Source organism: Enoplosus armatus, chromosome 11 (genome assembly GCF_043641665.1).
Source record: "Enoplosus armatus isolate fEnoArm2 chromosome 11, fEnoArm2.hap1, whole genome shotgun sequence".
Taxonomy (NCBI): domain Eukaryota; kingdom Metazoa; phylum Chordata; class Actinopteri; order Centrarchiformes; family Enoplosidae; genus Enoplosus; species Enoplosus armatus.
In genome coordinates this window covers 14,576,219-14,712,910 of record NC_092190.1, presented here as the reverse complement: position 1 = coordinate 14,712,910, position 136,692 = coordinate 14,576,219, and the positions used below count along the sequence as shown (strand labels likewise).

The 136,692-nt window shown below is 41.4% G+C and overlaps 10 protein-coding genes and 1 non-coding gene across 21 annotated transcripts; 3 read left to right on the top strand and 8 right to left on the bottom strand.

Annotated features, from left to right (window-relative positions):
- Positions 1-27,802: 27,802 nt before the first annotated feature.
- LOC139292847 (UPF0524 protein C3orf70 homolog B) lies at positions 27,803-39,405 on the bottom strand. 2 transcript variants are annotated; one of them, XM_070915240.1, is made up of 3 exons: positions 39,079-39,405; positions 28,603-28,848; positions 27,803-28,497 (listed from the first exon to the last, which is right to left on the bottom strand). In XM_070915240.1, exons 1-3 carry the CDS (start codon positions 39,260-39,262, stop codon positions 28,157-28,159), a joined length of 771 nt encoding a protein of 256 aa, XP_070771341.1. In that variant the 5' UTR covers positions 39,263-39,405; the 3' UTR covers positions 27,803-28,156. The 2 variants fall into 2 exon arrangements, with proteins under 2 accessions (XP_070771341.1, XP_070771340.1); XM_070915239.1 differs by having other exon boundaries at positions 27,803-28,848.
- Positions 39,406-40,400: 995 nt separating this feature from the next.
- On the bottom strand, positions 40,401-49,831 carry ehhadh (enoyl-CoA, hydratase/3-hydroxyacyl CoA dehydrogenase). Its single transcript, XM_070914793.1, has 7 exons — positions 49,549-49,831; positions 48,150-48,253; positions 47,089-47,258; positions 46,793-46,904; positions 46,100-46,204; positions 42,778-43,119; positions 40,401-42,362 (listed from the first exon to the last, which is right to left on the bottom strand). Exons 1-7 carry the CDS (start codon positions 49,620-49,622, stop codon positions 41,110-41,112), a joined length of 2,160 nt encoding a protein of 719 aa, XP_070770894.1. The 5' UTR covers positions 49,623-49,831; the 3' UTR covers positions 40,401-41,109.
- A 1,035-nt stretch (positions 49,832-50,866) lies between these two features.
- On the top strand, positions 50,867-54,702 carry tmem41aa (transmembrane protein 41aa). Its single transcript, XM_070915207.1, has 5 exons — positions 50,867-51,042; positions 52,176-52,326; positions 52,783-52,944; positions 53,795-53,933; positions 54,414-54,702. Exons 1-5 carry the CDS (start codon positions 50,867-50,869, stop codon positions 54,632-54,634), a joined length of 849 nt encoding a protein of 282 aa, XP_070771308.1. The 3' UTR covers positions 54,635-54,702.
- Positions 54,703-60,377: 5,675 nt separating this feature from the next.
- igf2bp2a (insulin-like growth factor 2 mRNA binding protein 2a) lies at positions 60,378-104,841 on the bottom strand. Of its 9 annotated transcripts, none has more exons than XM_070914352.1 (16): positions 104,667-104,841; positions 103,435-103,495; positions 78,274-78,322; positions 77,003-77,054; positions 73,610-73,673; positions 72,235-72,522; positions 71,789-71,923; positions 68,267-68,389; positions 66,334-66,469; positions 64,403-64,540; positions 63,774-63,844; positions 62,921-63,047; positions 62,371-62,445; positions 62,055-62,186; positions 61,598-61,711; positions 60,378-60,616 (listed from the first exon to the last, which is right to left on the bottom strand). In XM_070914352.1, exons 1-16 carry the CDS (start codon positions 104,839-104,841, stop codon positions 60,518-60,520), a joined length of 1,839 nt encoding a protein of 612 aa, XP_070770453.1. In that variant the 3' UTR covers positions 60,378-60,517. The 9 variants fall into 9 exon arrangements, with proteins under 9 accessions (XP_070770453.1, XP_070770455.1, XP_070770456.1 ...); XM_070914354.1 differs by having other exon boundaries at positions 62,921-63,043; positions 63,776-63,844; XM_070914355.1 differs by having other exon boundaries at positions 62,921-63,037; positions 63,776-63,844.
- A 3,903-nt stretch (positions 104,842-108,744) lies between these two features.
- On the bottom strand, positions 108,745-113,324 carry tra2b (transformer 2 beta homolog). 2 transcript variants are annotated; one of them, XM_070914568.1, is made up of 8 exons: positions 113,243-113,324; positions 110,658-110,803; positions 110,334-110,496; positions 109,889-110,077; positions 109,685-109,800; positions 109,345-109,467; positions 109,167-109,237; positions 108,745-109,076 (listed from the first exon to the last, which is right to left on the bottom strand). In XM_070914568.1, exons 1-8 carry the CDS (start codon positions 113,273-113,275, stop codon positions 109,066-109,068), a joined length of 852 nt encoding a protein of 283 aa, XP_070770669.1. In that variant the 5' UTR covers positions 113,276-113,324; the 3' UTR covers positions 108,745-109,065. The 2 variants fall into 2 exon arrangements, with proteins under 2 accessions (XP_070770669.1, XP_070770671.1); XM_070914570.1 differs by having other exon boundaries at positions 109,167-109,234.
- A 1,654-nt stretch (positions 113,325-114,978) lies between these two features.
- hce2l1 (high choriolytic enzyme 2-like 1) lies at positions 114,979-116,630 on the bottom strand. Its single transcript, XM_070915023.1, has 9 exons — positions 116,559-116,630; positions 116,414-116,465; positions 116,226-116,285; positions 115,991-116,143; positions 115,782-115,899; positions 115,496-115,674; positions 115,300-115,381; positions 115,084-115,208; positions 114,979-114,992 (listed from the first exon to the last, which is right to left on the bottom strand). Exons 1-9 carry the CDS (start codon positions 116,628-116,630, stop codon positions 114,979-114,981), a joined length of 855 nt encoding a protein of 284 aa, XP_070771124.1.
- Positions 116,631-117,655: 1,025 nt separating this feature from the next.
- hce2l2 (high choriolytic enzyme 2-like 2) lies at positions 117,656-119,639 on the bottom strand. Its single transcript, XM_070914066.1, has 9 exons — positions 119,580-119,639; positions 119,441-119,483; positions 119,290-119,352; positions 119,020-119,175; positions 118,776-118,893; positions 118,376-118,554; positions 118,100-118,181; positions 117,889-118,019; positions 117,656-117,756 (listed from the first exon to the last, which is right to left on the bottom strand). The coding sequence occupies exons 1-9, from the start codon at positions 119,637-119,639 to the stop codon at positions 117,737-117,739; spliced, it is 852 nt and encodes a 283-aa protein (XP_070770167.1). The 3' UTR covers positions 117,656-117,736.
- A 480-nt stretch (positions 119,640-120,119) lies between these two features.
- On the bottom strand, positions 120,120-120,192 carry trnak-uuu (transfer RNA lysine (anticodon UUU)). Its single transcript has one exon. It is a non-coding gene; the product is annotated as a tRNA-Lys (tRNA).
- Positions 120,193-120,251: 59 nt separating this feature from the next.
- On the top strand, positions 120,252-121,686 carry LOC139292660 (uncharacterized). Its single transcript, XM_070915022.1, has 5 exons — positions 120,252-120,362; positions 120,606-120,706; positions 121,201-121,338; positions 121,420-121,541; positions 121,631-121,686. Exons 1-5 carry the CDS (start codon positions 120,315-120,317, stop codon positions 121,684-121,686), a joined length of 465 nt encoding a protein of 154 aa, XP_070771123.1. The 5' UTR covers positions 120,252-120,314.
- Positions 121,687-123,222: 1,536 nt separating this feature from the next.
- Positions 123,223-127,564, top strand: ankzf1 (ankyrin repeat and zinc finger peptidyl tRNA hydrolase 1). The gene is made up of 15 exons (XM_070914159.1): positions 123,223-123,352; positions 123,448-123,566; positions 123,675-123,777; positions 123,890-124,101; positions 124,202-124,311; positions 124,436-124,589; positions 125,025-125,247; positions 125,346-125,438; positions 125,623-125,787; positions 125,909-126,040; positions 126,167-126,431; positions 126,538-126,649; positions 126,730-126,897; positions 126,984-127,054; positions 127,192-127,564. The coding sequence occupies exons 1-15, from the start codon at positions 123,223-123,225 to the stop codon at positions 127,316-127,318; spliced, it is 2,184 nt and encodes a 727-aa protein (XP_070770260.1). The 3' UTR covers positions 127,319-127,564.
- A 20-nt stretch (positions 127,565-127,584) lies between these two features.
- glb1l (galactosidase, beta 1-like) lies at positions 127,585-133,297 on the bottom strand. Its single transcript, XM_070914160.1, has 16 exons — positions 133,232-133,297; positions 132,717-132,886; positions 132,462-132,612; positions 131,719-131,779; positions 131,555-131,649; positions 131,291-131,471; positions 131,136-131,194; positions 130,918-131,039; positions 130,368-130,408; positions 130,138-130,256; positions 129,968-130,042; positions 129,785-129,874; positions 129,538-129,651; positions 129,229-129,360; positions 128,228-128,455; positions 127,585-128,106 (listed from the first exon to the last, which is right to left on the bottom strand). The coding sequence occupies exons 1-16, from the start codon at positions 133,295-133,297 to the stop codon at positions 127,903-127,905; spliced, it is 1,908 nt and encodes a 635-aa protein (XP_070770261.1). The 3' UTR covers positions 127,585-127,902.
- Between the last annotated feature and the right edge of the window lie 3,395 nt (positions 133,298-136,692).

Below are 136,692 nucleotides of genomic sequence, written 5' to 3'. Positions count from 1 at the left end.
CCTCATTTTGGCAGTCACAAGCACTTTCTGGATGTAATTATGATCCAGAGGGAAGAAAATGCCCGTCTGTTAATTATTCATCAGAATGTGAGAGATAATGTAAATTTTAGTAGACACTGTGAGATGCCAAGTAATGAGGCCACCCAGTGTAATCGGGGTTTTGATTAAGGTTAAGGAAGAGCGTCCCCCACAGTTGGAAACAGAACACCTGCAGATTCAGTCGCTCCTGTAGAGAGGACCGCCATCACTCTCAGTTTAAGTTATCCGTCAGGAAGTACACTGTGACTAATTGGTGTGCGTTTGTGTGTGTAGGTGGACTTGTGTATGTTTGCATCTGTCATGTACGTTGACATTAATTAGACTTGTTATCTGGTTTCCAGGCAATTAGTATTCTGTATTTACACATGACATCATCTTCACACCTTTTCTACATTAAAGGCAAAGGCATTAAAGGTTTTGCAGTCATTAACGTTCACAGTGTTGTTAAAGAATAATTCAATATGCGTGATGTATCTGGATGTTGTTGTTCTACTGCAGTTCTAGCAGTGTGCTGCACCTTGTGCTCATGCTTCCTACCACTGAGCCCCAGAGGCCTCAGCAAGCTCTTCAGAGATCAGTGCCACCTGTAATCAATACGTTTACTGCCCGAGAAGCAGCTGTTGATTGGCAGCGACAGGCCACAGATGAGAAGGTAGCAGCCAATCTACAGGCGCTGATCCAACTCACCATCTGCTCACGGAGACAGAGAGAAAAGCTGCATGGTGAATCAGATGCTCCCCTCTCATCACCTTCACAATGTCCTTAACCTCTCCCAGTCTGGAGGTGAAGAGATGTCAACCAGTGGCCTGGCAACTGTGACAGTCAAAGCAGCCACAGAGGTGATTATCTTTGACTTTCAGCAGTTTTGGGCAATGATTATGAAATTGGAGGTAATTTTCAATTGCAATGAAATCTGAAAAGACACTTTCTACTTTTTCTGTAAACCTGTGTAAATTGATTTTTTTTTGGCCATTTGGGGGCAGCACAACAAGCTTTAAACACAACACTGACATATTTTCACATCATAAAGTCAATAGGGCGAATGTGCTAGCAATGTGTTATTTACACATCCAGCAGACACGGAGCAACATTATCATTCATTTGGAGTCATGTTTCTGGCCACCTGGTGAGTGTAAGTCTAATATTCATTCCCATTTTAGCTCTATTTTTGGTCTCTACCAACTCCTGAAGGAAAAATCCATTTCTTAAGCTGCTAAATGGTGTGCTATGTTAACCAGCTAGTTGCTAACTTGTCGTTTGATGCGATGCAGATAGCATATAATAGGTTGTTGGAGCTTTTTCGCAGAAAACAAAGATGCCTACCTGATGAGAGCGATGAGAGTAAACCAAAACAATAAAGTTGTGGGCTGTAAATCAAAAACAACGAGCTGTACGACATTAAAAATCTCTGTAGAGCTGTGGGAGAGATGTAGAGTTGATAATAATTGTTAAATGTGTTCTTCACTGCAAGAGATCCATTTCATATTGCATGTAGTCGTTTGATCCACGGTTTACGTAAAAAATGTGATTAGTGCAGCTTTAAATGTATTCAATATCAAATCCATGCCTTCCCACACTTTCCAAAAGAATTGATCAGTCACATCCTCGGATTTAAAAAAAAGAAAGGAAAAGTCACATACTGATACATATTTAATACTGATACAACACTCTGTAAGTGAAAATGAAATGTGTTTTCTCTGCTCTGTTAGCCATCTTCCCGTTGTTTCTTCTTTCAGATTGTCCCTGAGGCTTTCACTCTGTTTTATATGGCCAGTTACTCCCACCTGAGGTAGCAACAACACTGGGCTTTGTGTGAGGTGCTGATAAATGTGACACCCACTCAAACTGTCAAGGGACACAGCGTGATTCAAACAAGTACAATAATGTAGCTGTTCACCTTTTTATTACTTCTGGGCGCCGGGACAGGCTCACAATGAAGGCTGCTGCGATGATATTACTTTGATGATATTGGATTATAATTGAAATCTGTTGAGCCTTTCAGCTTGTCACACACACAGGAGATGCTCATCAAATTTACAATTAAGGGGAAAAAAATAATTTAAGGTGGGTGCATATGTCTTCATTTTGTGGGAATCAGCCTCAGAAAGCATTGTACTGTATGTTCTAGTGCTTAAATACCTCCCATTTTTGCAGACATAATACGTTTTCCAATTCCTTGACACCAAACATGATTAAAATAGCTTTACTTATTTAAACCTGTCTAACAATGCATTAATTAGTTAAAAAACAATTTAAAATCCCTCACAGTGTACACATTCTTTCTTCTCGTGGCATAAGAGAAAGGGTTATGAAATATTCTCTTCTCTCTCTTTTTCTCTCACTTTTGAATCATGCAACCATGACAAGAAGCTATTCAGAGATAAATGCAACACTTATTACATCCTAACATCAACCAGCATAAAAAGATTCACTAATGCAAGCACTAATTTTATTTGATTAGCAAGCTCTCACTCTTTCTCTAACAAAGGAAACAGATCTTTCCACAATTTATTCAGATTGAATAAAAGACAATCTTGATTGGCGTGATTGCCAACTGCCTACGCCATTGTTAGACTATCTGTCTTGTTTTAAAGCAGATCTGTTTATATTGTTGTATTATTGTTCTGTGTTATTATTTCTACTGTATTGTTCAAATTGCACAATACAGTAATGGTAATTTTACAGTGGTATGAACTACAGCACTGGATAATTCTTGCCAGTGTGTTACTGTTAATTTGACAATAAACATTTTAGCTTGTTGATACTTGCAACTAGAACTGCTTACGCAAATTTAAAGGCATTTAACAATGTGTGGGCTGTTTGTTGGTTGGCATTTTCTTAAACAACTTCCCTGCAAAAGGACTGTAGAAAAATATATATTCTGCTGTACTTGCCATGCGATTTGGGGTACTAATGACAGAAATTAAAAGAATAGACCACATTGTCGAGGCTACCAGCTTTAATGTTGTTGGACCTGCTCAGTATGTTTCTGTGCATTTCTTAGGGCGCCTTTGTCTCTCGCATACATATTCATCCAAGGCTGCTAGGTTCATTAAGTTGCCTGCAAGAAGCTGCTGAATGCATGCATTTAGTAACAGCACGACCTCTGTGACTAATCTCAATTTAGAAAGGCATCCTGTGAAAATAGGAGGCAGTGATCTTGTGCAGCCTCTAACAGCCGTTACTCTCGGCGAGGAAGAAAATTCACTCTGGAAAATGACTCTCCCTCCCACCCGAGATCAGATATGTTGATTTTTCTGAGGGAAATAAACACTCTGGCAGCTCCCTCTCACTCCCACACAGCCAAATTAGCTGTCACCAAGGACATTAAGCTGTCATCTTCTGAGGTTCCTCTCAAACGTCTTTCCACCATATAGGTGCTCTGTGAATGTTGCTGTTCAAGAAGCCATTTTGGAAATGGAGTGCATAAAGGATACTGTGTTCTCTCTCTGCCCAAACAACTGACTGGATAGAGGGATAAACAAGATGTCATGTGATGTTTAGAGTCCCTTGCTGACTTTGCAACCAACTGTTGAAAAACAACACCCTCATACCCTCATCGTCCACCATTACACAACACCACTACAGTGCCAGTGCTCGAAGTTAATTTGCTCCCTGTGTGAGAAGATGAAGTGCACCTCATTGTGCATACTAATGGCCCACATAAGGCTTTCAAAATGATAGAATGGCTGTGTTTTGGAGATGACAATTGAAAGTTAAAATTGGTTTCAGCTTATAGACACCTCTCTTCCATCATAGTGGTGATAATTATGTTGGTATATTAGTGCAGAACAGTAAACAAAGCTAATTTGCTCTCTGGTCTCTCCTGTGTGGGGGAAATTATACTTTTCTGGCTGCAGAGCAGGCGGTGGATGTTTATGTTTTACTGCAATGGTCTGAAACAGCTGAAAAAATGCTGCAATTTCATTCCTCACAATCTAAATCACAGTGAGTGGCACTGAGATGTTTGCCGTTGTCTCAGGACTAAAGGTAAACAGATGGCTCTCTGCTGTTGTTTGGTCCTCATCTGTTGTAACTTTGCCCTGTCAAGCAAATGTTCAGTTGTGCATACAACGCAATCACAGCTGGTTTTTACACTTGGTTTGTGCCAGTTGAAGTTCACAGGCTTCTGAAGGCAGTAACAACACTTTAAAGCGTTATGTGAAGACGATATGACAGTATAATATGATGGAGCCATGCATATACAAATACACCAATTACTCATCACCAAGGAAGCGTATTGAGGGCAGTGCCTAAGTGTCTCTGTCTCTGATTGAGAGCATTTTTAAAAAAAATAACATCAGCATGTTTAATCACTGTAGACTCTGTGTCATATTGACACTTTTTAATTAAAGAAAGAGTTCTTAAATGTGCAAATCTGACAGAGCTGTCATCACAGTCTCAAATTACTTATTTCTACAATTTCAAATCAGTAGGTCGCTCCACTACTTTGGTCCAGACTGAAATGTCAACAACTATTTGACGGATCGCCATGAAATTAGTGATCCCCTAACTTTTCCTCTAGTGCCACCATGTGGTTGACATTTTTGTTTTCTCCACAAATATTACATGGACTGCAATGAAATTTGGTAGAGATGTCCCCCCTTAGGATGACTTGTAGTAACTTTGGTGATCCTCTGACTTTTCGTCTAGCGCCATCATCAGATCAAATGTTTAATTTCATGATCAAATACCAGCTAAACCAATGACATTCCCATCAGCCTCGGCTAATTAGCTAATATTGGCAAGCTAACGCATTAAGATGGTGAACGTGATACACATTATAACTGAACATCAGCATGTTACAGGAATCACTCACTCAACGTTGTTTGTACGGACTAAGGAAACATAACGCGTTAATTAGTGAGCTTCAGTGGTGCTGGTAGGCACATTTTGCAGGCTGAGCTAGGCTAGCTGTTTCCTCTGTCTTTATGCTAAGCTAAGCTAACTGGCGGCTGCATGTATTTCACTGACATATATGAGTGGTATTGATTTTCTCATCTAATGCTGTACCTGAAAGCAAACAAGTGTATTCCTTTACCATTATCATTGTGAGCATGTTAGCGTGATGGCATTAGCATTAGCTCAAAGCACCAGAGGGAGTGTGGCTATAAACTCTTATCTTCATCAGTATGTGGAGTTTGTCCAGTTGTTGTGGACATGTGTGTCCATTTAAAAAAAGTATTTTCAAACCAACCCGGACTATGTGCCCCCTTCCTGTGAATTACTGTAAAAATAATAATATAACAACAAAAGCAAAGGGTTAGGGTTAGGGTTATTTTTTAATGTTCTATGATGTAGATATCTTGACCCTTCAAAATCCAGCAGTAAGTCAACTAAAATGAACACTATAACCCATATACACTTGAAATTGAATTGTGTCACATAAATCACATTACCTTCTCTCATTCATCTCTGGGGTTATTCACTTCCTGGAAATAATATACAATATCCATGACCTCCTTCTTCCTGTGACTATATTGCGTGAAGTTCCTGATCGTTCATCTTGAGAGCAAGTGGGAAAAGGTCGAATCAGTTGTGCTGGCGGCTAGGCTTGTGTCAGGCTGAAGACGCTGATCTGATAACGTCCTCATTAGCTGGCCCCGGCCCAACGGACACCACAGCCGGAAGCAGGAGGTCTGCTCTGCTGGTGACAGCCGCTGCTTCAGGGCCGTCGTGGGCCAGATGAGCCCTAGATGACAGCTCACACACCTCTGGGCTCCATCAGTCACAACTTATCTGTAGGAGAGAGAAAGGGACAAAGTTAAGAGGCTGCTGGTCTTTGAGGATGACTTTGACTTTTCTTCTGTGGTAGGTCAATTCTACCATGTGACAGATAAAAATAGCGCCCAATATGCTGTACAGCAATGGACATACTACTGTATGTGTTGATACTGCGTTATAAGGTGCGATTCTCACATATCAAATCCTCCTTCTTTTCACATGAATATCGCAACTCCCTTTCTTCTCTCTTTCTCCGAGCATCTCCAGTACACACATCTGGTGCTTCAGCCTCGAGTATAGACACTATAATATCCAAATAGAAAGCTCCACTGTGGCAATATTCCTGCTCCTGTATGCTGCAGCTGCATGTGTACTGTCTGGCAAGGCTGCTTTGTTCCTCCTGTGACAGAGATCAGTTTATAGCCTCAGTGTGAAACTGTGGAGGAAGAAAGATCACTCCTACCTCTCTGACTGATGGGCCTCTGAATTTATTTCTGCTATCAGCAAAGTCAGCAGGAAGAGATGCCCCCTGAGTGTGTATACAAACATGTTTGATGCTGCAGGATAACACTGCCACTCTTCAGCCGACTAGAAAGAGCAAGAGGAGGATTGGTGGAACTTTTATTTTTAGAAATAAACTAAAAAACACTATATAGTAGTGAATAAATATTGTATTATGCTCTTTTTTATATTCACTGCTATAGTAGACGATCAACATGAAATTAATCTTCAACAATGTTGTTTAGCATCTTAATTATTTATCGAGGAAAAATGCTAAACATTCTCTGGTTACAGCTTTTTAACACAATTTTCTTTTCTTGGTTTGAAATCACAGTATCATTAATATCATTGTTAGTCAAACAAAACAAGACATTTGACAGACATCTTGGGCTCTTTTTCACTATTTTCTGTAATTTCAAAGACAAAATGATTGAGCAATAATTTGCATGTGATTAACAGATTGATTGATAATGGAAATAATAATAAGTGCAGGCCTGCTAAAGAAGATTAGGTGTATGTGAACTTTCACACAGGTTCGGAAATTATTCTGTGCATGATTAACCATTTATGTGTGATTATTTCATCAGTATTTTGCAAATGCTTGTCCCAGTATTTAATTAGAAAGTGGGCACAATCTGAATGTCTGAATATCACATGTGCCCTTATGATGTGAAATCATAACAAATGAAATGTCTGTGAACCAAATGTGTCTGTATGTAACAATGCAATGGTGTTCCACATGTCATACATACATACATACATACATACATACAGAGAATGAGTTGAGAAAACGCTCACCATAAGGTGAATTTAGTAGCTGTTAGCTGTAGCTTTTGATCATATCACATGACCTCCATCAGAAGATTGGAAGATGGAATTTGCCCAGTTGGCTTCTGGTTTATTTTGGCTTAAAAACAGAGGTTCAAAGTTTAATTATTGACCTTGAAAACAGCAGTTCAGAAAACAATTTCACCACATGGTAAATTGAGTAGCTTTTGATTGTATTCCATGATCTTCATCAGCAGATGGAGTTTGCCAGGAAATTCATAGCACTTTTACGGACCAATGTGTAGGATTTAATGGCATTTAGCGATGAGGTTGCAGATTGCTGGACCAACTGAATACTGAATAGTGTGTGGGAGAACCTACTGTGACCTTCAGGTACATTCACGCCACCAAAATATGAAGGGCTCATTCTAAGCTAACGAAAACACAAAGATTCTTAGTTTCAGGTGATTATACACTAATGAAAACATAGCTATGAATATTATATTCTATTTCTGCCAATAGATCCCCCTGAACCCTACACACTGGTCCTTTAAGAACGTCTCGTCCAGAGAAACAGTCTATCAATTGAGTGTTGAATGAAATACTGATTAGGACAACAAGCAAAGGGCCAATTAGGGGCCAAAACACCCTCTGTGTGGTTTTCTAAGATATCATCAATAGATGAAGACCATTATTTTCCACTGGGTGAAAACAGGATGATTTTAGCTGAAGAGTTGAAGGTAAATACTGTTATTGAGAATTGCTGACATTCCTCTGCCTCACTGACAGAGAGGGAAATAAGAGGTGAAAAGAGGGTACAGTGCTGTCAGACTCATCTGAATGACTGCTATTGAATGTGTGACACCTCAGTTGACCTCTCCCCTTCCATTGCTGCTGCCTGCGCAGAGGTTATTTCCTCATTGCCCAAATCTGATGCAATCTGACTATCACTCACTGTCGTGTCACTTTTTGAGCATATGGGCCGGATTAGCAGCAGTGAGCCTATACATCTGCTGATCAGTGATCCTGATCAGTTTTTCAATCCTCTGCCCCTTAAGATTCCCTCGTACACTAAAGCCATCTGAGAAGATAGATAGCCGGTTCCTGATCGTCCATCTGTCATTTCCGGCTGCCATCAGCAATAAACACTCTGGGCTCATAGCAACTTTAGAAGCTATTTCACATGAATCTCAGTGATACTGACTGTCGTTATGATTTTAGGCAAACACTAGGAAAGGCCAAACAGCCTTTGTGGTATGTTTTCTGTCATCTTCTTCTCTCTCAAGCATGATTCTGGTGAAGAAAGCAATTTGGCTGAGAGGAAAACCATGTAGTGAGTCACACTGTAGGCGATAAAGTTCCCAGTGGGACTTGCAGAGCCGGCTGGTTTTAAAAGCAGGTGTTTCTAAGACATCTCAAGACGTTTCGTGTATCCTTTACTCCCTTTTTCGCATATGCTTTCAATCCAGCAGCAGATAGGTGTGTTGCTAATTAACACGTGACAGTTTGGTCTATTTTGGTGTCGGCGCAAGTTTCAGAGTATGAAATACTGTATGTCAGTAAGTCAGTATGTTATCATGTAGCCTAACCCTGATGAAGTGTTGTTGCCTATGCTTGTGCTGGCACACCATGGTGGGATTGCACACTCTGTCCCTGGAGCTTGTAGCACAAGTAATTTGGCAAGTTTTTGAAAGCTTGTAATTGCAGGTGAGGAGCAGCTAAAGGAAATAAGGCAGGGCTTTGAAATGAACATTTAATTCAGTTACCTAGCAGTGGGCTGCTTTTGGTTGACTTTGGCAAAAGAATAAATAGCCATAACAGACAGAGAGCTGACATCCTGTTCCACTTCTCAGTTGTGTTCCACTAGTTTTCATTTCTGATGTATTTCGACATAGATGGTTCATAACATCAATCCTTTTATCAGTTGACTTCATTTAACAGAGTTTTCTGTCCATATGCATAAGTTAAATATGCATCAACTGCTGTACTAGACAGTAAAACAACAAAAAGACAGATTAGACTTAATTATTTTGTTGGCATCCAAACCATTTAAATTCAGCTTTTAAACGTTGTCTGTGGAGCCAAAGCATGATAGATTCCTCTGTGTCATAGACCTCCAAACTATAAAAGACACATCAGTGATCCACATGTTCATGAGGTGACATGTTCACTGTACATGGACACTGCAGCTTTTCGATTCAATCCCACATACACTGTCCAGCTGCTGCACTAGAGTGCCAAATGAGTATTAATCCGCAGCTGAAAAAAGTCTCCAACAAATACCCTATTTATTGTTGTTTGAGCAATGTTTGCTAAAAGCTACAGCTTTACTTTAAGAAAGCCTAATGAAAGAAACCCTCTTTGAGAAAAAGTCCCGTCTGATCGACAATGTTGGACATTATCATAACTGAGCATGCGTGTGATATTCTGCAGGCTATAGTGGTTAATGAAATTGTTCTGTGCCCTGGGCTTATGTTTTCTGAATATTGTGTGTGCTTTGAACAAAACTGTGGCTTGAAAACTCTCTTGGGAGTGAAAACAACTAAATATGAACATAAAACCCACAAAGCAATAAATCTGGTTTTAATTATTATGCAAGCTGTATGTGAAACCTTCTCCCAGTGGAGAAGGGAAAAACACTGCGCACCACCTTATCGCCTGCCCTTTAGCGTATGCCTGACAGTCGCAAAAATGTCACCTCTAGTATCTCATTCTGTTGCCTTCTTGTATTGTTGGAAAAGGTGACAACCACCGCAGCTATCTGTAGGTGTTTCTGATGCATTTCTGTCAAATATTTGACACGGATTTCTCTTTATTCTTATAGCAGCTTTTCCTACAACGGGATGGGGCTTTAGGAATATGATATATAAGAAGAAAATAGCTGAGGAAAGGCAGTTTCATCAGCTAAAGATCTCACATATCTAATTATGCTGAGGCATATTCCTCCCAGCCTCCAACAGTGTTGTCGACATGTCTGCACATGTCTTCGCATTGTAAACAGTCACGTCAGAGTGGAAGGGCTTTGCCAGAGAAACTGTGGTACTGTGCACTTCTTTGTATCCCCTGGGTTACCCAGCACAGCGCCGACATGGCTCGTAGTTATTCCTGCTCGCTCATTCATGCAAACTCTCTCCTCCTCACTCTCTTGGCTTACATATCTCCCAATCTTCCCTCTCTCTGCCTCGCTCGCTTGCCTTGCTCTCCTGCTTTCCATCCCCTCTCTTGCAGAGCCACTCATCCATAGCTGGTACATCGGTGGCTATCCTGTGTGCCTTGCCTGATGCTTATAGGCTGCTCTCAGATCTCTGTCTGTCCCCTAAGCAACAGCACAGATTAAATACTTAACTTTATTCATTTTTCCCCCCTTTCCCACCCTCTCTCTTGCCTGGCATTAAAAATTCATCCACTCTGTGTTGTGTTAAAAGCACATTACGCAAGACTCTAAATATACCCCCTCCCAGGCAGGAACCGTTTGTCCCTCGCTGCCTTTACGTCTGTGCTCTGTCTGTGTGTATGCATGCATTGTGTGTGTGTGTGTGTGTGTGTGTGTGTGTGTGTGTGAGCTGAGGGCATTTTCATTGCTCTGCATCCATTATATGGATGTCAGATCCCAGGAGGAGGCCAGCTACAGTGCACAGGAAAGTCCCTCAGGTGGCAACAGGGTGATACAGCAGACTGACAAACAGGTAGGGTAAAGTATGGACCTCCCAAATCAACAAACACTCACATGCCTGTGAGCAGCACATGCTAACTTTTTTGCTCAGATGACGATGGAGCTGGTTTTGCCACATTGAAAAAGAGTTTCTGTGTCTTATTGAGTGCAGGGGCCTCACTTCTCTCACCTGTGAGAGGTCATTATTGCCGCAGAGTTCGACCGTTAACTTTGAAGGCCGTTTATCACGTAGAGATGGGCGTTCGGAGAAGAAGAAAGTGCTGCTGTGTGCATCAGTCTCTCCCCAGGCTGGTCTGCTTGTCTGCCTCCAGCAACAAAAGCTGACAGTCGAACCGTTTGATGCTGCCTCCTGGATGAAAAGCCTCTGTAATTGGCTGCCATTACAAACTGTAAAGCCACCCTTGACAATGGCGGTGAAAAGAAAGGAAAGAAGCATGTTCCCTCTACCGTCTTTTGAAATCCTGCATCTGCCAAAGAGCAGAAGAACAAGTTAATTGTTGTTTAAATGTAGGTTTCTAATATTTAATTTGTCTTCTGTGGTGTTCAAATGCAAAATCTCTGTTAGTGTCTAATTGCTTTTGCACTCATTTGCACTTAATTGTTCGGTAAAAATGTCATCTTCTGAAAACCCCTTTTTGCCCATTTTAAAGGGCTGTTTTTTTATGTTGATGATTTATGAACTAGCTGGTCCATAATCTTGGGTATTATTGCTCAAGTATTAAGTATGTTTAAATCCCTCTATTGGATAAAATACAATGTGTAACTAATAAGTGTGGAGAATCCAATTTAAGCTGTGACATGCTGAAGCGCTACTCTGCACAGCTACATGCAGAACAGTACACACACACACACACACACACACACACACACACACACACACACTTCTCACACAGTGCTCTGGTGCCCTGTGCAGCTTTTCCTGTAGATTTTGGGTTGCATGAGTTCAGCAGATCTCACCACGATTAATATCACAAGGCTGGCTTTGACAGAATAAGGGTTTGTTCTGTTTCTCCATATCCACTCCACACATGACACCTTGTGCTTGCCAGTGCGTCTCTCCATAGACAACACCTGCCAGCTCTTCCTGCCAGCCGGCACTGATGTGCGGCATTCCTAACTCGATCACGATCATGAACACAACACCTGCGATCTACAAAGTTGAGGAAGCTGCCAGATTTCTCCCATGGTGAGATATGTCTCTCTCTCTCTCTCTCTCTGTCTGTCTTTCTCTCTTTCTTCCTGTCCCTTTTTTGTCACCTCTCGTCGCCATCTCTACCAGGTTTCCAAAGTGTGACACTGAGAGCAATTGTTTCTCTTGTCTTTAGTGGCTGCAAGGAGCAGAAAACAATGCATATATTCTACAGCCCATAAATGCTTCCTCTGCTCCACATTAGAAAAGACCACCAAGCCTTGAAATTAAGTTGCAAGCAAAGACAAGGGGATGTAGGTATATGCTGCAGTGCAATGCCAAGAGCATTTATTGTGAGAAGAGCCTACACTGTAGAAGAACATCTGGTCCCTCGTGGCCAATTCGTCTGCTTGAGCATGTTGCGTATCCAGTGTCCCCTTCCTCCCTCGCTCCTCGGCAGAGGGCTGTCTGAGTGACAGTAGTTTGCTGCATGTTGGTCTGTTCTCTCTTCCCATGGGTCTAATTTGTGCAAGCTGCTTTTGAATTGTTGCAAAGAAGATGCAGGAACAAAGCCAGCTGAGGGGGCTGGGGCGTGTGGGACCTGCTGTTCCTCTGTGCCTTTAGTACTGATGCCAATTCATCTGCATTCTTCTGTTTCTCTCTGCACTCCTTCCTCTTTCACCCCGAAGTGTCAGCCTTGTGTGTGTACTGTTTGGTGATATAATGAAGGAAAGGTGTGAGGTGAAGAGGTTAGCAGGGTAAACGTGGGTGCATGGCTTTTGTGCACCTCAAATAACTAAATAACAAAATAGACAACAGGGAAAAGTGAACCACCAAGAGTCACTTGTCACAATTAAATTACTTTGCAACAACATACAGTGCTGTATACTCTAATTAGTATTTACACAGCTTCATCACAGTGTACAACATTGGTGTAACTACTTTCCCTGTCTTTTCTCACAATGTCAATTTTCACCTGGCATTTGCAGCAGCAGCTAATGATATCCTTCAAAGACTTTGACTAAGCCGTGACTCAGAGACTCTGTTCCTTAAGGCAGAGCCCCGTTTTTAACGTACAAGCATCATACCGTAGTTATTTTCCCTACAGGGGAAAGAGAATGAGCAGAGACCTTCAAAGTGTCAGTTTTGGAAAAAAAAAAAAAAAGACAACCTGTCTGTTTGACAAGTGAAGATTAGTCACCTGCAACTTTAAAGGCGGCAGGGTGCAGAGCTTCAGCAAAAAAAAAAAAAAAAAAGTCATTCCTCTGCCCAAGGACAGCTCCGTGTGCCTTTGTATGTAGCCTTTTACACCTGCATCCCCTATAGCAAGAGAGAGGAACTCCTGTCCTGACACCTGAGCTATAATGACATGCCAATTTACAACTCCCTGAGAGCAGAATTAGGAGGGTAACAGCATGAAAACTGTGGCTGTGACAGTGCTCAACGTCTTTAAACCAGGATTATGGGTACATCAAACTGTTAGCGGCATTGCTTTTTTTGGATGATTTGAGATCTTTGAAGACTTTTTGAATATTTACACCGCAACCCTTCCCTAACCCTAACCAAGTGCTTTGAGTGCCTAAACATAAAGATGTTAAACAGGATTTAGTTGAAATGAAATACGTTATTAGTGAACATTTGCATGCAGATACATTTCCTCGTTGTGTTAATAAAAAAAAACTTAATCTAGCAATCATTTGCTGTTGAAAATTAGTAGTATATAAGCATGATCTCTAGGAGACAGCGCTGTTGGAGAAGAAGAAACGAAGGTGAACAGTAAAGACATTGCTACCGATAAACATCCATCACTGTTTACAGACTGACCTCCTGGTTCAACCTTGACCGACTGTACTTACACTGTTTTCCTCGTGCAGTGAGGGATTATTACCAACATTATGGGTCTGTTCACTATTAGTTTTACTTCCAAATACAGTGGTTTAGATAATCTGATAATCTGGCCAAAGTGTTGGCTTGTTTACAAGCTGTCTGACCATATGACTGCTCATGTTTCTTGCCCCATCACATCTCAACAGTTGCATTATTATCACTAATAGAAACTATGTAAAAAAAAAAGACTTAGATTACAGGATCACAGGCAAATGTTTTTCATTGTCACATGACACACAGGAGAGTAAAGGCTGTGCTCTGTGTAGCTCCTGATAACCTTCATGTATACATTACATATGCAGTATATGAGAACACAGCCACACGCGTACAGATGTCAAGATTACAGAGGCTGAATTGTGAGGCACAGTAGCCCAGAGACTCGTCTCTTTGAGAATCTTTCCTCATTTACCGACTATCTGACGCTTTCTCTCTTTAGTGTGCCTTTAAAACAGGGTGGCAGAGGAAAGGAAGAAAAAGAAACAGCTGGAGTCTAATCAGTTTTTTTTTTTTAAAGGGAATGCGCCTGGTGTTGCCCAAAATGTCAGCAGCACAACATAAAAACACACCTATTTTTACAAGCCGCGAGTGAGAAAGTAAATGAGAGCCAGCCAGATGCTAGGAGGTTTATTACAACATCTGAAATGATCCATGATGGAGAAGAACGGAGCATAAATCAAAGAGACATCCAGCTAAAGACAATGGGAAATTAGATTGGGTAATGGAGTGAGGGGAATAAACTGGGGAAAAGCTTGCATCAAATTTCACCATGCAGGCAGAACTTTTGACAATAAGAACAGAAGTCCAGCTGTGAGGCTGAAATGTCTCCTGCCTTGTCTTTTGATTAAAAAGGAAGGGCATTGTGTAACAGAATATAATATGAACTACTTGGGCTGGTTTTTAGCAATTTGTGACACATAATATTTTCTAATCTAATAAATGATATAAGAGCTGATATAAAAGCCTGACTTGCCAAGTGAATTGCTCCTTATTTTCTACAACTACACTAGAAATATGATGTATTCAGTGCCTGTTTCTCCTTGGTGTGAAGAGTTCCAGGTTTTACACATTTAACACTTCTGTATGGCTTCCCAGTCTTTGATTTACTTGCACATTTGCAGCCCCAGCCTGCCTTTAATGATTTCAGAGATGAAATGAGACAGCCGCTAACAATGGTCCCATGTGTCCGCTCTCCACAATGAGCAGAGGAAATGCATGATGTCATCAACAAAACAACGAGCCTGACATCTTAGAAGAAAAGATAGCCCAGCACTGCCGTCCCTGGGAAGATTTGTGAGCACTTGGAGCAAATCTCTGGGCCTTATTCAAGAAATTGCATAATACAGCAGAATGTACAGAATAACTTAGTGTGGTTTTAATTAGAGGAGACTAATTAAAGAGATATAAAAACAGGTGGAAGGCTTTTTCACTTGTCTGACAGGTTTCCTTCCCGTTGCATCTGTGTCGTGTGGCCATGTGAGGAAGCAGAGAGGGATGAGAAAACACTCGAGAGACACCGACTTAAACAGTTTAGTCTTCATTTAGTGTGTCAGCCAATATCTGCTGCTTAACATCATGGCTCCACAGCAACCTTTGCAACATGCATTCACGCATGAGACGGTGAGCGTGGTGGAAATACAGACGAGTGACTTGACAGGATGGATCCAAACCAGGAGGGAGATGATGGGTGATGATTATTTGGAGAGAGAAGGATGACAGCAGGCCCCAGACGGTCACCAGACATCTCCTGACTTGGCGTTTTGTCAGTTTTAAAGGACACACTGCCAACACACAACAACTGTGCGTGTCTGTGTGCACATGGAGGTGTGATGGTGAGTAAAACTTTGTGTGCCGTCATTTTGAATTTAAATCCAATTAGACCAGATTAATTCAAGTGATTTGCGTGCTTGTCTGCCTTTGCCACAGACGCAGCTGAGCATGCAATCACAGACACACCTCTGAAGGTTGAAGTTTTTCCACTTTGACAAACCGTGAAACAGAGTCAGACATGCTGATAAATGCAGGGCACAGTACAGTTTTCGGTACCTGGGAGGGTTTTGGCTGGAGGCTAAAAGAAGCAGAATCAAGAGCTTTCTCTGTAGACCTTTTTTCACTGGACCCTGAAGCTACTGTTTTACTCTAGTGCAGAAATTCTCAGAATCTATTGATCATTCTGCAGAAGCAAAATTTGCAGCGTGCCTATTTGTGTGCGTGGGCGAGTCTTTAACAATTTAAAGGGCAAATATAAGTGCTTTCCTCAGGTAGGTACAGGGAAGAAAAAACAGACGAATAACTGAACTGGTGAGGTCCTGGGAGCAGGAGTGAGAGCACTCAGTGATCATCCATCACTCTTCTCAGGGTTGATTGGTCACGCCTGAGGATGAGGAAAGATGGACTGTCACTTGGCACAGAGGAGAGGCGTCTCGGTGAGGGGAAGTGGGGGGTGCTGGCAGCGAGCCAAAGGCAGAAGAGGTTGAGATGGAGGACTGAGCCTCTTTTGTTTGGACCTGGCTGCGCCCACCACTCTGAAATGCTCTTTAGGCACACGGCCGTCCTCTCCACTGTGATCCGGCACCATCAGAGAGAAGAGGCCTTTGTTCCTGCCTGGCATCAGCACATCTGCTTAGAAACCTTGATTCTACTCGGCGGCTAGCACTAGCTTCATTTGCAGCAGGAGTCTCTGAACCAGATAACAGCCGTGCACTAAAGCCACTACGGCCAGATTTCCCTGCCATGTTATTTCTGGCAGCGGTGCCCCAGCTACCCGTCTGCCTCTTCTCTGGCTCATGGGACACAGAGGAGAGTCTGTTGGGTTTCCTCAGAGATGACTGCTGTCTCTTAAATAATTTAGTGCAGCCACAGAAAGCTTGGAGCAGTGGAGGACAGAGACACTCACTGAGCAAAACTTATGATACTGTATGTACCAGTTATCTAAACCCACTGACCTCCTGTTTCCCTCCACGGTGTGTTTACTGCAAGTAAGAAGTGTTTCATACATCTGTGTGTGTGTGTGTGTGTTTGTGTGTGTGTGTGTGTGTGTTTGTGTGTGCTTGTGTGTGCGCAGTGCTAAAGAAACTGCCTTGAAAGTTGCAGACATCGCGACAAATGTAAGTACAGTGAAGGTTGTCTCAGGTGAGATATACCTTAGTTTACCCAAGTAACTTCATATCAATAATACCTGCAGTTTCATATAGCACAGAACATCACGACTGCAAAAACACTCTGAACAGGATGCCGACAGATAAAATACAGAGTTTATGTGATGCAAACACCAACCAAATAATTCAGGGTTCATCACAGAAAATGCAAGGAATTTTAACATTTTGCTATGTAAATTGGGGATGTTACGTGTTTGTTTATCATCTAACTTGTACAAACCTGATGATTAAACACAGTGAGTATTGAACATGCAGGACACTTGAGTGAAGGCAGGCAGTGGGGTGGACACAGTTGGGGTTCATCATCCTGCAGCAGTCAGGATGAGGAAAGAGGATGTTGATCAAAGTAAGATAAAATAAAGATGTGAAATAAAAATTTGGGCTTTTATGTAAAAAAAAAAAAAAAAATGCTAAGCTAATGCAACTTAACAACTCTCCAAGCTCTAAATAGTTTATGGGTTTGTGAGTGAGTTGGATTGGTGCAGGATGTGATATTCATTAAGTTCTTCTGTGTCCCTGTTGTTTGTGTATGCCTCAGCGGCCGCATGCTTGTTATTTTGGTTAAGAGAGCATTGCAGCCTTTGGCTAAAAAAGCCAGCCTAACAGTCAGCAATTAATCGAATTCATTGTAATTGTGCTCAAAAGGCTCAATGTGCTGCACAAAAATGAGGAGTAAACAGAGCCAGGAAATGGAGCGGGAAATAATGACAATAACAAATAAAATCAACAACAGCTGCGTGCGAGCCATGTCCTGTTGTTTGCAGGTGAAGATATATGCCTTGAGACTGAGATGACATGTGTTCACAGCATAAACCTACTCTGTGCTGCAATATGTATTTGATGTTTTTGTAAAACAAAATGTTTGGGGTCCCTTTACTGAAAATATCAGAAAGCAAATGGACTCAGCTGCAACATAGAAGTGCATGTTGATTAATGTGCCCCTCAAAATGTGGCTGAATGTAGGCCCACTGTTTATTTGAACTGCATATAGAAAAGGTTTTGGTATTGCATTTTCTTGGTTGTGTTTTGTGAATAATTGTTCAAAAACAAAAATGGGGACAGTGGTTGGTGATTATTTCCCTGAAAGAAGGACCTTCATACTGTGAGGGTGTGCTCTCTCTCTGTGTTTATGTGCACATCTTTACACCTTCTAAAGATGCAAGTGAACAGAAGAAGTTTGTGTTGATTCAATATGAACAATGTACAATTGTATAAGCTCCCACATGACCTTGAATATGTGACAAAAAAATGAATAGAGCAAAAGGCGGCTGTATAGAAACTCACACGTCTCTATGTTAACTGTTTGTCTGATGGTATCTCTTGTGTTCCCTGGTCATAAATGTCACAGCATCTCTCCTGTGTGGCATTGTGTTGCAGAAACAGGCTTCACAACCCAGAGACCCGTCTCTGCTGCCTCTTTATCTGTTAGAGGAGGTGTGAATCTCTACAACACAACAACCTTTGATATTCATACCAAGAATCAAGCCAACTCAACCTCTCCGCAACCAGCCCCCAGCCCCACATAATCCCATAACAATGAAGAAAATGATATTAATGCACCGAGAAGCTGAAGGTCTGGTGCAGCCTATCAGCACCCACAGGCGAAGGGGCTCAGCTGTCATTTACATGCTAATGGTGTTAGTGGAGGCGATGAGAGCGGGGCCGGGGAAGGGGGCCACGCTGTGTTGCTGGTGGAGGAGGTTTTTGAGGGGCCACGGAGCGGCGCAGCACAGCGCATACAACCCCTCAGTGTGAAAAACCATCTGCTGGTCCTCATCTGGTCCAGCCAGCAGGTCCATTTACACACTGCTTAATCAGACATGTCTGTTGGACGCTCCTCCTCCTCTTCTTCTCTGGCACACAGACGCTGTCAGGCCTCTTTTCAAACACAAATTAGTCTGTCTCATTTCCTACTACTGAACTGGTGGTGTTGTGCACCTGGTTTTTGTCGCGTTAGGCTGAGCTGCAGTTACTGCTTGTGGACATTTATGTGTTTTGAATGTATTACACATTACAATGCACTAGGTCTTTATTGACATTGCTGAGAACAAGATTCAAGGCCTCAAGAACATGAAAGCTTTATATTCACCCACACTCTCACTGTGTGGTGTAGGTGTAACGTCCTCTATTTAGATGCAATTCAAAGGTTGGTGTAGGTGTACTGCAACTTTAGCCAACCAAAGAAAAAAAAGCCCAAGAATAGAGCCATGATTGACGTATACTGGTAACCACACCAGTCACCTCTCATGTCGGTAATGTGAAGCAACAGCCAGTAGTCGGTTAGCTTAGCTTAGCAAGAAGTAGTCTGGCACAAAACCCCTTGTAAAAAGGCTAACAGTCATTTTTACATTACTGTTTGTGTAATAATTAAACAAGCAAAATAGTATTATTTTTCCAGGCTTTTCCAGGCTAAGCAAAGCTAACCAGCTATTGGCTCTGGCCTCATATTTAATGTACAGACGTGAGCCGTATCAAGAAATTAAAAGAAAAAAAAAGACTGTGCACAGTGACTGGTGATTAGTGCGCTCAAAGAATGATATGATATGATATGATATGATATAATAATATCATATCAAAAATGTGTGTGAGCCACAGTTGGTGTAGGTGTCCTGTAACTTTAGCCAACCAGAGGAAAATAAGAAAAAGCCCAAATATAGCCTCAAAGAGCCATGATTGAAGTACACTGGTAACAGCGCCAATCACCTGTGAAACAACCAATTATGGCGTGTGGTTAGATGGAAAGTTACACACTCGTTTTAGGAGCTCTGAAAAAGGGAAATATAAAGAGTTTGTACAAGTTTCTAAAACTTTTATTATTGCTTTTCATACTTAGAGAATGATGTGTTTTTGAGGACAACATTTTCCTTCAAGATCTCTACACACATTAATGGATCTGCAAAGCTCATCCTGGGGCGCCATGATGGCTAAGATCTCATAATGCAATAATTCCCCCGAAACCAATGTTTTTTATGGTTGACAGGCATTTAGATTTAGAAAGCTTACGTCCCATATTTTTCAGTCATATCTGCTGGAAGCAATCTGGGTCCAGCGCTGGCCTAGTTCTGTCCCTCTATTTTGGGCAGTCCTTTAGAAAGTATTAAACAGAGGAGAACAATGCAATTTTTGAGTGGCAGCATTATGAAATACTCTTGCAGATGAGAGCCACATCTGTCCAAAAGTGTTGTGGGAGAGAACTGCAGTGACATCAATCATGTGAATGTAGACTGTGATACTAATCAGCCTGCGACTGGTGCAGACAGAGAGGAAATAGAGTTTTATGATATCACAGGACCTTAATGTCACATCTGTAGTTTCTCTGTAATTCCATCATTTCCTGAATGTAGAGTTTCTGTGCGCGCGTGTTCGGTACTTGAATTGACGTGATTTAAAACTGCAGTTTGTGTGTCCCCAAAATTCAAGTGATTGTAAGCCCCCGCTGGACACTCAGGCCACCTGCTTTTTGATGAATTCCTCAAGTGGTTTCAGCTGACCTTGAATTGGGGACACGTCTCCAGGTGCTCTGTGGTTTCATTCGTGCCATGTCAGGATGAAAAGAACAGAAATTACTCTCTTTTCATCATGTTTAATATTCCAATAAAATGTTCAGTATCTAAAGTGGCAACACAAGAACATGTCCCCTTGGCGATTCAAAATGAATCATCCTTTGTCCTGTTTCCAAAAATCGAAAGTGCAAAAAGAATGAAAGTTATGGGAGAAAAGATTTAACAAACGTAAAAGCAGACACTCGAGAAGGCAGCCATATTGACTTTACTGGCTTTCAAGTTGAAAGCCTGCATAGGCATCCCCAACATCCTCTGACTCTTTGATGTGATTAAGATGGATTCAGACTTCCCCTCAGTGCACAAAAAACACACAATTGCTCTGCTAATGGCCACTATCAAACCCCTGAAAACTGCAGAAAAGTAAGAAGACAATAGCTTTGTTTTATCCGAGAAAGACTGTGTAAATGTGAACTAATTCAATTCAGGATCATTGTGAATAATTGTCTTCATCAGTCCTTGAGTGGGAAATGGAAAGCCCAATATTTTATGTGTTGTAAATTTGATGTGCACGTGTGATCATCCATCCAGTACTTTCTCCAGCTACAGAATCATCAATTAATACGGACTAATCCACAGCAACAAAGCCAACTAATCACATTAAAGTATACCTCTGTGAGTCATTCTGCCACTGCAAAAACTCGAAGACCTTTCACCAGAAGTAGTGAAAGAATGAATCACCAAGTAGCTTTAAGCAACAAAAAGGGAATACTTTCAAACACAGCCCTGTCTATCGACACTACAGCTTGAAGCTGTTGTCTGGAGTTTGCAGGGAGAAAGTCACGCTCTGTGTCTAAAAGGAAAAAGTGCTCTAAATCCATTTCAAAGATGAGGGCAGACAGTGACGGAAAAAAGTAATGAATATTTTACAGGCAGGGAGTGCAGAGCTGCACTCCAGGTGACACTCTCGCGTTTATAGAGATTATCAGAAACCCATCACCCATCGAGCACGGCCAAGGCAAAGCCATGTGTCTGATTGTTTATCAGCAGCCTGCTGGTGGGTTCCCCTGTTACCTGCACGCTGCCAGCATCCAGCCAATCACAGGGACATTATGCTGCAAATTGGACATATAAATGGCCCCTTTGAAATGAAGTGCTGCTGTTGAAGTTTGGCTCTGAATGTCTCAGATTAGAGACTCGCCATATGAGGAAGCTATGTGCCTGCAATATAGTGCTGGTTCCCTGTAGGGAGTTGATATGGATTTTCATGATGTGTACTGTCAAATCATAGATTATATTTACCCCTTAACTTCCGGTTTCCTCCCCTTTAAATTCCCTTTAAATAGCTTTGATGTTGGAAAAATTATCTTAAATGATCGTATTCCACTGTTTGACAGTATTATATACTTTATATATTCTGCATCAGCTTGTTCCAGCTCCTCATTTAAGCTATATGACGTTTATGTGATGTTTAAAAAAACATATTAATAACTGTTAACATAGGCTAGTTGTACTCTTTTACACACAGGATTCTATAACTGTTCAATTTACCAAACACAAACAGTCAGCACCGTAATCTGAAATCACGGTCACTGTCTGTGGTATTTGTGGTGTGGTTGTGTGCACAGCGAGGGCAAATCGAGGTGAAACAGGAAGACACAACATTACCTGTATACCGTGCCGTGTACTCTTACATGTCTAAAACCCAATAAACCTTTTAGAGAAAAGCATAAGAAAAACAATATAAATAATTTTGACACCCATAGTTTGAGGAATAGAAGAGACCTGGGGGCTTAACTGAATCAAATTAATGAATAAACTTGCAATATGGTCTCTAAAGGCGTGCATCTAAGGCTTTAAGGCATATACTGAGCGACTGTGAACGACACTCATCGCAATCCTGCTGACATGCAATCACAAATATATATGGTAATCATTTGTAACAAGCTGTTTTGTGAGTCTGAATCTATTCCATCTACCTGCATTACATTTAGACACAATAACAATCCTCCATCAGAGCAAATGTATTTAGTTGATTCATCCTAATGCTCAGGTGAGGCACTGCTGGCACTCCATGTTTTCATTTTGTCACTTAAAATCTCCTCTGAGTGTTTGAGCTTAATAACTGGCCTCTGGAGAGAAAATGCAATTGTGTGAAATTAAAAGGAAACCTTGTCATGAAGATAATGTGTTTGTATGCACATCAAAAGAGGGAAAAAAGTGGAACTGACAACATCTCTCCACAGCTCGTGTGACTCGTGCTGTGCCAACTCTGCTTGTGAAGCAGTTCTTGAACAAGGGCATTTTTTTATTTGGTGTGTATCTTCCTGTATGTGTGTGTGTGTGTGTGTGTGTGTGTGTGTGTGTGTGTGTGAGCTCTCCACTTCTCAAGGTGCCTGCCAGTTGAATGACTTTGCTGCGAGGGATTAACAGTAACAGCAATCTATCTGTTCATGAAATGTAGCTTTTGAAAAAAAGAATGGGAACGATTTCAAAATGTTGAACTACTACTACACGTGCCTGCACATGCACACGCAGGCCGTCCGAAGACTTTACATGTGCTTGCATCATCATCATCCTTTTAATTGTGCTTCCTCTCCTCTGCCTGTCGCTGCACTCCTTCCTGCACTCCTTTTCTTCTCTCCTGTTCTCCTCTACTCTTCTCTCCTTCACTCGTCTGCTCTTCTCTCTCCTCATCTCCTCTCTTCTCCTCTCCTATCATCTCTTCTCTCCACTCCTCTTCTTCTCTACTCTTCTCCCACTCTGCGTTGTCATCCAGGCTCTCCAGCAGTCAGTTGCACACTCCTCTTCATCACCACCGAGCAGAATAATGACATGTACATTTATATAAACTGATTAGCATTTCATCCTTGGTTTTCTCTCAGTACAAGCAGAGTACAAATAATCGATAGACACAATGCAGGGGAAAAGAAAAGCATGGAGAAATCAATCTTGGCTCGAAGTCAAGGTGAGAAAGACACTTGCATGGTCTCTTATAAAATCAGCTGCTAGGCGAAGTGTGAAGAACAGAAAAAAGAAGACTGTCTGGGACAGAGACCCAGAGGACATCGCTAGTGTGGATCAATAAAAGAAGAATGAGGGTCAGAGGTGGAGGAGCTTGACCCTTACTTGTATTGTATTTCTTTCTTTCTTTTTTTTTTATCTTGTTTTGAGGCTTTTCTTAAGGCAATGAGACTTAAAGCAGTAGTAAAAGGCTACCAGGTTTACAGAGTGATTACAATAAGAGTGCAATGCGTTAGATCTCAAACAAGGGCCATAAGAAATTAGCCGGGTGAGTTACTCATCCTCCCCTGGCCTCGTCTAGGTAAGGGTCCCATACAGCTGAGTATGTATTAATTGAGTTGGTTCTGAAGAACCTGAGTCTCTCTATTTGTGTGACTGAAATCATGTCAGCCATCCATCTCTGAAAGGAAGGGGAGAGGATGATTTCCATTCCCTCAAAATGAGTTTTTTGGAGACAATCATCCCCAGCATCAAGGACTGTTGTCTGGCTGTAGGGAAGCACAGAGTGGATTGTGAGCAGCTGAAGATTTTGAACCATTTTGAACAGGGCTCTTTCCAAGAGAGACATGAAATCCATTTTTGTCCAATTGATTGTGTATCTGGACTTACCAAAAGAGGTTATTAAATCCAGAAAAGGGGGGACTTTTATGAGTTTTGTAAGTACAATATCACATCGTCTGCATACAAACTGTGTTCCACTGAGTGTTTCCGGACCTCCCATGACTTCCTATTATTAAAGCAAGGGGCTTTGGCGTGCTGATGAGAGGGGGGTTGCCCTGCTGGACTGCGCAGTGTAAAGCACATGTAGTTGACTTATTGCCATTACACATTGGGCAAGAATATATCAGGATATAAATGATTCACCAAACCCAGATCTATACAGTGACTCAAACATGTAGGGCCACTCAACTTGAAAGTTGACAAGTTCAACTTGTCAAAAGCCTTCTGAACATCAAGGGATAATATCGCTGCTCCACTGGCTTTCCCATGATCAGCATATATAGTACAGTATTAAGGAGGTGTCTGACGTTGGAAAAGGAAAACCTGGGATAACCCCCGTCTGATCGAGGTGAATGACAGAAAAGTGCTTATTTAACCGGTTAGCCAGCATTTTAGTAATTACCTTCTTATCGTTTATGTGTAATGTGCAATGGGCCTGTAACTGGCTGGGTCTGTTTCCTCCTTATCTTTTTTAATATGAGAGAGATATTAGCCTTATACAGTACAGTGTTTTAGGCAAGACTTTGTCCGTCTTAGAACTAGATATCATTCTGAGGAGGAGTGGGGCGAGAATGTTGCAGAATTTCTTATAAAATTTGCAGCTGAATCTGTCTGGCCCAGCTGCCTTGCCAGGTGGAAATGACTCAATGACAGAGGTTATTTCTTCCAATATGAAATCAGAGTCTAGGTCTCCACTGGCAGCGTAGTTAAGTCATTCAAGTCAGAATGGGTTGCACTATATTTAGAAGTGTGGAGTTCCCTGTAAAACTCTTCAAATTGGTCATTTATTTCCTTGGGGTTAGTTAACAAGATGCCCACCCTTTATCTGATGCAATGGATTGAGGCCTGGGCACCCCTCTCCCAATTCAAAACTTTTGTCTTCATTTTAAGAAGAGGTTGTTTATTTGACCACCCAGAATACAGTTGTTCTCATATTTCAGTTTCATATGAAACAATATACCCACGGATGACAGCTTTTGATGTTTCCCAGAGTGTGGAATCTGACACCTCGCTGTTATCATTCATTTCTATGAAGTCTTTTAATCTGGTGGTAATGTTCTCTGTAAATTTCTTGTCTGCGAGTAGGTAAGGGTTGAAACGCCAGGAATAGGTTTGTTTAGGAAGAAAGAGTTTTAGAGACATTGTCAAAGGGCTATGATCAGATTTTAATGTGGGAAATGCTCTTCTCTTAGCTTGGGAATCAATCTGGAGATGAATTCAGTGGGTTTACCTTCCTCTTCTCCCTCTTGTATCCCCGCGATCTTAATATTGTGTCTACAGGAGCGGGCCTCTAAGTTAAGCACTTTGGTTTGGAGCTGGCTGTTGTGCTTTGTTAGCGCTGAGTACTTAGCTTCAAGTTCTTGCATGTGTGCTTTGAGGTCGCTGGGAGTTTGCTTTTGGTTGGCCTTACAGGCTTGTCAGCCTGTGAGGCCACGACTGACTGAAAGTTGGTTTCAAAAGCATCAAAGCGTTCATTAATGCCGCAAAGAACTGACTCAGACATCTCCTTGCATAATCCTTTTTTGGTCTCTTTGACACAGTGAGAGAACTGTCACCTGAGCTGTTGCTAGCATTAGCACAGGCTTCGTTGGCTTGACAATGTCGAGCTTGTCTGTGGATTTAGCTTTGTTGGAGGCATTTGGCTTTGGCATTGTCAGACTTTCCGTGTTCTTAGTTAAGATAAAAAAGAGGAGACACACACAGTTTGCCTATGAGTGAATAAAACAAGGTATAATGATAATTTTGTCGAGATCACAGAGAGGAGCACTGACCAAACACCTCTACACCATTCGCATGTGCACTAGCACCCCCTAGTCCTAACTCTTCCACATCCACTCTTCCTCCCGCTTCAGTTTTATTTTTCTCTTGCTTTCATGTAATTTTTCTGTGCCGGTGCAGTGTAAGAAAGTCAAGGTTACAAAGGAGGGAATGTGAGAAACAAAAACAAAGCACATTCCTCAAGACATTTCAGAGGAGACAAACAACCACAGCTAGTGACTCAATGTTAGTGTATCTCTCACTTTGCTTTTCTATTCCACTCAATCTCTGGAGAACATTAGTCATCTGAGTGTCAGGTAAAGGAAGTCTGAGTGCTTTTCAAAGAAGATGTAAACGTTCTTTTTGCAGAAAATGCCCACACGTTTCAAACCGTCGGCTACAAAAGATGAACCAAAGCAGCAAAAAATGTGAGTTTCATTAAGATTTATTCATATGAAAATAATATAACAATAATAAGAACATAAGACATGTTTTAAACTGCATTAAGAGGGACTGTGTTCAGTGTTATGTCAAGGGCTGTCCCTGAATAAAAATCATTTTATTTGAATAACAGATACAGGAGTTGTTTGCTCTTTGAACACTCCAATCACAAATTTGTTACACTGGTTTTTGACATGAGGGACTTCTGCAAAGGAATGCAGTCATGCAAAATTATTTTTACATCTAGTGTAGCATTGCAGCAATACATATTTGTGAGTATTTTAGTGATTTTTGCAGATAACTCTCCAGGAAATAACTCCTTAAACATAAAAAATTTAAAAGACCCAGCCCATCTTCATTTTACTAACTGACTAATAAGGGGCTGTCTCACAAATGTTATATTTGAGTGCGTTTCTTATAATATCATGTCCATCACAACATCACAACACCTATTCAGCATCCTATTCCATATTGTAATCTGCTCTTAAAGGTGCATTAAGTGAAATTGTTCTGCCCGGTAGCACAAAATAACTGTGACATATTAGTCTAACCTAGGCTGCCCCCTTTCCCAGACTCCCCTTTCAGCTGCCAACCCATGCCATTTCACGGTCAAGCCCAAAAAGCATAAATGCAGTTTTATTATTATATAAGTTTATTTGTGTATATATGAGATATACTCCCTCTTCACTAGGTGTCTTTCTGCCGTGACAATTGTGATTCCTACTTTTGTCACTGTAGCTCTGCCAGAGACACGTCTATGCTATTTAATTTCTTGGCTGCTAATAGAGGTCAATACAAGTCATGTTGTGCTTAACGCCCCATTTAACCTTTAACAGTGCTGCAGTTCAGTACAGCTAGACCAGAAAAAGGTGGTCAGAACAATGTGTCAATGTCTGATGAATGTTTATTAGAAGCTAGAAGAGTATCCTTGGTCCCTACTGGCAGATACAGTATAGAAATGTGCTTCTGTGTAATCCTTGATTGTCGAACACTGACATACCTACCTTCCTACCTACCTAGCGCTTGTGTTGGTGTCAGTAAAGTGCAGACAAACTGTGGGCCGGGAATCTTTTTTTTATTAACATGATAAAAGCAGGTGTGTGCCAGCAGCTCGAAGCTAATTAACGGGTTAAAACGCTGATGTGCTTTAGGCCCATGAGAGGTAGCCGGCCTTGTAGTTATTACGCTGAAGTGTCAGAATGTGGGCATGGGGGGAGCCACTGACCAGAGAACAAAAAATGGCACGCTTATCTGCCACTTAAATGTTGAATTAGTATAAAGTCAGACTGACGACTGTAGAACACTAAGAATGACCTAACTGCTCATTATCATCATGAAACCTACTTACACCACCTTTGTTCTAACATAATTTAGCTCCAGTAATATATACCTAAAGAGAAGTCTCAGAAAGAAAGTCACATTTTCTCTTACTTTCCTCTGACAGAAGTGCACCTATTATGGAGTCCTTTAGTATTTCAGGGTTTTCGCTGTGTAATTACCATGTACAAGAGGTCTATTTGGTCCACTGTGCATGTGCTTGATATCCTTGTGCTTCCTCTTTCTCCTGTATCGTAATAAGCTGTAGAAATTCACTCCATGCAGGGGATGTGGACAGAGGAGAGGCTGTGTGCGAGTGCAGACGTACAGTCCTCGGCCACCTGCAGGAAAACAAATTCAACTCAAAACAACCCGGCAAAGCCCTGCTGAAGCGTTAGAGAGGGGTTTATGTCCTTTTGGTCCGTGTAGAATAAATCCTCGACTGTTATTCTCAATAATATGATTCTGCTCTGTAGATTATGCTCCCTCAAAGCCGGTGTCCACGTCGATGTTGCGTCAGTTACACAGTTGTTTCAATCTTTTCAATGATCTCTATCATAGACTTGGAGGGGGAGAGCAGAGAGCAGTCGTCCTGGTCCCAGAGGCTGCCGGGGCTGGAGTTCCCATCCGTGCTCAGCTCGTCGTCCTCTTCCTCACTCTCCTCCTCGCAGGACTCCAGGTAGTGCAGGCCCAGCGCGTTGATGCCGGAGTCCTCGGAGCTGGATGGAGAGGAGCAGTGGTCCATTTTGGGGCCTTTTATCTTATCCACGGGGGAGGGATGTTTGTGTTCACTGTACACCTGCTGGACTGGCTGCACAGGTGCGGGTGCAGGTGTGTGCTGGGCTGGCGGTGCGGGCTTCGCTGGTTGCCGAGGCTGAGGGGTATTTTTGGGCATCTGAGGTGTAGCGGGAGCAGGTGGGGGAGGGGTGGGAGGATGAGGTGGTTCTGGTAAGGGAGGCGGAGGGCGCTGCACGTAGCACATCTTTCCGTTAATGCGTTTGACAATGTAGTCATCCACAAAAAGATCTGCGATGACGCAGTACTTGGGCGACTCCAGGTGAGGCGGCGACTGGAAGCACGGGGCGAGCTTCAGGAAGCGCTCAGCCAGAGAGACGGACAGGTCCATGGTGTTGCTGTACTCCGTCCCAACAGGTGGCACGGCTGTGGTGGGCAGATGGCACACATTGGTCATGGGCTGGTACACGTACTTGCCTAAAGGGGGGAAAAAACAGTAGTTTAGATGTTACTTCATGACAAAATAGCAGCCTGGGGAGAATCACAAGTAAAATTTGGAATTTTAAAGCTGCTATAACCAATATTTTTATATTAACATTGGATCAAATGACTATGTGTATGTGAATTATGTAAAGAGCGTTGTTGCTTCTCTGAGCTTTTAGTTTTTGGGCCCGCATCTTTACTGTTTGGTTCACTCTCGCTGCTTTCATGAGCGCATTTTCGGCCAGTGAAAGAAAAATGCATTTTATGACTTGTTATCCTGTGTTTATGGATTAATTGTTCTATTATCTCTTGGTAAACGCCAAATATAATTCCCAAAAAGCACTTTTGAGCATTTACATATCAAAACCCCTCTCTTCTCTTCCCATCACATAAAACCACACTTGGCCCTCAGCTCATGGGTCGTTGTAGCCAGCAGAGCGATATTAAAGCAATGTCAATAGTGTATAAACATGTGTTTTCAGTCAGTCTTGACCAAGGACGCAGTTTATGAAGATGCAAAAAAGTGGGTTTGGGAGCCTGACTGAATGGTGTGTATTGTGATAGCAATTTTCACATCACAAAGCATTTCGTGCTGCCACAGGCAAAAATACCTGCCTTGCCACAATCATCTGAGGGGGAACTGCAGCCAGAGTGTAACACAGTTTAAATTTCTGGTCATCCAGATCTGTGCAGCAATCATTTCTGACCCTTAGAAACTGATGCAAGACTTAATTAAAAAATGATGAAATAACTTATACGAATAAGGTCCTTACAACGTTTACAGCTCAGCAATCATGATGTGGTGTTGATCTACATCTGGATTACCAACACAATGGATTGGTGTAACATACTATAGTGTCACATGAATCCTCTATGAGATAAAGGCTATACATTGGTTCTGGAAAATTGGCCGTATTCACATACAAATTGTCGAACGCCTTCCATGTGAGTTATGCCTCCCATTTTGGCAACTCATGTACTGGTGGTGATTGTGCAAAATGACTGCTCCCAAATGTTACTCATTGTTTGCGGCCCACTGCCTCCAACTCTGAGCCGTGCTGCCTGAATAGTGTGGCTCAGATGTGTGTTTAACTGGCTCCCCAGAGAGAGAGAAACTACAAAAGATGACAGGCCTACGCATCACTTCCTCTCACTCTGTGTCCTTGCCTTTTGTTTCACTGGCTGGGGGACCCATTCAATCAAAATCTTCTCCCAGGTTACATTAAAAAAACATCAAACTACTTCAAAGCAGGAAAGTGGCTCTGTTTTGCATTGCTGAATGGACAAAGTGACCACGTTATGCTGATGAGACATTTTTCCAGCACACAAAAGATATTTAGTAAATCAGCTGAGCATTCGTCATTTTCTTCCCACAAGAATAGCCCTCCTCATTATTAAAAAACACAAAATTGCATCAACCACCCATGTGAAGGGATTAAAAGAGGCTGTTACTGAAGCTTGATGTCTGTATACTTTGTAAACACAGGAGCTAATGTCGATACAGACAAAATGGGGAACAGTAGCCATCCTCTGTTTAATGAGAGAAACTCAATGGTCCATGTTCAGACAGAGAGGAGCCCATTCGGGCAGACAAGATAGCGGCAACAAAGAGCTAAAGCGGTAGAAGGCAGTGTGTTGACATTTGGTTTTTTAGCATATTACATCTAATTGCATTCATCCATCTGGAGTTTCAAATACCAAGAGCAATACTGGGGGACAGGCGCAGATGCATAGGCAGACAACAAAACAGACAGACATACGGAGCTAACACGCCACCAACACTGGTTGTCCTCAGCAGCATTTTCAGAAGGAACACAGTCTGTAGATTCTCAAGGTGTCGGCAGAATGCAGAACTAGTTTATTAAGTTAGAAATATCACCGTTGCCGTCAGCCCCAGAGCAGAGTACGTTATGTGTGAGATTCATCTCACTTAGTCTGGCAAAAAGAGGAGACTTGTCACATGTTAAGCAAAATACAACTTTCTGTTTTCTAATACTTGAACTGCAAGGTGCTCTGAGGTGGATTATTACAAATACTGTACGATTACTGATGTGTATTATTTGATACTAATCATAAAAGTAGTCTTTTCATAAAATGATATACAGTACAAAGTTGTCACGTATGCAATGTTCCAGTTAAATGACTAGCAGATGTTGGGGCCCCATACTGACAAGATTCATTATTGTTGGATGAGGTCTTCTTGGTATGTGGGAGTTATGGGGGTCTCTTTTCCCCTTTCCACTTGCCTGCTGTCCAAATAACTTGTATATCATCGGTTTTGGGGTACTGAGGGACCCTAGGGAGATATAAGTTTACAGACTCATGTGTTATAGTAGGATCCCATGTATGCCTAAATGTATAAAAGACGAGCTTGAACAGTGTTCGAGGCAGCAGTACTGATTCGGCTACGGGTGCTGTACAGGTCAAGATGCGCATGCCTGTTGATCCTGATCTTTGATGCAAATAAAGAATATTATGTGAAAAGTCAGTATCAGCGGAGTCTCCTTCCATCATCGAATCATCGCCTACATCTGGGGAATGAAGAAGAAATTAACAACATTACAAATACTATCATTATTACAAATACTGTAGCTGGTGGTAATTACTTACAGATACTTTGTAGAAGAAGAAGACTGCAAGCTAGCAAACATGAATGTTAATGATGCATGATTTAAAATGTTTTTAAAAGTGACATTGCAAATTTATGTCAGGCCATAAGGATACACACAATGCTTTTTAGTGAGTAACGATGGATGTAAACACAACTTTGTTTGTTTACAAGAATCATCCTGCATACATATCAACAAGGAGCAACAATATCCAGCATAAATGTACTCAACAATAGACACAACAAAAGTCAGACAGACGAGCTGAAGTAGAGATGAGAGCAGAGATTTCCGTATCCCTTGACTGTTCAGACTGTCCACTAAGATATACGAACACTAACGGACAGCCAGTGAACACGGTCTATGCAGCTTTATTGATATTCAGTTGTACTCTACCCTTCTGTTGTTGCCCAGTGCTGGATCCCTTGCATGACAATGTCAGTTGTTAAGCGGCCTCTGCACCCTCTCCCCTGAGCATGTGTGTGTGCGTGTGTGTGTTTGTATTTCCATACTAACAAAGACCAGATGTCCTCACAAAGACAAAAAAATGCTAAATTCTCAACACTGAGGACATTTTGCCATCACCTCACTTCTTAGTTTTGGGTCATGACATGACATGTTTCTGTAAATGGTGAGGCTGGCGTTAACTTTTCCTTATTGTCAAAGAAATAAAAAGATCTAAAAGCAGCAATGTGTTAGTTCACCTCTCAGTACTTTATGACTTGCCTGCTCTGTCTGTGGCACTCAGCCAGACACCTATTGGTTTCTGCTGAAGATGTAAATTGTTATAAAATGGGTCCCAAATATATAGCTCTATTTTTAAAAAATGCAAAACAATTTCCTGCTGTGCTCTGTGGTTTTAAACAAATGTTACTTTAAAAAAACAAAGAGGAAATGGTGCATTTGTGGACTATTTCCCGTGGATTAATACACATTTAGTGGGCTGAATATTTCCGGCAGCAGTAAGGCACAGAGGAATAAGCTGTAACAGGCTCTAGCTGCACAGAAAATACTTGTTTTGTTTTTGTCTTTTAATGAGAGTGCAAAATGTAGAAGATCATCAGACTTATTCTTTATTAACAAGCAAATACACCCAAAAATGATCCAAAACAGCAGCTGGTGATGTATCTCACATGTCTCGTGCTTTGTGTTGTTTTGCAGTGTATTTTCTTCTTCCTAAAGATAACTCACCAAACATAGACAACATGACAACACGAGCCATTTCCAGCCCTGCTGAAGACGATTGACACAATAAAAAGAGGCATCAACTGTAAATGTAAGAGTTTTTGAGTCAGTGCTTCAGAATCAAAAATAGGAGCTCCTCTGCAGACCCACCACTTTACACCTACAATCACACTGAGAGAAATCAACTGCAGAGGAAACACAGGCACAATGTGTTCCACTGACAGCAGCCTCAATAGACCAGAATAATATGCAGCCACAGGACATGTTGCACTTTGAGTAAGGCAAATTACTCTTTACTCTTTTTCTTAACAGGAAAGCCTTTCATCATATCATTAATACAGCTGAAAGCAATAACTTCACTGGAGACTGATGAAAGGCATTCTGGGGGATGTAGGAGGTCACTAACTAAAGGAGATGTAAATGAGGCTGTTGGGTACATCAAAAGAGGAAGTAACAGCTCTTCATTAATAAAATGTAATTATGAATTCAGGATATCTATAGTTTAAAAGCAGTGAAGGTGACTCTTCCCCTATTTTTACACTCTGGGGATGAACTTTGTCAGCGGAAATAGGAAGAAAGGGGTCTAAAGATACGACGAAATATCTACAATACATATTAGGAAAACTTGGGATCCATTATTTTAGTCAGTGTAAGAATCAATTTGCTTAATTTTAGTGTTGGAGGAGGAGATAGAGAATGTTAGTCAGCCAAAAGATGTTTTTAAAAATAAAATGACAGGGAAAATCAAGAGTTCAAGAGGTTAATGAAACAGCGAGAGAACAGGCAGCTAGTTCCAGGGAAGTTACAGATTGTTCTCTAGAGGAGTAGAGTGGAGGAGGTATGAGGAGCTCTAACTCCTCTGCTCCCACCTGTCTCCATCTTGCATGCCTTCTCCGCTCTCTCCTGGGTACTGTGAATGGCCGAAGGCTGCACAGTCTGGTTCAATACAGGAGATAGTCTCTCTCTGAATAATGCAGCATGGAGTCTCTCAATCTCTCTCACAGAGCTTCGACATTTACAAATTTCTGCTCCACTGTCGCTCTACAGACTGCAGCCAGGCAGTTCAAAGCAGCATGTTGGCAAAAACCAGGTGAACAAAAACAATTATTTGAGCAGATTGTCATAATTCATCAACAGCTGCTGCACCCATTTGACCGGTGGATACGGCCCGCTCACATATCCATCGCTCTTTGTTTTTAAATCTGTAGCAACAAAGGGGCTGCAGTCGGGGTAACAACATGAGTTTCAGGTTTCAGCGAAGGGGATGGTCTGACCCGGCATCACGTGAAACTCCTTTCCTGTTTCCTGTTTAATTCCTCCAGAGGCAAAAAAGGCTGTTCCTGACGTACAGCCAGTTTGAAATCCAGTGTTTAGTCTTTCACCATAGTGAAAATATGCAACTGTCTGGACTGTTTTTCCAGTGCATAGTGAACATTAAGCCTCAACTCCTGTAAAGGCCTGTAAAGGAATGATAGGTTCAGATTTCTTCAAGTCTAGCTTAACACTTGCATGCCCAAATGTAGTTTTAAAGAGTAACTGGTCATCCATTGATGACCTATGATTACTTAGACCGGGTTTCCAGGCGGGAATGCTGGTGTAAATGTAGCTTTCTGGTAATCAATGCTGAACAAAACTCCTTTTAAACCATGCAGACCCACCCCCATTGCTTATACTTTGTGACCAATCTGTGGAAATTATCATCTGTTGTAAGTATAGGAACGCACATGGATGACAAATTGAGTTTCACGGACAATGCTGATTTTGTTGATGTAAGAAAGCCTGTCAGAGTTTGTTTTTATTTAGGAAATTGTCATCTTGGAAACAGTGTTATGTCAGCCTGATAGACTGTGTTCTTGTGTTTAATATCTCTGTCTGGTATGGACACTTGACATCAACTCACAAAAACAGCAGGAAAGATGGTAGGCCACCAACAAAAGTCATTGGATGACCTTTACAGTACAGCGTACAGTACTGAGTTTGAGTTGCTCCCCTCACAGCAACGCTACACCTTTTACCTGGCAAACTACAAGGGATTTCTTTTTCCTAGTGCAATAATTTCCATGAATAAACTGCACTACTCTGCACTCCTCTGTGTTGGATGCATGCTGCACACTGTGTGTATGTTGTATTAATTGTTGTACAATTGTTGAGATGTGATGAGATTTGCTGCATTGATGTCATGTGATGTTTTCATTGTATCTGGTGAGACCAAGAGGTGATTCTCCAGCCATGTAAATCAAAACGGGGGAAGCTCATAATCATGATGTCAAACCATGTGAGAAGCAGCATTTGGATTCAGCACCATACAAGGAAAAATTGTGGATAAAGGTGAGGCTGTTTGCTGCCTTTTCAAAAGGCATTACCACAACAACAGTGCTTAAGTCACCTGTTAGCTTGTCACTACAGTGGGGTAGCAGAGGCACCAGGAATGAACAACTAGGCTTACGTGGGTAGCATCCAAATCAGTTTGAACAAATGACAAGTCATTTGTTAGATTTTTTTTTTAATATTGTTGCATGCAAATATGCATTCTAACATTCTACTCAAAGTTAATATGAGGCTTTAGCAGTAGCCAAATCAAGTGGATATCTTATAATGTTGTTTGTTTTTTGTGTTTTCCTGGACAATGTTTCCTTGCTGAGTTGCGTTGACAGTAACACAAACAGAGAATGTGGTATTGTATTAAGATAGACTTTAGAAAATAGCAAAAACTTGTTGAAATTTTGTTTGCCGCTGCCCTATTTCCAACATTGAGAGATCGGCAGTTAAAGTGGTCGAAGCGTCGCGGTTCCCAAACATGAACAATCAATCAAAAAACATCCCCTCAGGCCTGTGCTGACAATGTATTGATCCTTTAATAATAGGTGAAGCCTTTTTATGATTCAGCACTGCGGTACATTTTGAATTGGTCAGCAAATCAATCAATATAGGGCAGAGCTTTATCCAATAAGCCTCCATATTTCCCTTTAGAAAGAGTTGGAAGCTGCAGCTGCGTGGTGTGACAGATGAGATGAGGTTGACTGACAGAAAGATCCCATTTTCTTGTATCTACAAGAGAAGTACAAGTCCTAACATCCAAAACTGGAGCTGAAGTGAGTACAAGCAGACTGACAAGACTCTTCAGGACTCATTAGACTCTGTTAGACTTTCTTAATGAGTAATTCATTGCTCTGCCTGGTAATTGTAATCAGTTAGTAGAGGATAAAGAGAGAGGAAAAAAGATTCAGACCAGGTGGTTCCAGTGTTGCTGTGAGCAAAAGCTCTCATCAGACATGACATATTGGCAGTGACACTAAACACAGTTAATTACCGCTAATGAGAGGCTTGGACTGATGTTGTCACCAGCTGGGAACACTGCCTCCACCTACATCCAATTTGAGCCCCCCCCTCATTTTCTCAGCCAAAGGTTTAACAAAGCTACAACTATGGGGAAACTACTAGAAGGCCTTTCAAGCAACAAAATCCTTTTCTTGCTGTAGCCTGCAGAAATGATTAGTGTCGTCTGAGGGGAAGACAACCTGAAGACGTTAAGTCACAGGTAATCACCTGCGTACTACTCCACAGGTGAGATAATGGAAATAATTTGTGTTTGAGAATTTAAATGCTGCGCCAAGTCTTACAGCACATTGACCTTTTGTATTTGTTTGCCTGGAAACCTATTAAAAATGTAATTAAAAAGGCGGTCTAGCGAGGCTCCCTGTGGTGAATGCACAATTATCAGCTTCAGAACAAGTTTATACTCCAGGCGACAGTGGTAGGCACGTTCAAAATGAAAACGTGACGAGATAAGGGCGTTACAACATTTCACTCTTTTGCATCCGGCGTTATTATGCACCGCTAGAAAGGAGAATAGGAGCCAAGCAGAGCGGGCGGGCATTGCATGCAGGAGCACACCGCTGCTATACTTTTCTCACTGGGTGCCCTGCTTCTGCCTGATTCAGCAGCCTAAGCTGGTTTATTCTCACTGCGCTGCATGACTATCCTGCGAGGGGGAACCTGTGAATTACAGTGGAAAGAGACGTGGAGGTGAGAAGCTCCATTATGATGTGGCCGGTTCTTTCTTCTACACTGTAGCAAGCCTGAACCAAGTAATGGGGGCAAAGCGCTCCATGTCCATCGTGCAGCACATTTTCAGCCAGACTGATGAATATTTCAAAGCAGAAAGGAGGAGCAAGTCTAAATGTTTACAAATGATGTAACACTGAGCAGGCTTTGCCGTGAAACACAAATCCCGGATGTGGCTCATAATAAACACTGGAAAGAATTCCTCATTTTTCTGCCACATCAGATATTTCAAACCGCTTGGCTCACTCTGGACGGAGGCAGGCATCTAAATCCAATGATTACATGGCAAAGATTACAATGTGACTTGTGCAGTTGCACAATATAAGCCCCGGCCGACTGGTGCAGAGTGGATGGTTGATTGTGTTTTACACTGATCTGAGGATTTTCAGGGCAGCCAGAGATGGGATAAATTAGGGCAGCGCAAAGAAATCATCCTGTCAGGTTCAGGCAAAGCTATCGGGATTCTGTGGCAGCGTCAAAGTGTCAGATCGACAAAATGTTCAAATTAAGAGAAAGTGTCTTGGTGGTTAAAATGCCACTGACACTTCTCAAAGTGAAAAGAAGATTGCCCACATTTGAGTGGAGCTGCTGCCCTGTGCTCTATTACCAATAGAGTCAATTCACCACTCAGCATAGATTACATTTATATTGATTATTTTGTGGTAATACCATTGAGTTCAGTTAATATTATCAAATATTTGGCCTGTAACTGAAGAACAGCAGCTGCTAAACTCGACCAACTGCTTGACTTTTGTCTGAACATAAGATGATTTTGTGGTCAAAGGTCTTCAACTACTTTAAAGGATAATGCAAATGATATTCTAAACGTTTCTTGCTGTCAACACATCCTATTAAAAGACCAAATACAACAATATGTTAGTGAATCTCTCAGCGGTCTGTACCACATCTTTAAATTTGGGTCACAAATATATAGTTTCATTTTTTAAGAAAAGACTAAATAATTACCTAAAACAACTAGGCACTGTAGTTTTTAGCAAACGTTATTCAAGCAGGAGTAAATGGAGCATTTGTTGGGGACTACTTTCAGCTGTGGATTAATACACATTTGATGCACTAGAGAGTATTTATTGCACTTGGATTGTGTGTGTGGGATTGACTTAAAATAGACTGAAGCGCCCATGTTCATCATGATGAAGCTATTATGTGTCTTTGACACAGAGGTACAAGCTATATCAGGCTTTGGCTACACAGGCAATACTTAGTTTTGGTCTTTTTGTGAGATTTGTTGACAATAACAGAAATACAGAACATCACAAGACTTTTCCTATAAAGCAGAAATGAGAGTGTGTGACGTCACCAAGCACAAACAGTGAAGTAAAGCAAGGTCGATGGTGGATTTAACATTTTTCTGTGCACTTATTTTGATTCTTATAGATAATATACATGTATGCTCTCATATTTAGGATGGGCACGATGTGTGTAGACTCTCTTTCGAAGGACACAATCTTGATATGATGTCAGGCAGACACATGCATTTATAACCACAACCATAGGCCTACACTTGGAGTGAACTGGAAGACACAGGAATATCAAGTCTAGTCTAGTGTTTTCCACTCCTAAATGCCTTTAAACTTGAATTAGTCATCATTTAGATAAATGCATTTACAGTACAACATCATTAAAATTATGAAAATCTGTGCTTTTTAATTTTAACAAAACATCATGGCTGACAGTGAAAGATTCAAACAATATGGACACTGGAGGACTGTGTTGATGCAATCTGATTTAGCCACTACATTTTCATGGCCTGCACTGAACTACAGCATCTGTATACTGACAGTTTAGGCTGGATATCAACATTTAACACAATCTACAAAAAAATAAAGAAAAAACTAAACCAGCAGAATGGCAGTAAACACTGAAACCATGACCCTGAGACATCGGTTTCCCTGCTTCCGAATATTGCAACCTCCTTTGTTTAGACTACATTAACTATTCATACAAGGGTGTCTGTTTGAAGGTTTGACTCTGTTCAACGATGAATGTGACTTTTAAGTTTGACCTCGATATTGTTGCAATGAATACAAACAAGACTCTAAAATCTATTTGGAAGTTTTATCAAAAACGAAATGACACCAGTGGGGAGGCAAATGTTCTGTCTCAGTTTAATAGCCAACCTTTACATAACCTCTCATAATGTGCCACATTATACCTTTTGTTATTGCTTATCAATATCTAGTTCACATAAAGCTACATTTTGTCCTTTTTAGTCGATACACGAGACAGGGTGACTACAGTGGTGCTTCACACTATGGCCGTGACTACCAGCATATTTTGCCCTCATAGAGACAGTGGGGTGGATTTCTGGTGAAACAGAGAGCTATTAAACCGTGTAAAACAAACTTACAGTGACACCAGCCCAAGTGGCAGCACCAGTGCAGCTTGAAGCACTTCCCGTGGCTGTGCGTCGCGCAGATGGAGAGTCCATCACAAGGCAGGAAGTCTGGTCTCCCCGCGCAGCTCTTGGCCAAAGCCTGCGCCTCGTCCAACTTCTCACTCTTCGGACACTTCTGTGCTCCCGAGGCGGCCATGCCAACATTTCCTGGATCCCCCCCCCGAAAAAAAAACCGCAAACAGCTTCGTCCGAGTAAACTACAACATAACCGTGAGGGACCGAGCCGAGGTTTCACAGTCCACGTAGCCCAGGGAGCTTTTTCAACTGGGAGGCAGACGCGAAAGACGGTTCCGTGTATCCAGCGGTTACTGCTCATACAAAGGGTGGAAACATATCCTGTAAAAAAAAGTACAAGAGCTTCAATTAGCCTGGTGTAATGTCATATTCAAACGCCTCCCATGGTCGTGATACACACACATCCCTCCGTCCTCCCCTCGCGTCGGGAAGCTCCTCTGCGCGCTGGTGACGCGCGTGCGGAAACAACGGCGCGCATCTGAACTTCATCACACGACGGGAGGAGTCCACCAACACAAAGCCAGCTGTTCTGCGCACTTCAAACACACACGCAGGCTTTCATCGGCCCCTCAAAAAACTTCAAACCACCACCAGGGTCTGGATCTGAAATAAATAAAGGATCCAATCCACCTAACGATGTTCACATATAGGCTGCATTTTGCACAACATCTGCTAATTCTATCATCTTGGTAATGTTTCATAGTAATATAGATTCTTAGATTTTTTGGATCATGCATAAACCTGCCATTAAACAGTGAAAGCTTCAGAAATAGTGCAGTTGCAGACAAAATGGAGCACCACACCGTTATAATCCAGCTGCTCAGCCTTCAGCCGCTAGATGGCGACCCCAACATCTGCTCATTGCTGGGCGTGGGATTTCTTTGGGAATGAGCCCCTGATTTATATAAAAGCAGTTTAGAGCTGTGTGTCTCCCTCGGCTCTCCTCTGTCACCGCCGCAGCTGGGTCAGCAGAAAACAGAAATCCGAGACTCACACAGCACGTGAAGAACAGCTTTCTTTGTCCTCCACCCAGAGAAGAAGGTTTGCCTGATGAAACAAAGCAGATGAGACGCTGCAAGCAGTGACCTGAATGTACTGACGGTTAGATTAACAAGCCAAACAACAGCTAAAGTTACATACATAGTTAAATACATAGTGTACAAGCTTTACACAAATAGGACAATATAAATCATACACATAAAAAAAATCAATACTTGAGTATATAACAGGTCTTTATTGAGGCATATGATAGATGTAGATTAGATTTTTAATATTACATATTGTGCATACAGTAAAAAGTGTATCAAAATGTATTATACAAGCCTAATATAGGAAAATCTGTGAAATAATCTATTTTTGCATGCAAATGTTGCGATTGGTCAGTGCGATTTATTACATTTTGGAGCATTTAAAAAAGATTTAACTGTAGATTGTGTTCTGAGGTCTTCATAGAAATCTGTTAGTACTGAGACAATATATTCATAAATTGTTAGATACATCTCTACAATCTATAACACCATTCAGATATTTCGCCATTTCAACCACCTGCATCCACATACACAAGGGAGACAAAATATTAGAAACAATAATACAATCAATCAAGTTTAATCCACATCTCGGATACAATGTCAACACAAACTCTAAAAGCCTCACAAAGATAACATTTATTGCAGGGCTGTTGCATTGAATTGCATTATATTGTATAGGTGTACCTAATAAACTGGTAACTCACATGCAGGCTCACAGTCAGACAAATTATCATTATTAATCACAGAAAGCACAAGAGCCTCCTACAATATTACACATAATCACAATATACATATGAAAAAGATCAGCATTATCATAAAGTTCAGTTTATCACAGGATGAGATCCTCATTATTAAAGTGAATCAAGAGATTAAAGCTGTGTGAGATGTAAAGCTGGCTGTGGATGTTTGAGACTTAAAGCTGGCTGTGGATGTTTGAGACTTAAAGCTGGCTGTGGGGTTTCTTGATGACTTCCTTCCACCTGTGGACAGGTGGGCTGCCGCTGGCCACCAGCCTCCTGAGGAGGTTGCAGGGCTGCAGGTAGGGCACATCAGGGTGAGCCTGGTGGTAGTGCTCCAGCCTCTCCAGGACCTTCGCCAGCCCCACCATGCCGGCGTAGAACATGGGACCTCCACGGTGCCTGGGCCAGCCGTAGCCAAACACATAGATGACATCGATGTCTTCGGGTCCCGCAGCTATTCCATCCTCCAGGATGCGGAAGCCCTCGTTGATCAGGGCATAGAGGCAGCGCTCCAGCACCTCCGGGTGGTCAATGCGCCGTGCCACCAGTCTGTGCCGTGTGCGGTACTCCTCCAAGAAGCTGTGCAGCCAAGGATCAGACATGGCAACCCGACTGCCGGGTTTGTCATACTGGTACCAACCCCGGCCTGTTTTTTGGCCAAACCGCCCCTGCTCACAGAGCAGGTCTCCCAGGGGGCTGTACCTGCGGCCTTGTCGAATTCGAGCTGATTGACCGGATGCCATGCCAGGCTCCACCAGACCGTCTCCCTTCCTGACTCTCCAGCCCACGTCGAGCCCAGAAAGGTCGGACATTCTGAACACACCCATGGCAAAACCAAAGTCCTCCAGCGCTCGATCTACCAACTCAGGTGTAGCTCCCTCCTCCAACAAGAAGAAAGCTTGTTCGATGTATGGCTTCAGCATGCGGTTCCCCACAAACCCCCGGCAGTTACCAACAGCCACACTAACCTTGCCCATTTTCTTTCCCAGTTGCATGGCAGTGGCCACAGCTTGAGGAGAGGACTGTGGCCCATGCACCACCTCCAGCAGCTTCATGACATGGGCTGGGGCAAAGAAGTGCATCCCGACCATCAGCTCTGGGTTGCGGATTTGAGAGGCCAGGTGATCAACATCTAATGCAGAAGTGTTGGTGCACAGGAAAGTACCTGGTTTACAAACGGCAGACAGCTGCTGGAAGACCATCGTCTTCAGGGCCATGTCCTCAAACACAGCCTCAATGACCAGGTCGACGTCTGCTACAGCCTGGATGTTCTGGCTGTAACTGATCCTATCGAGCGCAGGAGCCACCCCACGTCTCTTAGCCCCTCGCTCCAACATGCCGGATATTGCCTGCTTTGCCTCCAACAGCTGCTTCTCCTGGGTCTCCACGGCGACCACAGACAACCCTGTCTTAGCCAGGGCCACTGTTATGCCTCTCCCCATGGTGCCGAGACCTTAGAGGACAAAATCACATGGTGACTACAGAAAAAATACCTCAGAATCACCAGTCATGCAAAAATACCACAGACATTTCTGACCAAGAAAAATTACAGTATATAGAAGGATGTTGTGGACTATACACAATGCTAGACTGTAAATAGTTTTAGCTTGGCAGCATGAAGTTTTTCCAAAGCTTGCAATTTTAATGTACAAGCTGCTGAGCTTCACATATCCAGATTGTCATACATCCAATCCTCCCTGCAGGGAAGAGGGAGTTCATCCATGTACACTCATCTGAACAGTAAATGAGGGCTTAGTTTCCACAGGCAACGTGAATTTGGAGATGCCACACAGATAACTCGGTGAGTCAACGTGCTTGTGCTTATTGAAAGCTCAGACAAACAGAAATTAAAAGCCCAAAGCTCTTACCAATGACAGCTGCTTTATGTACAGGCCTGGGCTTGCTTGTGTCCCAGCGAGCTCCACTGGGCATGCTCCACCTGCTAACGGCTCTCTGAGCAAAGAAACAGTACTGCAGGGCGCGGGCCTGGCCTGAGGTGAAGAGGGTGGCCATCAGCTCTCCCTCCCGCTCCATGCCCTGAGTGTAAGGCAGGGTGGCAGCTGCCTGCACCGCCTGGACACACGCAACTGGTGCTATAGCTCCGTGGGCACTCTGACGCACCTTCTGCATCACCCGCTCAAACAGAGCATCCAAATCAGACGTGCGTGGACACGGATAGGTGCTTATACGACGGGCATCGAGGGACTGGCCTGAAATAGAAAACAAAAGAGACTTGCAGTTCTCTGGCTTTTGCTGCTAGTTAAAAGTTTAAAGTAAATCCATAATTTACTCTGGAATGACATTACTGTACATGTACACCCGCATCATTTTATTTTGTAAACTGAGAAGTGCTTCCTAGTTTCCATTAGTGCCACTTTTTTCCACTTTGTCAGCCAGCACTCTAGTCTGGGTATAATTGGCCACTCAATCACTGGATACCCCAGTAGCTTCTAAGAGCAGAGTGATTTGACAGACCATTTCCAAGATAATTGGAGGGACTCTGCCAGTGCACTGTTACAGTTCACCTTGAATAACACAGATCTGAAAGGAAATGAAAAGCAACAATTTGGTTCTGGGCCCAAATTGGTAAATTTCTAACTCTGGGAGCAAAAGGGGGAGGATTGAATTTTTGTGATTCCCAGGCCTGTGAGCAATGATACAATACCAGAGCAATTTTCCAGGTGAAACTACATCAGAAGATTTAATATTAGAGCCTAAAAACTTTACGACACAAGGTTTCCTGTCTGCGGTGATTTAAGCCTGGGGACTATGAGAGTGAAGTGTATGACTGTTCTGCTACAACTTCGTTAGAAGCATCTTAATTCCAATTCCTCTCTCCTCTGACATGATTACATGAGACAGTAGTCAGAATCCTTCACAGCTCCACTGAATTACACTCAGCCGTGGGTCTGGGCCAGAAACTGGGTCACCATGGCAAAGCTTAAAGGGACAGCAGCCACATCTGATCAGTTATCTCCTCTTGGTCCAACAACTAATAATTTTGTCTAATGCAATTAAGTCTGTATCAATATATCCAAGAAGAATGAATGGTGGAAGTCATTTCGGGTCAGTTAAATGTACATGTCCACACTGAAGTGCCAATGAGATGCTGTGTGGCGGTGCAATGTCACTCCAATGTACTTTAGGAGGGCATTATTGCAGCAGTTAATCTGTAAAATGGTTGAGCTGTGTCAATGGATTTGTTGTGCAGCGAGTGGAAATCCTGGTCGTCCTGACAGATGTAGCAGGCAGATGTTGAAACAACTGGGGTAAAAAAAAGTTAATCTCGTCACCAGCAGAGACTTGAATGTGTGCATGTGTGGGGTTTGTGTGTGCATGAGGCCGCACGTGCATCGGTTTAAGTGCACAAACTGCTTTTTGCCTAAATATATACCTGCGCGCCAGCTTTACTGCCGTGTGGTGTTTTATGATTGCATCTATAGACGTGACAGACTAAATTTATTCTGTGCAGGTTGACTCACCAGACGTGCATCTCAATGTCACAAACATTCACACTCGGGTTGTAAATTTATACACACATTTCCTGTCCCCATTTAACAGCCCTGCTAATCAACTCAAGACTGCAGTATCTGTCAAAATCTCCACAGATTTCAGTCCTATCTCCTCAAATCTCCCATCTTGTATGCTGTTGGCTTCTCTGTCTGACTCACTCTAAGCCTCAGCTTTACTAACAACACTCACTTTCTCACCCACTCAAAGTCATCTTGGCAGTGTTGTGTGGAGGGAAAAAAAAGCATTTGTAAAAAGACTGCCATCATATTTTGATTGTAAAAGGTTGTTTTACATGCAATCCTGGAGACTCACTGTTGACATTTCGCACAGATGTAGTGAGATTGTTTGCTAAAGGCGCAATGTTAGGTACAAACTTAACAAACTTAATGATGAGCTGTCATCGCCAAGTGAACTAGCAACAAACAGTTGAAGATGACATCTCTGAAACAAGTAACTCACCACCTACAGTGTAGCCATGAAAACATCCCTTCATGTTGATATCATGCAAAAGAATCTGTAAGAAACGCTGTACAACCAGGTTTCTGCTAAGAGACAAGGCTGAACTAAATACACATTCCCCTCATGTACTCATGTACTAATAGACTGACATTTTGGGAAATATGCTTATTCACTTTGTTGCCAAGAGTTAGATGAGAAGTTTGATACCACTCTCATATCTGTATGTTAAATATGAAGCTAAAGCCAGAGGGTGGTTAACTTAGCTTAGCATAACGACTGGCAGCAGGCCTGGCTCTGTGTGCCTTCCCAAGAAATAGTCCAGCAAATAAGATCCCAGCATAAACCATTACCATTTGATGTTTTTACACTTTGGTTTTTACACATATTAAACAAACAAGACATAATGTGTTAATTAGTGGGCTTTAGAAGTGCTGGTAGGTGGATTGTTTTAGCTGTTTCCCGCTGCTTTCAGTCTTTATGCTAAGCTAAGCTAAACTAAGGTAATCAATTGCTGGTGGTAGTGTAATTCTTAGTGTGAGGGTGGTATCAATGTTCTCATGTAACTCTCAAAAAGAAAGCAAATAAGTGTATTTACCAAAAAAGTATTCCTTTAAAATCAATATAAAATCTATATGAACATGGCTGCTCATACTCAAGTAGCCAGCAGTGGAAAATTTTAAGCATTCAATCTTAAATGTTGATTTATTTTTCAGATGAGCCTACGAGTGTTCTCTGTCAGTATTATCACAACGTATCTGAATGGGTTACCCTTCACACAGACTGAGAAATCATTCCTCGTAAACTGCAGGGACGTGGCACACTTCAGAAATCCATTCAGTGGGTAAATGAGTCTGATTCACTTGCACGGGGAAATCCTCACCCTCCTAAATTACCGGCGAGGGCCCATTATTAATATTCTAGGAAACTTTGTCCCTTTTCGACCTTCTGAATAATACAGCAAAAGCAGTGAAGACATCAGAGCACATCTGACAGAACCATGAAACATTTATGGCTTCTGTGGTGGAGGATCTGCCTGCCGTGTTTTCTGCTGCCTTTGACTTCCACAACCTACATGTCGACACTTCTTGATGTCACACTCGCCCAGAATAACAGCTCTAAACTACTGAATTTCTCTTCCTTCCACCGAGTTAACTTTTACACCTGTGAAGAGTGAGTGAATTTTATACCAGTTTGCTATCTGTTTTTTTTGTGTCTAACCTTCAACACTAAGGGCAAACTTCACAGCCGCGTCCACAGTGCTGTGATCAGTAACCTGATCCACTATTCCAAGTTGCAGCGCCTCTGCAGCAGTCACATGGCGGCCTGTGGGAGACATGAACAATTCAAATGATTAGATGAGGAATAAAAAGCAGTCCAGATATACCAGACACATACAGTATAACTGCAAAATCCCCTGATGGATTCTGACATTTATCAAATAATGGCAACATGCCACACATACTTAAGAATTATAGTTTGCCTTTATTTATTTGTCAAAAATGTCAGATAATCTGAAGAGAGCAGTGACTCACAGAAAAGGCTTCTCTGGCAGTGAGCATGATAAAACTATCACATGCTGACCCCTGCTGGTCATCAGAATAAACTACGAGTCTCTGGGTAACAGCCCCTGTACTCTTATGTACAGAGTTTATGCACAATCAACAGCTCTGCCAAAGCAATCTTAATAATTGATTTTCATAACTATAATATGCAGGGACATCTGCATGTTGTGTTCATTCATCACAACTTAAGCACAAACAGAAACCTGTATGGAAAACAGACCGAGATGTATGGTGACTCCTGTATATTTAATGATACATCCCTGTATCTGGTTTGGTGCTTTAAATACTGTGTCTAAACTTCTATTATCAACTGTGTTACAGTCGGGCAAGGTTAACCTGTCTTTGCTACCTGTGGTGATGAGTTCCAAGGCAGCTGGGACACCGATGAGCCTTGGCAGACGTTGGGTTCCCCCTGCAGCTGGCAGCAGACCCAGATTCACCTCTGGAAGCCCCAGTCTGGCCTGAGAGGACACAAAGGCATAAAGTTTGATGAATGGAGGGTGCTAAACAGTGTGGGTTTGCGTGACATTCACAGAGACAAAATTAAACCATTTCAAAAATGTGACATATATAAGATATAATAAGCCAACACTGTCAGTTAGACAGCGTCGCAGAGAGAGGCAGAGATCTGATGCATGTACTAACTTTAGAGTGGGCAATTCGATAATGACAGGCAAGTGCCAACTCAAGGCCTCCGCCTAAAGCGCTTCCCTCTATGGCGGCCACCACCGGCTTGTTTGAAGACTCGATGGAGTGGATCATTGGTATCAGTGGAGGCCCGGACATGTTTGTCCCAAACTCCTTGATGTCCGCCCCTGTTGTAAAAAATGAAATTGATAATTTCATCTGGGGGTCCAAACAGACGGACAGAAACGACATACTGTAATATGAGGTGCATCTGGCTTCAACACACACCAGGAGGCTCGTGTAAATATCGTTCAATAGTTTGTTTATTAAGTTTATTAAATAGCACGCAGTTGCACTTGTTATTTAATTAACATGAACTATTGAAGAATGTTTATACAAGCCTCCTGGTGTGCGATGATTTGTCATAAGATGATTCCTGCTCTCTTCAGCACTCATGACGGTATTGTTGTCAATGCTGTGCAAGCAGCATTTCTAAGTCTTTTTTAATAATCTGGTTCCAATTTATATAAAACAAGGGTAGTAATATCCTCTCTTGTTTCTTCCATCTGGTTGCTTCCTGGCTGAAGTGTATCCCACAAATCACCACAACACCACACAAATTATAACATTAAAATCGATCAAATCTGCTTTGCTTTCACAATGCGTTGCTTTGGACCAGTTGTAGTCAAAAGAAAAGCCCTCGAGCATTGTTATTAGTTTAATTAGGCAAACTTTGTTATATAATAATAATATAATTGAAAGTAGTGCAGTAAAAACAAAAAAAAAAAACTATTTTAACATATTTTTGGCATCAACAAAAATAATATGCTTTAATGCGTTGTTCTCATGCTGAGCAGCAGAGGGACTCGCTCATTGTACATTATGAAAATCACAGTGTGTGATGTGGGATCAAATGCACCCATCGTTTGCAATCACAACGTCATTGAGTTGTACATTTTCTAAGATTTCCAAAAATCTTACATGTGTCAGATCTCTAAAGGGCACAGTGATGATGATTTGGGTTTGTGGCACCATTGTGAAGTACAGGAAATAGAAAAGAATTAAAAACACGTCCATACCTGCGCAGAATACTCCATTCTGTCCACAGATGACCACAGACTTCACCTTTGTGTCCTTGAGTGCTCTCTCCACCATGTCAACAATGCCCTGCCTCACCGCTGCACTGTATAAAAAACATGATACTAGATTTACAAATACTGCCGAAGGTTACCCTTTTCTTAAAATTGCTATTAGCTAGGCTTAAGTGCAGACCTTTCTGCTACAGCCGTTCTTCCCAAATTTAAAAATATTTAGATACGAGTTGTAGATATTTTATTTTTTGTGTGATTTGTATAATTTCTTTTTCACTTTCTGAACATGGTGACATCAAAATTAATAATTACAATACAATCTGGTTACTTTCAGTATTTCCACCATCAAATGTTACGACTCATGATCAAATTTGATGAATTAGTGTTAAATAAAACGCCATGAAAAAGTGCGCTGTGGAATCTGTTAAATTCAGCAGATGTGCATTATTTAGAATATGACATACATTATACATGAAATATGTTTCTGTAAAATGGGGCAGTGGTGGCCTAAATATTGAAGCAGGGAGGATAAATCTGACGTCCCTCATTACCACAACTGAAGTGCCGTTGAGTAAAGCTTCGAATCCCTAACTGCTGCAGTAGAGCAACACATTGACCAGCAGATCAGGATTTGTTTGTATGTACTTTATCATTCTACTACTAGTGAGAGTCCTGCATTCACTTAAGGAAAAGCACAGATGTATTATCAGGGAAATGCACTTAAAGTATCAAGAGTTAAAGTACTCATTATACAGCAGGATGGCCCCTGTCAGTGTCATATTATTATTATTATTATTATTATTATTGTTATTATTACTACTGCTTCATTCAAGGTTATCGCAGTTTTAAATGTAAAATCTGCAAAGTGACTGCTGTCAGATTAGCGTAGTGGAGTAAATGTACAATATTTCTCTCTGAAATGTAGTGGAGTAGAAGTATAAAGAAGTGTAACATGGAAATACTCTAGTAAAGTACAAGAACCTCAAAATTATACTAATGGACTGTACAGTACTATTGATTTAGGTAACAAGCCACTCCTCTAACGCCGCCCTCTGGTTGTTCATTTTATCTTGTTCTGACAAATCAAGTTATCTTGTCTACACCTTTTACATAACAACCTACTTCATCTGCACACTATTTATATTTTTGTTGACAATTTACAGAAACAGTTTGACTTGTATAGCTTTTCTATATAAGGCTGTTTCTGACAAAGTTTTGGACAAATATTGCACCTCTAATGCTTCTATGAAAATGCCCCAACACATACATTCGCAGTAAATTGTCTTCCCACACGATATATATATATATATATATATATATAACGTGTGTGAACATCATGAATCTTGTATTGAAGACGCTCTGCAGTCTTGTTTTGTCTTCAGCTCACCTGAGTGCGTTGACAGGCGGATTTTGGAGAGTTATCAAGGCAATAGACCCCGAAACACGAGTATACTGCGCCATCGCGATTGTCGATCAAACGCTACAAGCTATCGCACTTCTTTTTGGTATGCAGACTGAACTTTGTAACTTCACGCCTTACATAAGACTTGGAAAGACTCAGCTTTGTTTCCAGTTTTGACCAGCAGCCACTCGCGGCATTGCAGCGAAAACTCCCCCCTGCGGCCCAAACAGCATTTCCCCGTAGACCACAATTATGGGAGAGACGTCTGTAAAATGATGAATGGAGGTTTTGTATTTGTAAAACTTTCAAGTCTGTGGACTGGAGAAACATTACTGCGCACATTCAGTGGGCCGCATATCCCGGAAGTGAACACGCTGGCGTGTGCGCTCAGACGAGAAATTCGTATTGGACAGACTAGGCGCCATCTTTGGGTCTGGCATCCAGTTCTTATAACACATCCAATCTTCACTCCCACTGACAGGACTACATCACCTTTATCCCACATTTTACTCCACGAAGACAAACGTTCTTCTTCGTCGTCTCGGTTTCTGCTTTCTTCTGGCATCCATTTGGACCATTACGGCCCCCATCTGTCCTGGAGCCTATCTGAACACTAAATTCTGTCTATTTATTTTCCCCTTTTTCTATTAATATGCCATTCAGTTGGCTATCTTGATGTAGCATGTAACTATCAAACAATAATTTCACATCTTTCTATTCAAATATAACAATAACCTCAAGTCTGTTGATATGGGGATGTGACTGTGACCTGCATCAAGAACAGTACTTGGAGGATTAGATTAGGTTTAAGGCCTGGGCTCACCTGTGTGGGCCCTACAAGCAGAGACAGGAGAGAGGTTGGATGTATCTGAGAAGTAGAGCCAGAGATGGAGATAGTCACCTAACCAGAAAAAGTGCAACAGGCCTGCTGGGAAAGGGAGAGAACTGCAAAATCAGGTTTTGAGACTTGGGAGTATATGAAAAGCAGTTTTGTCCAATTGTGGTATGGCCTATAATCCCTGCGTGGTTACTAGAAACTCTGTTGGTAAATTTGGAATTACTTCAAATAGGTAAATGAGGACTTGAGGACTTGAGGACTGAACAGCTGACAAACCGGACACTGTAGGAGTTAACTACCACCAGAAGAGGGCAGTAATGTGCCACTAAGGATGCAGCTGCCGTTTAACCTCGAAGAAGAAGAAGAAGAAGAAGAAGAAGAAGAAGAAGAAGCAGCGGTTGGCCATTGTCTCTCTCACTGACAACAGGGAGCTGAAGCCGTGTTCTGGCTAACAAAGTGAGGAATATGCGCTCACTTGTCGGACTAATCGCTGTTGTTGTTGCGGCCAGCTTGTACCTGTATTCACTGTCCCTGTACCTTCCTGCGGGACCGCGACGACATCCTCAACCAGCCGCCGACAGACAACATGTGGAGACAGCGGAGTCCGAGCAGCCCGCTGACACCTCCGAGGAACCCGGCAGGTGACTGACGATAGTAGCCTCATTATCTTAAGTGTATATATATATATATACATATATATATATATATATATATATATATCTCTACACTGTTTACAATTGTATGCTACTGTAACTTTACTATCGGTAGCTAATTTTGGCATGCTCCCCCTCACCTACTCACACACACCTCAACCAGGAATACAGTTTTTTGAATAGTGATAAAATAACTGAGCAATAACTCAGGATGCCATGATGTAGCGTTAAACAATCCCATGAATTAACGGATTAATCTTTAATCTACTCTAAATGATAAACCTACTGCAGAAGTGACTGTTGCCCCATGACAAGTTGAGGCCAAAGTGTAAACTTCAGTCAATCAGCAGCATTTACCAGATTATTCAGCTGCTGATAAATAAGCAAATATTAGCATTTATGAACTTGTTCCCATCAAATGTTGGTGATAAGATGGGACTGGGAAATCGTTGTGCAGCAGTTGCAGTACAAAGTAGGAAAGAATGCAAATATAAAATATCAATAAACAGATATCCATAATATAAACAAGTTAATACAATATAAACAATCATAAGTTCCTCATATGTCAAGGTGCTTCTTGTTGAGTTGCATATTCAGTAGATATGTATGAGAAGTGGCATACAGCTATGTAAGCACAATATCAAATCTCAAGTATTAGGTATATAGTGTATATGGTTAATTCAAAATGTTCAATGATTAGGTCCATGATATTGCATATTGTGTCCCCTTTAATTAGAGAGATGTAATGATTGTAATCCACAGAGAGAGTAATCAAGAGAGAAAGAGAGATTTTTGCTCGTGATAAATGAAGCAAATCAACAAAAAGTCAACAAAACTGTAATTAATCTTTATTTGTGTGTGCATGAATTTACCAATTCTTTCACTGGTCTGAAATAGATAAGCAAAATTTGATAAAAAGAATGAGATAAGGATGCAACTAACAATTTCATGATTGCTTAATACTTCATTATTTTGTCAATTAAATGTATAAGTAATTATTAAGTCTATAAAATATCAAGACCCCAAGGATATCTTTTGTCCATATTTCCCAACTAACTATTCATGAAAGAAGAGTGGGTGATTATTATTATGACTAACTTGAGCATGGGATTTTCTCGCAGGTTGAAGTTCCCTTCAGACTTGGACGAGCTGAGGGAGCTGGCGGAGCTCCTGCAGTTTTACAAGACAGAGCACACTGAATATGTTCTGCTACTCTTCTGTAGTGCATATCTCTACAAGCAGTCCTTTGCCATTCCTGGATCCTCGTTCCTGGTAAGGTAAAAAATAGTTTTCAAATGTTCTCTGTGCTGATGCTGGATAACAAGACAAAAGTGGACGTTGATGTCTCTTATGTTGAATGTGTTACAACACGATTAAAGCAATTTATTTGATGTTTATGGGTAAGAATTAGTCACAGCATTGTGGATAAAAATATTCAGCTAGCTCAAACAACAAAGGGATGTCAGACTTGCCTTTGTGTTCCAGCCACGCTGGACTTTTGTGACAGTTTTTCTTTCCCACATTAGTTTAGTCTGCACAGCTGACAGAGAAAAGGCGTCAACCACACACCACATGCTGATTAAAGTGACTGTCACCCAACGTCTCACACTTCAAACCACTGTTGGAGTACTTCTCTGACATACAGTAGATCTGTGCCACAGAGCTGATCATTACACACATATTGATGATGTCTAATAACACAGGCCTTCTCTGCTTGTCATTGTGCAGAACATTTTAGCAGGAGCTATATTTGGACCCTATCAAGGACTGCTGCTTGCCTGTGTGCTCACCACTGTTGGCTCCACCATGTGCTACCTCCTGTCCCAGGCCTTTGGAAAACACTACATTGTTAACCTCTTCCCTGATAAAGTCTCCATGCTGCAGAGGAAGGTAAATCTGTGACGCCATGTAAACAATTCATTCAAGGCAACACATTTTGAAACTGTTGGTATAAAATTAGATTTGACAACATACAAACATGTAAAGCAATGATGCTCAAAGTTTAAGTCTCAACTAGTAACTGTTCTTCCAGGTGTGTAGATCTTCTACATAGAGAGAAAAAGACGCACATCTTGCATATGAATATGCTGTGTGGCCATACTAGACCATACTCAACATACTGGAATCACACATAAACCCGCAACACTGCAAAATATATCTCATTACAACAGAAAATATAGACGATACATCCAAACAAAATCTGTTTATGGATTCTTCCCCCTAAAAAACTCCATTCTTGTGGTCCTAATGAAAAGCTGTCTTTTTGTGAAATCTCTTAGGATACGTGGTGTAAACCTCGAGGAGGCGTTATGTACTACTATCTCATAATTTGATTGGAAATATGACACCTATGTGAACAGGAGGTGATGCTACGTAGTGATGATGAATCAGAGTCCGTACTGTACGCCTCTGTTGAGAATTTAAAGTTATATGTTCCTGACCCGATAGCTCTACTTACACATGTAATTGTTGTGTTTAAGTAAATATGCAAAGTTATACCACGGATGATTACAGATTTTGCTTTGCAGTGTTCTGATTCTACCATAACAAGGTCAATTTAAGACTCTTGTTACGTTCCTGTTGATAATCTACACAGCACATTACTGTGGTTACTGTCATTTAACACTGGATTTTTTTTCAATGTGACACAACATTGACGCCCAAAAGAGAAATTACAAAGAAAAGAAACATGCATCTACTGACCCTTCATAGATTGTAACATCTCATCTTTATCTCCCAGGTCGAGGAGAACCAGGACTGTTTGTTCTTCTTCCTGCTCTTCCTGAGGTTCTTTCCCATGACCCCCAACTGGTTCCTGAACATGTCTGCCCCGATTGTCAACATCCCCATCACCTTCTTCTTCTGCTCAGTCTTCATCGGTGAGCACACATGGATCACCTGACGGCTTGTTAGAGCTGTCCGTAAATTAAGAGTCGACACACGCTCCACCTTCATCATACTGTACATCAGGCACTCAGGAGGCCCGCGCTCTAAATCAAAACAACACAGGCCATTTTCCTTTCTTGGTTTCCCCCAGATAAATGTAAACACTAAAAAAGAAAAAGGACTTCACATTCACCTAATTCAATAAAGAAAATGGCCACTTTAATGGTTGGTCATATTTGGTTGTATGCCAATTAGTGTCAGACCTGTTTTGTTATCAAACATTCAACCTAAAGCGCCGCCTCTTTGGAGAAGTGTTTGTTATTATGTACCCTCAGGTTTAAAGTATTCATTGTTTTGTGCTTTTTGAATGCATCATGTCAAACGAGAATACCAGATAAAGCTGCAAATGAAGCTTCTCATAATGCCGTTTTGTTTTGTTATAATACAGTTTTGTTCTTGGTCTGCTTTCGTAGGCCTCCTGCCGTACAACTTCATCTGTGTCCAGACGGGCGTCATGCTGTCTGAGGTGTCGTCGCTGGATGACTTGTTCTCCTGGGAGCGGCTGCTGCAGCTGCTGGCCATCGCCTGCGTGGCTCTGCTGCCTGGCGCCCTCATCCGCCGCTTCAGTCAGAGGCGTCTCAAGCTGGACGTCCAGTCGCAGAACGGGCTCATCACAGATAAGAAGGTCCAGTGATTTGTTCTGGGAATGAGTCTGTTCCCTGGCGCTTTGATGGCCTCTGCCCTCAAGAGTGAATGTATTTCAAGTGGTGACTCGTCCAGAAAAACTTTGTGCACACACAACCACGTGTAAAGGTTTCTTTTATCTGGGAGTGCTTTACTTTCCCGGAGCCACCTGGAGATGAAAATAAGACTGGCACAGTGGGATTTGAAGCCAATTATTTTGTGTTATCAAAATGTTGGTGTTTCTATGCCATAACGTCTGTGGGCCCAGCATGCACAGTGTGTGTATATAGATGTATGAATGTACAGTATTCATATGGAAAGAGGGAAGGATTTTAAGGAAACTTTGCTATTGTACTCTTGTTGTTAGAATAAGAGTACTGCTTCAGTTTTAACAGGTAGTGTTTCAAGTGCCTGTCATGTTTCAAACTTCTACCTCCAACATGGACATGTGGATAAGTTAATGTAAATGTAACGGCCCTGGATGGTTCAGACTATATTTGTAACTGAAATACTGACCATGTTTGCAGCATATATTATACAATTTGGAAACTGTATTTTTCTTATTTGACAATCGCATTTTGCAATTTTAGTATAAATTGTAATAGAGGTACGTAGGACAATTTGCACTATTTTTCAACCCAGTTTGAACTCAACGTTTTTAAAATTGTGTAATTTAGAGACCAGAATGCCATGTTGAGTGAGTGAGTTACTTTGAGTAATCAGTTGAATTACAGCCCCATTTTACTGTCATGATGTCTGGTCAGCTGGACTCTTATCTGAAAGTGAATGTGCAGTTAATTCAGGCAGTGTGAGGCCTCTGTTAAATCAAGCCTTAATATTGCTTTAAATCCTTCTCTTTGCTGCCTCTTTTCACAGTCCATGTATCTTTTTGTACAGTACTGGTCCAACAGCGTCTACGCTGCACAAAGTGTTGTTTTAAATCTCTTTCTTCGTGTGGGTTAAGATGTAAAATGTTATGTCAGATTTCTGTTTCCTCAAAGATGTAAATTATTTTAAGTGTAATGTAGTTCACAGTTTGGCTGGAACATTTGTCAGATCATAAGTGATGTGGCACCTTTTATTTCAAACTTTGAAATAATAAAACAACAGTAAACGTGAAAACGGTTTGTTTTTCAAATATTCTTTATTGCTCAGATCCAGGTTGCTCAGCAATACAGTTCACTCACAACTCAAAACAACAGCATGGCTGTTACCAGAAAGGCATGGATCCACAAGATGTGTTAAAAATGGATCATTTGTCTGTCCAGCGCACAGTCACCGATTACCTTGAGGTGTTTGGGACCTTTTGGCCCGTGGGAAATGTAGTACTTGAGGGTTGTGACCTACTGAGGAAACAAAAGGAATCTCCCAAATGGTGAAATGCAGTTAAGAAATGGATCCATGTAAAACCACTACTGAAAGTCTAGTGCTATATGAAGTGTATTAAATACTGGATCGCCTACAACAGTCTCATGCAATGCTTTGTGTTTTCTCATTTAACAACTAGACAGGACAAAAAAAACACTGCTGTGGTTCTGCATACATTCGACCAGACTTCACTAAATCCATGGTTGTTGAATGCAGAACAAGTTTTATAACCGGACCTGGATACACCCTCCTTCCTTCTTTGTATGTCACAGATTCATTTTATTTTGCCATTCTGATTCCCAAATCTGTTCAAAATCCTAGCTAGGACATTTTTTTTCAACCACAATTTAACAGCTAGTATTATTGGTAGTGATCTAACAGGAATGAATATTATAAGCAAAGAATCCCAGCTACTGCTCCAGACTACATTATTAAATCAGTGTAAATGACGAGAAAACTAGATCAACAGAAAACAAAACGAAAAAAAAAAAAGCCTAAACTATCCAACCACCATGTGATATGACTAACAACACAATACACCCTCAGTGATGTGTGTGATTGTGGTTTTTCTGGTACTGAATATTAATGTCTAGCAACACCCCACAAAATCTAGAAACACCAATCCTTGGAAGTAAAAAACAAAAAAAAAGTTTAAAAAAGTTTCGCCTCAGACAGCAGTTGGCTTACAGATGTGCTGACAACGCCACAGTGAAACCGAACCAGCTGAGATAGAGGGAAACCTGCACTTCCTGTATAAAGAGCCAAACAAAAGGGAGACAGAGGTCTGAGGAGTCCTCTGCAACGCAAGAACCTCAACTTCAAAACTGCTCTAAAAAGGCTACTGCTGACAGTCAAACAAAACCATGAGTGACAAACTACAATTTCCAGTGCTACTGTGAAAAGCGTTTTTTTTTCCTCTCCGCGACATGGCCCTTCTACAGTGAAGCAGACCACCACAGGAGTCATGCGTTCGAGTAGAAGCACCGTACTGCATCCGTGTGGGTAAGGTCAGGGTATTTGAATCAGGTCTGGTGAGCTATCATCTTCAGTATGAGGTACTGTACCGGCTGTGGGGAGGCTTGCTGAGAACAGCCTCAGGCATTGTGTGAGTTTGATAGACCTTTTTATTTTTATTTTAGCACTGCTAGTCTGTGTTCACTGGGACAAAAATGATCCGCCTCATCTGATGACAAAAGTCTGCCCTCCAAAAAAAAAAAAACCCTAACCCTAAAAATCAGCTCTCAACAGTTAAAAGAAGTCCAAAGACAAAACACTAAACTTTTACTATATCATTTGTTTATTTAATTCCTTTGCCCTACATCGGTTTTTAGTAACTAAAGTCAGCCTTGGATTCTGAGAGGTAATTCTGAAATGTACAGCACAACAAAAAGAAAAAAAAATTCAAATTAAATCGGTAGATTGATGGGAAAAGCCGTTTAGAGGTCAGTGTTGAGGGAAGCTGTGACTCTCCAAACTTCTCCCGCCATCTCTCACAACGCAGGTGCAGACTGGTAAGTGTTATAGAGAGACAGAAAATGATGCATTTATGTGTGACTCTATTGTACATGTTTACAGATATACAGTTATCTTGTCGTACACAGTGACATTTCAACGACTAGACTAGAGTTGTTCTACATTCTACACAGAAGACTAAGGTTTTACACCATGTTCAAGAGTCCTGTCAGTGTATTTTTGCAGCTTCGTGTTTTCTTCAAATCAACCCCAGAGTATGCTGTTATCAAATAGAGCTGGTAAGATTGGGTTGGGTTGTTATAAAATTCTTTTTTTTTTCTCCCACAAGTGAATAAACTTCATTGTTTTTTTAAAAGTCTAAAAAAAACCTGGAGGTACAGTTGGGAAAAACAGGAGGTACAGTTGGTTAGTTTCTGTTTCTATCAACTGGTTTTTTCTTTCTTTGATGGTGAAATCAGTACACAACATCCACATTCAGAACCACTTCGGGCAGGTATGTACCCCTTAGATCCTGCTCCTCATTCCTTTCTAGCAAAAAAAAAAAATCAACTTTGAAATCCTTTTGACGTGTATCATTAAGAGGTTGTATGGCGTCCAGGCAAAGACAGTCCAACAGAGTTGACTACGGTTTACAAAGTTTCACTAGTCGACTGGACCTGAAGAGTTTAGAGATTACTGTAGGTCTTTTCTTTTGTTCTTTTTTTTCATTAAAAAAGAAAATTAAAAACGCTCAAAATGATCAGTTAACAAGGCATACAAAATGTGGAAAAAGGGGAAATGAAAGATTGGACTGAGGTACCCTGAAGCCTGAGGTAGATCACAATACTGACATGCGCACTGTTCACATCCTGACCAAAGTTAACGCGGTGGTTCACTTTACTGTTCTCCTATTTTTTCAGGTTTTTATTTATATTATTATTCATAGTCTAGTTTTCAAGAAAATAAACACTTCCCTTCAAAATAATATGGCAGTGTCCCACTGAGGAAAAAAAGAAAAGGACTTTGTTTTCTTTTTGTTTCTTATCAATAGCTCTCATCACAAAATAGGAAAAAAATAGATTCATAAATATTACTCTCTCTTTTTATATATATATACACACACACTTGCGCACACACACACACATACACACACGGAGGAAGCTGTGCGTATTGGCAATAACCTTGCGTCTGGAAGATGAAGCTGATGGGTGATGTCTGAAAAGGTGACAAAAATAAGGCAACAAGCTTCCATGGTCTCCAAAGTAAAGCACAAAGGGACACCAGGACGTGCGTGTCCAGCGCACTCGCAGAGCAGTAGGCCAGCTCGCCAAAATAAAACAACAACATCAACAACAACAAAAAAGAAAAGTCAAAAGAAAAGAGCGAGAGTGAGAATGACAATCTGTGTGTCTGTGCCTCTGGCCCGGCCTGCTGGACACGGCAGGGGTGATATTTCTAAAAAGGCTGCATGTCGTACATTCACAGCTGTCATGCCATTTTAGAAAGCTCCCTGACAAGAGAGGGTTAAAGCCAAACGCGGCTGCGGTCACGTTTGCGGTTGTGTGTGTACCACAGGTCGTACAGTACCTCCCCATAAACCCCCACCCCCACCCTCTAACCCAAAACTGCTCCTCACTGCCACTCCACACACCATAAGTCTGCACCCCCCCACCCGCCACCCCCCTCCCCCCGAACCCTGTCTGGGCTCTCAGCTCACATCCTGTGTCGGCCCTCGTGACGTCCTCATAAGGCAGAGTGTGTTGGTGCACATTCAAAATGACGCTTGTTAAGGTCGCTTGTTAACAAGCAAAGGTGCACCAATTTGTTGTTGTTTTTTTAGACGTCAATTTTTGCTCTGATCGTCGTCGAAGGAGAACGCCTTTAGAGACATCCTTTTGATTATTATTATTTTTTTATATCAGGACAACAAGCATGAATGTACATATAGTCTCTTGTGACACCAGTTTACTGGTAAAACAAACCAAAAAAATTATATAATATAATATTCCCCTGTTGCATTTAACCTCTGTTCTGTTGAGCGAAAGTGGCAGTCAGTTCAATGTTATCAAAAGGCTACGGAAAAGAAAGTGTTTCTTGACAACAAATATTTTCATCCTATTAAAAGAAAAAAAACTTGATGCCAGATGAGAGAGAGTGATGAGAAAGTGAAGCAGAAGTTAGCAGAAAAGGAAGAAATAAAACAAATAAAACGTAGCATCAGATATGAATGGTGAGAGATGTTTCAAAGGGACGTTATCTTTTGCGTTGGCACACACACACAGGCTTGTTACAAAGACTCAGAACCATTCACCATATTTACTTATAGGGGTTTTCTTTTCTTTTTTTTGATTTCAGTGGCCTATAATAAATGTGAACAAACAAGGGAAACCGCTTTTATGTGGCTGTCACAGCCCAGTCAATCTCTGGAACAAGCAAAATATTAAAAACTGCACCAAGTCGCACTGTCATTTTGATAGAAAAATAACAGTGCAAACTCTCAGTGTGTGTCAATATACTTTTCTACTCTGTATTAATACTGCTAAGGATATTTAATCTTGCAATCTGAATATCATCTCAAACTCTTGTGAGAGAAGGTGTCCATTGTCACTCGCTCTTGTTCTAACCCAAAATATCAATTACTATGCCTCGTATACGCTCGAGTTAATACAGCTTTATCCGTTTGTTAGGCCTATGTTAGTCCAACTAAAGAGATAACGTTATGCAGGGCGACATACTATGTCCTGTTGACCTTTTTAAACTGTGAAGACAACAGTTCCCAAATTATCTGCCATTTCCACCTTTCTTTTAGATTTTTTTTTTTGGTCTTTTTATTATTTTCTATCAGTACGGTTTCTCCCACTCTATCTGCTCTCACAGGGCTGGCAGTGCACACAATGCCCTCAGCCTTTGGCTCTCACTTGTTTCCCCCCTTGTGAAGTTCTTTGGTTTTGATCCCGGTGCTGCTGGTCTGCCCTGCATGTCCCCCTTGGCCTTGGCCTTTGTCTGGGTAGGTCTCTGTCCGTTTGGGAGGGCTACATTCATTGGCTGGCGCCTGCTGAACCCGCCCCGCTGGTCACTTGGAGTGGTGCGGTGACACGGCGGCGCCCTGCTGGTGCTTCTGTTCCTGCTGTTTGACCTGCTGAATGATCTCCCGGATCTTCCTCTGTGCAGTCTGTTGGAGAGACATCACATGCAGGACGAGGTGTTAATTGATACCTGACAAGGTCTTCATCATTGGCTGCAGTTAGCTCAGGTATCATGCAGATGGATCTGCTGACTTGCGAGCTCAGTAGCTGTTATGATTTCATCCATAGCTTTACTGAGCTCATTTGTAAACAGAGCCAAACTCTACATGCTGATAAAGACCATGTGATGTGGTTGAAAGCTCCAGAAAAACCTAGTTGAGCTAGTGGACCTTGAGTTGGGAATGTTTTGTCAAAAAATACTTGTTATATCTTTGTTAAATTGACGGTATATGCTCGTACCAACCAGCACTGTAGTAAATATACTATTACAACAGAAAACTCCTGTATAATAATTCAGCTTTCCACAAAGACAACACACTGCCTGTCTGAGGCTAGACAACAACAAGCTAACTTGGAGAGTGGGTGAAACTTCTGCTCTCTGTACAAGATTAACAGTCACCTGCCAGCCAATTAGGAATAAGTATTTTGTGTATCGTAAAAGTACACGTGTCAACAGTGACTGTAGTTGTAACTACCAGGGTCTGGGCTTTTTTGTCGGGCATTTAACGACATTACATGTTCGACGTAATAGTTTTACTTTACTTTTAGTTTCAGTTTATTAATATTAGACCCCCTAGACACTCATGGTACACTGGTTGTGAGGTTTTCTTCTCTTCTCAGGTCTAAACTATGAGGGTGTGTACAGACTGTGCATTCATAAGCTGATATTTATCCGACTCCCCTGTGGGTTTGTTTTCTTGCAATGGGAAAACTCAAGGCTTCATAAGCTGGTCGACATTTAATTGCAACTGGTGTACAGTGACAACTGTAACTTTATTTGCAACTCTCTGCATACGCGGCCTGCATCACACCCAGTATAATAGCAAGTGCAGCTGTTCTTTTGGTACATGTATTCAACATCAACACCTGTCTTAGTTTACAGGGCCCTACACCTTGTTTCTTTGTACCTGGCTGGCAAAGAAATGCCCACTGATTTTCACAAAGACCTCGTCGTTCTCGTCTGGAGTTTGGTCCCGCGGTACGATGACCTCAGCGCTCGTAAGGTTCTGCAGCTCGTTTACCTGAAAAAAGAACAGACTCCAGAGATCATCATCTTGCTTTGAATTTCACCTCCTGCCTCAATCACAAAACACACTCACAGACAAAGTATGAAATTATGGTAAACTGAAACCAAGCAAGCCAGGTGCTGTTTGGTGTATACTTTTACTGTTTTTTCTTGAGTCTTTTTAAGTGTGAAGTGGAAATTAAAAATTAAAAAGCCAAACAAAGAACAGCTTTCTCTTCTCTGCTGACTGTTACTGTTACATTTGGCCCAAAAAATGTCTGATACTTATGGAGATCTCAACTGTAAAGACTGTGCAGTTAATAATTTACACAGTAAATGTAATTTAAGCATCAACTCACCGTCTTGCCACCTTTACCGATGACCCTGCCGGCTGCAGTTGAGGGAACCTTGATGTGCGTCTCCAGTTTGACCTCCTCCTTCGCTGAGAAGAAGTTCTCCTCTTTGAGCTTCCCAAATATCCGACCTTGGGCCTGGAATACAGAGGAGGGTATGAGGCAAGGAGAGACTGGGGAAAATGGGGGGACACAGTGATCCACTGCTGTTTACTATAATACAGGACAAATTACATCAACATGATTGTTTTAAGCAACAATTGTATTCTCAAAATGGTTGCATTTTATTGCATATTCATACAGACATTCATAGTGTTTTTACCTTAAACTGAGCCTCTGGGGTTCCAGTAATGATAACCATCCTCTCAGTAACATCTGGGCTCTCAGCTGGGGCAATCTGACACACAAACACAGACACAAACAGACGGGTTACGGATGGAGGAGAAAATATGCCCAAAAGCTGGTGATTTTGCTCTGCGGTCACACAATGTGTGTCACCACTGAATCATCTGAGAAGTCTGCAAATTCCTCTCTGGCAGAGATTACGTTATGAAAATTCATTGACCAGCCGTCCCGCCTCTCCAGACGTGCTTGAGGGGCTTTCTGAAATGCTCAGCTAACTAGTCATCTCCTTTTTTTGGGGGGGGGGGTTGTTTTTAACCATGAATAACTAACATCCTCAGTTGTGGTCCATGAAGCGCTGCTGACTCAGCCAGCACTGACTGCCAACTCGAACTTCACATCAATGCTCCATGTGAAGTTTTAAAAAACGCCATCCACATTTTGAGGACTCAAACCTACACGTTGATCAGAGACCACCTCTTTCCCCCTCTTAATAGATGTCAGCGCTCTGTTGACGCTGGCAAACCCACCTTGATGGAAGCTCCAGCGAAGTGGGCGAGTTGTTTGATGTGCTGGCCCTTCTTGCCGATCAGGGCCCCGACTGCCTGAGTTGGAATAAAGAGGTAGACAACCTCCTGTTCTTGAGCCTGTTGCTGAGGGGGGAAAGAGCACACAGAAAACTCACTCAACTTTTACTAAAGTCCACTGCTGATGGTGGCAGAGAAAACTGCTTTAAATAGTTACAGAAATCTTGATTGAACTCGTCAGATACTTGAGGCGCAGCCGTAAAACGATGACACCACATGCAAGGAAAGCTAAATTGAGCTCTCTTCGAGGGTTTTTCTCTTTGGGTAAACATCCCGCTCTGGCTGGGCCTGAACGGAATATTTCCTATTAAGGCCGATGGTTGCCCTATGTTTTTGTTTTTCTTAACATGGTAACACTCGTGTACTCGAGGTTTATAACATGAATTTTTACAAGGCACAGGACAACTCTGGGAAGAAAAGTCCCCTTCCGGAAATATTTGTGGTGTTCTGGTAACTGGGTGATGGTGCGCAGGAACGCCAGGCTCGCTGTTCGACGTAGATGCTGACTGAGAGGTTGTCTCCCTCTCTATTAGCCTTATATCTTCCTCGTTTTCTTACTATGGCCCTCCCATGTATACCACAAGTCACATGCAAAGAGAGACTTTCCACAGCACAAACAGCTTAAAAAACATCCAAAGTCTGAGGCTTTTGTTAAGCTTCTTGTGTACACAAAACATGGCTTTAAATGCCCTCAACTATTATAATAATTATCTAGCATCACAGAAAACAAGGCATTAGTGGTTTGGTCTCTGATCACCAAGGCAACATCGACTGTAGTGCAGATTTTAGGGAACATACTGAGTGCTGGTGGGTGATGGCACTTGCTGGAGGAACCCCGTACAGGCCACTGAGTTGTGAAGAGTGACTCTGAAAGTGAAGTGACAAGCAGGTCGATCAGATGGCACATAAACACACACACATTCATGGACGCATGCACGCACACACAACTCAGGATCTTATTAGGGGGAATTTCAGGGCATAAACTCACAGTGAATCACACACTAACGTTCTTGACTATGAAGCACACAAATACATTCTCACACTCTGTCTCACACCACTCTGGCTCGACCTCGTCAGGCAATGAGTGAAGACTTTGTTTTACAGACAAACTGACTCATCTCTGGAGAAGATGGGGGAATTCTGGTCGTTTCAAACTGTGTACAGCATCGTGCAGGAAGGCCTGAGTCAACACAGTGTTGTTTTTTCAAAAAGCACTTCAGGGGGAACCTGGTTTACCATGTGTTGGAAACGAATTTCTTCATCAAGTCAAAACTAATCCCTGCAGGAGCTGCATGTCGCTAAGCTGGGAGGCTAAAACCCACAGCTGTAAAGTAATTCTTAAAAGAAGTATTTTTGATCTTTTTTCACTACCTTTTATGGTTGTGTGCAGAAGTAGTCTGTTTAAAAAGAGCGTACTGTACTCACTAAGAATGGGTTGTATCCTGCTGGTGCCACAGGGGGCACTGCACCGCGTGGTCCAGCAGCAGGGGGCAGCACCGGCAGACCAGAGGAGAAGATGCCCAGAGCGTTCAGGTTCAGGCCTGGGATCAGGTTGGCCTGTTGCTGTGCAGAAGAAGACAAGCAGAGGCAGATTTTAGTCACGACTTGAAAACTACATTAGGATTTAATTAAGGCTATCATTTTTATTTTTATTTTTTTGTACCAATTTTCACTGAAAAATATGCCGATTTCTTTTTTTAAAGGAGATCATTTTAAACCGATTTTGACTTGGATTTTACGTCCACGAGCATCCAAAGGTTATGTTTCCTGCTGCAAGAGGACGCTGACCAGTACCGTTTACAGTAAGTCTGCAGTGAGCACAACCTAGAGAATCTAAAAATGCAAATGTAAAATGCAAATGACTCCTTCCAAGTAAGTACAAATATTACCTGTTTTGGAATAATAAATAAACACCAAACACCAGGTGACTGTGAACAGGGTCATAGAACCTAACTGTTGTTTTTCATCACCTTTAAGGTAAGAAAGTGAAATACGTCCTGCCAAATGTAACATGTCGAGCTCAGACAAGCAGTCAGCAACAGTTCTGATAATGGAGTAATCCTTTAAGTCATTAATCAAACAAAAATACCAAACATTTCCTGGTTCCAGTCTCTCAAGCATTCGCTGCTTTTCTTTGTTTTCTATTATACTAAATTTAATATATTAGGGTTTGGATCGTTGTTTGGACAAAAACAAGCAATTTGAAGATGTCAACTTGCACTCTAGGGAAACAGTAACAAGCCTTTTCCACTATTTAATATGCAAAACTATGAATCGATTTAATGAGAAAATAATTGGCAGATTAGTTGCAGCCCTTATTGTGTGAACTGTTCCTTTCCTAACACTAACTCCATTACATAAAAAGTGCTTTTATTTGTGTAAACCATGTATCAGCATGACAAAAATATTTCTCCCTCAAAGTCAAGTCAGCTATTCTGGTTTCATGGCCGTGACATGACACGCGGTCTCCCTTTCACTTCCTTGTTCCCGGAAAGCTCTCTGTGTGTAATATCCACAGTGTCACGCTAGATGGCCCTCACCGCTTACAGTAGAGTCAACGCTCGGCCCCCCGACAGGTGCCAGAACTGCTCTCACCAGCCAGAGCAATTTAACCGCATGCTGCGTGATACTTCTTGATGATTATTTCAGAGCCAATATTTGGACAATCAAGAATGAAGGCTCAAAGTAGCAAAGAAAAAGCAGATATGCTGAGATACCGAGTCACTCCACAAGTGACTGCTGTTCATCATCACAGTGAACTCAATCACTTGCAAGAGGGAGCGTGCGATATCATCACTATCTCCCTCCCTCTGAGGTTGACCTCTCTGGCTGCAGCACCGGTGATGTCATCGTGGGGCAGTGTGAAAGAGGAGCCGGGCGAGAGAGAGAGAGAGAGAGAGAGAGAGAGAGAGAGAGAGAGAGAGAGAGAGAGAGAGAGAGAGAGTCCTACAGATATCAGATGGATGCTGGGAAACGCAGTGTGTTTCAGCAGGAACACAGACACACACAGCGGGGAAGTGAGCGTGAGTCAGAGGCTCAGTGGAACAGGCGCACACACACACACACACACACACACACACACACACACACACACACACGTATGCAGACACGCTGTGCTCAAACACCCGACTCACTGATGAGTTATTCAGCGATCGTTTACTGTTATCCATTTACCAAGCAGACAACAACAACTATTACTAATGCTGGTGGTAACATTTACTGAATGGGGAGGCAATGTTATCCCGCCATATATCATCACTCCTCTCCGTTGTTCACCTGTCAGTCTATGTGAGTCAACCTGAGATCATAACCACACACACACACACACGTTCAAGAGGCCTTTCAGCTCAGCTTACGTTTATAGCAGCAATGTCATTCTCATAGGCTTCTCTCAGTTTCTTCGTGATCTCCGCCTCGGCTTTACAACACGCCTCCAAGCTGCCCTTCACTGTGATGGTCCTCTCGGGGTTGTAAATGGTTAAATCTTGTAACCTGCAAGGGAGATCACACACACAAATAAGTATATGCATACACAACTACAAATACAGAGAAGAGGCACACTCATATTCTGCTCACATTTTTTCTCAGAAGGTGGAGGTGACTGAGCTGATATTAATTGCATTTCCTGTATTTGTGTTTAGTGCTATTGAAGGCTGTATAATCAACATCAATAGCACATTTCTTGCTTAGTTGACAGATAATTTAGCACTGCATTTCCGTAAAGTTAGAAGAATCACAAGACACAGGTTTAAAAAAAGAAGGATCAAAACTGAAGCACCAGTAAGCCGAGATTTTCTGGCTCCAAAAACACTGGTTCCTACACTTCCTATAATACAACTCAATAGGGTTTCAATAAGCCACATTCACATCATATGGGCTGGACGGTCGAGATGGAAAAGATTCCCACGTTAGTGACTTGCGTGCATTCATGTCATCTGACAGTGAAAATATTTACTGTGTCTGACGTAAGACATCTTTGTTTGCTTGATATTCATAGACTTGCGTGTAATTAAGTCGGATACAACAGAGCAATCAGAAAAATCGGCCCTTCCCAGTCGTAATTAACGCAGACATTGTGTTATGAATTAGACACCTAGCCCAAACCATTTTCTTTTCAGACTCGACAAAGCTCCCCCAGAGACACAGAAGATATTGTGTCCCCTTTAAGTCAAGTCAAGTCAATTTTATTTATGTAGCCCAAAATCACAAATCACAAATTTGCCTCAGGGGGGGCTTTAAAAACCTCGTTTGTCTCTCTGGAGGTCAGGATGTGAATATCAGCACAGTGACGAAATGGACTCATCCACCCTTGCTTATTATTATTTGAAGAGAAAAACTGCTGTATAAGAAGCATACGTGTAAAAACACTGCAGCAAGATATTTAACTTGATCTGATCATTTTGTGGAATGGCCAACTCACAACTCAAACTGTCTGAAATTAAAGATAGTTAAGAAAAATAGAAGGTTAACCTAAGTTACGAGAAAAACTCTTTGCCCTGAAAGTTGTTCTCACTGCTTTTTGCAATTATGATGCTCACTTGGATCTTATACAGCAGGCGAGCTGACCACAGCACAACTGAGAGAACTAAATATTTCTTAACCCCGAACTCCGTCTATTATTACGTGAGTCAAATAAGCGGTCGCTCCATAAATCAGTTACCTTGGAAGTTGGACAAACAACAACTTTGGGTCTTTGAAGCAGAACCAATCTATTCTCTCCTGAGTGTCGTGGGCGCAGAGGACACTGAAAAGATTTCAAGGAACCATCAAAATTGAATCTACAATTTGCCTCTTCTCAAAAGAACCCTCTGCTTCTCTCTTTGTCTCTCTCTCTCTCCTCCTCCTCCTCCTCTTCCTCTCTGTCTCTTTCCCAAGGCTCATTACGTCCTCAGAGTTTGCAGTGACAGAGCAATTCATTAGCCCCTAAATGAACTAAGGTTGGTGAGCATGGTCCGTTAAATGGGGTATAACCACCACCTCTCTCTAATATCATGTTCTGGAGTGAAGGAGCTGTAATCAACTTCTCACATTTGTTCTACAACAACTCAGTTAAGTGAAACCACATGCTGGGGAGGCTGTTGGAGAAAGGTATGGCACAGAGAATCCTGTTATTTGATCATTGGTTAAATTAGGAATAGTCAACACTGTCTTTGAAAGTATAATTGCTGATGTTCCACAATGCCACAATCCAGTGTGTGTTTGTTTTCCTGAAGGCGCTAGTGCGGCTAGTAGCATAGAAAGAGGAAAGAGGCATGTGTGAAAGAGGAAGGAGCGGGAGAGGCCACTTACGAGGAGATGGTAATCTTGGTCCCTGTCTCCTCCTCAATTTTCTTCAGGTTGCGGCCCTCCTTCCCAATCAGCCGGCCCACGAGGCTGTTGTGGGCAAGGATTTTCAGAGGGATGTCCTCCGTCCTACACACACACACACACACACACACACACACACACACACACACTCAGGTTAGGCGAGATGATAGAAGATAAGTTCCGCTGAGTGTCACTGATGTGGTGTGAGGAATGTTATGGTGTGATGGAGATGAACAGGAATGTGGATAGCTGCCCAGCTGGAAGTGCTGCTGTAAGCACGGGGCACAATGTTAAGACACGAGCCTTTCATTTAGTGATGTGTGCGCGATGGTTCCTTTGTGGTTTGTACAGATTTTCACAGATGAAAAAAGATCAATTTAAGCCAAGTTTCTGTACCCATGCACCCAAAAGTTTCCGGCTGCAAGAAGACACCGTTTACAATAAACAAGGGACTATCGCAACAAGTACAGCAGAGAAATCGCTTCTGGTAATAGGAGGTGAAGAGAAAAACATACTGTAGATATGCTGCTGCAAATGTGCTGGAGCACGTGAAAACAGTGCAACTTAAGATTTTCTCCTGGATTTTTGCATTATTTGTTTTGGTTTTTATAAAACTTTCATCTGTTCTTCATCATCAAAATAGAAAAATTCCCAGATTCTTTCATTTATTTCCTCATAGATTTCCTAGTTTTTTCTTGGATGTTTGCTGGAAAGAAACATGTAAATTGGTAGTGATTAAAGGTAAAATAGTGACAGTGTTCAATTGGTACACTTCCAATTAATTCATTCTAATTGACTGCTATACTAGCATAACCTCCTATAATCAGTGCACAGCAGCTCAACTGAACATGCGAAAGTGTAAAATGCAATCTAAAATATATGAAGAATAAAAAATATAAAAATAGTGTCGCTTATCGAAGCCAAAATTAAGGACATATGAAACAAAGGTTTGGCCCTGAATCAAATGTTCTCATCTCATCTTATCTAGAAGCTGATAAATTTCCTATTGAGGTTGATTGATTTAAAAATGTTCATGGGGGAAAAAGATTGTGCAAGCTGTGTAATTTGGGTGAAGTGGAAAGTGAGCCCCATTTTCTTTCGTACTGTACAAATCATGATGATTTAAGAGAGTTATTTTTCCATGAAATGGCTCTCGACAAAACCCTGAAGTATTCTAGAGGACAGATGGTGATTAAATGGTTGTTTACATTTGATGTTCAAGTCTCTTAACGTTGTCACAAAAGCCTGGAAGAGGCATGAACTCTTTAACAAATATTTATTATTATACTTTTTGATTCATGAATTGTTTTATAGACAACGAAGGCCTGAAGATTTGATTGTGAACGTTGACTGGGCAACAGCTTTATTCATTCAATCGATAATAACAATGATAAATAAATATTTAATAATAATAATAGTAATAATAATAATAAACAGAGCCCTTTTATCAAACAAATTTCTCTGCAAATCATCGACTGCTTTTAAACTCAATACAACAAACTAGACTACCGCTAACAACAGTCTTAGAACTACAAATTGTTCTTTCCAGGAAACGTTCATGAAATTAGCTTCTTCTTTTTTTTTAAATAAAAACCAAAACCAACAAACCCTACACACCCTGTGTGTAAATGGGGAAGGCAGTAAGATGCTGGGGCAGGAGGAGCATCATTTCTGTACAATCTATATTTCTGCTCTGCGGGACAACTGTTGGGTGTGAGTGTGAATTATGGTTGTGGTGGAGGGTAATCAGATGCTGGGGGTTTCTTTTGGGCTGGGTCACAGATGTGTGTGTGTGTTTATAAGTGTTGATCTTTGCTGTAAAGTGGGGTTAGTTTGGGGTGAGCTGTAGGGCAGGTAAGGGGAGATGACAGTGCTGTGGGTTTACAGGTGGTTTGGGTTTCAATGGGTGTCGGGCCTCCTTAGGCTCGGTGAAATTACAGGGCGTGGAGCGGCCGAGGTGACAGGCTCATTTGTGCAGGTGTGGCACTCAGGCAGGGCAGGGTGTTGTTATTTAGTTGACACGCAGCAGAGGTATGGATGCTATGGTTACTTTTGACAGAAGGATTAGTGATATGACAGGTTAATGTTGATCAAACTTAACAGGAACAAGAGGACATAAAGAATTGGAGGAGCATCCTTCTGATTTGAGCGGTCTCTTTACTGTCTCAATTTTAGAGGTAAATATTGTTGATTAGAGCAACAGCCCACTTACTACTGTTTACAAATGGTTTACGTTTATTTCAATGCACACTGGTGTAATTTGATTTTTGATTTTTACTTTTACCCATTTTCTTCATTTACAAACTTGAATGAATAGTTTGGGAAATACGCTTATTTGTTTTTTTCCAAGAGTTAGATGAGAAGATTGACACCGCTCTCATGTCTGTACGGAAAATATGAAGCTAAAGTCAGCAGCTGGTTAGCTTAGCTTAGCATAAAGACTGAAGACAGGGAGAAACAGCTAGCCGGACTGTCCAAAAATAAAACAACATCTGCCTACCAGCAGCAGTAATGCTCACTAACACAGAACATAAAACAGTTAATTGTTGTTTTTACTCTCCTGTTTTTGTGCAGATTAAACAAACAACGTGTAGCCAGGCTAGCTACTTCTCCTTGTTTCCCCCTTTTACCAGTAGTTAAACATATTTCCCAAAATATCGAACTTTTCATTTAAAGGTGTAACATCTAGCTTGAATGTCTTCCTGGCAAACAAAAGAAAAAGAAGACACAGATGTGAGACATAACTTCCTCTGGATGTCAGGAGATTAGCAGACCCAAGTTTTTACATGCATCCACCAGCTTTAATCATCCCATTCAGCAGTCTGAAATATTCTCACTCTCAATGGGAGACCACACTGATCAGAATCAGAATCAGAAATACTTTATTGATCCCCGGGGGGAAATTATACAGTACCGGTGCTCCCATTCAATACACCAGAAACAACCGTCAATATAAACAACCTCTGAAAAAACTAATTTAAGCGCGATGAAGCAAATGTCTTTTTCCCGCCTTTGTATTTCCAGCAACGCTGGCTGGGTGCACGCATCACCAGGGGTCATGTAGAGGAGTGCAGCTCCCTCGACAAACAACGCACTTAAAAATAAATGAAGAGAAACACTGATCTTATGTGTTAAAGGTGGGTGTTGATGCTCAGATTCAGCAGAAGCTCAAAGAGTTTAAAAGGTGCAGTGTCTTGTTAAAAGTGTCAAGCCCAATTAGACACTAGGTTGGCCTCGTTTCTTAAATGCTAAGCTGCGATCACGTGTTAGCCTATGTGAGTGCGTCTGTGTGTGTGTGCACTCTGTTTACTGTGTTAGTGGTCCAAGCGAGAGAATGCACAGTGAGATTAAAAGAGTGCAGGCAGGTTAAAGGATAAGATTATAGCCCTGCAGACGTTATGGTTAATCTCCCTGTGGGACTGTATACATGCTCTGCATAAGCACAACTGAGTGTGTTTATGTGCACGTCTATGAATGTTTGAGTGTGCTGAAGTGCGGACTCACGTCTTGGTCTCGTTGGCCTCCTTCTGCATGATGTCCAGGATCATGCGGCAGGCGGAGGAGCAGCCCTCCGGGGTTGAGTGGATGGTGATGGGCTTTTCTGCTGCACCTGCATTTTCCTTCCGATGAATGTCCACCCTGAGAGACAGACAGGAAGAGGTGGAAGAAAGTAAAATATACTTGCATTACGTATTAATTAATGATAAGGTTTGACACATTGTGCCTAACAGAAAACATGCCATCTTCTCTTTAGTTTGACAATGTAAAGCTTTTATTGTGTGCTATCTTGCATCATATGACAGATGTTCTTCAAATGCAAGCCTGGATGCAGCACCAAAAAGCCAAATGAATTCAGGCTTCAATGAAAACCATGGACAAAACAGGAAAGACGAAAAAAACCCAGCAGGAACCAGGCGAGGTCTAACGAGTCCTCATCGTCATCAGCTTACTTGGACTGCGTCTGTTTGGTGACATTCTTGATGGTGAGGCCCTCCTTGCCGATGATGGCTCCCACAAACTGAGTAGGCACGAGCATGCGCAGGGGGAAGTCGTGTTGTCGCCGCGGAGCACCAAAGTCTCCTGAGGGCCCGGGCTGAGAGGCACCCTGGTCCCGGGACGACCGACCCCCGCGCCGCGTGCGGGGAGCCTCGTCGGGCGGAGCAGCGTCCATGTCCACGATATATGACACCTTGAAAGAGTAGTCGTCGAACTGTTGTCCTGTTAACTTTTCAATGGCTCTGGGGGGTGGAGCACAAGGTGGAGGAGCAGGAGGAGGAAGAGGAGGAAGAGAAGGAAGAGGATAAAATGATGGATCTAATGGTCAATATAATCAATTGTAATTGTGAATATAAGAAAATAATAATATCTCAGTATACAGGTTCCATATTATTTCTTGAGTGAGAGTCTTTAAACTCATTTACTGTAATTTAAACATTAGAACAAGTGATGCCTCTGATATACTTGCTTTTAACTACGTGTGTACATGATGCTGCTTCATGAAACCTGCAGTCCTTCTAAACATCGGTTGTGTATGTCATGAGAAACTGACGCCAAGCATCTGCAAGGTGCATTTAAGCACATGAACATTCGGGAGAGTACCTCAGTGATGTAACTTCGGCAGACACTCTGAACAAATGACGACAACAATGGCGGAAAGTTTTAAAGAGAAACTAAGACTATGTCCAAGACTCAGTGGTGTGGATCAAATCACCATTTTATTATTGTGATGTCATCTGACAAAATCATATGAATACAGCTGATATTCACATTTAAATGGGTGATCATTGAGACTGTTAGAGTTGTCTTCTCACCTCCTGATTGTGACTGGGCAGGCTTACTGAATGTCGTTGTTTTGCAAAAGCTCTCTTTTCTCTGTACACACTAAAACGCCATGCCGACATTTTAAGATTTATCTACTCTGGGGACCATTTTCAGCAAGCTCAGTTTATGGGTGAGAGAAATGCCGACTGAGTGTGGACAGAGGGCTGACATAGAGAGAAAAAAGTACATGTTTAATTGCGTTGTTGCTGTTGCTGCCGTCATCTTAACATTAATAAATAGTAACCTCCTTGGGTGTCACCGTGTTTAATTACGCACGCATTATGCAAGGAGGATATTCCGGTTTCAACCATGACTTGGCCCCACTCTGACCCGTGTGGATATACTTTTTAATCCTCCAGGTACACACAAAGTACACAGTGAAGTACGTGAACAATGGCGCTTGCGTTGCTGCTGCTTGTCTGTGCATACATGTTGGTGAAAAGCAAGTACATCACATATCGCCTTACTCTTGGCGGCATCAGAGTCATCATTTGTGCTGCTTACTCTTTAGCTTCCTCCTTGGTTGCGTATGTAACATTCACCACTGCTGTTTCTGTATCAGTGTTCACTGTAAAACCAGACAGAGAGGGAGAAGCAAAAACATGAGATACAGCAAACAAAGGTCCGGGCCACATTTACGCATGCACATAGCAGGTCTTTGTTGTTGCCGTAGGTGAGTCAGACACGCGTCCAGGTTCCCGTGGTGACCCAGAGAGCCACTTGTCTGTGTGAATCCATTACAGCCATCACCACACTGGCTTCCCTCCAGACCCCGCTGCTGCCTCTACAGACGGGAGCCCCTAAACACAATAGCCTCTCTGCCGCTTGCACAATAACGGATTTAAGTTTGACACGACGGCCTAAACAAAGCAAGTAATCTGCGATAAAGTGCAACACATTCCACAGCAGAGACACACCTTGGGAAGATTTGTGGACTGCTCGGAGCGGAGCGAACTCTGCCACAGTTATGGGTTTGATTACCGCTGGGACCAAACATGCTTTACAGGATTAAACTGTGTAACACGCTCATGATAAAGTGATTAGTTAATTAGTTTGTTAGTTAGATTGATGGAAACTGCTAAATCTTGTCAATGAGCATAAAAAAGTACATCACCTGCCTGTCATATTATAGGCTTTTTAGGGATTGCTTTGTATGTAATGTAATTTTGTATGTCAGTGTTATGTTATGTTACTTTTGTAGCGTATACAGTCACATATCCTTGACCTAATTCTACATCAGCTTTTATTTTGCTTCAAAGAAGAACATTTTTCATCTTGTGGAGAGTCTAACTCTTGAGTACCTGTAGGTGGGGAGAGCAACAGTGACTGAGAAAAAGAAACACAGCATGTTTCATTGATGAAATGCCTTCTGGTCCACAAAGCTTGTGAATAACATGAAGTTGTCCCCCCTAATAAATTATTTCTAATTAAATTATGCAATTGAAAGTATATATTCAATAGAAACAGACTCCACTTTAGAAATAATTCACACATAAACATAAAGTTATGGAAGGTTTTCTTTACGTCCCCCCTATGTATCCTGCTCAGGGTCTGAAACGTTGCATATACTAAATTAAGTGGGAAATGGAGGTTTATTGCACTACATTTCCGTCACTGTAGCATCTCAGTAGGACGAGAGTTGTGTCTTCAGTGACGTCTGGTGACTGGTGACTGCTAGGACCGTCCTGTTACAGATGCAGTCAAAGTAATTTTGTTCAAACAAAGATAAAGTCTCTGAATGTTTTGAAAGGCACATAGAAACAGCTGTTTATGGTTTGCAGCTCTCCCTCTCTCTCTGACTGTGCCTTCACTTCCCTCTCGTTTCCCTTCAGTCTGTGGATTTCTACAATGGGGAACTATAGGGACGAAAGTAGTATTTACAGCCCCGAAAAGCAAGTAAGAAACCAAACTTAGTGACGTGTTCTTTCTGTCTATCGATCTCCTCCACTCCGTTTCAGTACTATGGACAGCGCCACACCTACACACGCACCCCCTAATTTGTATAACATTAAACATTGCACAACATTTATTTACAGATTTTGATAGTGACAAAGGAGGTGCCGGTCCAATTCTCTGAGTTCCCGGATCCTGTTCTGGCGCAAATTAAACCCTGCTTCTACCCACCAACAGAATAAAAGGTTTAAAATACCTCAATGCTTATTTTCAGAGAATGTTATGTGAATGATATACGTTGGTGATATTATTGATGTTCCCTCCAGAAAATACTCTTGAGAAAATTCCATGTTTGTGGTCCTAAGTTGTAATGAGATCTGTTCCCTTGCCACCACGGCCTCTGTCAGAAGAGACAATGGTATCTCTGCTTTGTCAACAATGGATCTCTGCTTGTGTAACCGCTAAATGTCAAAATGATGAGTCAACAAAGAAGCCACTGCTCTTTGATTGTGAGGGCTGATGCCAAAGCCTGCTGAAAAAACAGTCACTGCAGATGCTTTAGATATCTTTAATAATGTGCTAATAAATTCCATTGCAACTTCTGGCAAGTTAACCATATGAACAAAGAAAATGACAATCACCAAAATAAATGAGCCAAGACATACGAAGTAATTGCCAATATCACAGAAATGGTGAAACAAATGTTTTAAAGTGCACTTTTTTCTTGGGAGCTTTTTTTAGAAGGCAGAAGGCAACAGAGTCTCTGTCAGTGGAAACGAAAACTTCCAAACCTGCGAGTGTGCGGCGGACAGCAGGTTTGGAAGGGTTAAAACCAGTGAGAGTGCCCAGCTGGCTTAGAGAGGGTGAGTGGGCAGAGCCTGGCATGGTGCCCGGCCCCAGCGCTCACAGCCAGCTCTGCCCTGCCCCGCCCGCCCTGCCCCGCCACCGGCAGCCTTCACCATGCCACACAAGAACATGGGACTCCTCCAAAACCTCACCCCGTAACCAGAGCGCACGGGCGCAGGCGGAGAAAAGTGACAGGAAGTTGGACAGAGAGTGAATAAAACGGGGACAGATACACAAGCTAGGTGGCTCTCTGGAAGCTTTGATCACGCACTGTATCTGTGCAACTCTGACGTTCGGAGAGAGCCGGACTGAAGGATAAAGGAGGAAGAAGAGGAAACGCTGCGCTGGTGTCTGGTACGATACAAATGAAGCAGGCTGTTTTTACGGCAGCGTCTGGGAAACTCTGAGTGGAGTAATTTCTCTGCTGGGTTCTCTTTTAGCACCTGTCATGACTACAGTGGGTGGTAGTTTGTCTTGGCTGGTTTGACACACCATGTGTGTGAGTATTTGTGTATGTGTGTGTTTGTTTCTCACTGTGTGCGCGCAACTCATGCATGTGTGTGTAGACAGCGAAAAGTTCCTATGGATAGCTCTAGTGCTGTCTACCATGCTCTCTCACACACACACACACACACACACACACACACACACACACTCAGACAGTGCAAAAGCCTCACCACAGGCGCCTACAGTGTCCTCCCCCATTACCACGATGCACCTCCCCAAACAACACGTACAGGCATAAACACACACACACACACGGACACATTACTACTGGACGTCTGCCATGTCTGCCCACTTCAATCCATACGCTGAGGCCAATGGGACACATGGCAATACACAGTGCTTATTATAGAGGCTGCATGTAATTCAAACGCTGCTCTCCGTGGGTCAAAACTTATAAGACACACATGCGCGCACGCAGACAAGATGATAAAGGATGATTTATATGCAGAGATGGGTTATGTTTAGATAATGGGTGTGTGGGATGACAGTAACAAGGAAGTCAAGTCACACAGGGAGACTTGACTCACTGGGAGGTCTCTGTGCGTGTGTTGCTAAATAGACACATGTGCATTGAACAGTTGGAGCCAGCATGATGATGATGATGATGATGATGAGATGTGCAGCAAACGAGCGAGGGGAAGAGTTCTGTACCTTGTTCCACGTTTTCTACAGTACCATACTGAGCTAGAAGGCCGTCCAAAACCTGAGGGAGAAATGAGAGCACGAGTTAGAGACACAACTACGGCCACTGAGGGAAACACACGCACACACACACACACACACACACACACACACAGGTCAGGCTCCAAGTCCTAAATGTGGGCCAGAGTTCAAGTAACAACGTGACAAGTGGGAGTGTATTAGAGACCCGAAGTGAAACCAGAACTTCGGCACCTCATTCAAAATCCCATTGACAATTGTAATGAACAATAATAATATGTTGACATAGTTGATTTGATTGGACGCAGCTATAGATGTTTCCTGGCAAACAATTTACACAAACTCAAGTTTCTATAAGTCTATAATCGTGAAACCTGATTTAGTAAATCAGTTTGAATGTATGAAGGACTTTATGTACAAACATTATGAATCTGTAATCCAAAAGTAAAATTCAAAGCATAAGATTGAAATTTGCTGTGACTCAAAAACTATTAATGGTTGTTTTAATACACGAATAACTACTAACTACTAACTTCAGCTTTCAAATTAATATAATGGAAATATAGTGGAGAAGTATAACAGCATAAAAAGGAAATACTCAAGTAGTGGTGGTGGTTTGAAATTCTACTTAAGTACAGTACTTGAACAAATGTACTCTTTATTATCATGAATGGTTACTAGAAGATGGCAAATAAAAATGTTCAACAGCAAGATGACAAAAATAGATTTCTTTTTACATTTCCAAGTGGAACTGCTCAAGAGACGCAACCACTTCGTTTGAAAAGGGGAAAAATGTCCTGGCAACGTTTTATATCTGTCAGACAAGCAGAGAGACAGATTTGTCCATTAATGTTGATATTTTTGAATTTCTTAATGGTCTGAGAAGTTTTGAGAGTTTTCTAGGAGCACTTAGACAACCTATGAATAAGGTAAAAATGGGGGAGTTGGCAGGCATGACGACAGACACACTCACGCAGAGAAAAACAACTTGGACCCCAGCAAAGTTGCAGATGTTGACACACAGACACAGTGTCATCCACACAGCAACACACGCTGACACAGACATACGCACAGAAACAGACATAAACACACACACACACACACAAATGCTGAAGTCTATAGGGAAATACAGTGTAAAAGCTGGTGACTCATTGTCGGGGAACTGGTTTATGTGCTACCTGGTGCTTCAACTGGGCATCACTGTGTCTGTCTCACACACACACACACACACATACACACACACACAGAGACAAACAACTGACCTCCCACTGTAGATGAGGGGGAATGTTCCGGATCTGGATCTTCCGACTCCTGCAGAGATGAGAGACACAGACGGAGTGGATTTAACAGACCTGAACCACACACTCACACTTACACACACACACACACATATAGAGTTACAGTCATGTGTTTATGGAGAAAGCCAAACTTCACTTATATACACGATATACACACTCCTCGTAACAACAGCAAAGAGAAAGAGAAGCAAAAGACGCTTCAGAGGCACAAATGCAGAGTCAGAGCTGTATCGTATGTAATTTAACAGTCAGTGTCATCTTAGCTTTCTACAACGCCCACAGCTCATTAGACAGTATAACAAATCAAATGACTGTCGTGGAAGTGCTGGAGGAAACGTAGGTGTGGACGTTTATTAGACAGCAGCTAGTGACTCTCAGTAACACCCTCCTACAAATGCTATTCTCGCTACTCTCACTGCGAGACGTGGAGGTGACACAAAAGACATGAAAAAAAAACTGATTTGAATGAAAATGGCTGTAATTGCTAAAGAATGAGGACGAATAATTTGACAAATCCAAAGCAATTTGATTAGGGATGATCAGAAGAAAAAATACATTTGTATCGCTTAGGACCGCATTCATGATTTAACAATTAAAAAGCAACAAAGCTGCCATTTTTTATTTGAGAAAGAAGGAAGTGACGAAGTCGGGGTAGAAGTCATATAATTCACAGATACATTTAAAAGTGTTGAAATAAACTTGCTGAAACATGCTGAAATTTCACATGAAAAAGAATCAACTGAGGATAAAGTCGCAGTTTTGGTTTTGTTTTGGTAATTTCAGACATCTCTTGGACCTTAAAGACTTCCCTTTTCCTGAGTGAAGCAATCGCATTAGAGGAAGTGTTTTTGGTTCGAATTTTAGAAAAGAGAACAAAAGAAAGAAAGAAAAAATAGCCGTACCAACCAATGAACAAGATTTTCATTTATTCCTTGACAATGTATCACATGCATTTCAATCTTTATCCGTATTTTTTGCTGCCTGTCAACCTGTCAACTGTTTGTGAATTTGATTTGTGATTAACAACAAAGATGATCAAACCCCAGAGTTGTCAAGATGATGAGGATTTGAACAAGCTCGGTTTAACCACGTCTTTTTAGTTGTTTATCTGTCAGTCAGAGAAGACAGAAGAAAGATGGACGTACAAATGAGACAGTGTCCCTCTCTGCCCGGTGCTTCCACACAGCCTTCCACCGAGCGCGTCGGCTCAAACAGCAAAGCCACACAAACCGCCCGGTGACCACAAGCTGTTAACAACTACATTAACGTGAGAGAGTTCAGCTCCGCAATGAGAGCTGCTGATTTAAAAATCAGAGAGGCTGGTGGAGAAAAAAAAAAGCCACACCGCTGATCGACCGTAACCCCAAAACATCATTTAAGAAGCATTTCAGCACACAATTAGGAGACATTGGAGGAGCGAGAGCAGAGGATGGAGGTAAAGAAATGAAGTGGAGGAGAAACAGTAATAAGAAGAGATAATGAGAGGTGGATCTAAGTTCAGGAGGATTCTCCGCGGGAAACACAAGCACACAGATAAAAGCATATAACACACACACACACACACACACACACATAAAGCTCATTCCTGCACACATTAACACACATTTCTCAGTCTAGGTTTTGAATCTTTCTCTCTGAACACGTCCAAGCACAAAGCGACCGCAGGTCAGAATTTCCTGTCAGCGCCCAGGAGAGAACGAGAGGACCGAGCTGGCAGCTGGACATGAATGAATGACTCTTTCTGATTGTGCTGCTCGAGGAAAAAAACCCCAGAAGAGGAGCGTCAGATGGATTTAGGACAGCCCTCTCCTCTCCTCATCCATCCATTTAAACTTTAAGCACTATTGTTACTGTATTGAGGAATAAATGAATAGAGTGCTATTATTGATTATAAGCAAAACACAAACATTAAGACATTATTTTATATCAATGAGTCATTTCAATGACATTAATATGATTCTACTAACTGTAACGACTCTGTAAATCTATATCAGTGACTTAACATCTTTAAAATGTAAATACTTTCATAAATAAAACGACAGGAAAATGACATATATCTGGTTTATCCTCTGTCAAATGCGTCCTCCTGCGGAAACTAACAGTGGACACAATATCCCAGAGAAAGCTGACAATTCCCAGTGTGTCCTACCACACGGTGGCCTGCAAGCTTTCTGTCACTGGTGGTGGTTTAAAGCGAGTGTCTCGATGAAAGATCTCTCTTAGCAACCGGCATCCAAAATGGGGTAAACTGATAAAAATCAGTCTGCACCACTAAAACACATCACCTTTCTCAACGTAGTAAAAACTCTCCTGCCATCCAAAAGCAGCCAATAGCTGAAAAGCGTTTAAGGCCAACTCCAAAACCTCAAAACAGCCCCAAACGCTGGCATCCCTGAGCTGCCGAATATGGAAACTAAAGGCTCCTTTCATTCAGCGTCATCTGCTTAAATAGCCTGTGAATTCTGAGGGACCAGCTCTCTTCTATTGTGTTTTTGCTAATTGATTTGTCAACTGTAACCTTGATGTAATTTTAGACCACATGACGCTGAACTGCAGCACAGTAATGTTGTCCTCTGCACTCTTTAGTTAATAAGCACATTAGCGGATCCACTGTCAGGTGGAGGACAGAGCAGAGTTTGGTGTAAACTGTAGGCTTTCATTATCAATATTATCCCACTATCTTCACAACTTCACTTCACAACACGTGGATCACTTCCTATTCAAGCAAGACTTCTTTTTTTTCTGTTTATTTTCTTCTCTGTAGCTTGCACATGTTTTAAAGGCCACTTGCTTGCCTGTCATGCTGAAAAATGCAGGGGAAGCTCCGTGAATGGACATCTCTCGGAAAAAGTGACAGCGCCTCCCGACAGTTCTTCAAGGTCTCATTTTCAGCATGCCTGTGGCCACTGGCTAACCATAAGATCACTGCTCTCTGTCTGTCTGTCTGTCTGTCTCCAGGGTAGGGAGAGGCCATGCAACACATACTATTGTCGCTCTGTAGTGTTTATAGCTGCAGACATCAGCTGTATGTCCTCAGGTCATATGTGTTGCTTTATATTCAGGGAATAACCCAGTGGTATTATATGAAGCAGCAAGCATCTGCTAATATCTGTTTGTTTGCATTCAAGGTGAACCCAGCGCCCTTCCTCAGCTCCTCCCTTTCCCAAAGTCTAAAATGAACTGCAGTAGAAGATACAGACTGAAGTCAACGGTTACTTAATGTTTGTTGAATGTAACCAAGCTGTCTGCTGTTGGTTTGGAGCCGCCTGCCAAGAGAAAAAAGAAAGCCTCTCAATTTTCGGCCTTTAAATATCTGAGGGTGGCCATGTTCATTTGAAAAGCTAATATTTACTGCACCCACCTGCACGAGGTAAGAAACAGTGTCTGCGCACACGCGTGCATGCTAATACACACGCGCACGCCGAGCAGTCGAAGGAATTTTAACCTCTGAGAGGGCGGGCGGACAGCGGGGTGAGAAAGAGGGTATTCACCCCTCGCCAGGAGTTTGCAGTGTTCCTAAAGATGAACATCTGATCAGCAACGTCGAAAGTTATACAAGTTATACACTTAGAACCTACTTTTCTAACATTTTGTTTTCAGAAGTATTTTCATCAACATTTAACACCTTTGTTTAAAGAACTGTAAGGCATAGTTGCAACGATCAGTTCTATGAGGACGGTGATCGACAGAAAATGAATCTACAAGTATTGTGATAAATTATTAATTGTTAAAGTCATTTTTCAGGCCGAAGTGCTAAAAAATGTGACAGTTTCAGGTTCTCAAAATGAAAGTCTTTGCGTTTGAATTGTTGGTCGGACCAAACAAAACATTTGGTGACGTCGCTTTGGGCTCTAGGACATTGTGATGGACTTTTTAAAACTGTTTTCTAATGTTTTATAGATCAAACAATTAATCAGTTAATTGAGAACATGAAAATGAACAGTAGATTAATCGATAACATTAAAATAATTAATTAGAATTAGCAACTTCTGGGGCAACATTTTATTTTTGTTTCTTTGAACAATTTCAGCTCCAACTGGAGTCCAGCGTACATGAGTCACAGGGCTGCATGTGGACACTGATGATTGCATAAAGAGCGTGCCTGTCAGTGCACAAGCGGAAAGTCTTTGAAAAGAAACGTGGTGGGACAAGATGTCAACAGCTCAGACAGTCTGGGAAAAATTCCACCACAAATGATAGACATGAAATGAACATAAAACATGACGCAATCTAAAATATAGGAAGCATTTACAAAATAGAGTCAAAGGTTTTGGAAGATATGACGACAAAAAAAAATCTAGAGATATGACGACAAACTACCACATATGACCAGTTATCACGTGACTTACACTAACGTCCAGCAGCGGAAGATGTATCGAGATCTTTTACTTGAGTAAAAGTAAAAATAGTATAAAAATACTGTGCAACTAAAAGTCCTGCATTCAAAATCTTAGCTAGTAAATGAATGTTGGAGCTTAGACTATTTCGTTACACATACGGTTCACAAATGGTTTTAAAGGTTTCTATTTCATATCATTTAAGAGATTTGATGTTAATGAAGTTGAAGTTGAAGAAGTTCAAGGTGCTTCAGTTAATTTGTCTCTCTGAGTTCCTAAAACACATGACACCGAAAAATCTCCTACACACGCACATCAGTATGAAACAGGACATAATGGTAATTCAATTTGTCATAAATTTAAGTGTACTTTGTTATTTGAAAAGACCTCCCAAAAAGTCACTCATGTCATTTGGGACTGCAACACAAAACCGTCACAGGGCGTTTTTTTTCAGACATCTTTTAGACTTCCTTGAATGAGTGCAAAACATTTTTTTCTTTTTTCTTTTTTTTAACAGAAACTCACAGGAGTGAATGATTAAACATTTCCTTCTCTGCTCAAGGATTCTGTCTAATGAGGCCTTTAAAAGCCTTGTTTACCTTTCCCTCCCTGCTCTGTGCGGATGCCCGTGCTTGTCAGAGACGGCTCACAAGGCAAGCTGCTCTGTGCCCAGCGGGGAGGCTCTCACTCTGGACGAATAAAAAGACATCCCAAATAGCCTTTCAGTCCACCGGGCCTGTCCAGAGCACACTGCCTCACAAAACTCCCACAAACACCTCTGCACACACAGTCACCTCCGCTAGAAACCTCACATCTAATTGTTTCTACGAGGAAAATTCACCTGCCTAATAAAGTTTTTTTTTCTCCCTTTAACTGTCATGTTCCTTTCTCCTGTGTCCATTGAGCTGTCAACACTCTCCCCGAGCAAAAGTCTCACATTATAAACCGCCTCGCCATTGTTTCACACCAATATGGGCACGTTTGCTGCTTAACGCTTAAAGAGATTATTCATACCTTGTGATAAAGCGATGAGCAATATCACTGGATCAGTCTCACACCAGAAGAACAGAAATCTTTATTTTTCACCCCTCCCTCCTTTCCGTATCTGCCTGACAAAGCGCTTTGTTCCCTTGCTGAAATCCACTCTTAATGACACAATAGATACAGGAAGTCCACATCAGTCCAGAAGACTTCATATTGCACAGAAGATAATTGATGACTTTTGAAATGAAAGATGATCTGGCCTTCATCACAGCCATACCATGCAGATAAAATAGGAAATGAAAACCTCTGCAGCCATAAATCACACTGGAGGCGTGTGATTATGCACCTATTACATGATCATATTACAAATCCAGTGATATATACTGTCTAAGCAACACTAATGTCTCTGCTTCTTTTATGTAGCAGTCCGGCGTTTGAGCGCTGAGTGCAGTATAATGTGATCATCTGACAATCAGCTACATGGGCATGTATGTGAGCTCCCGTTGCTCTAACATCATCAGTATTGTAAAGACGGCAAAGCTCTAAGCTGACAAATACGTCAGTGCTGTTCTTATTCCTTTACAACTTACTGCGACCTGCGCTGATAGATGGTTTTATTTATACCCAGTCTGAAAGGGAAGCAGCACTACATTAAATTATATGGGTCAGTTTGGGTGGGTTGGTCGAATAGTCTGGTGGTCCTTAATACACCAACCACAGACTCGTTTTATCTGAATTAACCCAATTTCTAGCTTTGACCCTTAAGCTCTTAAGCACCTAAATGCCCTGAAATCTCAGAGAGGAAGCAACAAGTCAACAATATTCAGGGGACCCTAGTATGTGGAAGATGTCCCTCTGCACCTCTTTTCAAACTGTGGCGGCGCTCCCACTGCATCCCCCTCTCTGTTGCTGGATTAAGTGAGAGCTCAGGCCATTTCTGTGTAGTGCTCCTAAGCACTTTTCTAAGGCCCGTCCAGTTATTGCGGAGCAGAGATAACAGGATTTGTATAAGAGGAGCATCTATGCATTGTTATTGTCCTTCAGCCACAAAGATGTGTTGCTATTTGTCCTCCAGAAGGACAAACAAACCCTGAAGCAGCTCCTCAGCTCACATACTCAGCTCACAGGCTGTATGTAAAGGTCCATACACATAGTTTATACTGCAACCCCCAACATCTTGTTAGACAGGACAAGAGGACAAAAAAAACATTAAAAAAACATATTTTTCATATGTTTGTAATTTCCTAACAATTTCCGAGACATTTCCTGGAAACAACTGCGTCTTTCTAATAGAAGGAAAACAGAGACGAGGTTTAATTTGTACACTTCTGATTCATTCATTAGAATTAATTGCGAGCGTGACGTAGATTGTTTCTTTTAGTCGGTGCAGTCACAGCAGGCCTGCATGCAAAATGTGACATTTGTCTACACTTCAACATAAATGAAGAGCAAAATGTCCAGTAATAAATGAATAATGAATGAACATTTACTTGGGTTTCAATTGAGCTTTTCTTTCAAGGACATCTCTCAGATGAATGCAGCGGCTTCAGATGGGAGCGACACTGATGAGAACGGCGACAGTGATCCAAAACAGCGGAGTTATGAGCCGTAAAACCAAAACAATGAACAGAAAGACGCTAAAGGGAACTGCATGGCGATAATTCTCCGTGGGTTCGTCACTACAGGCGACACACGCAGTCATTTGATCCACTGTTGAATGTACAAAATATTGATTATAGCGTTTAAAGCTACAGTAGGCAATACTATTGAATTATTAATTTGGTTGAAATAACTAATTCTGACCATTGCATGTCACTGACAATTTTTAATAGAAGGTTAAAAAACTGGACCCGGTCTGAATCAAACAGCCAATCAGGGTAATCAGGGGTTCTGTGTTTTGATTCGTCTCTTCCAACCGTTCTGACTCACACTCCAATCCAGGAGGTGGAAGGTGTAGCCCTTGTTTGTACAGAGTCAATGTGATTGGCCAGTTACGTGCTGGCTAACCATGATTGGTTGTTTGTTTCAGACCGGGTCCAGTTCTTTAAAAGACTAAATACAAAGAATATAAGGGGGCAGGTGCTCACAGACACACATTGTTTTTAAAGGGGCCCTTCAATCAGATATTGTTAGTGGCATGCAATGGTCAAAATTTGTTATTTCAACCAAAATAATAATTCAACAATATTGCCTACTGTAGCTTGAACTAAATGAATTAATAATCTCCCTAACCACTGTGTCAAAGGGTGCCACAATCTAGAAACAGTGTCATATCGGCTGTTTTTGAGGTCAAAGGAAACCCTTCAGGGACAGTTTGGTGGAAAATTGCTTCGCTCTCCTTAAGTTTTAGAGATAACTGAGACAACAAACAGGCAGTCCTTGGTTCATCTAAAAGAATACATATAATGTACTAAAATGTCCAAAATAACAATAATTGTTACTGGTGATATTTAGTTTCATTAAATCCTTTTATTCCTCCAGGCTTTCATTTGCATTCATCAAAAACTTCTCCCCCTTAAGAAAACATGCATTGTATCTGCTCTTCTTCATTGTTCCCTAACCACACATGTTTCACACTGATACTGCGGCGCGAACAAAGCTGCCGCTACATGGTGCTGCTAACCATCTCATCTCAGCGTGCAGCGCTCAGGTGCCTGCTCCTGTTTTCCCTCCCAGCCCTCGGCGGGTGAGAACTCATCAGAATTCAGCACGCTTACCTGCCTGCCTGTTTCTCTTCACGCATTAGTTTTCTCTGTGGCACCCAGGCAGGGAGGCACAGGCCAGGAAGGGAAGGCAGGTAGACGCACGCTGCTCTAATGGAAGCCACAGCCTTCCTGTTGACGTTTGTCTGCTTCTCGCTGTCAACACTTGCGCAACTGGTTAATAGAAGGATGTAAATAAGGAAGGACTGCATGTTGTGTCTTCATCCATTGCATGCGGTACAAAGTTCATTGGCAAGGTCTATTGGCACGCAGGAAAATTTGAAGTAGATTATTATCTTGTATCAGGGAAGGATTCAGTGTCACATGATGGGGATAATTACAAATGACTCAATAGATTTTCAATGACTCAGGCGAAGCAAGTCATTCATGTTTGAGATCTATGAAGCATGAGAGACGGCTTCCAGCAGTGTAATGTTTACACTGATTCACACAGTCCTCGACCATTATCAGCTGTATCAATAGAGGCATTTGAAGAGGGTTTTTTCTCTGCACGTCAGCTCAAACGTGCAGATTATATAATAAAAAAATGAGGAAGAAAATCATATATAACTATTTGCAATAAGATAGGACACATCCAGACATTCTCTTGCAATGTCCAAAGCTATTTGCATACTGTTGCAGATATAAAATGATTTTCGGTTCCCAGGTGTACAGTAATCACCACAAATTAATTTTCAGTCAGTGCTAAAATGCCACAGGGTGCCCAGCTGACACAAAACAAATTTTCTCCCGTCATGGCTACTAAGCCAATGAAATGAGTATTTTGAAATGTTCCGCTGTTATCACTGTGGCATAATGCATTTCTATTTAAATGAAAAACTGTGCTGCTCTGACACGGCGACTCAATGCAGCTCTGAACATGCAGTCACACATTTTAAATCAAACCTGGACATTTACATTTTGGTGCAAAAACGCATCCTTGTCCCACGTTTATCTTAATACACGTTTTTGCTGAACATCCTTCCAGCCAGTATGTTGCTGGAAGGCAGGAAACAGTCAATTACTCTGCAGTAGGAAGCTCATAAATGGTGATAACAAGAACTGTAGTGGATCTTCTCAAGGGAGAAGGAAGTGCGATAGTCTGATACTACTCCCTGGACAACATAGCATTACTGTTTACCAGAGGAAACAAATCTTCTCAGGAATAAATGGCACTGAAACTCAGAGAAACATCTTAATTTATCTTTGTGAAGTTAAAATATTTAGTTAAAAAGTCCCCTGCAGACATGTTTTAAGATATATAAAGACACTCTGCTTTGAATAGTAATTTGTGTGTGACATGGTTTTTCCACCAAAACTTAAATTCATTAGTTAAAATGATATTAAAATTACATCTCCACCTTCTCCCTCAGTGACAAATCCAGAATCTATGAAGATGCATATATTGTTCATTTCAAAGTGTGCACTGGATGTTTCAAGTTTCCAGCATCAAAGTTGTTTAAGTTGCATTTTGGATCATGACTGGTTTCCAAACTAGCTGTGACATCACAAAATCGTTCTCATGCAAACGTTAAAGGTTAAAGTCATGTTTATGGTGAGAACCGAGAAACTCTCCGTCTTCAGCAGATGAATGTGAAAACAGCCACTCTGCACATGCATCATTCTGCACAGTGAAGCTCAATCATCACCGTGAAGTAACAATAAGCACATTTTTGAGTGGAGAGGGACTGGGAAATGGTTACCACACACACACACACACATATGCACCAATAAGACCTTCCAACAGCCCCCAGACAGACGTAGTATTTACAACTACAACTGAATAAATAACCTTACATATGCAAATCAGTGTGATGGACAAGAAACATGTCTAATCCAAAATGCAAAAATGCAGCAAACAGTCAGTCAATCAGCTGCAATTACGACATTTACACATGTTAGTCTATTAGTGCTAAAACCACTTCCCTTGCCACTGAGCCACAAGCGTCAGCCTGAGAAAAAAAAAGAATAATAAACAAAAAGATGATTCAAGAGGACTTGCAGAGTCATGTGCCACACTGTTCTGTCCTGTCCTGCACACATCAAACGGTTGCCTGCTCCTCTACACTGCTGCTTCGCTAACTGAGGACTCCTCCGAGTCCCCGTCACAAAGCACGTAGTCAGCACTGTCACTGACAGGCACGCAGCCTGCAGAGCCTACAGGGACACTACTGACACGCAATCACACACACACACACACACATCTAACACAAGCGCACACTAATGTATAGCAGGCTGGTGTACCTACACTTCTCTACATGCACACACTGATTAATTGTGTCTTCCTCTCTCTCACACACACACACCTCAGTGCTACGAGCTACTGACAGGTGGATACCAGCTCATACTGCGGTGGTGCAGTGTGGGTCCGCTGTTAGCTGCTCCTCATGGCTGCTTCTGTTGCTTTATGTTGAGTTGTGCAGCCTGTTCCTTAGATCTCATCCCTTAATCTGCCCACCATAAGGTATTACACTGTAGCTGGAAGGCTGAGCCCGCCTGCCATAGGTGTAGGTCCCGGCAGGGTTAACCTGGATCAATACCGCACGCACACCACTCAACATTACGCAAGCCCTCAAACCGTTTCCCTGTCTGCTTTCCTTTTCTGTCTGTCTCCTGCTCGTCTAAAGTCTGTCTTTCCTCGTCCCTCTCTCTACCCGTCCCACTACTCCCTCCAGCTCCCCCTGGAGAGCAAGCTTTACTTGTTCACACACACACACACGAACGCACTACCTCTCCTCTCTCCCCTCCCCCTGTCTGCAGGGGAAGTTCCTCACAGAGAGTGAAAACACGTACGGTAACTAGCGGGAGGTGAGTGAAGATTCATCCTCTGAGAAACAGAAACGCTGACAAGCCTGGTCAATAAGCAGCACATTTCAAAACACCCCTGCCAGTCACAGCTGCCGTCACTGTCACCGAGGAGTCGTCGCTCTCCAAACAGCGGCAGAACAAAGCTTTTGGAAACAGTGCAACACACGCTGCGTTTCTCAAACACAGGGTGGAGAGCCGGTGCTGGGCCGGAAGAGACTGCCTGACACATGCATGTGACTGAGCATAAGTTTAACAAAAGCTGTGTGTTTGTTTAATTTCAGTACATTTTAACGGATCTGAACGATTGTTTTATGTGCATGCTTTGAAATGTATTGTTTTTACTTTATTTTAGATAGTTTTGGAAAATAGTTGATACTCTTGTATGTGACAGTTGTCCTAACCTGTTGATGTTTTTGTATTTATCTATATATTTATTTTAATCTCAATCAGACTTTTACTTTAACTTTTACTTGGTTAAATAAAGGACACATTTAATTAAAATAAAGGTAGCAATGTCTGAATTCTACTCAAACCATATTAAATAAAGTATTTATTTAAATGCAACAAGTATTAAGTAATTATTAAGTATTTTAGAGCTGAAACAAGTAAATTAATCTATTGACAGAAAATGAATAGCCAACAATTTTGATAATCAACTAAGTGCTTAAATCATTTTTCAAGCAAAAACAATAGCTGGTTCCAGCTTCTTGAATGTGAAGATTTGCTGCTTTTTTGTCTTATGTCATTGTAAATTGAATATTTTGGGTTTATCTGCTATTGGTCAAACAAAACGAACAATCTAAAGATGTCACCTTGGGATCTGGAGTATTTTCTGACATTTTACACACCAAATAATTACCTAATAGTTCAAATAATTGGCAGATAGATTGATAATGAAAATAATTGTGAGTTGCAGCCCTGAAGTGCTTATTTAAATGTGTCCTGATGGTTGAGAATAATTCATGTGAAAAACAATAGAAATCCTCCACAAATTAACAGTTACATATATATATATATATATATATATATATATATATATACATACATACATACATACATATATATATATATATATTGTTTTGATTGCATTTGGATGCTTTACATAAGCAAATTTAAACATCACTAAAACTTAAAAATGAGCGTGCAAGTGAAGGAAAAAAGAAGCAGGGACAGATACGTTGTTGAGTTGCAGACTAACAGCAAGTTTACACAAGTGAGTAAAGTGTAGTAAAGTAAATAAAGTGCGGTAACCCTGATAAGCCATCAAGAGATTAACAAAGCGGTGGGATTATCTATATAGGACGCACTTGTGCGGGTTGGGGGGACAGTACAAACGGGTTTAAGGTTAAAATTACATCAATAGGCAGTTCTAAGCAGCAGAGAGACAGGATTATATTTACTGTCTGCAGAGAGTAGAGGGGTGCAAAAAGTGAGGGTGGAAAAACAAACCCATCACCATTACTGTTTTCCTCACCGCCGTCTGTAAAAGAGCAGTTTTTAACCATTATGGGTGTCCAGCCCTACAGTGGGTGGAGTCAAATGGATAAGGGCCTCCAATACATTAATTACATTGTGCTCCTCACGTGACTCACAAGTGGCTGAAGTGGCATTATCCCTGTCAGACTTTAATCCTGCGGCTAAAATGGCTCCAAATCCTGACCTAGTCTCTGAAATGAGGCAGTGGGCTTGAGAGGAAGTGGGCTGAGGATGGTTTAAATTCAGAGCTGTGTGTGTGTATTTGTGTGTGTTTCAACAAGAAGAGGGCGCTGGGAATGGGAATCGGCTGATCTGGATAAGGAGGGTGGTAGCTGGATTTGGAGGATGCCGGTGTGCTGTGTGGGAATGTAATATGTAGACTAATTCAATTATCGGAGATGCTCACGGGAGTGTCAGCCCTGATCAATATGCGATAAATACTTGAGTAAATATCCTGAGTTGACATCGATATCTCAAGTTAGGAGAGCAGGAGCTCCACAGCAGAGGGGAGCGGGTGGAAATGGCTGTTGTGTGGGCAGCATTTAAAGTGAGACAGAGAAGGCGAGAGAGAATTATTGGTGATTGAGAAAAAGCCTGAGGGAAAAGGTTGTTTTTTTTTGTTGGTACCTCTTATATATGTGACTATAAGGCACTCAGTAGAGCCCAAACGTCTGCCAAGCCGGAGCGATTCTTCAACTCGCACAAGCTGCAGCCTCCGTAATGGTTTATGTTTGTTTACTGTTTGTCTTCCAGGTTTGATTTTCTGACAAAATTCTACAGTATGTGAATGCGGCAGCATACAAACACAGCAGTTAGCTAAAAAAACAACAAAAAAAGGCATGTCAGGGTGGAAATCTCAAGTTCTTATCACCTCCAAAATCACCCAAATCCTTTTAGTAGTTCTGCTGAAGGACAAACAGAAGTTCAGAAATAACTTTGAATGTATTGCTCTGTACTACTTGTGGCTCCATATTAAAGGATTAATAACAATGAGAGACGGCCTCTGATTTGCTAGACAGGATATTCAAGGGTGCAGTCCACTAATTTAACAACTATTTCCAACCATACTCTGGCTTACGACTCTCCACCACACCGAAACACCAAAACAAATCTGCAAGCATTTACAGGCCGGCTGCTTTCATCATTCCTGGCAGAAAACAGACGAGGCTGGTTCCCCTCTTTAACAAACACCCCGTCTAAGTTGAAAGGGCTGTTAGGAGTGAGGGCTGACCTGAAAACCTGGCCGCTCATTCTTTAAGGCAGCCACAACAACTGCTCTGAAAAGTGACATGCGGAGGCCTGGCAGATCTGAGCACATCACAAACACAAAACCGTAATAAGATCGTTCGTCATAATCGTCATAATTGCTGTAGAAAAGGTTAGCATCTGCAGTTTACTGCATTTTATAAAACGATGCTAAGAGCCTGCAAAAAAAATAATAAAAGCCTGTGGTATGAAAAGCAAATCAGAGCTGTGTTTTGTCTGGTGGCATTTCTTGTATTTGCGCTGACGTTTGATCAAATCAGAGCCCATCTGTGTGTGTGTGTGTGGACCTAGGTTGTGAATCATGTGCCGCAAGCGCCAGGATACGCCAGCTCTGATGATGCGCGATGATGGGGAGGAAGTAGCGATACTGTAAGTGCTCTACAAATGCCTGAGGTGGCCGTGCATCCATCAAAGGGTGCAACAATTACAGTTGACAGAAGGGAAGAACAAACACAAGTCCTGTTCAATCAGACTTTTCTTTAAGCGCAGCATATTCGATGTATCATCTTCAGTGGCTCCACATCTCGACCACTGTCTCTTTGACGTTAAGCTCGCCTTTGAAGCCTGTCATTCTATATCTCTGTAATTTATTCTCCCTCAACGTCAAGCGACCGGAAACCGGGCTGCCTTGAGTCACCCCTCACACCACTTAAAACAAAACCATCTTAGCAACCATCTCTGAAATGAACTGTTGCCTCCCGCTTGGGGAATGGCAGGAACACAGAGGCACTGTACAAACACACACACACGCATTGCAATGACATGGACACATGCACACACAGACGTCTACTGTTGTCGAAGAATTCCACTAGTGGTAACCACAACTCTACTAAGAATAAACTGCCTGTCTCTGTTACACTATCTGATAGGGCGGCTCACATTCAGCATACGGTACATAACGTAGAGTTGTACACTATTTACGCCCGCTCATGCTAACACATAGCCGGCTTCATTCTGCACAGCTACGCTGTGCCAGGGGGAGCAGTGACATTGTGAGGCGGGAGGAAAGCGGTGAGAGACAATGCACGCGATCTAGGTGGTACGCATGACATGGTACGCTGACACAAAGCATGCACATGGGGGGAGGAGGAGGAGGAGGGTGGAGGGAAGACAAGCACCAAATGCTGCAGTGGAAAGAGAGTGTGACTGTCCCTGGAGCGAGGAGGGGACCTAGAGTACAGCTGCATCTTGTGGAATTCACCATTAATGAAAGTGAAAATCACCTGAACACGCACAGAATGAGTGTGTTGATGTTCGGCAAACGTGGGCAGTTTTGTTCTCACTATGCGTAACAGGCAAAGACCTCATTAACTTTTGCAACCCTCCAACAGGAACTCATGCATGGCTGCTTCGGCATCAAATATTTACTATCCTGGTGAGCTGAAGATGCCCCGTGTTTTTTGCCTTTAGGGTTTTTTAACAAGATCGTGCTCTGCTTTGGGGGCGCTCTTCAATTTTAATTGGATCAGTGTCAGTGTGTGCTTCATTTAACCTGACAGGGACGGGCGATTCATCAATCAGTGTCATAATGTTGTTTGCATGCGCGAGACAGAGGTGCTGCATTGCTGGCCGCCCAACCAGAGTGTTGGCAACCGCCGAAGACAGATGGCAACAAGAAATATCAGGAGCTCAATGCTAAACACAGACACCCAATCAATCAGTCAATCGACTGGTATCCTAGCAACTTGCGCACACATTTTGTCAGTTTTGCATGAAGTGTTTTACTCATTGCAGTTAAAATGGGAACATAATAGCTTTAAAAACCTCAGGACTGGGATAGTGCTCCTCATGTACAGTAGAGCAGTGCTACCGCAGCACCCATGGAAAACCCTGAGTATATACTGTTTAGTGAGACACACACAGATTGAACACTTCACGATAAAATATTCTGCTCCTCCAGGGAAATATTAGACAAGGGTCAGCAAGACGACAATTATTTACAAACTGTTTTTTTCACATTCTGCTCACGGCCCCCCTGTGTGTGCAGCTCTCTGCAGCGGCTGTGTGAAAATACACCGCAGCTCTCCCTGCAAGCTGGCGTTTGGTGTGATAAAATCAAAAAAGTACTCCCACAGGGTCCTCCCTTTCCCCCCACAACTCCATTCTTCTCTTTCTACCTTTCTATCGTTGCTCTCTCATTATCACTCTCTTTCCCATACATGCTCTGTCTTTCTCTCTCACGCTGCAACTGACCGGGCATTGGCATGTGCTGGGTCACTTGGCAGGGAGGCAGATGGAGCCGTCCTACTCTCCAGCACCTGCCTGGCCCACATTACCCGACTCATCTCTGAGCTCAGCAAATCATAGTCAGGACCAAGCACAGCTGTGTAAAACAACAGGCTTCATGGCACATCACAACTGCCAAATACTAAACGCTACTTCTGGTGAAACTAAAGGGGCAGCCTGCAACCGCTGCCACAGCTCCACTCTGCAAAACATAAGAAGGGCTGCACGCGGTGATGGTTATAAAATGATCTTGTGGACTAATAGATGGACATTTAATCTAAGAATTTAAAGAAATGACAAGAGTACAATTTTAAAAAATTAATCCACCTGACAAATAGAACCAAAATCAGTCACAATTATTCACTTATTTGCTTTCTTGAAATTGGATGAGAAGATCGATACCACTCTCATATACGTGCGCTAAATATGAGGCTACAGCCGGTTAGCTCAGCTTAGCGTAAAGACTAGAAACAGGGAGAGAGAGCTAGTCTGTCTGTATCCAAAGGTCACAAAGTCTCTTAACACTGATGACATTTTAGCTTAAGGCTAAGCTAACCGGCTGCTGGTTGTAGCTTCATATTTACTGGACAGATCACACCCAGAAGATAATTTCACAAGGCCCCCACATGTTTTATGAGTTATAGTTACATCTAGCCTGCGAATAGATTTTGTATTTTTTTCCCATGGTCTTCTATTTTAGTGTAATCATTTTTCTAATAAGTCTGCAAAAAACTGAGCATAAAACATAACACACTCACATCAACACTTTAGCTATGACCAACAGACCTCTGATTTACCGCAGTGCACCTGACATCAAAACATCTATCTCCCTAGGAGAGGGCAACCTGGCCAGGTTGGTCCCCAGGTAATTTGAGTGTGTGAACCATGCTTTAGATGATTTGAACTGTCATATTAAAGCCATTATCTGTGACTCTAGAAATGAATCCTGCTCAATGTTGGGATATTCCTTTAATACGTTTCATTTTAATATCAAACTACCAGTCAGGAGGTTGGATGAAAGTCAGGATACAAACTCGTTGAGGGAATAAAATCAGTTGATAGGTAAGATTAAGCGTTGATGTGAGGGTTCTGTCAGTCTCAAATCCACAGCCAGAAATCCTCCTGTTTGCGAGCAGACCCATCGCAGTCTGCAGAGAGAGGGGTAAAGCCACTTCAAGCCACCAGCAGCCTCACACAGCCAGCCAGAGAGCCTCCCTGACAGGGGGAGGAAATGCTGCCCTCTATCAGCAGTGCTCATTTCTCCCCACACAGGAGCAGACACACACACACACGCACACACACACACACACACACATACACACGCACGCACACAGACGCACACACGCACACACACACACTGAGCAGGATAAGCGGGACATGCACATGTCTTTGACTCGGAAGTCCTCTCCATGTCTTCCTTCTTCCGTCAGAGAGAGTGTGAAACAGAGGAAACACAATGGTCAGACTGTGCTCCAGGTTGTGTCGGAGGCTCAGCTGTGTGCGGACCTTACTGTAGATGACTTGTTCTGTTGGGGGGGGGGTTCCCAGCTTCTGTTGCATACATATGGAAAAGGATGGAAATGGTGGCTCAGAGTGGGTTTATGAATAAGAAAGGTCACAAAAGGGTTGCGGCTGTGACATGGACGGACAGCCCACTCAGCAGTTTTCCCTGCCACAAAGAAAATGAGCACTTGAGGGCTTCAGTGAAGCGATAGATTTACACAGGCATTTTTATTGAGGCACCTTACTAGGCTATGTATTCACTGTCATATAAAATCAGCACTCTGACCACTGCACCGCCCATAGCGTGAGCCACCAACACATGGCTGGACTGCAGACTGGGGCTTGCAGCTATAACCGGTAGGCAATCTCCACTCTCTTGGGCAATGGGTGGAAATTACAGGGTCTCCAAACTGACAGCAGTTCATAACAAATTTGAGCTGTAATCATAGGATTCTAACAGTGATATCAAAAGACATTATAATGATCACTTGTAGGGTGAATATCAGGGTGTTGCTTGCAGTAAACTCAACTTTTGTATTTAGTTTTTGTTGCAGCTTGCGTGGTGTTATGAACACTGGAGGACTTTTGGGTTTTTTTTCTGAAAGCCTTCAATGTTCGAGCTCTCCTCCTATAACTAAGCAAAACACTCAAAACTGGTTGCCGTGGCAACGTGGAGAACCTAACCTGGAACAGTTGGAACTGAATACAGCGCGACCTGTAAACACACATGGACACACATATTCACAAGCGCAATGGCACAGTTTTGCTTCCACATCAAGATGCTGTAAATGTCAGAAGACTGTATCTTTCGACATTTTCTGCCTCAGAGAGCGAATATCAAAAACAACATATATCAAGAGAAATTCCCACCATGGGAGAAATGGTGTGGAGAAAACAATCCTTGCATATTATTTCTCTATCACACCATATCTGGATGTTCCTGGAACAAACAGCAGGGCTACTGCGATGTACTGACCCCCCCCCCACACACACACACACCAGGAGAGCTTCTCGTAGAGGAGCTGCTAGTCCAGCTACAACACAGGTACCCACACAGAAACTCTCTCAAAGGGACATAAATGTGCTTCTAGTGACTGTCACAGTTCCCACACAGAGAGTCTGACAGTACCTGCTCATGGCTGGTTAGCTCTGACTACCACCTCTACAATGCTGTCTCCCCCCGTGTCCCCTGACCCCCTTCATCACACACTACACTTCCTATAGTCGTTGCTCTCTCACTCTTTTGTTGCATTTTTTAAATATGCTGCGAGAGTATAATAAAATGTACATTATTAGTAATAATACTGTTTATTCAGGGTAATAAAGGAATGCCAAATTATAAACTACTTTAAGTTTTCTGATATGAAATAATATCCATAAATAGGTACTATTTGTAACTCCAAAAAGCCTACAGCCATAGACAGATTATGAGACATTTTGCGTGTCTTTGTAGTCATTTTGCCTCTATTAGGTCATTTTGGTTCTCTTTAGCCACATTTCAGTTCTTTTCTGCAGTTGATCGTGATTCACTGCTTAGCAAATGGGGTCGAATTTTGTAGTTGTTTTGTGTCTCTTTGTCGTCATTTTTCATCTTTGTGGTAATTTGATGTCGTTTTCTGTCTCTGTGTAGTTTTCTGCGTCTTCTGTGGTCATTTTGTGTCTCTTTGCATTTGTTTGCAGTCGATTCGTTGACTTTCCAACAACAAATTCACTCACTTCATATAGCAGTTCTGGTCCAGGGGTCCTGGACCTGTAACCGGAAGTCCCGTTCAGTAATCCATCCGATACTAGTAAGCACTCTTGGCTCTGGCAGAAGGGGCCACAAGGGGGGTAATCGGATTTAAGGGGGGGCCCATGCCTCGATTCCTACCACTTGACCTGCTTGAATAGGATTGGCTGCATGTAAGCATTATGGCCCCTGGCTCACTCTGATTGGCTGTTGGGAGTTTTCTCCTTCTTCATTTCACCTGTTCATGAACCATCAGAGCTCTAAAGTTCCAGCAGGGGTAGTGGGGTTATATGGTGTTGATATGAGACAAGGATGGGGTCTGCCTGTGTGAGAAATGCCACCTGCTGTGCGCCTCAGCTGCCAGACCTTCAATGGAGAGAGACCACACCCTTGGGTGGCCACTGGCACATTGAAGGGTGACACACACTTAAATTTACACCCAGCATGTACCTTTCAGCTGGGATTCACCCCAGCTTTTCTGTTTCTCCAGTGTTGTCCTAAAGCTGCATGTGAGCATGAATACATGTGTATAAATCCCCATGAATACATGTGTAAAAAAAACACTCATATCCACATGCTGCACACATATCAGAGAGACAGACTGAGCAACAGAGGGACGCAGAAAAGGAAGGAGAGACAGAGCAGCTGTTACATATTCAAATTACTTCCCCCAAAAAAGAACTTGGGTACAAACTGCTACTCATAATCATGATTTATAATTCATTAAATATTCACATGCAGCACATTTAAGATTCCAGCAATTCATCAAACGCTGCTTAGCAAACCAGCATCCACATCAACATCTGCTCAAAACAATGAGGTTCTATCCTGTAGAGGATTGGGATGGTGGTCACACTTTTACTTTGTACAAACAGCAAACTGAGAATTGGCTATTGCACACTTGGAAGACCTATGTGTAAGAACATGAAATCAAGCTAAAGAAAAAGTTGTATTCCCACTGTCTGTCAGCACTGAATTTATTAGAAATTCATTTTGGTCATCAAAACATTTTATTTGTAATAAATGTGATGCTAACAGTGTGCGTAAATTCAATTTTTTCTTTCTTTTTCTACCAACCAACGCTGACTTAAACAAGCCAATGAGAATATATAATCAGTGACACATGCTCTTGCAGACAGCAAGAAGAAAAATGACTTCAGTGGCTCAGTTCAAGGAGGCTTTATGCCTCTCATCTCTAATCAATGAGGGTTTATTTTACGTCTACCATGGGCTGTCTCTCCATTACTCTCATCATTCAATAGTAAAAATAAGTGGGAGGTAATGTGTAATGGTGAGGTCACAAATAATAACACAGGCAGAAGAAGTGCCCCCTTCATTTCCTATTGGATGAATGGTGTCACTGACCAAACACACAAACAAACACACACACACACACACACACACACACACATTAGCAATTGTTGCTCCTCACTTTCCCTCAGGTGAAACCATCTCCAAGTAGTGAAAGGTCCAGTCTATTTTGGTGATTCAGTATTAAAAAATGCAAGAATTGGGACAGTCTGAGAAATCCTCCTCATCCCGGCCACACCTTCCACACCTCCTCACTGCTGCTCCTGAGAGCCATGTAGCTGACTTGAACTCCTGGTTGTAATGAGTGTAATGCTACAGTAACACATTAGTCATGCAACAGGTTGGAGTGGAATGTGAATGACAGCTTACAGAGACGTGAATCACTACAGTTGCTGCTGTGATGCACAAGCAAGTGTCTGCAAAAAAAAAAAAGAAGCAGATTCCAACTCTCAAGGAGCTTAAACAGCGATCCCACAGGTCTGATAGACACACAATGAATTTACAATGCTCTCACATCTAATCTCGCCGCTCCCTTAAACTATATACTCTGTTGCACTAGCAAGTCTGTTATCACTTCAGGAGAAAAATACACCACTCCACTTTTGTGAAAAAGTTAATAATTGCAATACAAAGTTAGCAGTGTTGGGAGAAGGACTGAAATTGAAATGCATCGGATTGAACACACTCAAAATAAAAGCCTCTGGCTAATACATAACAAGTGAATAGTCATTATTTCTGGAAGTGCTAATGAAGAACTCCCTCATTTGGCATTATTTTTTCACACCTCATGAGCATTATTTTACACCATAGGGGCTCAGTGAAAGAAAAATTGTTCTACGACATGAAGTATACTCTCTTCTTCCGCCTCCATGAGTAAAGAGCCTGAGACAGACCGACCGTGAGTTAAAAAGACACCAACAACGCTCTTTAGGGCAGAAAATGGTCATAGTTGAGAGACACCTCGGGCATCTTCTCCCCTCACTCCCCAAAACAGATCACTTTGCGAGATCCCTCACAGACAGGTGAGGGGAGATGTGAGGAGTCAGGAGGAGGGTGCAGCGGATGTGGCTTTAGAGGGCAGCAGTGCAGTGCCTCCTGCTATCACTCCGGACAAAACTGGAGCCTGATTTGGAGAGCTTCCCCTACACCCAGGATCAACTGGGGAGTATTAATGGATTCGGAGTGGATCAACTGATGGCTATCGTATTTCGCTGTTTTGACTCGGTGCACACTGACAACCTAACACACACATCTGCATGTGCACCACTGTGGTGCAATGCAGATGTTTACACCCATGTCTTGGTTTGTCCTTTTGAGAGAAGAAATGGTCTCGTAACCAATTAATTTTTTTATAAAGCAACATGAAGCTGCAAAGATTTATTCGAAGAGCACAAAGCAGCTCAACCTGTGTGTATTGTGATACAGCCTAATGGAGTGTAACACAAGAGTTAGCACTCAATCACAAATTCATCGCCTGTTTATTTGAGCACATTCTCACTCTGGGTTAAGTCAAAGGTGCAGAGAGATAATTAGGAGGAGAAAAGTCTGGTTTTGTCACTATCAATAGCTAAAGTAAACAAACCTGTATACTTTTCAGGATCACAGCTTTAAATGTGTTTATCCCACAACAACAACAACAACAACAACAACGCTGTCTTCAAATGTTTAATATTACTTATTGATCAGGCTCACCGTGGGAGATGGCATTAGTCGCTTTGCCCACACCTTCACTGCCTATCTGATAGTCAAACAACAATGCATATCATTCATGTAGCACCAATATCAATTAACACCAAGTCACACTGTGTTTCCTCGTGTGTTGCACAAGCAGAGACGCAGCCACATGCTCTGCTTAACAAAGAAACTTCACAATGTGGGAAAAATATTGTTTTCTGATTTCTGGCATCAAAATAAGCCTCCATTATTAAAGATATTTAGGTTTGAGCAAACAAACTTGATTCTCTAATCAAACTAAATTTCATTCTTCCAATCAAATCTATTAAAGAATTATTAATAGTCATTCTGCATGAATCCATTTATTTTCTCTGATGTTTCATGAGTTTTGTTGTATTGATTATTTCATCATCAAATGATTTAACAGCTCATATTTTTAACCTACAATTAGATAACAAGCTCAGGTGATTATAATAATTAAATAACATATATCAGAAAAATGCTTTACTCACTAACAGAAAAATAGTTGATTAATTTCAAACAACAGCTGTCCCAGCACTGAAATTAATATTAAGCAACCTACATTATTATAACACTGATTAAATCAATCATTTTAATAAAAGTAACTGATAATTTCTAAAAACTCTTTTAGAAATATGTGGAAAAAGTGCAGCTAATTATTCTGTATTTTCCATGATAAGAAGCTTCAAAAGCTTTCACAAATAAAATCAAAAAGATAGTTTACGGCCGCTAAAATTATTCATATTCATATCAAAGTATGAAAGCTTTTGAACCAATTTGAAATATCAAAATATAAAATGAATGTCAGTGAAATGACATTTAAATAATAAATAGGACATCAAAACTACAATTCATACCTTTGTCTTTTCTAGGTTATTCAAAATGGCTATTAAAAAGGCCTTTTACATAATAAACTTATGAGCAAACAAAATGCTATTACTAAGACAGAATAATAAGCCATCATAATTGTTTTTTGTCCTTAAAAATAGACATAATCTAATTGTTAATCCCACAATGCCCATTAGCACACTGGAGACATTACTCAACAAAACACAACTAAACTATATAAACAAACAGTACACAGAGCAAACAGCAGCTGAAACTACAGCAGCCTCACAAACCAAGAAATGCCAGCAGGCCTGAAGATGAGCTCACACACAGCTTCTTAAATCATAAAACACAAACTCCTCAAGCCTTCTTTAACAACTACTTCACTATAGTAACCATATATATATATTTGAATTTAAATTCAAATCCATGACAATACCTATAATTATTATATCATTATCTAAATACAGGATTTAGAAATGAAGTAAAGAAAGGAAATATAATTTGAGTATTCTAAACCTGAATTATTAAATATAAACAACTAGAATGGATTAAAAATATATATTAAAAAGATTGAAAATGTGCATCAGCTAGATCTTCATAAATTAGGAGAAATACATTCTTCACAGCAGCACAAAAACACGCATTTTAAACTTTAAATTCTAAATTTATGTTAATATTTCTGACAAACTCGTGGGAGGTTTTAACAACAAATTAAATGACCACCGTGGAAAAGCGTTATCCACTTTAAAACGAGTTGAGGTAACAATGTGGAGTTACACCTCCACATGTGATTTCGCCCAGTTCACACTGATTCTCTGCGTGTTTCAAAATGAACACCTGTGCGTCTCATACGCTGCACTCATGTCGACTTCACTGATATGGCGTACATTTCGCTTTAAAGGCCTGCTCAGAAGCAGCTCCGCACACTGCCGATTGGACACGTGTGTCGACATTTAGCTCAATCTGATTCCGCCTATAGCCGTGCAGTATGCAGGACCATCATGGCAGCCATTATGAGGCTCTCCCAACATTGCTATGGCCTACGTGCACACTAACTGTGGGGAGTGGCGCAGGCTTGTACACCATGTTGCAGCTTACAAAATGCCTTCAAATCGAGCCATAAAGCGGTGGAAATAATACAGCAGCTCGATCAGCACACATTCCAAACAAACATATATTTCTCTACAGTGTGGCAGGGCAAAAAAAAACAAAAAACCGAGAGCAGTAATGCAGGAAAGTGTAGCCTGCACTGAAGGGGGAGGACTATGCTGGAAGCGCATAAAGTGTGGGTCACGTGTTCCTCCACAAGGGGCTTGAATATTTACCTTTTTGTCACGCAAGGTAGTCCTTCCCTACAGCCAAAGGCATTGTAGTGAAGAAGGGGTGGATCTATACGTGTTGAGAGTCTATAGGCTGCAAAATCTGCCACAAACGAACGAGTTTATTACGCATAACGCACAGGGAAAATGCTTATTTTTTATTTCCACGCAATCAAAAGCTCGTGGGTATCTTGTGTTTGTATGCTGCGTGGACAAGCAGACACAGAAGCACAAAACGTGACAGTGGTGGAGTGGTTTGTGGAGTTTAGGGTCTGATCTATAGATTTGCTCACAAAACCTTCGACTCGCGCTTTTCCTCGCGCACACACACACACACACACACACAATCTGTGTTTCTCACATACATGCACACACATGCATATAGTATATAGAGGCTCAGCTGATTGGTATGCAACTCACCGTGCATTGCAGTGTTACAGTGAATAATGAAACCCAACTTTATCGCCTACATACAGGGAAAATAGCCTTGTGGGGAAACAATTACAGTATGCGCAGCAGCCTATATGAAAGTCTGATTACTAAATGACAGATTCAATTAAGATGCAATTATTACACGTACGCACGTCGCGTGTGAGTGTCCATGTGTTACAGTGGGACAGGCCCTTTTACTGCAGATCACGCGATATGGCAGCAGCCACCGTGTGTTCTGCGGATGTTGGGACTAAACTGCTTCTTTGTCGCTTTCTTTTGTTAAATCGCCATGCAGTTACATTTCCAGCGCCAGGAAATAAAACAACAACAGCCAGTTTGGAAAAAAAACCCACAGAGAAGCCGAGAAAAGAGGGTAAAACGGGCGTGCTATATTTCACAGCGGAAGCCTACAGGTCACAGTCTGCCATGGGGCACAGTATAGGCGTATGACACAATGTGTGCGTGTGTGGGTGAGAGTGAGAGTGTGTGTCAGATTGTAGGCCTACCTTAGTTTTTTGGGAACAGAGTAGTCTACCTCTATCACCTTTCCGTGTAATTCAACTTTACCTGTAGGGAAAATTGATAGTGTAACATTAGCTGTGTGTGCATGAGAGGAACAATGCAAGCTGGTAGGCCTACACAGCAACACTTTGAATCACTTCACCAAGTAGGTGCGTCCCCATTCAAACAGATCCCCCCCCCCCCACCCCCCCTCCCTAAAAAAAGTACACTACACGGGCGCGTTGTGCGGCGGATAAACTGGGTATGTTTAGATTAAAACAACCACAGTGGGACATTTTGAGGGTCACAATCGGAGGAATCGGCGCCAAAATATAGCATGATAAGCTTATATAGTATGGGGGGAAACGGGCAGCCATGCTTTCCACTCCCACAACCCTCACAGTGCAATGAGGGGTATTTTTTTTTTCCTGCTCTCAGTAAAGAATGCAACATCAAAGAAGAGATGGTTTTGAAAGGAGAATGACTTGTACTGTTTCTATTCTAGGTAGGTGTCTCTTAATTCTCCGTGTTGAGCCGACCGGAGGTGAATTTGAAGCGCTCCTCGGCGGAGCTTGAACACGGGTTTTCGTTACTATTATGAGTGGCCTGGCGCAGCACGGAATTAGCGTCTCACCTCGTCCCCCCTCAGCTACCTGTTTATTAGCTCTTTCCTCCGGACCCCCGTGACCCACCTCCAAGACACCTCGTAAAAACATACCCAGACACCAGAGGAACATGGATCTGACAAGTTTTCCGCGGTCGCTTCGCTCTGCTCTCTTCAATAAAATCAAGATAAAAAATAAGTGAAAAATAATTATGCCTACCCGAACCATCAGACCATCCCATACATTCCAGCGGGTGATTGCAAAGTAGCGCCCCACACTATCGGAATCTCCAAAATATAGGTTATTGTGCGCGTTAATAGCGTTACGACGGCTCGTGTTTTCTTTAGCCAAACGGGCACTAAAGCCCCGAGTGTGTCCTGTGATCGATAATTTATCCAATTTTTGGGCTGGAGCGTGCATTGCTGAGCGTTCATCTAAACTCTGATGGCACACGGATGTGATCGCAAAACACCGTCCCGAGCAAATAAAGAAATAACACAAGCAATGATTAATATTTCACACTTCGGACACGCCGAGCTTTTGGTGTTTTTAACCTGATCTTGCAGTTTGACCCGCTGTGAATTTTTCCCCCTCCTGTCACCAGCAGCATCACTTATCAAATCCACACTTACCAGAAAGAGTCTCTATAGCCTTTATGGCCGAGTTCTGGTCGGGGAAGTCCACAAAAGCATAGCCGGATTTCAGTAGGACCTGGTCGGCCACTGGCAGCTTCCTCTCCCCAAAGAGCTGCTTCAAGTCCTCGACAGTGACCGAAGGACTTAAATTCCCAACATATAGTTTGTTCATGATCTGAAAGGAGCAAATCTCGAAGGGGTATCAGGTCTTAAGAGTGTGTGAGAGAGAGAGTGGCGATATTCAAATAAGTAGAAAAATAAAATAAAAAAATAAAATGAAAAGAGAAAATAGAAAAATCTGCTGGGATTTAAAAAACGCAGCAATTACCCCCCAGGAAATTACTAAGCTATAGGCGACCCCCCAGCACCAACTCTGGCCCTGGTCTAACTCTTTTAACAGGGACTGGGGGAAAAAAAGTGTCGTTACGACGCTACTCTGGAGCCAACAAGCACCGCCTCTAAATAAAATCTCCCTTAAAATCACAAGAAAAAAAATGTTTGGAGATGCATGTGGGATCACTCCTGGTTCTCCAGCGTAGAAAGTGCATTAGGGTATGAAAGTGGCATGATGATCACTGGGTACATTCAGCAAAGGGATGGGCTTAAAGGAAGGCAGAGGGGTTATTTCATCAAATCATAATAAGGGCCGTGCCTTGGGTCCCTTCAGGCTGGGGGAGTGAAAAAGGGCTACTGTGTGGAAAATCAAGTCGTTGTCACTGTACTTGTCGACCCAAACAGTGTCACTGATCCGCACAGTTTGCCTTTTATTTATTTATGAGCGACACAGAAATATGGATTTATGGAGCCGGTGTACGCAGGGGGTCCAAAGCTCGCTGTGGACGCCTGTTGGAGATATTACCCTATAATAAAAACATGTGGGATAACATTCATGATCTTGTATTTGACTACAATTATAAAACTGTGGGGGAGGGGGGGGTATTGTTTAAACAATATAGAAAGTGAAACCTAGAACAGCCCTTCTTGTACGCTCTGTCCTTGCAGAGAGATAACAGTGAAATAAACTGTTCTACATTTTCACTGTGCATCCTCATCAGGGGCCACTGTTGAAGACCCGCAGCCTGTGTCCCATTCACTTTAATGTTATTAAAGGCGATGACACTTTCACTTTGCATCTCAACCTGTGTGTAGTGCCAATGGACCCAACTGCAACATGTAAAACCTGAGCAAATATTTATTTTTAGATGCTGATAAGGAGCAGTGAGGGGATTCCTGGCCCTCAGCTTCTGTCTGTGCAGGAGGGAGGCGCCCTCTATGCAGTGTCACTCAGCCAGTCTGAGCTCATACTCCAGGATACAGACATGGTATAGCATCTTTTTTTCTTTTGTAATGTAGGTGTGTGCATGTGGGTGTTGTTTTAGAGGGAAGCAAAGCTAAGTTAAGTAAGGTGGATTTCAAAACAAAAGCTCAAATATAAGGGAAGGGCCTGTGGACACAGAGCTGCATGGCGAAGAAGGGGGATGGAAGGGCAGGCTGCAGTGCTCATGCATGGATGTGTGGCCTTGTACCTACACTAGTTACCAAGGGGAGGAGCCTTTGCCTACAGCACTTGAGTGTTTCTACATGTGACTCGCCTGTGCCTTGGAACATTACTGCCACCCTACTGTAGTGGAGAGAGTGCCAGCAGCAGGAGTGACCATTCCTCTCCTTGTTTACGTCAGTGTGTGAACAGAGGAATGTCCAAGCTGTGGCCTATTTACAAAACAGCTCTTTAGTTACTTTCCTGATGACATGCTAACACAGTTGTTGCAGGCCTTTCTGCTGAGGCCTCATCCACAGTTCAAATAAATGACCCATTCATTTCACAGCTCATTTACAACACTACGTCATTACTATATTCATCTTTCAACTCTTGACATTGAATGCATGATTTATAAATTAAACAATATCCAATGACTTTAACCTGCTTGCCTTTGCATTAACATTTAAATAGCAGTAAAATCTACTACACAATGCAGATACAAATGTCACCATACACTAGACCACAAGATTTGCTTACATCCTTTCCTGTTAACGTTCCTTGTTTTCCGGACCAATTAAGTCCATATGCTGACAAATCAGGCAACCACCCAAAATGATTTCCACTCAGAGGAAAATTAACTGGAACTGGAAGGGGTGTGACATTTGGGGGGGGGGGGGGCAGAGTTGCCTGCTGACCAAAAACAAACAACACACACATACATGTAGACTTGTGGTAGAAGAGGGAAATAAATAGGATTATGCTGTTTCCAAGGTGTGGTCAGCTGTGTGACCGGTGCCTTTTCATGGTCTTCCCGCTTTCCTCTGAACAGTTTGAGAAACATAGTTTAGTACCTGATTCATCCTATTACCTTCTAGTAATTCAATTACTTGCTTTATCTCTCACTGCATACACAAAGGGGTGTTGGATAAAAGAACCATTCAAACAAACAGCATGGAAAACAAAATTAGGATTAAAAGGAAACTAAAATAAAAAAAATACAAGTTTCTGGTTGCATTGTCGTATCCCCTGTGGGATGAAACATAGTACAACAAGAGTTTACACATTCCTATCAACATCCAGACTGTCTCAAAGGTCCATTCTTCTGTTATGCTGTGCAAACAAACCAAAGTGTAAAGAAACTATTTACTTAACTATTGCACACAAGTACAGTTTTGAGGAAGTGGCAGTTTAAATAATTTTTTGTTACATTACTATTATTGCCTGTATTTGAGAGGGACATTTACATGCAAAACATGCTAAAAACATCTAAAATACACTAAATATAAACAAAAGTTAAGACAATTTCAACATCAACCATGTCTTATATATTAGCGCATCAATATCTTTACGACAGGAAGCTTTTGCTTTACTTTTTAAGTGCTAATACTATTATAATTTTATTTAAAGGGTTAGTTCACTGAAATGACAAAAAAAGGAAAACATTTGCCGAGCACCACAACTGAAATCCATTCACCTCCTTTGTATTTGAGAGAAGAATCTCAGAATGGATATTTCAAAATCATATGAAAACAAACAAAACACAAATGTTCAGAATGTCTTGATCCCACGAGAGATAAGTGAGAAAATATTTTTTTATACAATTTGAGTGAACTGACCCTTTACGTAAAGAAGAAGCCTGTTTTTACTGCTCTTCTTTAACTTGAAGATTTGTGAGCTTTTTTTTTCCACCACTGGCAAAAATTGAAAAACTACAATAAACTCAGACTCCAACAAGTCATGCAGTTTATCATGTTCTGAACTGTGTCGTCTGTGATGGATGCTGGAACAAGTTTGGTCTCCTCTGTGACCAGTAGGGGTAGATGTCGGACCTCAGACCCTCACAGCCAGACGCTGCTCGGCAGGTCTTGCATCACCTCATGGCGAGTACAGTGTGTATGTATAGATATGTATAGTTTAAAGTTGTGCCTGCCTGCCTGATAAGCAGTGGCATTTAATGACAGATTTATAGTTTCTAGTCAGGGAATAAAAGCCTCATGATCAGACTGAATTGCCAATTTGTTTCACATCATTATTTGAACTGATGAATCTGAGATGTGGGAAAAGATTTAAAGGTCTGAGACCCTGCCAGGCTTTTCTGACAGAAAATAACCCTACGTGGACACAGGCCCTAAAAAAATATGTGGCTCTCTCAATATTTTTCCCAGGGGTTATTAGATAAGCTGGAACTTTACTAATGCATTTAGCCATACCCATTCACGTACCATCACACCAACTCAATATCAGTTGTATAAATCGTGTTGAAACACTAGTTTATTTCAAGTAGCGGGATGATGATTCTAGGTAATGATTTTCAAGTTTACTTACAAGAGCTCAACTAGTAACTTGGATACATAGTTTATAAGAGGAAGGCATTTTAGACTAGATATGTGAGCTCAACATCATTCAGTTGTTGATTTGGTCGTTTAATAGTGGCTCACCAGTTTTTATTTAGTTGAGCGATTCTGTAGAAATTAGCGCATAGCAATGCGATAAGATGAAGGCTTTAATACATCCTCATCTGTATCAAAACAGCCTTGCAACAGTAAATGGTTAAAGGCAATGTAGAAGTGTTGCAAGGAAGGACATGAGTCAAAGTGAAAAAGTGCATCTTCCTTTTAATCTGTTCAAAGATGAATATTCCCTCAATTGTATACAAAAAAACATCAAAACATTAATATATTATTTACGGCAGATGTTGCCTATACAGTTAAAATTAAAACCATGAGGGGACAGCTTGGGTCATGTCCAGTGACACTGCTTCACAACTGATCTCAGTATACATTTACTGGTCATAGACATTAGCAAACAGAAGTGTGATGATCACCTTAAGAAAGAAGATCTATTCTGAAATCAATCATACCACTCAGAAACATTTCCTGTCTGTGCTTGGGAAGAGGAAGGGCTTGACAGCAACGTTCAATAGCGACCTGTGAACCAAAGCAGAGTCATCAGACAAACCCCCAACACACTGCAACCTGTTGAAGGCCTCAATAAAACGCTTTATGAAAAGGACTCACGGGGAGAATAAGACCGCGATCTGGATCGAGACCTGTAAGCCCCTCTGTAGTATGGTGACGGAGATCGCCTTCTGAAACAAGGCAAAATTATTAGTTTTCTTTTTTCCATGTTAGTAGAAACTGAACAGGAAACCACTGATAATCTGTAGGATTACTGCATCACAATGGAGATAGTCACCTATATGATCTGTAGTAGTCCCTGTCATCATAGCGATCATAGCCACCTCTGTCGTATCCACGGTCATACCCACGGTCGTAGTCACGTGAAGAGCGTCGAGGACCGCTTGGACCACCTCCACCACTACACAGAAGACAGTACAAGGTTGAGATTTTGTTTGGGTTTCCTACTTAACAATTTCATTGTTTTGTTTTATTTTCAGTTTCCTTTGAGAAATTAGATCGAAACATTTAATGAAAAAAAGCTCAACACATCAGATCACATCTAATAAATGGAGCAATTGTGTTTTATTTTACCTAATTGATCCACACAAACACTCAGCACGTGTCAGGTGGCTTACTATGTAGGCCGGCCCATGTAGATTCCAGGGGTTGGGGTATGAGGTCTTTTTGTGATGGAGAAGTCGACCCTGATCCTACGACCATCCAGCTCCATGCCATTGGCTCGCTCCTTTGCCTGACAGTGAACAAACATATAAATGACCTCTTTAGGCCCAGAAAATATTCAGATTTGACATGGGCCTCTGTCATCACAAATTTTATACCTCTTTAGCGTCATCTTTGTTCTCAAAGTAAACAAAAGAAAAGCCCCTGGAGCGCCTCGACTGCTGGTCATACACAATACAGACATCCGCCAGGGGGCCGTATTTAGAGAAGACTTCCCTCAGATCCCGCTCTGTTGTGTACAAGCTCAGGCCAAACACACCCAGGCAACAGTTTGGATCTGGATTAGCCTGCAAAGATATTAAGACGCTGATATGATCATACACTTTAATGTAATTAACAATTAAGAGTCCTTAATACTCAAAACAAAAAGGTAGGGTTTTCTTTACAATTGAGTTTCTGTATTATTATTAAATTCTGTATTAGTATATAGCAGTGTTTAGGATCTAAGATAAAAATACTTATGCAGGAAGAACACAGGCAAAGCCGATTGACTTTTAAATTATGACAAACGTCTTGCACCCACAAGGGCCATTGAGCACTTACGCGGTTGCCGATGTGCCTGCGGCGGTTGGACATGGGTGAGCGGCTATGGCTCCTGCGCCGGCGCTCTCCACTGTAGGACCTGCTGTGAGATCGGCGGCGATAGGACCTTGAGCGGGAGCGAGATCGGCTATAGTGTCTACGTGAGCCACGGTGGGAATGGGAGCTGTATGGACAGAAACAGTTCAACATCCATATTGGCTCTATGGTTGTTCACATCCAATTTCTCTACCACTGATTCAAAAGACAGACAAGCATTTATATATCCAGTCTGTCCACAAGGAAAGAGTTTTACGCCACTGTAACTCCAAAACAATTGTCACTCACCCAGATTTCGACCTGGACCGAGACCGAGATTTAGAGTGGGAGTGGCGGGAGCCTTCTTTTGAACGAGCAGGTGAGCGAGCCGGGGAGCGGCTTGCTGACTTCCCTGAGCCCCGTGGACTCACGCTCCTGGATGCAGAGCGAGACTCCTGAACGAACCACACACACACCAACACACCTCTTATCAGCACCAATGAGAGGACAAACTGAGAAATTTTGCCCAAATAATGCTATGTAGTAAAGAATTAAGACTATCCTGTGAAAAATACAGAAAAGAACAGAATTTAGGATTGTGGATTAGGAATGCAGGTTAATGCTATTTTTGTATCCATGAATCAAATGACATCAATATGATTACATTAATCAATATAATTAAATTGTCAACATAATGAAAAAACAGAAATGTGTCAGTTGTGTAAAAATTGCAATGATTTAAACTAATATGTGTATTCAATAACAAAAACATGCACGCATTTGACAAACAGAGCAGAAGATTACTTAGCACAGTGACCATATCCAGATTACTTCCTTAACTTCATTTCTGTAACTTCATTACTTCACATTATTCTTCTTTCTTCAATTGTCTTACTTCTTCTTACTTCCCCCATCTCACACACTGCCCACACTTCTTCCCTCCTCATGATTTAGCATGCATTCAACAATTCAGCTTCACACATCTGAGCTTCATATTATTGAAAATAAAGTGGACATGAGACTTCTTCCGCATTTTCTTCGTCCAATCTTAACCTTTATGAAAAAGAAAAGGATGAAGAATATATGACTACAATTAAAACTGCACCCTCATTCAACTTTTAATGTGTTATTACGATCTTATGACATGCATGGGAATGTTTAAGACCACATAATACAAATCTTTAATGTTAGTTCTATAAATATTTCACATTCAGTGGTTCTAAATTCACTGTTCACTGTCCTATCGGCAACTTTGAGTTAGAAGCGTATGAAGCATCTTAGATGAGAACATTAACAAAGGAAGGTGTGATAATCTTGAAAACTGCTGCCAAAACTGAAAGGTAAGCATGTGAACACACGTTCATCTAATTTTTCCATTCTGGTTGTATCTAGACACTGTGGTGTCGGACATCTGAGTCTGTCTGCATCAGGAAAACAGAACAAACAATATCGTCCAATACATGTACACATTCACAAGATGGTAAAGAACAATATGAGCTATGATTCTTCTTAAATGGATCCTGTTGACATAATTTCTGTCAAGTGGCCTCTTAGGCATGAAAGTGTATATCAAACCACTGAATGTGAATAAAACCTACTCAAGATTACACCCCACCAACAGTGCCTTCATTTCTTTTTTTTCTTTTTTTTTTTTTAATAAATTTTGGCTTATAGTAGCCCAAACGACCTCAAGATTCTGCTTCCACTCATTTGTATTGACTTGACAGACATGACACCATGGGAGCCAATCTTCAGCACAAAGCGTTAGATATACCAAGATTAAAGAAATAGACATTTTCTTGAAAGAGAAACTGTTTAAACACAGTGGCACACACAAACATATACTCGTGGCCTTGTACTGTTCATTTACTTGCACTAAAAAACGTCAAGGAAGTAAGAAGTCATTGAAGTGTGGCCTTCATAGTGCTGTGCATGCCGGATGCAACTTGCAAAGAACAGTATATGGGGTATAGCTATTACTCTAGAGAGGTTTTTCACTAATATTACTAGCCAAGATGCAACGATATGCCAGTTTTGCATTGGCATTGTAGGGGTTAAATGTGCGAGTAAATGCACACGAATAAGAAGAAATCTTGAGGTCGTTCGTTTTCGTTTCAAATGGTTAAAATGTTTAACACATTATGTCGCTTGATTGACACAAGTTGCCGCGCCCAACATTTGAGAAACCATAATGACATTATAAGATTAACGTTAGCAAACGTTTACTCACATCACTCAATCGAGATCTTATCTACTGTCTCCAAATGCAAATTACTGCCATATTACAATTACTATTATTTTATTTAATTCGTTCAATTAATGTCGGTCTATTGAATTAACAGTTAACGTTAGCTATATTCAAGATGTTGAAGCTTTAATAACGCTATTTGCCAACACAGATAACATTATGCTGATAAATAATTAATGTTAATGATAAACATCCAAACCCTCTTTGTGATTATCCACAGGTTTGGTTAATAACTGGGTTGGTTGGCTAAAGTTGGCATCAACATCGCAGCCTTTGCACAGCAATTCCCATACTGACAGACAGGGCCTGTGGCCTAGCTATTGTTGATAAGCTAAGGTTAGCCAGCTAGCTAAGGAAAATTAGCAGGTGCTTATTGTTTACTGTGACGTGGCATTGCCTGTGGCTCACTTTAGTCACCTGATATTACAAAATCAAAATTAAAACGACATGCTTATGTTTTATAAAATAACTGAGAAACAGATTTTAACAGGAGAGTTGCGCTAGCTAGCTAATGTTAGCTAACCAGTATTAGCCAACACAATATGACTATGCTACCATTTGAGTTCCGTATAACCAATTAATTTGTACGTTAGTTCCATAAAAACGTTAATGTTACAATCAAAGCCTTCAAAAAGCTCATACGTACCCGCTCGCCATAACCTTTGTCGTTATCGCTCATTTTAAGAGACACAGCGGATATAGCTGTTAAAATTACAGATGTTGATGCCCCGGTGCTAACCAGGTAGCTTAGCTACAATCTACAGTTTATGTGTGTGCTAACTAGAGTATTGTGTGCGCTGCAGCAGCAACTTGTAACGTTAACGTCACACGTTAGCTCTCCCGTCCTTCAGGCTTTCGTTGGATATGGCTGCTGTGATAGATGCCATTCTGGGGGGGCACATGACCATAATAAGCAATTACATTCTTCCCTAATGTACTCTTATAGTTATGAAGTTTGTTCAAAGCACGACAAACTAAGCACTTAGTTATAGTTTGCCATTCAAGGGACTGTCAAAGTGAATGAAAGATGGTGCAACATAACATAGCTCCAATGGAAATAAGACTTTTTCAAAAGTTGATGAAATGTTTAAGTTTCAGGGTTTAAGAGTCATATTTCCAACCAGGACATTAATCAAGTTCACTTAATGTTTTACTTTGAGGGATTAACAATCAAGCAACTGACCAAATGACCAAAACAACGAAATTGTCCTCTAAATGAAAACATATAAGAAGTCAGTGCATTTAGCTTGTGTTCTACTTAAGGAATGTATTGAAGGTTTTTTTTATTTATATAAAATTATTAAAAATAATGATCATAATAATAACAAATAATTATTTCTTATATTCTATCTGTTACCATTTGATGATTTATAATAAGACCAGTTTTGGAAGATAAATATTTTTCACACATCATCACCACTAGGGATGCATGCCATTAACACCATACCACAGCGCTAACAGTCTGTTCCTGCTATCTATTCCTCACCTATTTAATGTTTATTTGCCTTTATTCTTTTTCCTCTTTCATTGCAGCTTTATTTTGGCAGCAAAGAGCAGAAAATGATACCTGGAATCCTGTGGATAAGGAGTAGGTAAGATGTGGCTGTTTATTCCAGTATAAGAGCACTCATAAGTGCTGCTCCCTGGAGGGGTACAGGAAAGCACAACAAAGACCAGCGGTGCAAACAAACTTTGTTTTTGTTTGATTTGTCAGTTTTAAAACTGAAACTTACAGGGTTTAGTGCAGTGGAAGGGTAAGGTCAAACATGATTGAATTATTTGTTGTTTTTGAGCAGAAAAGGATCTCGTCAGCCTGAAATTCATCAGTACTGTATATGTTCCACCTGAAAGCAATACCAGAAAACCCATGCACCACAATGCAAGGCCTCTGCAAGAAACAGATGTGACAAAAGATGTGTAAACCAGACACATTAATCTTACTGTTGCATTTTACTTTATTCAAAGTGAGCAGAAGCTGAGAAGGAGGCAGGAATTGGAACAAACTGATTCAGAGATTGGATGCAGTGATCTAACTGGCAGCAGCAGGCACAAAAAAACATATCACAGGGCTGAATTTAGTTATAAGAAATGCAGCTTTCAATTCTTACTTGCCATTTTATTTCACCTTATGACATCTTTATTGCAGATTAGTAGAATGTACTCTAAGAACTGTCTGAACACAATCTAAAACTACAGACTAGAATTTGTGATGATAATTCAAAATATTAATATAGAAAAATGAAATTGCTATTAGGTAATGTTGCCCATATAATCTACTCAAGGCCAGAAGTCATAATGACCCATTTTCCACATCTGACATGACCTGAGAGCAGATTTGAACAGAACATGACAGAATTACAGAATGTAACACTCTGGATCCAGTTACTCGTTGACGCCTGTTAGGGAGCAGAGAGAGCATTGACTTAATCATTTTGAATGTAAGAAAGATTTTTTTTTTTCAGTCAGTATATGTTTAAGTTCACCTACCACAGTTATACAGGACATTTATTTTGTGAAGATCTAGAGCACTTGGTCCGTCTCGCTGCCCAATGGGAATGTAAGGATCTGGTCTGGGGATTATTGTTGGTCCACCATCTTCAGAGAAGGCATATCTGGATGAAAGATAAATAAAGTATATGGTATGGTGATGCCCTGGCAAAACATTCAAAACCTACAATTATGTTTCCTCAAAGAGCGGCTCACCTTCCATAGTGCATGACAGAGTTGTAGTCATATGGACTATTGAGATTGTTCGTCACCTGTTTCCTGAAGTTATGAATTTGGTCTGTCAAAACATAAAAGATAAAGGTAATGAAACTTATTTGGTGAGAAAAGAATTAAGTAGGTGAAGAAAAGGCTTTCTGAATGCAGTAACATAATGTTGGGAGGTGATCCTAACCTGGCATGATGTTTTTCCATACAATTGAGACATAGTGGTCTCGGTCCGAGCGAGACTGCTCGTGTACAAAGCCGAGGGCGTGCATGAACTCGTGGGCAGCGACTCCCGACCACATGCACCCAGGAGTCTGCAGTGACAGGGTCTGGCTTCCTCCTGTCTGCCCCAGAAACGACCAGCAGCTTGGGGTACAGAACAGAAATGACGTGTTATCATCCCAATGTAAATCTCAAGAATCATATCACTATGAATTTCAAGACAGGTTTTGCATGTAAAAGCTCATACTCACCCATATCTAGGCTGAATATCAAGGAAACTGCTTTCATGAGTGCGTGGAACAAATTTGATACACGTTCCAGAGGAAATGTCTTGCATCCCAGTTTCTATGGTGATTCTCTCCATGTCGTCTACCATGAAAAAAATTTAAATTCAAATTACACAGAAAGATTTGAACTACCAATGCCTTTGCAACACCTCTTTAAATTTGTGGATTCATACCATAAAGCGGAGAGAGCATGAAGGGGACATAAACAAATCCGTCAACTGATTTAGGCCACAGACAGGCATTGCCAGGGCACGTTATGGCGCTCCGTACATATGAGGTGGCAATATCTCCCTCTCTGAATGACAGTCCTCGGGGGGCTCGCAACCCTGATGAGAAAAAATATACTAAACTACTATACTGAATTTAACTTAAATCAGTACAATTTTATATAATTTACAGCTTACTTACTGCGATTGACTTCCAGGATTTGGTCCATTGCATTCATTTCATCACGCTCTGTAATTTCATCTGAACACAAAAACAAAGACAGATTTAATAGTCTTCCTCTATTTTCCATAATCTGAATTTTAATCATCAAAGTGTTGTCTGCATGCATGATGAAGTGCATGTAAAAGAAACCTTTTCCATGAGCCCACCTGAATATTTTCTTTTCAACCTCACTTTTCCCTCATGTACTCCCGTAGAATTCTTTAATACAAAAGGTGCATTATAATACATTTTGCAAAGCATGACAAGACCAAAAGGGACATTTGCTCTAAAATATTTTCTCTTGGTACTGACCTTAACAGGTAGAGTGTACGCCTGGGTCAGCAGGCCAAACAAGATACCCAGAAGGATCATGGTAGAATGCATTGCTGTGTTTTTCAGACTGGTATACCAGTTTCAGTCCGCAGTCTTGCAAGAGCTAAATGAACTCCTATATACCCACTTCTCCTCCAGTGCTCTGTACTGATTGGGCACATGTTCTATGATGAAGCATGATTAAGACCCCTCATCATCCAGTGTATGCAATTTACTCAAGTCCATTGCTGATCCGTAACAGGTGGACCTGATGCTGACCTTCACCTGTGCCCCGTACTTAGCGCATGTTAGATTCAGCACTTTCATAAATGAGACACTTAAAGGTGTTTTGCTGCTGGAGGTGCTACAACTCAGCAGTTGCTATCAGGAGAATAACTGTCCACCCAGTCCAACAGACCAGCAATTTGTGTCTGACTGTACTGGCAACCAGTGATTTTGTGATGAAGTATCAGTTGATAACTGTCCTGACAACAATCATTTTGTCACATGGGTAAATATATAAAAACAAAACCTTATCCTTCTCCAAATATTCTTTCTATCTTTATCAAGGGGGCAATTTGAAAGGCAATGGCTGAGGAAAGAATCCCACGTATTAGCAGTTTATGAAATCTTGCCTCCATGGTTACTGCAAGAACATTAGTGCTATTAAATGTCTGTATCTGAATTACGGGTGCATGGTTTTAAACATGGTCTCGTCATACCACAAACTGGCTCTTTTTTAATCGAGGGAAGCGTTTTCTTCAGTCTTCCTCTGATTAAAACATACTCACAACTATTTCTCCTTTATGTCTGTTTAATGTGATCATGTCACCCATGACTTAATTCTTCAAAATCTTTATTTCACTGCAGTATTATGTATACACGCATGCATGTAAGTAGGATTGCATTTTCTTCACATTCAAGTCATCTCTTACTGATTCATGAAATTACTTGTGCTGTATATATTGGGTGGATAAGGACACTATCTAGTGTTCCTACTCCTTTTTCTCTTTACTACATTCTCAACCTTATCAACATCATGTCTTATTAAAACAAACACAATTGCATGCACACAGAAGAAATGCTGATAGAAAGCTTCTTTATTGAAATAGTTTCCATGATTTAACATCAGTTTATTATATTAGCTTTCAGTCCAGTTTCACCTCAATTCAGTTTATTTAGTAGTCATCCTTGCCACCTGCGAGAGAGACAGAAGTGAATCAGACATTTGACAACAACTGACATGTCTAGTATTATTTGACCATTTTGCGATACGGTTACTTGCTCTGAAATAATTACTGCATGTTAGTTAAGAATGTTTGGCACCCACCACACTTATAAAGCTTGTTGATTTTCAGCTTGTCAATGTGGCTGAGAGTCGATGCCTGGCCCAGCTTTATGTCCTTGCTGTTGCCGGTCTTAGGAATGATGGTTGGCTCCCCATCCTGAGAGTAGGCATACCTAAACATATACATATTACATGTTACATTATAATACATCAACCACACTGTAATGTATTGAGTGATCAAATTGTTACTTACATCCCAAAGTGCATGATTGAGCCATAGTCATATGGCAGGTCCAAGTTGTCAGTCTTGAATTTCTCAAAGTTCCTCAACCGATCTGTTGGAAATTAGAAAATATATTTTATACTTAATATTTGTCAGCATTCATTTTATTTTTGTTGTTTTAATTTACAATGTTATGCATTTTCTATCTTTATTATAGAAATATAGTTCATTATAAATTCTTTAATGTACCATTTGTGGAGATCTCATTAACCAATGCCACCCCCCTTCCCGCCCCTTTGAATTTACCCCTCCAAATGTTTGGCCACATGATGGTGACATATTTGTCCCGGTCAAAGCGGGACTGCTCGTGCACAAAGCCCAGGGAATGCATGAATTCATGGGAAATCACTCCAGTCCGGAGGCAGTCAGGGCTCTGGAGAGACACGGTCTGTCTTCCACCACGTGCACCAAGGTAGGACCAACACCTGGATTAACACACACACACACCCAGACACAGGACATATCATTAGAACAACTTCAAGGCGTGAGTTTAGTGCTGTACTATAGAGGAGGAAGGAGGAGGAAGCAATTGAAGTTTTATCCATTTAAATTATACTCATATTTCTACACAGAAAAACATTTTTTAGAAAGAGTAACATTTTTAAAACACGTTATGGGAACAAACTTTCCAAGCAAAGGCTCTCACCCAGACTTTGACTGGATGTCGATGTAGTCTCGCTGGTGAGTCCGAGGAACAAACCGCACGCAGGTACCTTTCTCTACGCTTTCCATCCCTTTCTTTATCATCTTTGTCTCCATTTCAGCTGTGGACAGGGAACAGACAATTTATAAATCCTCAAATACAAAGTTGGTGAATCTAAAGTATCAAACTGTAATTTATTGCATTTATTTACACTTAGAAAACTAAATAACAATAACTAATAACATACAGTATTCAGGTGAGAGCCTATATGCAATGTAGACGTGTCCATCCACTGACTTAGACCAGAGGCAGCTACGAGCGAAGCAGACTTTGGAGCGCCTTCCAGAGGACACAGCAATGTCTCCCTCCCTGAGACTGGTAGTGCCGTCTATGATTCGGGAAGCTGAGACAGAAATGAGGGAAAAATAAATAAGTCTACATGGGGCAACAGGAGCTAATTTGTTACAGTATGTTGTATAAATTGCAAAACAACTCAAGTAAATTGTGTGCAACTTACCTTGGAATTCATTAGTTTTAATGATTTCATCCATTGCTGTCCCGTCACCATGCTCTTCACGCTCTTAAAAAGAAGAGTTTTAGTTAGCGTGAGCGTTTTTACAGCTGTCACACTTGTATTAACATTTAGATCAAATCCAAATTGTATTTACCTTTATAGCCAATGGGGCCCCATTTTGGGCTGAACAAAAACTTCTGCAAAAAAGACAGACAAAATTGTTTGCAATTCTGTTGAACTTTAAAAATCTTTCTTTAAAGTCGCAGTCCCACTCCAATCCCATGCATATTTACCTGTGCATGTACAGACGAGAGACAGGTGGAAACCACACACAAGAGGATAATTCGCTCCATCTTTGCCAGTCAGATACAGTATGTCTTCAGTGTTGCCATTTTACCTGCACAAACACCTAGCTTTATAGGTGTTCCCAATCACTGTTCTGGGATAACACCCATGATTATCTCAGGTAAATTACAGGGTTACTATTATTTGTTTGTGAGTGAGTTTAATGCCCAAATTAGTTTGATTCTTTCATAAACAACAACTCCAACATTAGAATAATGTGAGGTCTACACTGTGTGTAATAACAGCCCCACTGCAGTGACAAGCTTTAAATTAAATGCTTTAATGTTTGGCACAGGTTTGAGGCAATTTTAGGCTTTAAATGTCTTATGTCTCACCAGGAGTGCTGTTTTCTTTCTACTGAAGCTAAGCTCACCAACAGTTGATATGCTATGTTGCGCTGCTAATGTAATTCTGGCAAACCCATGTGTATTCTCACATACAACATATTCTCATTCTCAATATGTTGTTAAAAGACGAAAAAATATTAACGCCCGAACAGGGACTTGAACCCTGGACCCTCAGATTAAAAGTCTGATGCTCTACCGACTGAGCTATCCGGGCTCTGACATGGTGACCGGAAGTAGTGCTTATAACGCGACACAAACATCACTCGTACACGACTTCTACTACCAATACGCCAGATCATAAACTCCTCTGAGATAATTTAAGTAAAACGAGATACCATGACCGCATTTAAAGGCCATACCTTTGTACAACACGGACATTCTACGGTAGGTTGACGTTAACGTGTAGCGCTAGCTGTTACCTAAGCTAGTTGGCTAAGTTTACAAAGTTTGATGTCGGTGGCTACAGCTAACTAGAAGTACGTAAACACTAAAGTTACAAATTATCAACGAAAAACATGAACGTAAATAAACTGCTATGTCTGCTCGCCAACAATAGAGCGAGTGTTAGTTTGAAAACTAAGTTACGGTAGGATTTTAACGTGTAATCCGCGTCTCGTTGAATTGCAGGAGCAAATCAAAGAGCTGCAGCATGCCATCCAAGCAAACACACGTAAACTGAAGGAGGTCCAGCAGAAAAGACTGCGTGCAGAGGAAGAGACAATTCAATGGTACCGTCATTAAGGTCAAAGTACTTAGCGTTTGTTTCGGTGAAGTTTAGTCGAGTTGAATTTGGCCTCCCAGGTTTAAAATAGGGTTAGGGGGTTTCGTCTCCATCTGTGACGTCACTTAGTGATTATCCATAGGTGCTTCTTGTCACTCGTGTGTGAATTAAGGTTTAACATTATACATTTTACTAATGACTGCGGTGCTTACTTTCAGGTGCTATGTCAATTTTAAAGCTGTAATTGCAAGCCAAAGTGGATTAGATTTTGTTTTCTTTTTTCTCTCTGCTGTTATAATTATTTCAACTTATTTATTCTGTATACATACTCCTAAGTATCAGTAACTCTGCCTAGGCCGAAATGTTCAGTCTCAACAAATCAAAAGTCAGGATGAGTTCCAAGTTAATTGTTGACCAAACAATACATTATATACAATCATATCATACAGTGTTGACTTTGCTCAGTTCAGATTTGTCTATGAGTCCTGTTCTCACTTGCAGTACCAAAGAAACTGAGCGGAAAGTGGATTTGATGATGGAGAAAAGTGGAGTTGTTGATGTGTTGCAGCAACTGGGTCATCTGCTGCAACAAGAAAGGCACCTTTCTGAACAACTGAATGGTCAAGCCTCTGCGGACAGGTAATGTGCTGTGCTACGTACATAGAGAGAGAGAATAACCTTGCATAAACCAAACTTCACTGTATGTTTATTATCTTTCAGAAATCAAAGGAACGATTTGCAGGAAAGGAGTGAGCGCGTCACGAACAAGGCAAGAAGCCTCGCTGCTGAAATTCTGGAGGTGAAACAGTGTCTGGCAGAGGCCAAGACTCGTAATATGGCTGGTAAGGGGGGTATGGGGGGTGTCTACACACTGGCAAACTTGAATTTGAAATACAGTAGTTTGTAATTTACTATCTTTCTTTGCCAACAGCACAAGCTTTGATCGATGTACCAACCAGCAAATCAAAGAAAAATCAAAGGAAGTGAATCACAAATTTAAAGCTTGTTTTGTAGATTACATTTGTTTTTATTTAGAATTGCATTTGATATTTATAATTAATTGTGTTGAAATTTTGTTGCACCTAATAAAGTGTTTGATTTGATCTCTTCCCAGAAGCACTTGTGTTTTATCGTCCAACAGGATAGCTCTTGAGGCATGCCCTGTTATGGGACCTGAGGCACTAAGTACATTTACTCAAGTAATGTGAATACACACAATTTCCGTAGCAGTAGTCAGTCCATGCACAAATTCACATAGTGTAGTAGCAGTTTACTTGAGTATTTCAGTTTTTTTTTTATGAGACTATATTTGTACTCCACTACATTTTAGAGGGAAATATTGTACTTTTTCTGTAGTTATTGTCATAGATATTTTAGACATATATTAAAAGAATAACATTTACACACAGAGTATGTTTGGGACAGATATTGGTTTAGGGAGTGTATATATAATCCCCCATTAATACAGACTTCAGCAGTAGGATGTGTAAGAAATAAAGAAGACCTACATTACGTTAGTTAAGAATAAAAAGTGAGCAGTTGTACTCCACTGTTAGATAATACAAACTAACAGTACAAATTTGCCATATTATTTACCACTAAATAAAGTCAAACCTGGAAATGGAAAAGGGCAGGGAAATTTGTATTACCACCCCACTTTGCAGATCGATGCAGCTTTCAGTCCATTTCGGCTCATTGCTCTGGCTCAACAGATGAAATGGGCTTAAATATGAAAGACTATGAACATCCTGGTTTGAATCTTTGGACTCTACTACTATTACAGTGCTGACATCCACTGGCATGCTGTTCCCAGTCTTAATTGTGTATGTATCAGAAAACTCCCATTCATTATCATATATATAAAAATTGACACGTATAAACTTGAAAAGGGTATTACTATAAGTATAATTACACAAAGTGGCAGTAAAATCAGTTAAACGTGTGCTTCATGTACATTCATTGCTGTCAGAAACATGGGCTGATTTGCAATCTTTGGTATGTGAACGTCTTCACTATTACGCTTTTTTGACGCTCTCGGGCTTCCGTAGATGTCAGGAAGAAACGCAAGGTAACAGCGTTAGCAGCTTTTTCAGACACCCCTTTATGGTAAGTGTTCCGCTATTTTTAAGTTAGTTAATTGTAACTTAAATTAATTGTAATATACTCAGAGACCTATTAGAAAAGGTAGACAGCACAGCCTTTTAATGAAGATAATGATACTGTTACTCACTACTACACGTGTCGTTCAAAGAGCCGATTAATGGTTACACCAGCTAAGATAACGTTAGCTTTTACAAAAGAGTTAATATTGGTTCGTGTGTTATTGCTAGCTCGTGACAGTAATGTTGTCATGTCCGACAGAAAGAAGAGCTTAACTAAGTTGTTAACAACAGACTAGTGTGGTTAATTATAGTGTGTATGCCTGAACGAAATGTATTATTTTGGATAACTCCGAACAAAACGTACAGTAGGTTTCTCTGTTTCTAATGTCTTAGCAGGTCATGAGGTAATAAAAACCCAACAATGACAATGATGACTTGTGCTGGCTACCGCTCCATCTTTGATTTGAGCCCAAATGATGAGGCTTTGGTTGGACTGAGAGAAGTGAGCCGAGTCCTGATGCAGGCTGGAAACACTCACACAGCCTCGGACGGTATGTATGAATTGTAGCTGTAGTATCTGTTATGAAGACAATACCAGTCATTTTCTATCTGTTTGAAACACAACCTTGTATTGCCTTTCACATAGAGTTGGAAGATAAATCCCAAGAGGATGACAGTCAGTGGGAGTCCAGCCTTGTTAGAGAGGTGTCAGAGAAGATGGTCTGCTCAGCCTGCAGATGTCCTTTTAATAATCGTGAGGAACAGGTGACCACACAACTTCAAACACTGCTCTATTTATTAAAAAAAAAGAAAGATCTGTTTCTGTTGATGTGTTGACGACTGTACATGAGCATGGGTTGTCATTTGTTTCAGATGGAGCACTACAAGCTCGACTGGCATCGGTTCAACTTGAGACAAAAGATGTCAGGGATGCTACCAGTCACAGCTGAGGAGTTTGAGAGGAAGACCGGAGCTGGTGAGAAAGAGTCCTACACATTTATCAGGGATTTTAAAGGAAAGCAGCAATGGGCTGTTGGAAGTGTTTGTTCAATCAAACAGTTGATTGATTTTCAGTTATTGCTTTACAGGAGACATGTCAAGCATCTCAGGCTCAGAGTCCGATTCAGAGGAAGAGGACTCGGATGGTGATGGTGGGGGAACAAGCAGCAACGTCCACAGCACAGATAACGAGAGTTCAGTTGAAACCAGTTTAATTACCGGCCGGGTCTCCAGCAAGGTGGTTTTCCAGAACTCAGAAGGACAGTATCTATCAGTCCACCGCTGTATTCTGCAGGGAAAGGTGAGGCTCAGCAGGTACAGTACAGTACACTGTGCCATCTGTATGTTTACAGACCTTTTTTTAAATTCTAATTTCATGTTCTGCACCTGTAATATCTCAGTCAAATGACGAGCAAGATGTAGAATCCTCCCTAAAGGCCATAAGCAGGAAGACTGTGTGGGTCATTCTCATGACAGGTGGAGGCCACTTTGCTGGTGCTGTCTTCCAGGGGTAAGTGGACAGTTTTGTTTTCAGTACCTTAGATCATACATGCTGGCTGGAACTGTAAGTGTAAAATGTAAGCCAGCTCAGTAGTGTGTAAGCATCTGCTCAACACAATGTATTTATTTTACAGAAAAGACATCCTTCAGCACAAGACCTTCCACCGATACACAGTGCGAGCAAAGCGAGGCACTGCTCAAGGACTCAGAGACTCTCAGAACCGCAGTCACACGCCCAAGTCTGCAGGAGCTGCTCTGAGGCGACACAATGAGGCAGCACTAGTCAAGGCAAGATTATAGTTAATTTAACAGCACCGTAATTTTTTCCTTTATACTGATAGCCATGAAGTTGTCCATTTTAATTACGGAGGAAAAACAAATTAAGCCACTATTGAAGGCTGATGTTCTGTCACATGGCTAATGATGATGATCCATGTAACCCGATGATGCTTTCTGTTGAATTCCATACATTTTTCTTTAGTACCTGTTAAAGTTTCAGTTAGGGTCTCCATCCTCCTTTCAGAATGGCACATCTTTTACTGTTGTTAGAGAGTTCTGCTGCATCCACAGAACCTAGGGGCTGCTTGTTGTCTGTTTAAGGGTTGCTTATTCCAAAAGGCAAATTTAAATGAGCAATTGCATATTGTCAGAAGAGGACTTCCAAAAATGGTCTGCAAAAATGTTTTTGTTAAACACATAGTGCATATTCTTTTATTGGTAAAGGACATTCAGGATCTTCTGCTAAGCTGGGCTGAACACTTGAAGGAGGCCTCTGCAATATTTGTACGAGCCCCTAGCTACAATAAAACCATCTTTTTTGGTGGTCGTGGAGCCCCGCTTGACAAAAAAGATCCCAGGATCCACACACTTCCCTTTGCCACCCGCAGGGCGACCTTTCGAGAGGTACAGCGGGTACATGAAGTGCTTTCCACTGTCCATGTTTATGGTAAGCTGAATTATATCCTTGGACTAATGACATGTTATCTGCTGATTGTTGTACAGCCAGGGTATAATCAATACTGTGTGCAAAATATTTTGATGCAGGGAAAGACACAGACATGTCTGCAGTCTTCAGTCCATCTAAGAAGGCCTGGAAAAAAAATGTTACACCACAAATAAAAACCGATCAAGAGAAAGGTACGTTTAAAAGGTTAACATGTACCCTGCGGACTTACACTCTATTGAGCTACATGTGGATAAAATATAATGGCAAAATTAAGCTTATTAAATTTGGTATTAATTTATTGTTGTTTCAACACAAAGTTTATTAAATGTGAAATGTGGTGTTACAGCACACTTCCTTTATTTTTGGCATCAGCAGAAGAAAACGACGATAGCTCTGATAAAGAAGAGGATGGAGAGATCCAGCTAGAGATGGTGGAGATGACAATGGGAACTTTGGACCTCAGAGAGTCTGAAATCTATCCCTCCAGGCACAGGAGGAGGAGGAGGAGAAAAAAGGAGGACACCAAAGTGCAAAATGATGGTAGGCCTGGTCTGTGTCATCACATAGGTGGCTATAGCTACATTATAGAAACCCCATGAATGCTTGTTTATTGCACAGAAGTTCTGCAAAGTTTATGAAATTCCATATCTATGTGTGACAGAATTGAGTAACACAGAAGCAGACAATCAAGAAGAGGAGGTGCCAGAGGCTACAGGAGCAGGAGACGCCCCTCAAGAGATGCAATCAAAGAACAAAAGGAAGAGGAAAGCACAGAGTAAGAAACAACTGGAAGGTGAGTGAGTGCTCCTTTCTTACTATTGTTCATTTTATTGCACCTGTTTCTTAATCTTGCAACTTGTAACATCTGTAATAAATAATGTTCAAGATACTTATTATTTAGCTTTCTGTGTCTCTATAGAAATAGTTGACGAGTCATGGGAGTACAGCCTGAGGGACGCCCTGTTTACAGCCTGTAAGGTTGGGGATGTGGACACTCTATGCAGACTCCTCCAGCTAACCGGAGAACCATCGGAGAGCAACCCTTCTGATGTCCCAAGTCCTCTAAGTCTCCTTAATAAGCCCATAGACTCGTCAGAGTTCACCTTGCTGCATGTTGCCTCAGCAGCTGCACAAAAGGCAGTGGTCAGGCTGTTCCTGGATGCAGGAGCAGACCCAGCCTGCAGGTATGAAAAAAAAAATACAATCAAGTGTAGTAAAAGTAAAATTTCATTGTGATAATTTGCAGCACAGTGAACCTATGCCCAGACATTCTGCAATATTCCTCTACAGGGATAACAGAGGGCAGACCCCATATATTGTCGCTCCTGACAAAGACACAAGGAATGTCTTTCGTAAATTCATGGGTGAGAATCCTGACAAATATGACTACAGAAAGGCACAGGTATGAGCGTAGAGTCTACCTTTTATGTATCCCATTAAATACAAGCAGAGCACTTACTTTTTTACACTTGCGCAACTCAGGTCCCCGGGCCACTAACGGCAGAGATTGAATCCAAACAGACGGAAAAGAAAAAAGCACAAAAGGCATTAAGAAAACAGCGAGAAAAAGAGCAGAAGGAGGACAAGAGGAAACAAGAGCTGGAGGCAGAGGAAAAGAAGAGGTTTGCATCTCTGACTGAACGTGAAAAGGTGAGTTAGAGTATTAAATCTCTGATATTTAAATTCAGTTTTCTCAAACATCTTGAAAATGTTAACCGTTTCCTTTTTGGTTATAGAGAGCTCTGGCAGCAGAGAGGAGGTTAGCAGAGCAAGTAGCTGCAACAGGAGTCGGCCTCTCTAATGTGAAGTAAGTCCCTCAAGAGCCATCCTCTCATTGAGCTCAGTCATAATGTAAATTGGGACTTTACATTAAGAAATACTGTAAATGTAAAATGTCTTCTGAAATTCAGTGTGCCTTTTGTCTGGGTTTGTGTTTGTCACCAGGAGGTGCTGGTTGTGTGGAGAGTCTCTTCTTGGGAAGATCCCATTTCAGTACCTGGAGTATTCGTTCTGTACCCCTCGCTGTGTCCAAGCACATCGAAAAGCCAATACTCTTCCAGGCAAGACCTAACACCCATGTGGACAGTTTTAGTTGGAAGGAAGCTACCTCATTAAAACTAAAAGTGAATTTGTGCAGCCTTGTTAAGAGTCTAATATGGCAGTGTTGTGCCAATGTGCTAGTTTCTTTTTCAACTCTAAACATACATTTCAAATATAATTGTATTATTGCAGATGATTTCCGACAACTGGATGCATATATTGTACTATAGTAATGGTGTAATAAATGTATCATTTATTCACAGTAACTGCAATTATGGAAAAGGTGAAAAAAACAAATTCAATAAAAAACTTTAATACTTTTATATCATTTTTTCAGTGAATGTTCAACCTTAAAGACAAAATCATCATTGGAGCACTGTTTGACTCAAGTTGCTGGGTCAGAGGTTAAAGCAGTTGACATAGGATTGTTAATCAAGAACTGGCTACAAATGAAACACTGAAACCTGAAGTGAATAATGGTGCCACAGAAATGATGCGGAACAAAGCATTGTTCCTCATGTCAGGTGAATTGTTTAGAGTCTTTTAACTTTCTAATGATTTCCCGTACAGAGTTAAACAGATATTGGGATGTAGTGTTCCTACAACTGAATGTTGTTAAGACTTCTCAGCAGTGGCATTGAGATGAGGCCGGTCCATGAAGAGAACCCGTAGGTGAGCTGGGGCCCTCTCCAGCTCCAGCACTGTGATGTTGTTGGGCAGGGTGGTGCTGAGCAGCGGTCCAGGGATGTAAAGAGTCTGTTGAGGGCCCCTGGCTGGCCAGTATCGTCCCAGATTCATACCATTAATCCAAACCTGACCCTGATATAAAAAAGACAACACAAACATCAGAAAGAATGCAATAATTGTATTCCTGGAATCACGAGGTAAACCAACATAGGAATTAAGCGTGTTGGCGCCAAAATGTCCCCCAAAAAAATACCTTTGTCCATTCATTGAGCTTGAGAAAGGTGTCCCAAGCGAGGCCGTTGGGCTGTAAGGTCCCCATGTAGAAGACTGGCCCAACTGAAGGTTCTTTCTGAGGGCCGGGGAAGGATTCTCGACTGTCTGAATGAGGCCATCCATGAGCGATGGCTCCATCAATGTCCAAAGGGTAGATCTTCCAGTCAGTCAGTACATCTTTACCTAGGATCAGGTTGCTCAGGAGGCCCTGCGGTACACATACTGTTTACCAGCTAATAGTTGTAAGTGTAAGTAGGTTTTACTCACAGTAACTATCAAATAAGTGGGAATAGCCTCCATCTTTCATAATCATTTTAAAGTTTCAGGGTTTGTGGTAATAGGAATTGTGCCTGGTACTTCTGCTATATCAGTCTCTATATTCTGTTTGGTGTCCTTGAGACCTGAGGCCCCCTTTAAAAGCCCAAAACTATTTCAAATATGTAAATAGATTGAGATTATGTCTATCAGAGAGGTACTTGTACAGATCAGTAGTCTTATGTGGATTTCTATTATTGAAGTTTTATAACTATTTATCCATGACAGAGGTCTAACTGTTCGTGCAGGGTAACATTTTATTTGGGACTAATTCGTTTGGCAAATGAAAGAAATATTTTTGTTTGTGTATACCTCATGTGTCATAAAACTTGAATAATGTCCTTACTAAGTTTAATAACTTTATGGTCATTTATGTATTCTGTGACCTTTCTCAAATGTGCAAGCCTAGTTTGGGACAAAGGGGATGATTATAACGTCAATACTTTTCTATTTGCTGGGTTTTAATGACGTCAAAAAATTAAAAAAAAGAAAGAACAAGGTTGATTTGGTAGTTATTAGTTGTACACATACAGCATTGAGGTTTGTGGAGCGCCAAACAATGAGGAAGTAAAGACAATGTAAAACACAATCGTTAAAAAAGTGATTTTGTATGCGGGAAAGAAAAATGCAAACTACTTTCTGTGGGATTGGACTTTGTACTCTTGCCTTATAGTCATTGATCTTGCTGCCAAAGTTCACTCTGCCCATGTTCTCAACGAGGATGTCCACTGTGTCCCCCTGCTGTCCAGTGACATTCGTCACCAGCACAGTGTCTCTTTCCAACAGGCCCTGGAAAACCTGTCCACACAGAACGCACACTCTTTGACCATGAACATTAAAAAAACAAGAATTTGAAATGTCACAATCTGACATTTCAAAAACAAGCATGCTTGGGTCTTCACCTGTGATGTTTTCCCTACACCTGACCTGAAAATCTGATTAGCTGGACAACAAAAGTTCATTGTAAAGGCTTACCCCATTGACGGACACATATGCACGGTCATGAACCCCATTCAGTGGAGAGATAAGTGGCGTGGGCTCTGAGAGGTCCCTGGGCAGCGTGGTCCGATAAAGCATGTATCCATAGTACTGAACACAATAGACATGACAGGTTGCAGACACAACAGTCTAGAAGTTCTCCATGTTTCAAGAGGTTTACAGTCACTACAACACTAGCACCCCCCCCATGCCCCCTGTTGTTGCCTTCAGACTGACACCATACCTGTTTCATCTCTTCGAACGTCAGAGGATACTGGGATTTCACTGGCCCGACAGGTGAGAGGGTGTTCAACAGGTCGCTGATGTTGCCAACCTGAAAAGGTGTGTCCATTATTAGCATCAATCGCAGCAACTTCTGGCTCATTATCAGACACTTCCTGTGCTTTAAAACCTGAAGTTATGTTACCTTTTGCAGGGTCACAAAGCCATAGGCAAACTTGGGAGTTGCTGGCGGCATGGGGCCAGAGGGAATATTTCTAAACTGTAGAGAAAAAGATGTTATAATCACATCTTAGACATATGTACAAGTGTAATCAGGACATCAACCTTAGTGGGTGGCAGTTCAATCAGTGGTACCTGCTTAATGACATCTCTGATGGCCAACAGCTTCTCTGTGGGGTCTCCTGCCTCAGTCAGCGGGGCATCGTAATCATAACTAGTCACTACTGAGCGGAACCTTGTGTCATGATCAGCACCTTCGGGGAGTTACAAAGAGATGAATGCACCATAAGCTGAGCTTTTATCTCCGTCTAATAATGTGAACACCCTGAGATGATCCAAAAGTGAGATACTGGTTATGACTTTACCATTCCAGTAGCCAAAGTTAGTGCCTCCTTCAAACATGTACCTGAGAAGAGAGAGGGGTAGACTGTAATACTTAGTGGGGAAACTTGTATTCATTACACAGACAGGTGCTTTTCACCTCTTGGGAGCAGTTTTATCTCAAACTGGTGATTGATGCAGCCTAAAGGAAAGGCAACAGTATTCTATATTTTTTCTTATTGTCCACAAATCCCATGAAAACACGAGTACTGTCTGTGTAGTCTAAGCCTGATATATCTCATTCCTCTGTCATGCTCCTATAAATACTCACTCAAGCATCAAATGTGTATTAATCTGCAACTGGAAATAGTCCCAAACAAATGCACTTTTTACTCGTTTGAGTAATGTTTCCTAAAAACTGCCGTGGCCAACTGTCTTAAAAAATGACACAAGAAAATAGGGTAGGGAAGTCAAAAACAAACTAACACATAGTTGATTTTGGTGTTTTCATAGGATTTGTTGATTATAATAAGAAAATATAGAACAATTCCAGCCAAATTTGTGATGATGTGATGAGTGTTAGGGGAGACATACATGTTGACGTTGGCCCCCATGGTTAGCATTTCTCCTAGCACTCTGCTGACCTTCTGAACATCAACCACAGCATGCGGATCTCCCCAGTGGTCCAACCAGCCAGTGTAGAACTCAGAGTTCACCTGTAACATCATTAAAAACATGTTTGCATCATGTGCTTGGTTTGATGAGTCATTCATTACTGCACGTTAGGATCCGCGAATGAACATGTAACTGACCAGGGGCCCTCGAGGTTCAAACCGTCTTTGCCTGCTGAAGGCTTCAGTTATGTTGGTGTCTGTAAAAGGGGATAAATAATAGATATTGCACCTTCTCCTACAAATAACTTCAGAAAGTAGACAATGCTATCTTGTTACTTTCATTCAGTACCAACCTGTGCCAAAGTCTACTGTGGCATATAATCCCTGCAGAGTCCCGCATGCCATCTCCTTGTCTGTGTTTCCATCAGTGGTGAACAGGACGGTGTCTTCACCCAGAAAGAAGCGGAACAGAGTCCGCAGGTGACGCATGTAGTTGAAGTCACAAGTGTAATAACTTCCATATTCATTCTCCACCTGTAGTTATAGAGGACAATTAGTTCAAACCAATATTAGAACACTAATTAATAATCTTAATTCTTACCCACTTAATGCTCTACCTGGACAGTGATGATGTTGCCTCCATTAACATACAGCCATGGCTTCATTTTGGGGAGAAGAACAGCAAACCAGTTGCTGACTGCCTCGACATAATCTGGAGCAGAAGAAAACAAATCAATGGCATATTATTATAAAAGACATATACAGGAGTTGCGCGTTATACCTGTGTCAGCTGAGCGAAGTATGATGTTTGGTTTCTGAAGAAGCCACGCTGGCAATCCGCCCTGGGAAGGAAGAACAAATTATGTTGTTTTTTTTAAAGAAAATGTCAACAACAAACAGATATATGAGTGGCACATTTTATCAAATGCACAACATCACTGAAAGACAGCCAACAGGAGGCAGTTTGAGATCCTGTCTCTGATTTCTTAGTAAGGTGACTAACAGCCCATCCAGGTTATCATATGATCAGTCGCAGTCTCTTTCACAGTAAATGGGACGCACAAATAGTAAACCCTAATGCAAAATGAGTGAATTTTGTATTTTAAAGTATATGAAATAAAACACTAAATATAAATCTCACTAATCTGATGGTAACATAGTTCCCTGGTCTGGGTTATAAGAAGAGAAATACTATTGAGAAACTTTTAACAAAGACATAAGCGTTTTTTGGAGGAATAATTAGCTGGTTACTTTGATTGTAAATCTCCACTTTTTTTATGGGTAAATCTTTTATTTGTTTGTTTGAATGGACTCGAACAGCTGGAAGATCTGTACTTTTTGTTTTAATCTATTTACATTGTAATTTCTGGTTTAATATACCATATACATTCTTAATAATGTAACCCTTTTTGTGTTTATCAATTCCTTTTCTTCATCGTCTTTAGGCTGTGATGTTGTTTTTGTTAATAATTACTAATTAGACTTTGTGCCTTGACATAAGCAAAGCAAAGTTCATTTTCTCACCATTTCCCATTCTGCACAGATGTACGGTCCCGGACGCAGAATGACCAGAAGACCTGTCTGATTGGCCAGGTCCAGAAAATGCTCCAGATCTTGGTCCCCTGAGAAGTTGTGGACCCCCTGTACTTCTTCATGGAAGTTCCAGGGCACATATCTGTGTGGAGGAAGAGTAAATGTAGTCGGCCCCATTACAGTAAAGACAGAACAAGCCTGGTGACAAGATATTTAGTATAGAAGAATGTGATGTGTTGAACTCACACTTGGATAGCATTGAGTCCAGTCATGTACATCTTTAAGAGCCGGTCCTTCCAGTAGTACCGTGGGATTCTGGAGTAGTGAATGCTGCCTGAGATGTACTGAAAAGTCTTCCCATCTTTGAGGAAACAGTTGTTTTTGTAGTCTATAGAGAATGATCTTTCTCCAGAGACCTGCAAGAGATGGCTTGGTAACAACTATGAGAGGCAAAGTGTATGTTAAAACTGTGGAAGTTTGCATTTTGTCATTCTTGAGTGAGCCATTACATTACACACAGTATGGTATTTATCACCTACCTGGACAGAGGTAACATCTGTCTGCAGGGGGAAATATATAAGCATGAAATTGTAGACTTTATATCTATTAACCTTGAGTTTAAAGAGGATTTATAAAACCAAGATAAAATGGAGAATTGTTCCTATTTGAACTGGTAGAAAACGTTCCAGGAACTACAGCCCTGTGAGTTGTCAGGTGACTTTTCTATTACTAAAGTAGTCAACTTTTAGTTTCTTTCTTACCAAGTTTCCACTGACAGCCAAACAGAGGAGGTTCACTGCAGCGAAGAGTAAGACACCAGCAGCCATGTCCGCTGCCTTCCTGCGAGGACTGAACCTACAAGGAATTCATCACTGATTTGTGTTGTGTTGTTAAGATTTCACATCTGTTATCACAGCTACGCTGCCTTCAATCCAGCGTGACTGTTACTAGCAGCATTACAGTCGACGTCCTGCCCGCTTCTGAAGCACTGTCACGTGATTCTCATTAAGCCTCCGCAGGGTCCTAAACTCCGCCCGTTACATCGGCCTCGTCCGGGGCTGTGTATGTTCCCCTTACTGTAGCTCTGCTCGGTTGACCCCATTCAAGACATCATTTCCATTGAAAATTCAGTTCTGTTGTTACTTATTTCATTGATGATCGGTAAACGTGATTAGGTATAACAAGCCTGAAAAAAAACTATTAAGGGAATAAAGAATAAAGAAATATTTGCTGGAGAATTAATGAAAATGATTAGAATTAAACTTCAAAATGTGTTTACAGTTTTCCCACCAGATGTCACTGCTAAATTGTTCATCTTTATCAGGAAAAAATAGAATTAAACTAAAATATCTCAAAATAAGTAACATATTAATACATCCATCCAAATAAACAATGATAAAATAGACTAAATTAAAAGTATATAATGGTGTAGGCTGAGTAAAAACAGAGAGAGAGAGAGAGAGACACCCTGTGATATAATGCTGTCACAACATGCTGTCATGCTATGCATTCTGTAGGCTGAGAACAATTCCCTTTGTGTTTGACATGGCAAGATAACAAAGCAGCCAGTTCAGGAATGGTTTGCTTTATTATAGATGCAGGACCTGTGTGGCTCTGTGTCTGTCTGTCTTTTCATGTTGTTTGAATGATGGTCAACTTTTAATCGTAAAAGTCACATATTTATTAAAGGGGCTTTTAATACCAGGACCCTGCGACAGACACATTTTGTGATGAGATGGTGAGGTTGGTGTGATAATATTAAATGCATTTGCAGTTAAGTCTTCTAATAGCAACTGAATGTGTGTGATAAGGTCATGTTCTTATGAAGAGCACTAGATGGCGCTTCAACACCTTAATGAGAACCAAAGTGAGCTGACAGTCTGAGATGAGACTATTTCATAGTTTCATGAGAAAATGTATTACCTTAAATCATCAAATCAAATCATGGACCTACGAAAATTGATACAACAATGATTATATTTGAAAGTTAGGAGGTAAAAAAACAAGTATGAATTTCCTCCATGATTTATAATTCATTAGCACTGATCCCTAAGTACTCAAACTGTTTCAGAAAAGCATTTGTATCTGTGACTAATATGTTCACTCCTCATATTCTGAAGTAGTCGTGAAGGCCTGTTTTGCGCCTGTTTAATTGCATTTCATCCAGCAAGACAAAAGCTGTCTTGTCATATACCTGAGGCGGTCACTTGCGTTTGCTGACACTCTCACAGAAGTGTGCTGCTGGTCTGCACATGGTTACAGAAAGCTCTTGAGTGGGAGGGAAGTGGCTGAAGTTGTAGTGTGTAATGGGAGCAGTGGGAACACTTTATCTCTGTCTGTCATGTAAACACAAAGCCGTTAATCCTGGTAATTTGGGTTAATAATGCCTGCATCTGCCTGTTGGCCTGTCATTGTGTTCATATGTACATACACACTTTTACAGATGCTTTTACTCTTTTTTTCTCAGTCCCACCCCCTCAGCGGTAATGATGGTCTATACAGTAATCTCATTTCCTGCGCTGCCTCTTTACTCATCATTTTAAGAAGATTGAAAGGGTGCTCACAATTGCTAATGGCAACTGATCTTAACTGCAGATAGAACAAATGCACGGGCTCTGTGGCTCATTAGCCCACTGTCAGACGCAGTTAATTGTCCTGGGAATGAGAGGAGGAAGGACATACATGGGCTTGTAATTTGGTTATGAGCGTGATAGTGCCTGAGGAGAGCTTGTCAGTATCCCATCTTTGAAGCCCCTGAGCTTGTGGAAAATGGATGTTCAAACCGCAAAGAAACCCAGTGACTAATGCACAGAGGACAACACCACTTACTGAGATATTATAGCAAGAGTGGAAGGAACGGATGTGACTGAGACTAATACAAACACCAGAGAGACTGCTTAACTCTCATTACTGCAGTGACAGACACTGTCAGATGAGACCAGGTTGCATTTACTACACTACATATGGTTTAAAAACTCTATTTGACTTTCAAATCACCATAGTCTGCCCTCCAATTACTACGTAAAGGTACAGAGCAGACCTGCCTGAAGTAATTGGAGAGGTCTGTCTCTAATGTGGTGGGAGACACAGAAAAACCCTCACCCTAGGGTTGGGCGTCACCTCAATGAAGTCATCTCCCCAGAGTCTGTAATTAGATTGTACCATCCTCTCAGCCCCACCACCCCCAAAATAAGGCCTCTTTGTTGTTTCTGGTGGAAGCAGGTGTATTCAGACCCCAAGCCCACATACCCCCACCTCCTGGAAATACAGTTCAGTTCATTTGGAACAGCTGATGTTAAAGGGGCACGTCACCAATTTACACTCCTTTACATTAAAAATGACTTTACTCATCATGAGGAGTTCACTCATGCCTGATACATACACACTCACACATTGATGGTAGCAGAGATGCCATGCCAAGGTGCTCATCTGGCCAGTGGGAGCAATTGGGTTCAGTGTCTTGCTCAAAGACACTTCAACATGTGCACAAGAAGAACTGGTAATCCGACCAGCCACTGCTGCTTGTCTTCTGTGGTCTGAAAATGTAACCCTGATGAGATCCTTGGAAACTACAAATTTATGAAAGCTTCCATTGCAAACTGGACTTGGAGTTTGAAGAATGTAGGCATCTACCAGGCAGGGAGTTGTTTAATGAAAGACACATAGAGTTGCATTATGGATAGTGTTTTGTGAAGCTTGACTGTAGGGTGTAGGGATGAAAAAGTCAGGATATATTGGGCCCTGAAGCATCGACTTTGGCCTCCCTTTTTTAATCTGTCTCTAAAAACCTAAATCACTGGAGTGAAAAGTAATTACATTTAAGTGCATTTAATCAAGTACATTTTTGTGATACTTGCACTTGTACTTTTTGAGTCTACTTTAAATAAATGTACTTTTTACCACATTACATTTATTTTACAGATACAATTACTAGTTAATTTGAAGACCAATATTTAATATAACATGTGATCAGCTTAATAAATATAATGCATTGTTATAGACTGACCACCCAACAGCATATAAACTAGTGAAATTTAGCTCCACCTCAATCAGCTAAAATATTAAAATGCTGCTTGCACTGTAATACAGCACTGCTGTAATATAAATCTCTGACAGGAGCTGTTTTGCTGCTTATACTATTGCACTTTTGTAAAATTATAAATGCAGGACTTTGGTTATTTTGCTTATTTTTTAAACGGCGATGACTTTCTTTGCCAATTCT

What these genes read in the sequence shown, in the direction of transcription:
- LOC139292847 (XM_070915239.1), bottom strand. Translation starts at nt 39,262, where the DNA reads ATGGCCGCCTCGGGAGCACAGAAGTGTCCGAAGAGTGAGAAGTTGGAC. An exon ending in CCACTTGGGCTGGTGTCACT is followed by an intron (nt 28,849 to 39,078) that starts GTAAGTTTGTTT and finishes TCCCCCCTTTAG; the next exon opens with GCAAGTACGTGTACCAGCCC.
- ehhadh (XM_070914793.1), bottom strand. Translation starts at nt 49,622, where the DNA reads ATGGCGCAGTATACTCGTGTTTCGGGGTCTATTGCCTTGATAACTCTC. An exon ending in GAATGGAGTATTCTGCGCAG is followed by an intron (nt 47,259 to 48,149) that starts GTATGGACGTGT and finishes TTTTTACAACAG; the next exon opens with GGGCGGACATCAAGGAGTTT. An exon ending in ACATAAAGCAGCTGTCATTG is followed by an intron (nt 42,363 to 42,777) that starts GTAAGAGCTTTG and finishes TTGTCCTCTAAG; the next exon opens with GTCTCGGCACCATGGGGAGA.
- tmem41aa (XM_070915207.1), top strand. Translation starts at nt 50,867, where the DNA reads ATGCGCTCACTTGTCGGACTAATCGCTGTTGTTGTTGCGGCCAGCTTG. An exon ending in ACCTCCGAGGAACCCGGCAG is followed by an intron (nt 51,043 to 52,175) that starts GTGACTGACGAT and finishes ATTTTCTCGCAG; the next exon opens with GTTGAAGTTCCCTTCAGACT. An exon ending in CTTCTGCTCAGTCTTCATCG is followed by an intron (nt 53,934 to 54,413) that starts GTGAGCACACAT and finishes CTGCTTTCGTAG; the next exon opens with GCCTCCTGCCGTACAACTTC.
- igf2bp2a (XM_070914352.1), bottom strand. Translation starts at nt 104,841, where the DNA reads ATGAACAAACTATATGTTGGGAATTTAAGTCCTTCGGTCACTGTCGAG. An exon ending in GAGGCCAACGAGACCAAGAC is followed by an intron (nt 68,390 to 71,788) that starts GTGAGTCCGCAC and finishes GTGTGTGTGTAG; the next exon opens with GACGGAGGACATCCCTCTGA. An exon ending in CAGGATACAACCCATTCTTA is followed by an intron (nt 63,845 to 64,402) that starts GTGAGTACAGTA and finishes CTTCACTTTCAG; the next exon opens with AGTCACTCTTCACAACTCAG.
- tra2b (XM_070914568.1), bottom strand. Translation starts at nt 113,275, where the DNA reads ATGAGCGATAACGACAAAGGTTATGGCGAGCGG. An exon ending in GCAGGCACATCGGCAACCGC is followed by an intron (nt 110,078 to 110,333) that starts GTAAGTGCTCAA and finishes ATATCTTTGCAG; the next exon opens with GCTAATCCAGATCCAAACTG. An exon ending in GACTACTACAGATCATATAG is followed by an intron (nt 109,238 to 109,344) that starts GTGACTATCTCC and finishes GCCTTGTTTCAG; the next exon opens with AAGGCGATCTCCGTCACCAT.
- hce2l1 (XM_070915023.1), bottom strand. Translation starts at nt 116,630, where the DNA reads ATGCATTCTACCATGATCCTTCTGGGTATCTTGTTTGGCCTGCTGACC. An exon ending in AATCCTGGAAGTCAATCGCA is followed by an intron (nt 116,144 to 116,225) that starts GTAAGTAAGCTG and finishes TTTTCTCATCAG; the next exon opens with GGTTGCGAGCCCCCCGAGGA. An exon ending in GATATTCAGCCTAGATATGG is followed by an intron (nt 115,675 to 115,781) that starts GTGAGTATGAGC and finishes CTGTACCCCAAG; the next exon opens with CTGCTGGTCGTTTCTGGGGC.
- hce2l2 (XM_070914066.1), bottom strand. Translation starts at nt 119,639, where the DNA reads ATGGAGCGAATTATCCTCTTGTGTGTGGTTTCCACCTGTCTCTCGTCT. An exon ending in TAAAACTAATGAATTCCAAG is followed by an intron (nt 119,176 to 119,289) that starts GTAAGTTGCACA and finishes TTTCTGTCTCAG; the next exon opens with CTTCCCGAATCATAGACGGC. An exon ending in GACATCCAGTCAAAGTCTGG is followed by an intron (nt 118,555 to 118,775) that starts GTGAGAGCCTTT and finishes GTGTTAATCCAG; the next exon opens with GTGTTGGTCCTACCTTGGTG.
- LOC139292660 (XM_070915022.1), top strand. Translation starts at nt 120,315, where the DNA reads ATGACCGCATTTAAAGGCCATACCTTTGTACAACACGGACATTCTACG. An exon ending in TACAACACGGACATTCTACG is followed by an intron (nt 120,363 to 120,605) that starts GTAGGTTGACGT and finishes GTTGAATTGCAG; the next exon opens with GAGCAAATCAAAGAGCTGCA. An exon ending in GGTCAAGCCTCTGCGGACAG is followed by an intron (nt 121,339 to 121,419) that starts GTAATGTGCTGT and finishes ATTATCTTTCAG; the next exon opens with AAATCAAAGGAACGATTTGC.
- ankzf1 (XM_070914159.1), top strand. Translation starts at nt 123,223, where the DNA reads ATGACAATGATGACTTGTGCTGGCTACCGCTCCATCTTTGATTTGAGC. An exon ending in TGAGAGGAAGACCGGAGCTG is followed by an intron (nt 123,778 to 123,889) that starts GTGAGAAAGAGT and finishes ATTGCTTTACAG; the next exon opens with GAGACATGTCAAGCATCTCA. An exon ending in CACCAAAGTGCAAAATGATG is followed by an intron (nt 125,788 to 125,908) that starts GTAGGCCTGGTC and finishes TATGTGTGACAG; the next exon opens with AATTGAGTAACACAGAAGCA.
- glb1l (XM_070914160.1), bottom strand. Translation starts at nt 133,297, where the DNA reads ATGGCTGCTGGTGTCTTACTCTTCGCTGCAGTGAACCTCCTCTGTTTG. An exon ending in TGGCTGTCAGTGGAAACTTG is followed by an intron (nt 132,887 to 133,231) that starts GTAAGAAAGAAA and finishes CATCTCTTGCAG; the next exon opens with GTCTCTGGAGAAAGATCATT. An exon ending in TTGAACCTCGAGGGCCCCTG is followed by an intron (nt 131,040 to 131,135) that starts GTCAGTTACATG and finishes ATGATGTTACAG; the next exon opens with GTGAACTCTGAGTTCTACAC.